Genomic DNA, 144,179 nt, shown 5'->3' with positions numbered 1-144,179 from the left:
AATAGGAGATACATCATAACACAATGCTATCATGAGATGTACACCAATGACAATCATGATACCATGTTTTGGCAATGTACAATATACTGCAGGACAATAATCTAACACATCAGTGATTTTATATGAATTTTATATAAATTGGGAAGCAGCTGTGATGTTTCGAGCAGAGGCTTGCATATTTCTGGCCCTTTGTAATGCTTTTTAATACAACAGAATAAATGAATTTGATGTGAAAGTAGGAAGTGAACAGTTCCTCAGTATGTCGAAGCATTCCTGTTTCAACCTTTCTTTTACTTCTACACAGATTTGAGTTTGTGTGTGTGTGTCTTTAGTGTCTTTAGTCAGCAGTGGACACAGGTGTCTCAGCTTCACAAATTAAAGTTCATGTAATCTGATTTGCCTCATTTTGGTTATTTCTCTGTACTGTTGCATCTTCAACACATCATAACATCTGTCTAAAGTTTAGAGCTTTAGACCAATGGCTAGATTGTTGCTAAGCTTAGTCCAAAGTGTAACAACATACCATTTAGTTACAATTTTGAAATTTTGCAGAAAATTAGTCATTGACATCCTGTTTGTTGCCCTCAGATGGCTGTATGTCAGTGGTTTTCTATCTACATTAATAAACCCCTGCGGTATTTCATGTGTGCTAGCACAGCTGCATTGACCACACTGACTCAGAATCAGACAGAACCTCTTTTCACCAAACACAGACCCCAAAAGGCTCTAAAATACTAATTATTACATGTATTTAATGTAGTTTCTTCATGAGTGAGTATCCTGTGATGTGAGAAGGAAAGCTTTGATTTCAATTTTCTTCAGTAAAAATGTAACATTTTTGCTTTTTTTATACATGATTTGATTCTTGTACAGTAACACCCTCTTAAAATTGCACAGGTAATCACCAACCACCACTGGACATTTGTTAAATGTTCTGTAGGTCAGTGGTCCCCGACCTTTTTTGGGCCACGGACCGGTTTATGTCCAACAATATTTTCACCCTTTAAGGTGTCGCGGATAAATACAATAAAATAAAACCAGTACCGGTACCAAAAAAAATAAGATTTACTCATAACACATGGAAAAGAGCAGGAAACAGAGTTAACAATAAAAACGATAAAAAAATAACGCTTAAAACCGATAAATACCGGTCCGTGCCCAGGGGGTTGGGGACCGCTGCTTTAGGTTACACAGAAGTATTCAAGTTTGAGTTCATATTACATTGCTTACATTGCCACACTAACAGCACCGCAGTCTTTCTGACCTAGGGTAGACTGAAGCATCAGATTGTCACTGGAGCATGTTGAGTAGGGGCCAATGTGTCAGAAAAGCAAAAAAAAGATTTGTGCAACTTTGTGCATCAGCAAAGAATACAAAATCCAGCTAAAATTCATTTTCCAATTGCACATTAAATTATATATATTCCTATTTCATTCTTATTTATAACGTAAACTATGCTTAAATTAGAACACACAGCTATGGTTCAACAGGCCATCAGTGTTTTTCCATTTTCCATTTGGATGCAAATGTATCCACACACACACACACACACACCTACACACACACACACACACACACACACACACACACACACACACACACACACACACACACACACACACACACACACACACACCTGCCCTCTCACATCATCACCTAATGTATATAATGTTCTTCCTCTCTCCCCCCTTTTGCACAAGTCGAGGAGCGTGTCAGGTTATATTTCACAGCGTGTTATACTTGTATAACTATGCATGTGACAAATAAAGAATCTTGAATCTTGAAATGTCTGTCACACTTTTTTGTACCTTGCATCTTGACCGCTGCTTGTTTTCTCTCCTTCTCCTCACAGATATCTTCAAGTGCCAGCGCCCTCCCATGGATAGATTGAAAAAATGCAACAATTCCATATATTCCTTAACCACTCTGTATGATCGGTAGGTCTAACCCTTGTAAATATATGTCTCCATACATTCATGAGGATGTTAACTCTTTAGTTTAGTGTTAGTATCACCTCAATTAAAACTAAATTCCTTTTTTTTAAAGATTTTTTTCTCTTTTTGTGAAAGAATGACTGCTCTCACGTCTCCCTGATGCCAGGTGTGGGGTTTTGTGACCTGCTGTAGAGATGTTACCACTTCATAACATTTATCCATATCTTCTCCAACCATGACTGCCGAACTGCACAACAGCCATGACACTCAAAATCTAAACAGAGCTAAATATAACTCCTCTTCCAAAAGAATAGATGACCTTAAACCATATAGGTTAAAGTAGGATGATGTAACATTTCCAGCATCACTGCATGAGTGTGGATTTAAGTATAACCTCACATATACTCTTAAATGCCATGACACCGACACAGGGAAATGTATTTCTGCAGTGTGGTTGCAGAAATGAGTACATCGGCAGTGAGCGCACAGAGAAACGCTCACCTCAAAAACCTAACAGTAGAAAGCTTCCGTGCTAGAAAGTGAGAGGAATTCACTATAACATATGCAGTTACATTAAAGTCCTTATTTCCACATCATTTTCCAGATTCTTTTGAGTTTAACAAAGTACTTATATATTTTACCAGCTTCTTTGTCACTTGATGATGGAAATAAAACTATGTGGAGGAGTCAACAAATCACTTTTTTAATTAGAAATGAAAAGAAACAAAGAGGAATATATCATATCCACTTGCCATAGTTGTTAAGATGGGTTTTCTAAGATCTTCATGTTGTAGCTACAGGTATTTTCCATATAATTTTCATTATGAAAATAAATTATAATGATCGTTAGAGACCACATTCAACTGCAGTGGAAAATGCATTAACACCCTCAGACCACCGTTGATGAGAGTGGAGAAACAAAGTGCAACACTGGTGAGCTGTTGTGGGAGGAAATTGTTCTACTACTTTCCAGCCGTTGCGTATCTGTGGGTGCTTCACACCTTGCTGCAAGCGGAATAACTGAATGCTGAATGTGTCGGTGGTCTTTAAAAGGGCTTGCAGAGCAGTGCAAAAGTCAAATCTGTTTCAGCTACGGCCACACGATGAAGGGACTTACAATTATCTCGCTTTTGCTTGTAGCTATCATGGTATCCACAGCCGCTGCTCAAGGTAATGCATGGACCCTTCTATGGATGAATATTGACTTCGTTTTGCACGATTTCATGTTAGATTTGGATCATGCCGATGATAACACTGGAATCTTTTGTCTTTATTTCAAGGTGGGATTTCAAGTTGTTGTCAGAGAACTTCGAACACCCAAATCCATCGAGACCTTCTGAAGCGTTACTACATCCAGCAGCCGCCGTCGTGTTCTATACCTGCAGTGGTGTAAGTCAGAAAAATGATCCAATATTAAAGTATCCAAGTTTTTTTAAATGTTGAGCCCAAATTGTTAATGTATATTCTTCCCTTGATGACTCTTAATTTTCTCTTTTTGTGATTTTCAACAGATTCACCACAATTAGTGGCAGGAGAATCTGCTCGGACAGTACGAAAACATGGACGCAGACCAGCATGGCCTATCTTGATGGAAAAAACTGGCAAAAACAAAATAGCACGTCAAAGAAATAGTGACACAATATCTACGTTCACCCAAAATTGACAATACTATTTAAACTACAGATTTTGCCACGGACCTTGAATATTTGCTTATTTTTCTACCTTCTCTAACTTTCGTGACGTTAATATGACATTGAATGTCTTCATTGGATTTCTGCATGTAAATATGTAAATAAATTGTTATTGTATATTTCCATATATTGGAAATGATATGGATTGAGATTGGGTAATAAAAGCTATCAAACTGTAATTGCTATATTGTGGTGACTGTATTTTTTTTTAAAGATTACTATTGCATCTAGGTGCGTCTAGGTGCGTCTAGGTGCGTCTAGGTGTGTCCAGCGAGAAAAGCTAAAATCTTGAGCATTTCTTCACCTCCTTATCTGATGTTTCTAAATGTCTCATCTTCGTGAGAACATGACAAAACCAAAACGTTCCTTTAGTAAGATGGCTAAGTCGATGAGGAATATCACCCTCAGCACTGATGTTAGAGAGTTTTAAAACAGAGAAGCGATCCAAAAAAAATCCCACATCTAAAAGATCTGCCAGGTCTAAAACATTTATAGTGCAAGGCCTTTACTAAAATAGAGACAGAAACCATGCTAGAAGGTTTCTAAACGTGATTTAAAATGCTGCTTAAGTAAAAGTAAGTGTGATGTCCAATGGCTTAGTAGGCTTTATTATACATTTACTAAATAGACTGTCAATGATGGAATAATGGATGATAAGCATTTTACTGTTAATATGGTTGGGGAAGTTTTAAATAAATTCTAACGGAAGGAGGCTTTGCGAAGTTGAGCCTTTACAAACCACAAGACTCAATCTTCAACACAAGAAGATGTTCGGCCACGATGTGCAACGGGATGTTTGGCAAAAACCAAACTTAGCGCATGAACACAAACACCTCATACCATCTGTCAAGTACAGGGGGAGGAGGGGTGATGGTTTGGGCTTGTTTTGCAGCCACAGCACCTGGGCACCTTGCAGTCACTGAGTCAACCATGAAGTCCTGTGTAAACCAAAGTATTCTCAAGTCAAATGTGAGACCATCTGTCTGACAGCTAAAGCTTGGCCGAAATTTGGTCAGGCATCAGTACAATGATCCCAAGCAGAGGCCCAAATGTACAAGGAATGGCTAAAAGAAGAAAGGAATCAAAGTGTTACAGTGGCCTAGTCAAGGTCCGGACCTCAACCTGACCAAAATGCTGTGGTGGGATAGTTGTGCATAACTGAATACCCACAAACCTCACTGAACTGAATCGACACTGTAAAGAAGAGTGGTCCAGAATTCCTCCACGATGATGTGGCAGACTGGAAGTACAGAAAATGATCACTTTAAGTTATTGCGGTTAAGGGTGGCTCTGCAAGCCACAATAATGCGATGCACTTTGTGTTGTCCAAGTTTCTGTTAAATAAATAAGGACACAGTGTAAAATGTCATGTGTTGTTGTTCATCTGAGGCTGTATTTACCTAAAGTTAAGGCCTGCTTAGGACTAGACAATTTTTTAAATGTTCTGATACAGAAAACTTTAGAACTGATCAATGCGGGGCTTTCTTTTTTACCATGACTGTACACAGATTATATCATAATCCGCACAACTCAGCACGGACAGGCCCAAATGTTCCTTGTCCATCCTCAAGTCTACACTGTTCAGTGAGTGCAGACAGGAAGGATTCAGAGTAAAGACTTAGTAAATGTATTAAATGAGTGTCTCTTTTGGAAGAATTCAAATGATGAATAAAATGAAGGTTTTCAGTGTGTTTCTCAATATGAAAGCAAGAGTGGGCATTGTCCAGCCAATGGTTTTCAGTTTAGGCATGTCGACCAACTAACTGACCAGATGACCTGCCAACTAGTGTAGTAGTGAGCTAATGTTTCTAATATTTCTAATATTTTAACTATCCCATTACCTGCAGTCATAGATAACTGGTATAATATGTAATTTTCAGTATTATTAAGGAATATTTTGAGGTAAAATGACGGACTATTAAATACATAAAAATAGACTTAAGTCCAAATTGTCTCTAAAGCCACTTTCATAAATCATAATTAAAACCACAAACAAAACATCAAAACAGACACATTTTTGTTGATCAAAAGTCTGAATCTTCTCACGATCTAGGCTGAGTCATTTGCATTGACAGCTTAATCATTTTTGCTTCTTTAGTGGTCACCTTGTTCCATGTCCCTTACTAAGAGGTGGTGGGCTTCAGGCAGACCAGGTGGAAGTTTTAGGGGCTTTACTTATCATGTTTCCTCCATTCCGGTGTTCTAACACAATGATGTGTGATTAAAAAAAAAAAAAAAGCTATTAAAAACCACGCTTACTATGTGTGGGTAGAAAGAGAAAGTACAGCTCTGTCTCAGTGTGCTAGAGCTGGGGGAGGTCTGAGGGGCTGAGAGTGGAGAGCGTTTGAGGTCGATGAGACATTTTACTCGCACTAAAGAGTAATGGGTTTTTCCCAGCCCTGAACCCACCTTAGTGGTCCGCCATTGTTGCTATTTGCATGACTGAGCTGTTAAACATTTAAGCAAAAACCCTAAACTACAAATTAAGCCGTAGTTAAACAAAAGCGTGGCGTAAACATTGCAAGAAAAAACCACTGGCGCTAAGGCTTTTCTTTCAGTTGTCACATTCATGTGCCGTCAAGTCAAAAAGTACTGCGTGCGGTTCAGTTTACAGTAGGTTTCAGAAGAATTTCTGTGAAGTTTTATTTATTTTATACTGTATTGCATTATTTTTCACACTTTTTCATAAAACTGCGAATGCTTGTGTGGGTGCATGCATGTGCAGTAGGAAGGTGACAATGAATATCTTCCTATGCCTCAGTGACTAAATCATACTCACATGTTGCACGGAGCAAAAGAACTACGTGAGGTCGCAGTTTCCTCTTTGAGGGTCTACCACAAAATGCACATGTAGTGCAGAATACTAGAGGATATATAGCAATATGTACTCATGCAGGCAAAAAGACGTAAGATTATATGAAGACAATAGTCCAACCTTTTACCTCAACCTACTTATTTTATCAGTTTTAATAACAAATGGAAGTCAAAAGTTAATTTTTGCATCGACACGATTCCCGAGTCGCCTTTTGACCCCAACTCTACGAACAACTTCCTGAAATGCTTTTTAACCTACATGAAGTGGTAAGGTCTTAGGCCAGATCAATGCTGCTTTAAATGTGAAATCATTTTAGGATTCATTCCCCCAAAGATTTCACTTTCATCAATGGAATTGATTCAATCCTTTTTAATGCCTCATTACATGCTTTGTGGAGGTAGATGACAAATGCAGGAATGACTCAGAACCGCACGCTGTAGGACCAAAACAGTCAGTTAAAAGATGCTAAAATCTCTCATTTATTTATATCCACATTCATCTCTCATCTGTCACCTAGCACACACAGTATTTTTTTTCTATTGTTAATACAAAAGTATGACAAAGTTTTCAAGTATTCCTATAAATACACATGCCCTTGTACCTATTTATCTGTGTCAGCTATTTCATGTTGCACGGACTTCTGAAACATTTTGTAACACCGTGCCTAATGTTCTTAGAAGAGAGGAAATAGCCCCTATATTAGCCTTCTGCTAAATTAGACCCCGCAAGCCTAGACTCATAAGGATCCCACCTGCTCAAGAGTATTCAGGATGTGGTGGTTTGCGTGGTGTCACAGGCCCCCAGTTTCAGAGAAAACCAAACTCAACCCTGAAACATAAATGCAAAAATATTGCAGGAATATTACCTATATTTAAATAAAAATTGCCCCAGCACAATTAAACTTTTAAAACCTTTATGCTCATGCTGAAAGCAACAACACCTACTCTGAATTTTCTATCTCATTTTGTTCTTACTCATGGAAAAAACTAGTCTTCCATTAACAAACAGTCATTAGGGGAAAAAGTTACATGTTAACATATAATATACAACTAATATAATGCATGTTTACATCTTATAATATGTACTTGTATTTTGGGTTTCTGTGCACCAATGCTTGTGAATTTTGAAATGCTTTTGTGGCATTTTATGTGCGTCACAGTAATCAGGCTGAAAAGAGAAAAAAACCCATACAGATTGTGAAATTGATAATTCTCAAATGAAATTACTAGCTATAACATTAGCTTATCTAGACTTTTCGGATGTACGTGAGTAGCAAATGTCACCAGTTATCATGGTGATCAGTCAGAGATGTGTCTGTTCTTCTGCACGCCCTTAACAAGTAGACTGTTTGCATGAACCTGACTTGTGCATCAAAATAGAAAGAAAAAACACTGCAGGTTTTACACCCTGATACTAACACCTTACGTGAGCCTCTCTGCTATTTTAGGCGTAAGTCAGCTTTATATCAGAACAAGCTGTTAAGCCAGACCATGTGATGTCCAATTTTCTTTAAAATTACTATGCAGTCTCCATAATGGAAATATATAACATCATTGCATATTAATTTTAGAACTACAGTGAAAGGATAGCAACAACTTCACATACTTCCAAGGTGCATGGAGAGGATGAGAAACAAACAATGCAGGAACTCCAGCAACACTTAAAGGTTGGTGAAGGAACAACTTTATTAACTGACCAACGTGTTTCGGCTTGTGGCCTTCATCGGGTCATCCTGACCATCCTGACCCATCATGACCCTGATGAAGGCCACAAGCTGAAACGCGTTGGTCAGTTAATAAAAATGTTCCTCTTTACCTATAACTACAGTGAAAGATATATCAGTTACAATTTTAGGTAAGTTTTACACTGTACTTTGGCAATTATTAAGGTGAGGCAACTGAGCTAGCTTAAGTGATTAGGACAGTGATTAGCAGCATAGATTCGAGTGGTACTACTCTAAGCATGTTGTTGTTGGATTGGTTGAACAGCATGTTGGAGGAGACAGAGACGTGCTAGCTGGTTTAACATCTGGTTAGTAGTTGTTAATTGTTGCCACACTGCACTGCACTGTTTGGTGATGTTATTGTCTGGCAAAATTATAGCAACAAGTGAAAAGAAAAGTGAAGAGACTCCTTAGTAGAGCTGTGTTGAGGGTATTGGCGAAGGCAAAGTGATAAAAATCAAAACCACACATACCACCTTCACTTAACCCCTAGACTGGCATTGAAACTATCACTCAACTTTTAGTACAGGTTATTGGTGCAAGGTTAGTTTGACAGCTGGCACACATCTGTTTACCATGCCCTAGTGATGTAAATGATGCACATCTCCAGATTGTTATCAGTGTTTAGCTGTGTTTCTATATTGGCTTCCGTCCTGCACATTGGTTATTTCCATTTTTGTACAAAAACAGTGAGACTTAGTAAGAACAAGAGTTCCCAGGAACATTCCTCACTAACTGTTGGTGCAGATAATTTACAACAAACACAACATTTGCTTAAAAGTAACTTTAATTGATTGTGGGAAAGTTTTAAATATACACTTTTTTAAAACAAACATATTTATGACAATGAAACATGACAAACTGACATTTATATATATATATATATATATATATATATTATATTATACTATGTAGCTATATTATTCCTTTTTTTAATTTTAATGATGAAATATAGCAAGAGCGGTAAAGCTAAGTAGAGTGACATTTCCTGATTTTAGTAAGCTTTAATTTGGGGGGGATTTCTGGGACACATTTTCACTGCTCCTTGTTCCTCCCTCTTGCGTGTCCTCTCCCAAAGTGACATTCTTTTGAGGGATCTTTTCTGATGTTGGGGATGTTGCTAGAGTGGATCCTGTTGGTGTCATCTCACTTGCGAATCCCTTTTGTGACCTCTCCTTGTCCACCTTCTCAATTGCTTTTTTTGTCCAGTCAGCGTCTGGTTTGGCACAGATTGTCTTTGCAAGCACGGTCCGTAACCTGCAATTGTTGGTTGGCTATTAATGGCATTGTAATACATTTCTAACATTATTTGTATATACTGGTAGGTGCAAACATATTTAGAGGCCTCACAGCAAGCCTGCATGTTCTCTCATGTTGTGGGTCCTGGGTCTAGATAGGTGCAGACCACCTATCTAGACCCAGGACACTCTTACAAAAGAGATTCTTGATTCTCAAAAGCTTCACTTCTTGCTTTTAAAAGTTAAGAAAAAAATATTTTCACCTCTATTGCATCTAGTGGCATGCAGTTAGCTTGTATTGAACATTTCCATTCTCAATACACAGTAAATTTGCTTATCAAACATTTTTCCCTGCAGCATCTCTTTACAGAGTGGATTCTGAAACTCGAAGGCCTTCCTGTGTACATGTTTTCAAAGAATTTCCTTCAGTACAAAGAGTTTCAGTGAGAACTGCTGACAGGTATTTGGATTGTTAGGAATGACATGACTACTTAAGTCCCAACTGGCCAATTTAATTGGTATAGTGGTGAAAATCAAAGACAGACACTGTATTTGAATAGTCAAACATGTAGAACCAAACCTCTCTGAATGACTGGATATCACCACAGGAAAATGTGTTTTTATATTATAGGTCATTTATTTGTCATTTTATTGTTATTTTAAAATAGTTGGATGGAGTGTATAAACTTTAATAATTTATATCTATTCCTTTTCTTTAAGTGGTGAAGACAGTGAGGTTAAAGTCTGTCCCCGCTGACTGAACAAAAAGCACAGTGTCAGATGTCAGCTGATCATCCCAGAGTTAACACAGAAAGAGACAGGCATCCATTCCCTCTCACATCTGCACTTACTGTAAGTTTAGAGTCATTTTTAGCTTGCCATCACCAGTGTGTGAATGTGTGGATGACTGATGTGGATGCTGGATGTGTAAAGGGACTATTAAAGTCGATAGCGACTAGTAAAGCGCTATACAAATACAGACCATTTACCATTTACCATTTGTAATCGAACAAGCATGGTTTAGAAGCAATGTGGAATAAAAAAACTCAACACAGTGCCAGCCAGCAGTTTACAACCAAGAACCTGTTGTGCCCACCTCTGTGTCACTGTGCTGCCTGTTATCTATGTTGTATGATAATAATGAAGCATCTCTTTGGAAAGGGGAAGCAAACACCTAGAAAGACCCCAGCTGGCCAACAGCTTTGAATCCAGAACCTTCATGCTACATGTGTTTATATACATAAAATACAAGTTAAAATACAGTGTGAGGTTTTTTATTGAACACTCACTGTACTGCTTTGATGCGACAAGTATCTTCAGTCTGAATGGTGTAATTCACAATTCGGTCAAGTGGGACTCTGGTTTTGGACCACGAGACACAACAACTTCTTATGCTTATAGGGGCTGAAAATGTCACACACAGAAAAAGTCGCATTAATTTTATCCCTTAAAAACAGTCAGACCATAAAGTAAATGAAAAACTATTTCTTCCTTGCAGTACTCACTTGCACGGACTGAGCTCATCCAGGTAGTGAAACAGAGAAGAGTGGCTAAAACCAGGCTGGGCTGCATCTTTAGTATTCCGCTTTAGGTTTGTTCTTCAGAAGCTGAGCCTCAAATCTGTCTGCACAAGCTTTCACAGCCTGTTAAATATTCTCTGTGCCTCCCTGAGCTTTTATCAGAGCATCGAATCGAATGAGTCTTGCTCACATGGCAGACGCAGTGCATGAGTTCATGGTATTTCCTAGTGTGGTCTTTCTGAGCAATCAGGTTTTGATGTTGATTCTAATAAAAAAAGACCCCTTTCCGCTCGTTCTCATTTTACCAACACAATGGGGTAAAAAACCACTGAGTTCATCATTTATAATTAAACTGTTAACAATGCAACAAGTAAAACAGCATCAGAAATACAAAGTCATAAATAATCGTAACTATGTGCATGCACAGAAACAGATTAATCCACTTCCTTTATATTCAATCTGAAAGCCACAGGTGACCTGCATTTTAGGTGGCATGTAAAGTGGTAATTTAAACCGTGGAAAGTTTTCACAGTGAGAAAGTGAGTTAAGATCAGTGAGTGATTGAATTTGAAAAGCATCAGTCTGAGAAGTTTTAGCAGACTGATACTAATGATTACATTATTAGGCAAACTGATGATGTAATCGAGTCAGTTTTTAAAATGAGAGAGATTGGGTTAAATTAAAATCAGTTTATCACAGTAAATAAAGAGTGAGTAGGTTCAGACTGAGGCAGAAAGCAGAGTTTCCTCATTTGACAAACATTAGTGGTTAGTGTGCAGTTAAAGGTACGCGCAACGACAGCGACCAGAGTATGAATAATTCTAATAAATCCTGTTTTAACTGTTTATGACAAAAACACAATATTTGCTGGAAAGTGCTTTATTGGCAGTTAAAAGTGGGAAAACTTTAAAATACATTTTTTGTACATTTTCATAAAAACAATATAAAAACAAAGAATGGGAATATATGGTAATATATAGAGAAATTAATGTTACTTTTATCAGGTACTGTTGATGAAATAAAGCAGGAAGAGTACAATAAAATAGAGCAACATTTGCCGACTATGATAAGTTTGAAATTCTTTGTGATTTCTCAGACAGATCGTTTCTGGTTCCCTCTCCTGGCCCTTTTCCTCTGTCCTTTCCCTCTTCTGCACTTCGTCAGAGAGATATTTTTTGATTTCGTGGATGTTGTTGTTGTGGATGTTGTTGTTATGGATGTTGTTGTTGTGGATGTTGTTGTTGTAGATGCTGTTGGTGTGGATGTTGTTGGTGTGGATGTTGTTGGTAGTGAGGATGTTGTTGTTGTAGATGTTTTTGTTGTGGATGTTGTTGTTGTGGATGTTGTTATTGTGGATGTTGTTTTTGTGGATGTTGTCGGTATGGATGTTGTTGGTGTGGATGTTGGTGGTGCAAATGCTGTTGGTGTGGATGTTGTTGGTATGGATGTTGTTGTAGATGTTGTTGTTGTGGATGTTGTTTTGTGATGTTGTTTTTGTGGATGTTGTTGTTGTGGATGTTGTTGGTGTGGATGTTGTTGGTGAGGATGTTGTTGTTGTAGATGTTGTTGTTGTGGATGTTGTTTTTGTGGATGTTGTTTTTGTGGATGTTGTTGTTGTGGATGTTGTTGGTGTGGATGTTGTTGTTGTGGATGTTGTTGTTGTGGATGTTGTGGATGTTGTTGGTGTGGATGTTGTTGGTGTAGATGTTGTTGGTGTGGATGTTGATAGTGAGGATGCTTCTGGTGTGGATGCTGGTTTGGATGTTGTTGGTGCAGATGTTGTTGGTGTGGATGTTGTTGTTGTGGATGTTGTTGGTGTGGATGTTGTTGGTGTGGATGCTGTTTTGGATGATGTTGGTGTGGATGTTGTTGTTGTGGATGTTGTTGGTGTGGATGCTTCTGGTGTGGATGCTGGTTTGGATGTTGTTGGTGCGGATGTTGTTGTTGTAAATGTTGTTGTTGTGGACGTTGTTGGTGTGGATGTTGTTGTTGTGGATGTTGTTGGTGTGGATGTTGTTGGTGTGGATGCTGGTTTGGATGTTGTTGGTGCGGATGTTGTTGGTGTGGATGTTGTTGGTGCGGATGTTGTTGGTGCAGATGTTGCTAGTGCTGGTTTTTCTTTCTTCTTGTCCACCCACTCCATTGCTTTTTTTGTCCAGTCAGCGTCTGGATTGGCGCAAATTGTGTTTCCATGCACAGTCCGTAACCTGTAATTGTTAGTCAGTCATTAATTGCACTGAAATACAGTTTTGACATTATTTCTAAATATATTCTGGCATATTTGTTACACGTTAAGTTTAAAGAAAGAGAGGCTGGTTGACTCTGTTGCCTCACTGTGTGACGGCCCTGGGTTCAAATCTGGGCAAGGTCTGTGTGGAGTTCGCATGTTCTCTCTGTGCTCTGGTTTCTCCTCTCAATAATATTCAGTAATATTTTCTAGGCCAATTACAGTCCCACAAAGAGTTTTTTGTCTAAAAAGTTTCACTTCCCCTATAAAATAAAAGTTAATATTTATAGCAAAATTGTTCCCTCTCAGTTACACCTAGTGTTACGTTGTCGGAGTCCGTTCTCGGTCATCTAGGTCATGGTAGTCATAAGAACTTGAAAAGAGGGTGACTGTGCTGCAGTTAAATGAAGAAGTTTCGCTTGTCATCTAACAGGATTCTTTTTCTAACATGTTCATTTTTGAACATTTGCAAGTTCAATATACACTCAGTTTTTAAGAAACTTTTCCTGGACCATCTCTTTGCTTAGAGGGTTAAATTCTTTATTTGTTATTTAATTTATGAAGACAATTTAAAAAATTCAGGTTATTTGATTTTTATTATTTTATACCCATCCATACATTTCAGGTTTGGGAAAAGTGCTCTCGCCCAAAGTCAGACTAAGGCGAGAGGCAAAGTGGACTCCGGACAGGTCGCCGGTCCGTCACAGGACCAATACCGAGACAGTTAATCATTCACATGTACATTTACATCTGCTGTCAATTTAGAGTGACCAGTTAATCAAGCCTGTCTTTGGACTGGTGAAACAAACACCTAGAAAAGACCCCAGGTGGCCAACAGCTTTGAACCATGAATTTTTATGCTGCATGTGCTTTATTTATATTTATAAAATACAGTGGGAGGTTTTATGAACACTTACCGTACTGCTTTGATGCGACAAGCAGCTTCAGACTGAATGGCGTAATTCACAATTCGGTCAAGTGGGATTCTTCTTTTGGTCCACGAGACACAGCAGCTCTCTCCAGGTTTAAAGTCTGAAAATGTCACACAGACAAAGTCACATAAATTTTTACCCTGAAGAAAGACCACACAGTGAATGAAAGGCCTTTTTTTTTCTTTCCTTGCAATACTCACTTGCATGGGCCAAGCTCATCCAGGTGGTGAAGCAGAGAAGAGTGGCTACACCCAGGCTGGACTTCATCTTCAGTATTCCGCTTTGGGTTTGCTCTTCAGAAGTTGAGTCTTGATTCTGTCAGTGCAAACCTTTACAGCCTGCTCAGTAATCTTACTCCTTTGCTGATCAGATAGCGGAGTGTCGAATCAAAGCAGTGTTGCTCACGCAGCAGGCGTGGGGTATATGAAGTTTCCAGCTCGTGAAGTTCTCTCAGTCGTTCTGAGCATTAAATTTTTGATCTCGCCTCTTATAAAACATAAGCCCCTCCGCTTCTCCCCCACCCCACCCAGACTTTTCATCATGGGGGGATAGTCACTACGGCCACATAGTGGGGAGAGGAAATATTGACTTCATCTGTTATAAGCTAAAAATGACAAACAGTCCTTTCACCACAGACCTCCCCACAATGCAACACAAACAGCAGCGTATAGAAATACAAACACACATAAACATAGTTACTTGTACACACACAGAGATACTCATCACTTCCCTTTGTGCTCACTCTGAAAGCCACAATTTGCCTCCACTGTCACTACGAGTTTGAAAAGTTTGCTAGCTTAAAGAAGCATTGAATTTGAGTGTGAATTAATACTGAATGTTAATTAAGACAGTGGGGATTTCACACAGTCAATCAGTGAATTGAATTCAATGAGTGTTTGAATTTGATTAATTCTTATCTAAAACATCTATGAGAGAATTAAGTCAACTCTTTCATCCCGCTGTCAACCACAGAATCATACATGAAAGGGTGGTTCTCAGCTAAGCCTTCGTCAGTAGACCTTTACGCCCAAGCTATACCCACACAAGAGGTTACATTTATTTTTGGCCCTTTCTCCTGGTTGCATGGGTGTGTAGTGACTAACATCGCGGGACTGTTAAGCTTTATTTCCTTCTTTTAAATTAACAATTAAAACCAAGAAATCAACAGTTTTAGCATGTGGAATGCAGTGAAACTGACTTTAAACATCAACCACATCCTCACAGTCAGGAGCAGAACAGGATTTATAATTCAACATTGGAAATGCAGAGGATTTAAGAGGACAATGATATTGTCCCCTTTGTAAACTACTATGAACTATAATCGTGTCAACATATTGTTAGAACATCTGAAGATGTGCCACAGCTTGGAGTTACATTAGAATAAATTCCAACAAATAAACAAAACAAAGTTTTTGGATACATTTCTGGGTTAAATACGTGTTTCTTTTATTTTCAGAATAAGTACAAACATGAGTGACGTCCCTCACAGCTGCTCGTGAGAGAGACTGCAGGCAGTTTTATTTCATACCAAAGTAGAACAAACCAGAAGAAAGGGTAAAAGCTGTATTGGAGAGCAGGAAGGAAGTAGTATACAGGAAAGAGTAGGCATCAATAGTGTGTGCAGGAGGCAGCACATGCCAGTCCTAGAGCATAAAAGCAGCATTTCACAACCAGTCATGGAGACCAATAATGTAACTGTCTCATTTTAAAATGACAAAGAAATAGATGATGGGTGAAATTTAAAAAAAAGAAAAGAAATAAATGAGCAAATGCTGTACTGTATATAGTAGAAGAGGTCCGGGCAAAGTCCACAGAAAAAAATGTTTACAAAACACAAAAGAAAAGCACAAATAAGAAGACAGCGTAGATATAAAACCTGTATTTATACACATACCATGATGGGTTTAATTAAACAGAGCAACATTTGCTGATTATGGCAACTTTGAAGTCTTTTCATTTCTTTGCCCTTTTTTCCTCTCTTGGTTTTTTTCCCTGTATTCTTTCCCCATTCTCCCAGTCTTTAGTGTGTGTGTGTTTTTAACACTGCTGGTGTGATGTCACTTACTGTTGCTGCTGCTTAGCTAGTTAATGGGACACAACATGTTCTTATTCCATGGAACGACACAGCATTGTATTTGACAAAACATAATCAGGCTCTGCCCTGTCTCCTTGTCCTTCTTTGTGATGTTTCCTGATGTTGGGGATGCAGTGGATGTTGCTGGTGTGGATGTTGCTGGTGTGGATGTTGCTGGTGTGGATGTTGTTGGTGTGGATGTTGTTGGTGTGGATGTTGTTGGTGCAGATGTTGCTGGTGTGGATGTTGGTGCGGATGTTGTTGGTGCAGATGCTGCTAGTGCTAATTTTTCTTTCTTCTTGTCCACCCACTCCATTGCTTCTTTTGTCCAGTCAGCGTCTGGTTTGGCGCAAATTGTCTTTCCAACCCACGGTCCGTAACCTGTAATTGTTAGTCAGTCATTAATTGCACTGAAATACAGTTTTGACATTATTTCTAAATATATTCTGGCATATTTGGTACATGTTAAGTTTAAAGAAAGAGAGGCTGGTTGGCTCTGTTGCCTCACTGTGTGACGGCCCTGGGTTCAAATCTGGGCAAGGTCTGTGTGGAGTTCGCATGTTCTCTCTGTGCTCTGGTTTCTCCTGACTCTCAGTATTACCGGTAATAGTTGCTTTTCTAGGCCAATTACAGTCCCACAAAGAGTTTTTTGTCTAAAAAGTTTCACTTCCCCTATAAAATAAAAGTTAATATTTATAGCAAAATTGTTCCCTCTCAGTTACACTGAGTGTTACGTGTTGGAGTCCGTTGTCGGAGCGGTCCCCAACCCCAGTCTCGGACCGCACCGGTCGTGGTTCATCTAGGTGAGGCTCAGGTGTGAAATGTATGGTTTTCAGTTTTCATCGGTTTTAAGAACTTGAAAAGAGTACCGGCACTAGTTTTATTTTGTTGTATTTATCTGCGCAGTTAAATGAAGAAGTTTTCGCATGGTAGTCACTTCATCATCTAAAAAGGATTCTTTTCTAACATGTTCATGTTTTTGAACATTTGCAAGTTCAATATGCACTCAATTTTTAAGAAACCTTTCCTGGACCATTTCTTTGCTTAGAGGGTTAAATTCTTTATTTGTTATTTAATTTATGAAGACAATTTAAAAACATTCAGGTTATTTGATTTTTATTCTTTTATACCCATCCATACATTTCAGGTTTGGGAAAAGTGCTCTCGCCCAAAGTCAGACTAAGGCGCGAGGTAAAGTGGACTCTGGACAGGTCGCCGGTCCGTCACAGGACCAATACCAAGACAGGCAATCATTCACATGTACATTTACACCTGCTGTCAATTTACAATGACCAGTTACTCAAGCCTGTCTTTGGACTGGGGAAACAAACACCTAGAAAAGACCCCAGTTGGCCAACATCTTTGAACCCAGAATCTTCATGCCGCACGTGTTTTATTTTTACTAAAATATTTTTACTAAAATACAAGTTAAAATACAGCGTGAGGTTTTATGAACACTTACTGTACTGCTTTGATGCGACAAGTATCTTCAGACTGAATGGCGTAATTCACAATTTGGTGAAGTGGGACTTGGTTTTGGACCATGAGACACAACAGCTTTTTACAGGTCCAAAGTCTGAAAAAGTCACACAGACAAAGTCACATTAATTTTTACCCTGAAGAAAGACCACACAGTGAATGAAAGGCCTTTTTTTTCTTTCTCACTCAGTTTTTAAGAAACTTTTCCTGGACCATCTCTTTGCTTAGAGGGTTGAATTCTTTATTTGTTATTTAATTTATGAAGACAATTTAAAAACATTCAAGTTATTTGATTTTTATTGTTTTATACCCATCCATACATTTCAGGTTTGGGGATGCAGTGGATGTTGCTGTTGTGGATGTTGCTGTTGTGGATGTTGCTGGTGTGGATCCTGTTGGTGTCGTGTCACTTGCAAATCCCTTTTGTGACCTCTCCTGTCCACCTTCTCAATTGCTTTTCTTGGCCAGTCAGCGTCTGGTTTGGCACAGATTGTCTTTCCAGACACGATCCGTAAACTGCAATTGTCAGTTGGCTATTAATGGCATTGTAATACATTTTTAACATTATTTGTATATACTGGTAGGTGCAAACATATTTAGAGGCCTCACAGCAAGCCTGTTTGTTCTCTCATTTTCTGCATCCTGTGTCTAGATAGGTGGTTTGCACCTATCTAGACACAGGAACCAATCGCAAAAAAGATTCTTGATCTAAAAAGTTTCACTTCTTGCTTATGAAAGTTTTTTCTCTTTTTCTCTTTCAAGTACTTCTTGTCCACCTTCTGAATAGCTTTTTTGTCCACACAGCATCGGATTGGTGAAAATTATCTTTCCAAGCATGGTCCATAACCTGCAATTGTTAGTTATTAATGACACTGTAGTGCAATTTTGACATTATTTCTAATCAAACACAGATATGTTCATTTAAGTTTGAAGACAGACATTGGTTACCTCTTTTGGGATGGGAATCAAGAACCAGTTCTTGTAGCTCTGCCTGACTATTGATCCCGCTTATCAGTTCTTGTACTCTCACTACAATTGGTGATTTGATCTTTATGCCTACATTTTTTAACATTATTTGTATATACTGGTAGGTACAATCAGATTTAGATAAGTCCTCATTAGGAATTTAGGGATTTGATTTGGTGTGTTGGGCTACAGCCTGTAGGTTTATATCTCTGTTTGGTAATTATAAGACAGTGTTCAGATCATTTTACAGAGCAACATGAAAGCAACATAATGAGTAGTATAATGTATGTCTTTCTCCTTGGGGTAATAATGTAACACACTGCATTACATTACGTGTTCTGTGTAATATGTGCAATAATTACTTTTTTGTTGAATTACCTCAAAACTGATCACAAAAAAGTGGAGAAATACCTTCAACATGCAAACATTTGACCACACAGCTTCTTATTATTTTGGATGAATAGAATTTCTTTGATATGCTGTTTACAGAGGGTGGTGACTCTCAAAGTGCAGCCATTAAGAATCGATAAGGGAATCGATACAGAATGGAATTTGCATGTTTTCTCTGTGGTCTGCACCTATCCAAGCCCAAGGCAAAGAATTTGATTTCCTGCTTATAAATAATAATAATATAATAATAATAATAATAATAATAATAATAATAATAATAATAATAATAATAAATAATAATAATAATAATAATAATAATAATAATAATAATAATAATAATAACAGTTCCTTTCACAATTGCATCTGGTGGTAAATCTACAATTCCAGTATACAGTGAATTTTTTAACCTTTTCTGCAGCATCATCCACTATAAACCAGAAAACCTTACAAATGATCTGTTGGAATTTTTGTGAACGGTTTTCAAAGCATTTGCTTTATTAAAATGGTGGAATGGAATACAGAGGTTTAAACCTGTATTTTTGCCTGCACTGAAAATTTGGTAAAAATGATATAGTCACTTATGACCCACATCTGTTTAGACAGTACTTCACATTTCATATTTATCAGTTATTTGTGATTATAGGTACACTGAAAGTCATTTGGATTTTTGCAGGTTAGAATAACTGCTTTTTGAAATTTCACATGATATCATCATGGTAGGCACTAGTTTGAGCTTGAGTTTTGTATTGCTGTATTTGCTCTTGTTTTAGGTCTGCGTTGAGCAGGTGGCCTTACCTTTGGCTGGAGCATCTATCTTATGCTCCTCAGTCCTACACCTGTTACTTATTCATTCCCAGTTCCATTTCTGAGATGTGCAAGCAACTCATTCTGAACAATAAAATCTTGTGAGCTCTTTAATTTGTTTCTATTGGGTCTATTGGGTCATGCTATGAGTTTTCTTTTTACTTAATTTTTTTTTTAACATTGTGTAAAAGATCTGTAAATTCATAGCTTTCTGTAGAATTTGTTACTAGTGTTGCATATCAACAGGAAAATATTTTCACCAATAAATGATGGGGAGGCATTTTTATCAAGTAACATTAAAATGTGTGCAGTAGAGGCATACATTAATACCATCTGAAGCGATATGAACACTCACAAGCATTCAAGTTCACATCTAACCCTGCTCAAGCATGTCTTCGGACTGGAGTAGGAAACTCTGCCCACAACAGCTGGCCAACACCTTTGAATGAATAGCAAGTATATATTTTTCAATACAGTGTGAAGCTGTCAATAAACTTACTGTACTGCTTTGATGCGACAGTGTTCTTCAGTCTGAATGGTGTAATTCACAATTCGGTCAAGTGGGACTCTGGTTCTGGACCACGAGACACAACAACTTTTTATGCTTATAGGGGCTGAAAATGTCACACACAGAAAAAGTTGCATTAATTTTATCCCTTAAAAACAGTCAGACCATAAAGTAAATGAAAAGCTATTTCTTCCTTGTAGTACTCACTTGCACGGACTGAGTTCATCCAGGTGGTAAAACAGAAAAGAGCGGCTACAACCAAACTTGACTGCATCTTCAGTACTCCACTTTAAGCTTGTTCTTCAGAAGTCAAGCTTCGATTCTGTGAATGCAAATGGTCTGCACAGCCAAAATTAAACAGAAAAGATAGGAACTGTTCTGTTCACCGCATTCCAACCCATAATACGACATATAGAGCTCAGAGGTAAAACCACATATGCATGATCATAACTACTTGTACATATACTGCGCATAGACACAGAGCTACTTATCACTAAAGCTACAAGGTGATACAAGCCACAAACTTTAACAGATTTCATTAGGACTGTTCACTTTTCTCACAGTCAGTTAGTGAATTAATATCAGTGACTGACTGAATTTGAATTGGTTATCAACAACACAACTACACTTTAGTTAATGGCCCTGCATTGGCAACCCCCCAACAGAAGGTTGAAATGATTTTTGGCTATTGGAATATTGGAAGCTACATTAAAACTTACAGTTACATCAGAATTATTTCCAGGCCGAACACAAAAACAAAAGCATTTGAACCACTTTATGGGTGCCGTGCATGTTCCTATTGATGTGAGACATTGTAGGCAATTTTATTTTAAACTAGAATAACTAACAAGAAAGGATAAATGTTGCATTGGGGAGATGGTAGCAAGTGGTATATTGAAAAGAGTAGGCATCGGAAGTGTGTGCAGCAGGAGATTTAGAAATTTAAAGCAGCATTTCAGGCACAGAGACGTATGGTATAATCAACTCGGTTTAAAACTCAAACTACCAAAAAATAGGAAGAGGGATGAAATTTAAAAGGAAAGAAAGTGAATATAGTAGAAAAGGTTTTGACAGTGGATTTAGTCCACTAAAATAAATGCTGATTTTTTTAAAGAGACTCTTCTATTGAAACTGCTTTGAAAAGAAAAAATGACAAAACAAAAAAGTAAAACCTTAACTGTATACCTGGGCCCTGATGCATCTCAGGAAGAACAACATTATTGCTTAGCTCCACAATTATAGCAAAAATAAACACCTGATTGGCTCTCCAGCTGCTGTCAGGGTGGAAATACCGGCTTCATGCCCTTGATGACTTCACTCAACAACAGCAAATCCCAAGGGACACAAATGTCTGACATCCCAAACATCTCACCATTAAAATCAGTGAAGACTTGGCTGGTGCAAACATTCACGGAGCACAAACATCTTACAAATACACATACTGAAGAACACATCCACCTAACAAAAGTGCACAGGCACACATGCAAACAAACGCAACCTGGCTGCTGATGCACACTAATGCACGTACACATTTCCCCACAGCCAATATCCCAGACTCATCATTATCGTCCCTGTAGCAACCTGTTTGTCAGAGGAGAAATGCCTCACTGGATTATTCACTCCTCTCTTATTCATTAGCTGTTGTCCTGGGCAGCAGCCAAGGCTGTTGGTTGGCCGACAGCATAGCTGATAGGAATTAGTCTCCTGATAAAGCAAGAGAGTGGAACGTAGCGTTGCAGGAAATTGCAATCAATACCGACTCTCATATCCTCATCCAATATCGACTGCAAATGGGAATGAGAAGCACACTGTCATGCCCCTATACGTGGACATGAGGGCCTACTTAAGAACGTATTCACACGTGAAGCACAGTGAAGCTGCATTAATTGCAGTGGTTGTTTCAGAAGCCATACAAATAAAAGACGAAGGAAGCCAAAAACCCGTGCCTCAAACCGCTGCTTTCTCATCCTACTGCGTAGACCTAATTCACACCTCGTCATGACTCATGCACGGTCGTGCTCTCTTTGTACTTTTCTGTGCCAGTTTCTTAAAGTGTGTGTGGGATCAGACCGGGGTGAAAAAATAGAGTTTTCCCACATGACACAGATCAGTGGTTAGAGCACAGTTCAGAGCACCTACAGGCAAAGACACAGTTTGAGTGGCATAATGGAAATGACACCAGTAATTAAAGAAGTGTCTCATCAGATGCGTATTTTTGGCTGTGTCTCCTCTCTTTGTTTGATGAAGAATCGACTCCAGATAGATCAAGGTTTAATTTTAATCTCCCCCACCCAACACTGAGGACTTATATTAATCAATCTGGGAAAGATTTTAATTTTTGCGGCATTATTGTGATCAAACAGACATCTTTCCATTTATCTTAAGCACAAATAAGAAAATACTGCTGGGGAACTCCTATAAAGGCCACGAATGTGGTAACAAAGAACTATAGGTCTGGGTTTGGAGCCTAAAAGATGATGTTGCCTCAGCTTCACAAGCAGAATGGCTGTCTGGGGACGGACGGTTGTAAAGAGCAGTGCACTTCAAGTCAGTGTTGGGAAGAGCAAAGATGTTTTTGATATGTAACAGTGGAGCCATACGCACCGATCAATACGCCGACCTTTCTCAGACTGATTGCACGATGCTCTGCTTTGGCCCCAACACCAGCGCCCACCAGAGGTCCATCAACCATCAACCATTGTTATTGTCTGGTCCAGATATATGTAAGACCAGTTCTCCTGTTGACTTTTACCTTGGGACTCGCTGTACTCTATATGTTCTTATGCTCTTTTCATTTTTCTCCCCCTCTGTCTTCTTCTTAAACACACACACATACACACGTGCACAAAAACAGAAACTATTTGACAAAACTTATTAAAAAGGATAGAAATGTCTGAATTAAAACTAGCGACAGATTGATCCTCAGCAAATGAGGGTCTCTGACCTCTTCCCCGGGGCCTTTATACATGGATATTGTATATTTCTGTTCAGTGCCAGGGGACGAACAGAAATCCCACTTGGAATTGAGAAATGTCATTTACTTTCCAATTAATACTCCAATTAACAAAGCAATTCACAATTCATTTCCTGAAACCGGTGAGGTTGAAATGAAACTGACCCCATGCCCGGTATCAATCTCCTTGCTATTGACCCGTTCACATAAAGCTTCAATTGTGGATCAACCGTCCATTTAGAGAAAGCATCAATAATCGACTTAAACTGGGGGCTATATTACCATAGACATTAGCATAGACATTGCCCCTGTGGCTCTGGGGTGATTTGAATGTCTGTGAGAGTGACCGACCCGCCCCGTGCCTCTGGCTCACGGTCCAGGGGACGCAGGAGCGCAAAGTCTAATCAATAAGCGCTTTAATTATAGGAGCCCTCAGCTCGCAGTTCTTCACGGTTGGGAGACGCGCAATGCCACAGCTGATCCAGCATGATCATTTCAGATGGAGTGGGGTTTCATCGCCTGAGTAACCTGTCTCTTTTGGCCTGTGCTATTATAGACAGCAAATTGTCCACTCCTCTTCATAGATTTGGAAAAATGGGCCCATTAGTCCAGCGGGGGAGGTGCGCTTTTTTTTCCAGAGTGTTTTGTGGTGTTAATCAGGAGTGGGTGAATACTGTTTTCCAAGTCTAAGAATATTTATTTCTTTGTTGATGTAATTGTAAAGTAATATATGAACATTCAGAGAGGACAACATCAGCATTTGTATTCATTCTTCATTTCATTTTGTGTATTTTCCAGGAGATCCCAGTGTGAAGTTGTGAAAAATAAAAATAATGTGGCATTTAAATCATCTTGGCTGTTCCCCAAGATGAGAAAAACCCAAGATTAGACCAGACAACACACATTTTTATTAAATTTGAGGTACACCATTAAAATAGTGTGGGATTTTTGGAAGTTACAAAAGATTTAAAATATATTTGCACCCTAAATTCTTCACATCCTACCTTGTCTTTGCAGTACTCCATCTAATTTTCAACTTTTCCCAACTATGAGTAAATAAAACGTGCTATGAGCCATCATCGACACAGCTTTTCTTCTCAGCTGCAACTGAACTTAAATGAGTCAGCACAGATCTTACTCTACAGTCATCTTTTTCTTACTCTAGTAAAGCGTCACTTCTTCTCCATAGATGACACACACTGATGTACTGCTCTAATGTGTGATCTGCTTTTTGACTTGTGAGCTTTCATACTGGTGCACTAGATGGCGTGCTTTCGCTTCAGTGAGTAAATGAAAGCTGGCACTTGACAGGCTCTGAGAGAGTCATCCAAATTTAGCCCAGTAGACCAGAGTGGCAAAAAATACAGCCACTGCAACCCCTAGGCTATAGCTGACATTATTCTCCTCTTCAGTATAGCGTGAGGCCAAAAAATGTCAGCGGGCCCAGAATAATTTAGACTTCCCATTCTAAACATCACAAATAAAGTCGAGCGGTTTGTTGTGCTTAAAAAAGTGATGCAGCGTGCAGACAGCTGATGAATCGACTGATTGATTTTTTTGTATCTGGTCGTCAGACATTTGTCTCCCTTTGGCAGTGGCATTTCAGATGAGCTTGTGTCTGAGAAACATTATTAGAGGCAGATCAAAGAGCACAAGTCGCTTTTAGACCACCAAAGCTCATTCATAACTCACTGCATCAAGGTCTCCCCCGTCTCTACATCCTCTCTTTATTTGTCTGCTTTGATCATACAGCCCATTCAGTCCATATCACCCTCTTGCTTCTTCTGAAGTCTGTTAGGGAACATGCGTTAGATATCTGTCTGTCGAGCACATGCCCCTTGATTGCCATAATCCCCTACACCGCCATATTTTGTCTTTCTGCCCACGTAGACCCCCCACCCTTCAGAACTTTCTTCCCTCAGCCCCCCTCTTCCCCTGTGACACCCCGCCATTTGTTCCGCTGTTGGGTTAAGCAGGGTCGTATCAAAGCTTTAATCCCTAAATGTGTGTGTGTGTGTGTGTGTGTGTGTGTGTGTGTGTGTGTGTGTGTGTGTGTGTGTGTGTGTGTGCGTGTGCGTGTGTGTCTGTAAGTCTGCGTGTGCACAAGGGAAGCCTGGCCCCTCCTGCTTGAGCTAGATTATTTCAAGTTCCTGACCTCTGAGTGGTGAGAGGGGCTGATGTTTGGAAACACAGGCACTTGTCTTTGTCTCTTGAACCCAGCGGGAGAGCTCAGCTAGGGGCCTTTCTTGTCAGGCGAGTCCACGGATGCGCTCGGCCTGTTCTGGAGCTGCCGGTCTGTCCTCTGATCCTCGCCTCTGCCATCTTAATATTAATATGCCATGAATAAGCAGACAGCTGGTTGAGCAGGCAAACACTCCCTCGACACATGCTCCAGCACACACACACACGCACACACAAAACAACCGGACGAGTTTGGCTTCCGAGCAAAAACATTGATCCTGAGTCCCCTCACTGTGAGTCAATCTGGCCCCAATAGCCATTCAAGTGTATCAGCTTGATCTGATGTTTCCCGATAAAAGAAATTCCTCCCAGGGTATGAGTACGTGTGCGAGTGTGTGTGTGTGTAAGGGATATTGATTGCTGAGCGACATGGCAGTATAGATCCCAAGCAGCTGCTAAGAGTTTAAATGAGGCCTGCAGCATATCATTAAATCACTATGATAATGTCTAAGGAGACACCAGCAAAGCGTTTCTCTTTTTTAGCCTCTAAACAAGAGCCAATTTGTGTGAGTATTGCACTTCTGGTTGCATTATCACCTTTGACTCGCACTTCAAATACGTCCATACAAAGGGTTAGACGTTGTTAGGCCAGAGCTGTGGAACCTCTGCTGATTAGGATACAATAGCTTTAACCTTATAGGTGCAGAGGTTCAGCATACTCTGACCTCCATGTCAGTTTCACTCCTGCATTTACCCAAAGATTAATGCACACAAACAAAAAAAACCTACTTTCAGAATCTTTCCTCAGAGTCTTCACAGACTCTGTGGTGGTTCGGGGGATCTTTTTCCTTCACAGGATCAATATAGATTCTTTGCTTTCTTTTGATGTTTTCCCTCTTAGCTGTTCTTCTTTTAGGGCTGCTTTGCCAGATATGTAAATGAAGCTCACTCTCTGCACGTTACAAGGACTGCTATTTAGCCGGTGAAAACTATTGAATGAAATAGAAAACTCTGAGAAAACAGCGCCGGTGAACGAGGATACCCTGAAGGATATTTTACAAAGATGTTGTGCTGTGATCATTACAGCTTTAGTTATTGCCATCGTTATCACAGTTTTTAACCTTGTCATTTTGTTGCAGCTGTCTAGTATACTGCAATCTAGTATATGTAGCAAGTTTTGTTGACAATTTACCCAATAGTAGACACATTTTGGGCAAATTTTTTGAAAGGACAAAATTATCCAACCAACATTCCCATCTCCGTGTCCAATAAATGCAGGTTGTGAATATGTTTACTATGTGATACACCGCTCAGTATGTGTTCCACCTCTCATACCATACGGGAGTGTTTTAATGCCTTAATTAGAAATAGAAACAGTGAAAAGAGAGAGAGTGAGGATGACATGTGACAAATGTACTCAGTCAGATTTAATTTTCCGTGAGGTCTAGCTGATATCTCCATAGTGCTGCAGAACGTTAACACTGAAAAGCAATGACCTTCCACTTAATACAACTTTATATGTGACTGTAGTAATTCCAGTGAAACGATTCAAGGCCACTACAGCACTTCCATCAATGAGAGGAAAGTCTTTGTGCTTCGCTTTCCATTAACTTTGACCATTCAGGGCACATTTTTACACAAGCGTGCATTGAGGAGTTTCCACACACACATACACACTTCCGGATGGCAGAGGTGCTGTGGTTATAAGCCGTGTTACCACAGGTAATGCGATCACGGTGCAGGCAGAATGATGTGTTTATATCATCAAGGGTGAGACAAGATGGAGGGAGGATGATGAAGAGTAGCAAAAAGGAGGGAGGAGGCGAGGACAGGCACGACACTGAAAAGCAGCGCGACGACTGAACAATTGAACGTGTAACGGGCAGGAAGAGGTGAGAACTTGTAAAAGGAACGGAGGAACGTATTCAGGAGGAAGGGTGGAAAAATGAGAAAATGGGTGATAAATGGTGAAAAAGACAGAAGAGGGAGAAGGCGAGGGTGTCTCCCTGTCAATCAGATTAACAGAGAATTGCTTTGACCTGAAACCTGGCGGATCACGTTCGCTCACACATATACACATTCGCAAATGCACTCAGAATGGTTTCCACGCAGCTGTATGGAGATAAATGTGTCTCACTCGCATCCAGTCTGGTGTTAAGTGCATGTATTAGGGCGTATCAGCATTCATGTATGTGGGTGTGTGTGGGTGTGTGTGCATGCGTGTGTGTGTGTGTATGTGCGAGTGTTTCTCAGTGTAAGTAAGTGAATGAGTAATGAGTGAGTGATGGATGGACGATAATGCACATTTGCCCTCTCTCACGAGGGCTCGAAGTGCTTAGATGTCTAGCCTGGCTCACACATACACTCGCACAAAATGGTGTTAGATAAGACTTCTTTCCCACTTATTCAGCGTATAGAATACATGAATCACTTCCCCACACTCCTTCCCTTTTATGCTTACCTTTCACTACATTTATTTCCTTGCATGTCCCTTATCTTAAACCTCTCTCTCTCTCTCTCCCCCTATGTGTCTGTCTCACCCTTCTCTGCTTCTTAGTAATGGAGCTAATTTGTTTAGCACACAAAGAGTGTCTGTCCATTAGTGTAGGCCTAGGGAGATGGTGACAAATCACACCAGCATGTGCCTCTGCTCTGTGTTCATTATTGTGAATGGGGAAAATGCGAAACACCTCATACTACATTAGAAAACATGTATTTACCTTTAGTTACTTTGAAATAAATATCATTCTTTTCTGAAAGGTTATCAGCCAGTTGGAGCTCTTTGTTTTGCCGTGCACGAGTCAAACAGAGAGACTTTCTGTACGTCTGCACTTCACGTTATCGAATTAAGTCAGCGCAGCAGGAAGGTTTCTGTGCTACCTGTAATACAATAATATTATGTACCCTGCTACTGTTGCTGCTTACTGCCATTAAATGGGCAAAATGATTAATGTGGCTTTAACACCTGAGAGACACCAGGCTGCCGAGCATATTTACTCTTCACTTGTAGACATTTCTCCCTGCTTCGTTCATTTGATTCAAGCACCATTCAGTTTGTCATGCAGTCTGAAATATTTAAATTGTATGAATGGATAAATATAATGATATATAAAAGGAACACTTTGAAAACACATCAGATCTCACTGGAAAAAGAAATCATGCTTGATATCTATACTGATATGGACTGGGTAATGTGTTAGGAACCAAAGGATGTCATATCATTTAATGGAAATGAAAATGATCAACCTACAGAGGGCTGAATTCAAAGACACTAAAAATGAGAGTGAGAAACTGAAGTAGCTGCCTCATCTATTTTGCAGAAATTTCATTGCAGCAACTCAAAATGGTATTCAGTATTTTGTATGATCCCCAAGTTGTTGTTTTGAGGAATGCTCCTGATGAGACGATGGATGGGGTCCTTGGGGCTCTCCCCCCAGACCTGGACCAGAGCATCACTGAGCTCCTGGACGCTGTGGGGCAACGTGGCAGCGCTGTGTGGAGTGAGGTGTTCTTTTGGATTTAGGTCAGACGAGCGTGGGGTGGGGTTAAGTCAGTGGTATCAGTTCGTTCATCCTCCTGTCAATGCCTGCATGCTCTCACCACATGAGGCCGGGCATTGTCGTGCACAAAGAGGATCCTAGGACACACTGCACCAGCGTAGGGTCTGACAATGTCCAAGGATTTTGTTCTAAACCTAATGGCAGTCAGGGTGCCTTTGCCTGTGTGTTCTACCATAGATATGCCTCCTCCAGACTATCACTGACCAACCACTAAACCGGTTATGGTGAACAATGTTACAGGCATAACACTCTCCATGGCTTCTCCAGACTCTTTTCCCATTATGTCCTCTGGGTGAACCTGCTCTCATCAATGAAAAGCGCAGGGCACTAGTGGCAGACTTGGCAATTCTGGTAGTCTATGGCAAATACTAATCGGGCTTCATGGTACTGGGAAGTGAGCACAGGGACCACTAGAGGACAGTGGGCCCTTGGGCCACCCTCATGAAGTCCGTTTCTGATTTTTGGAGTTAGACTACCTATGCAACCTCTGTAGGGTCCAGGTATTGCCTCATGCCACCATTCACTAGCTGGGCCCACATCATCATTTTAGGTTTGGCAGCGGTTTTTAGTAGATAAAGGTGAATGGCTTAACCAAGAACTGAGCTGCGGTTTGGGGAAGGCCTCGATGGGGACTGGCGGCAGCTCCCAGGCCTGGCAGATGTACTTCACTTCTCATGTACTCATGAGAAGTAAAGGAAGAATTGAAAAAAGGGTAGGGAGAGAGGGGCATGAAAACGAGAACGAGCAGCTTGCAGAACTGGGGGGGTCATGTATAGATAAGACCCAGAAGGGGCGTGTTTGGAGGCGTGGTCCCACTCCTGAAATTCAGATAATTTATCTCCAAGTAGCGACCCCAGCCAAATGCAACACTAGTGAAAAAAACTGTCAGAAACGATGATGAGGGTATAATGTCACTGGTCTCCGTCTCTAAAACCATTCCTGTTTTGGAGGCTGTCTCACTGTTGCCCCTCGAATGCACATGCTGGTAATTTCAGCTGAAACTGATCAACATCACTTCTACTCAGCTGATCAAATGAATATTGCACAAGATTAACTGACTTGACCTTATACTCTGATTAAAAAGTCTTCCAGTGTATTATTATCAATGCGAATCATGTGAAGCTAATTTCAAGAACAAAAATACGAAATGAGGAATAAGCATAATTAGTAAATTTAAACGCTTCAAAGGCCAGTTACAACCTACAACAACACCTATAAACAAATGATTTCATAATTCATGATCAAAAGTGATGACATCTGCAAAAGGTCTTTGTCACGGCAGAAATTTTTCATGCCCTGTGTTCCTCCTCAAACATGGAGTGGAACACACCGAGGTGGGTGAAATTAAATCATCTCAGTTCACTTGACGACAGCTTGGTATCTTATCACAAGTAAAAGCCTCCCCGTGTACGTCAAAGCTGACATAGTGAGAGTGTCAGTAATCAGTTGTTTTTAATCGCGTTACATTAACTTACCCTTTTCAGTTTGTTAGGTCCAAATAAATCAGTATGTTTACTTGTATTTTACTTTATTTAGTTTTTGTGATAATGAAACAGTAATGTTTGTTAACACACAAACTAACAAATTTCTCCAACATTCCCATCACACATTGCTGTGCCAAGGACAGTTTCTGACTGGAGAACTTCTTAATATCATTACAAGGATAGAAATGATAACAAAACAAAACAAAACAATGACTCGTCATTTACATGTTTTGTTTTTTTGTTCTTTTGCAAAAAGACCATGAAAACTTGGGCAAGAAGGATCAGGTAATTGTGCTTCATATGATGGTTAAAAACCGGATAAAAGTTTGTTGCAAAAACATGATAGTAAGTACACACAGTGTCTCCATGCACACAAACAACTGTGTTATAACTGTCCAAATGGTGGCCACAAAGAAAAATACCCCAAGAAAAAAAGTGTAGCAAATACATCTGCTGTTTATGACTCCAGAATCTTTATAGTCAAGGAAAGAAAATCTTACCATCAGAGGCAGCGCTGCCCATGCCTTCACTGGTTTAAATAATAGTGTACAAAATAGTAACTCATTGAGGGATCAGCCACTATAAAAGTCACAGCATAGAAATCAATTGGCAGCTTTTATGACTGATATATAATGTATGTATCACAGTGAAGTCTAAATTTCTTCATATTCAGCTTGATATCAACCACTGCACTGATATCTGGCACTAAGCAAGCAAGAGGAGCTCCGAATTGGGCATCTCTACCTCTTCTCTTGCCAAGACACTGTCAGTGTTTGGGGACGCTCCAATGCATCATGCTGACTCCATTCTACCTTTTATCCATTCATTTCCCTTTCCATTAGCACTATTAAAATGATGTGACATTGGCTGAAGCCGATAACATAAACACTCTGGCTCTTTCCCTTTTGTTTTTTGTCGTATTCAAGATAATGTAGGCGACACGAAGACAGATTTTCCTTTATTCAGTGAGAAAATGTTTTGGAGGAAACATTATTTTGATCCCAAATGTTATTTCAATTTTTGCTCACGTCTGCTGGCAAATCTGCATGTTTTCTCATCGCTGGCTAATAGGCCAGCACCAGTGGGAATGTGATACAGGGAGGCAAGGTCAGTTTTCATTGATTGTTTAATCAGTCCTTTGTTTGAGAAGGACACGATTAAGATGGGAAGACATGGACTGCTTTTCCCCAGCAGGCTTACAGTACATATACTTTCTAAGCTATATGCCAAACAGTATTCACTTTGCCTACGACTGAGCAGGACTCTATGCGTGTTCGTCAGTGTGTGTGTGTGTCTGTAGCCCAAACAGTTTGGTTGTGAGCAACCCGAGTAAATCAGGTACAAATAAAGCCCAGATGACAAGACATTTGGAAGAGTGTGAGCAGTATCCTCCTGGCTCTGCCCTTCTATTTGTTTGTCTGTCTGCTTGTTTGCCTCTCTGTCTGCAAAGCTGGCGTCAGTCTCGAGGAGATCCTCCTTCTCTTTCCTGCTCCCTTTTTCTGGGCAGAGCTGACGGACACCAGCAGATTTTTCTCCCTGAATAGCTGTTTTTATCTCTTTCTCTCTCCCTCTGTCCCACTGTCTTCCCCTCCCTCAATCTCTCGCTGAATGGCTGTCTCGCCCGAGTTAAAGGATTTTTCTTTTTTTTTTTAGAGGTTGCTGAAACCTGATATTGAGATATTTTGGCACACTATCTATGAACATATATATTTAGGCTTAGTGGCCAGAATAGAAACCCCTCCTGGCTGTGTTAGTGTTAATGCCTCAACTAGGGGATACCACAGCAGAAGCAAGCTTGAGATATGGAAGTGTATATATCCTGGTTTAGGGTGATTGGATGTGTTTTTGCAGATAGGGGCCTCATGTGTTACAGGGTGGGGGATGCTGAAGGGGCTCTCAGCTTCGCGTATGCAACCGAGACAGGGCGACAGACAGGGGCAGGGAGGGCTTTGTGCACCAGCCCTTTCCCACACTCCCTTTCACCTTTTGTTGTATGGCAACACCAGGGCTCTCTGACATGACGAATCGCTTTGCCTTCTTCGCTGAGTTGGTGGCAGCATCAGAAAGTAAGAATGGAGTGAGATGAATTGATGTGTGAGTGCAGATATATAGGTGTGTGTGCGTGTGGGTGGGTGTCCTTTAATCTCAGTACCTGAAGCTGCCAAGGTTTCCCATCCCTTGTCCTCCAAATCCCCCTCAGTTTGTCACCAGGGTGAGGCAGAAAACTCAATGCTTCAAGCTCTGCATGGGCAGATTCCTCAGTGGATGAGCCAGACGCAGCCACACACGCACAGGCTCATATGCGCACACATGCCTCTGCCCAAATGCCAGCACCAAGCTGTTGCCCAAAAAGCGTTCAGGCTGTCACAATGGAGACATTACCACATGAGTGAGTGGCTTTGAATAGGGCTAAGGGGTGTGTATATAGAGAGTGTGGAGGGCGAGCGGGGGAGTTCCTGGCAAGGCAGACGACCCTGCCATCACCTCTGCCCCTTGTCAAACAAGCAATCGCCGCCAATGACACATGCATGCAGCACGCACTCCTGCTTCACTGCCTTTTGTGCTAGTCCGAGTCTGTCACTTCTCTCGGTTTTTTTAGAAAGGGAGCGCTCCAACAGTGTGTTTATTTGTTTGTAAGGAAACGGCACAGAAATAAGTTGGCTGGTTAGTGGACCACTGTAGTGAATAGCTGACCCAGTCGGGCTAATCAGGGTGAAGGGTTAGAATCTAGAGGTCAAAAGAGAAAGAAAGTTGCGAAGAAATCCGTACTTCCTTGTGGAAATGCATGTGAAGTTAGGAGGGTGAAAGGGTGTCAGAAGACGGAGACGGCTGCAGATAGAGTCATGAGCATAAAGGCATACAGAAACACATGACAACATTTCAAACATTTGTTAGACTAGTGTCAGCTCTGTCAGTGGATTGTCACTGCATGTGTTAGCGTGTGTCTATGTGTGTGTGTGTGTCCTCGGCGTGTCATTATGCAAAACCAGAGTCTTCCACAAAGCATGCAAGATGTGTGTGTGTTTGGGTGCATGTATGTGTGCATGTCTGTGGTGGAGGGGGGCGACACGGGTTTGAGGGGCTGTGTCACTCCATCGCTGCGGGAAGTCATGACAGCACTGTTTTGTCAGCGCATGGATGGCTGCAGCATCATGGCAGCAGAAGAAGCAGGAGAAGTGGAAGAAAAGCACAGAGATGGAGTGAGTAGAAGGAGGGAGAGATTTCTTCTTTTTCTTCTTCTTCTTCCCACACTCAATAAGGAAATTAGGTCATCCAAGTAAAACCATTGCAAGGAACAAATCATCATCATAATTGGAGCCTTAACAAATGTGTGGAGGTGGTGGATTCACACACACACACACACACAAACGAGAAAAAAACACAAAAGCCAAAACACCATTGCAAAGCCGCACACATGGCTGGGAGGAGGTAAAACAGAATTTCAGCATAAATCAGGGTATGTTTGACAGTTTTATAGCTCTTTCAGGAGCCTCATTTGGGATAGAAGCGTGATAGAAGAACGTTACCCGTGGCAAATATAATTGTGGTCATGATCCTTCAATAAATCAGGGGATGGTTACATCACATTTGCCTGGAGGCTCCACAGGGGGGAAAAAATCCCAGCGCATCAGGTGACCTACAAGTCACCTGAGATTACTTTAGTTTTTCTCACTGGGAATTCACAGAGGGAAACGTGCCAAGAATATGTACACAGATGCGCTATTTAAGGAATAGTTAGTCTTGTTTTGGGGAAGTGTGGTAATCTGCTTTCTTTGTAAAAGGGTTACATGAGAATACCGATGCCACTCTCCTTTCTGAAATGTAACCAACAGCACTAGTTCAACACAAAGCCCAAATGTAAGGAAAAATTCTAGCCTTTCTCCGTCTGACTCGAATCCATAATTATTAGGAAGTTTTATATTCTGAAAGCTCACATAACAAAGTTAGGTTGATATAATTGAGAGTGCCATCATTCTTATACCTCTTAGCAATAAAGTAAATGAGCATTTTTCTTGTGACACTGCATTTAGTAGTTCCAATTAAGCCCTATTGCCAATAATATGAATTGAATGGCTCAGAATAATCACAGGTCTCATTTTACTGGTAGTAACTTTAACTTTATATGTGCCATATTCCCATGAAACGATGTCTGATTTTCAGGGAAATAATTTAAAACCATGATTCAAATTCTGTATATGAATACGAACATAAATGGACACTCTCAGGAGGTGAAATGTCACTGAAAAACTGCCATTTTTTTTACTGCTGGGGCACGTCCCACCAGCTCTGACAGTGGGACGTGCTAAAAAAGTGGAAGATAGAAAGGTCGACCTTGCACACTCTCAGCTCTTCCTCAGGTTTCATATGACAGGCCAAACACATTATTTATTCATGTTTAAGGACAGCTTGCTCAAGACTTACCAACACACATACCCAGCCCACACATACATGTAATATGGGCTGAATAAATCTCCATAAGGAGATCTGTTGTGCATGCCAATGCTGTCTACTGCTGGTTGCTTCCAAAGCAACAATACCAGGAACTGGGCAAAGACACACGGAGAGAAAGAGGCCGAGCTGATACCTGTACAGTAATCACTGTGAGGCCACGACTCTTATCAAAATAGCTGACAGCATTTCCTACAATGTTACCCAAACAGTAATGAGATGACTGGCTTTGTAATGGTTTGCTCTGCCAAGGACTATTGTTCTGGCATTTTCCATAACTGAATGACTATCTCACCTGGATAATCTGGCATCATTTTTAATAGGCATAATTCACCGCTTAAACGAGGCCTCTTTGGGGTTTGCCAATTTGCTTCTATTTTTCAGTGCTTACAGTTATTACCAATATAACCGGTGACAAATGTCAAATTATGTATTGCTATTAATATAAATGAGCTAAACAGTGAGCTAGATAAACGTGTCTTTGCTATAAATACATAATCTTTAAAATGTTCAAGATCTACGAAGTTGGATTTACAGGAATGAATGACGTTTGGTTTTGCTGTGACATTTTAGCCAATAATTATTATTCAAGCACAACTATGAAGGCTACTGCGCTCAGTTAGCTTTGAAATTTTACTCTGTCACGGCCGCTTGTAATGTTTTATTATAAAAGTCAACATGAAGCCAAATCACATTATCATATGTTGATTTTTTGCAGTGTAATACAGTCTCCACAGGCCTTTTACATCACCCAAAAAGCCAGGCGGCTGATTGACAGAACTTGGCTGACTGTGGACCCTCCTTCCCAGCGTCTCCTCCTCTCTCTCTCCTCTCCCGTCCTCTCTGCTCTCTCTCCCTGCCTCAATCGCGAGGCTGCGCTCACCGACTCGACACGGCGAACAGGGATGCAGCGAGGGCGCAGCGCAGCCTGAAAAATGGCATCACCACGCGTACTGTGGATCTATCCATCCCTTTCCCTCCTGTCCTCTCTGCTTCTTTTCCACGCTTTTCCGCCATGCCGAGCCTTACGGAATTACCCGGAGAATGAAGGTGGGTTTTTGCCCCCGACGTGTTTCGTGGAGCTTTAAAGTCGAGTGAGTTTAGATGACTTGGTCGTGCGCTGAGTTGTTGGATGGGGAGCCCCATCCCGCGGCTCTCCACTCGCCGGGGAAGGAGCGGAGCGCAGCGGCGGAGACTCCCGTTAAGTGCTGCTTATAAATCATGCATAAAGGAAAGCGGAGAGAGGGAGTAAGAGAGACAAAAATAGTGTTCGTCACGTTTTTTTTTTCTTTTCCGAGCATGCTGACATGAAATTTTTATGACATATACGCGCAGGCAAACCTACCGTGTATCATCAGAGAATGCTGAGGTCGACTTGTCACTTTCTGACATTTTATTAATCAGTGGACTATTTTTCCCTGCGTCAAAGAAGACTAACTTATAATGATTATGCCAAAGCAGCATTGGCATCTCTGTCAAAATTCCTCTTAATTATAGATATCTTCATTATTATTACGTACTGATAAATGTTTTCTTCTCTGCCGTGGACTGTTGCCACTGCCTCAGTCTGCAAATGAGGAGCAGCAATTACATTAAATTTGTCACACGCTGCTGCTGAGCCTCTCATCTTGCACTTCATTAGCTTTAAGATCCCCAAACCCTTCCAAAACTCAAAAGAAAGGATTCCCTTTAATGTGAAAATATTATTCTCTGGAGCATCTCTGATGAATCTCGGTTATTGTATTAACATCGATGCTCAGCCTGAAATTAGCCAATGTATTTACTTACTAACTCCTCCTGACTGCTTGCTGGGTTGAAACATGGGGGCTGGCTTGTTTAAAGGGAAGTTGAACTTGCACTAAATGGAGAAAACAGCAGATCAATGTGCTAAAGTCATAGCCAGAAAAACAAAAAACAAAACAATTATTAGTTTATGAAGCAGGTTATTTGGATTAAATTGGAAGTCTGTGGTGTTGTTTTGCTTGTTGGCTGTCAGACAGTCTGGCTGGAGATGATACAGCTGTGACTTGTCATACTGTGAATCATGTTGTTCAGTGTTCCCCCAAAAGCTCCACTGAGTCTTGTTTTGAAGCCCAACAAAGCTTTCCTGTCACTATGATTTGCCTTTCATTGATATTATTTTTCTCTGTATTTTCTCAATCACTATCACACACATACAGGATACGGAGCGACCTCAACTCCAGGCTTACATAGATTAAACAGTGAGCTCTGAGACACTCATACAATGACAGGCCCCACTGAGGTTAAATGGGATCTCCTGTCTCCGGCTGACTTAACAGTATAAGCTGAGTGTACATACATTGCTGCTAAATGTATGTCACAGCCCGGAGGAGTTCACGCAGAACAAAGGCTCTGAAGGACAGATAGGCAGCGGACGAGAGGGAGAGTAGAGATGGAGTGGAGAAGCAGGAGGGTTTTTTAACTGCAGGAGACAATGCATGTGAGGGAGACACTAACACACTGCTGAAATATTCAGTGGAAAGAGCACGAATGATGAAACCATCTGGAAGCCAAAGGAAACTCCTGTTGATTTCGATAAATAAACACAGAAGCATGTGAGCCGCTGTGAATGTTTGCAGGCACATGTGGATCATGTTCATGTGGGGTGACTGATGGGTCAGAGGGTTTTCATTACTTATAAATGCACTTTTTAAATAATGTGCTACAAGTTAGTCATCCTCCAGTCAGTTCCTGCTGTTTCAGACTATTGGCCTAATTGGCACCATTAAGCCCACTGCTCCATTTGCCGGTATCTGCGTGTGTGGTGTCTGGTCTGTGTGTGTGTATACGTTCACCAGTGGGACAGTAATCCAACGAAGCCACTTTTGTCAGCTACTCTGTGGCCCGCTTTTACCTTTTGGCCTGCCAGTTTTCCTGCTGTGACCGCACGTGCTTAGCTAAGGGATTGTGCTTCTTTGTGCCAGTGTGTGTGTCTATGTGTGTGTGCGTGCGTGTGTGTACCCTGTGTTTGCCTATAAGTGTGCATACTCTCCACCCACGCCTCTCGGTAGTCGTGTTATTCCAGGAAATCCTCCCTCTGAGTCTGTCTTGTACTAGAAGCGAGGCTGTCATAAAAGGAGAGATACAGCTCTCAGGGCTCAATTAAGAACACAATCCCTTTGATAGAGATGATAGCGTTAGCAGGAAAAATAGTGTTAAGCTGTCACAAGGCTTAGTTTACCACCAGAGCTATTGATCCGCTCCAAAATTGGTTGGCATTTACAAGAAACTCGGTTGTCGTAACACAGGGCTTTGGTAAAATTGAAAGAACTGCTTGAAATTGTTGCTGTAATCGCATCTCCATGGGGCCCATAAGACTCTGCAGAAATGGGTTCATTCATAAATTGTGAGCAAAAGAGTGAGAAAACTGGTCTGAAGGTCTTTGTTATCACCAGTGAACGGAAGCAAAGGACTTTGTGAGTTATTGCGCACCAGCAGAGGGAGCCCTCCATTCCCTCTGTCTGGACCCCGAGGGCATACTGATGTAACAGCAGGGTGGATGCTCACAGGTTTCCCCCCTTGGTTGCCGTACCATCTCCCACCCTTCTTTGCTCTCAGTCTGTATCCTCTCTTATGCAGAGGTACAACATGTCTTGTTTCTTTTCCTGTTGCTTTGCACCTAGTTCTCCCATCTCCCTTTTCTCTCTCATCCTTCTTGTGCCGAATCGTGCTGGGGAAAGGAGCAGACTATCACACCTTTCTATTTTTGTGTCTTTCCTCTCTGCCTCTAAATTTACCTCCTCGCTCCTAGAAAATAAGGAACCCCCGTGCTTCTTTCCATTCCAACTCTGGATGTTGATTTAATTTCATATTAAAGCGTAAATCCCTGTGCAAGTGGACGTACAGATGAATTAACCGAGTGTTTTTTTTAGTCTCGAGGTTTACTGTAATCTGTAATTGCTCATGGGAACGCTTGAATCTTTTTTTAAAAATTGAATTGACCTTAGGGTGCTGTGGGAGATTGCTGTATTGCTTCTTAAGGTTAACACGGGGGTGAGCAGTTAGTGCAGAGGCAAGCATATGTAAAGCATGCCCTCTGCTTCGACACACACACACATCCACATTATGATTCACACAAGATCCTGACTGTGGTATAATGTTGGGTCAAAGGTCTCATCTGGTTTAATTGCTTTAATCTATAATGGCTGCTTGTAGTTATCGGCAGAACCATACCTCACGATGTGCGGCCGCGCGCGTGAGTCCATGAGATTGCTCTGCTCCCATGTAACAGCCATGACCTTGGACAGAAGAGGATATAGATCTCCTTTCTCATCAGAGAGCAGCAGAGGAAAGCAGCAAGTGCGAGCACCCTCCTGTTTTTCTTTTCTGCCTCCACTCCGAGCTCGCTCTAATCCCAGTCTTTTATATCTGCCCTTCTCTCTTTTCTATCAGCCTCCCTCGTGGCCTCCATCTCTTTGTCCCTGATTGTTTTTATCTTTTGTTTTCTTCTCCTCTTCCTTCTCTATTTCTCTGACCTCCAGTGTAACGGTGAGGTGGGAGCTCCCGTACGCTTTCTGTAATCAGGTGGAGCTCCTACAACTGCTTAACAAAGGCTCACACGCGAGCGCGAATGGATGTGTGAGCACTTATGCACACACACGCGTGCACACACTCTCCCACACTTATCCTATCTTAATTCATGGCTGGAGGGCAGTTTGGTGGTCTCGGTCCAGAGAATAGTGGCACATATTCCGGGGGCTGGCTGATAGATGGGGTTATAAATACAACTCAGTGACAGAGAATGATTCTGCTGTGCGCGCTTCACCTCATGGACTCATTGTGTGTGAGGCTGTGTGTGTTTAACTGTGTGTGTTTAAGTGTGTACGTGAATGAGAGAAAGGCTGAGAGACTGGGATTTTTAAAAAGTGTGGGACAAAGCAAAATGCATAAGGAAAACAAGAAGAAAGACAGACTGTATGTAGTTGAAAAAAACAGCTGAAGAGCTCAAGCATATCTCTGAGCCCTACTGAGCAGAGCATCCATAACAGCACCCACAAGAGCCTTTGTGTTGTGTTATACTTAGTCATTTACTTAGTCATCGGTGGCTAAGAGGGTTTGTATTACACTTAACCTAGTAGTTTTTTAAATATTACTGTGGTGTTTCAAAGGTGGAGGGGTTATTTGCCTTTTTGATGAGAGTCTGACGAGAAGACTGAAATCAGTGTCATGTCTCTGTGCCAGACATGAAGCTCAAGCCAGAAGCTAGCCAGCTTAGCTTAACTCCACTCTGGTCTGACCCCCTAAACTCCCCAAATTAATGCATTATGTCTGTCTGTATTTATTTTGTTTATTTTGTCTGTGTGTGTAAAGTCTAAAAATGGCTAAGCATGGTTATGCTGTACAGTAGTGTTGCTCTTAGTTAGGTCACTGCCAACATGTAGTCCACCATCATTTTTATTTACTGGGATTTATGTGTTGTACAGATGTGAATGTGGCAGATGTTCTTCAGTCTATTCCTTTAAAGATAGAAAAAATAATATTAAGTATTCATTAAGTTTCCATTCATGCTACAATTCAGAACAATATCACAAAAACAGCCATTCCTTCTTTTAGCACTAGGGTGAATTCATGTATGAGAAACAAGATACAGATCTTTCAAGCAGCTCTTAAAAAAAAAAACAAGATAAGGATCTAAATTATGAATGCTATATGCATATTTCCAGTGTATCCATATGTTTATTTTCACTTTTGGAAATGATATGGGCTGTTTTTGTATTTTATATTCAGAAGTGTTGTGAGACAGGAGCTTATTTTTATCTCAGTTCCCACCACGAGGATGAATATGTGCAAGTCTCAACCAGCTGAGGCTTGAACATGAACAGTTTTTAGGCTTGAATGATTCCCTTCGGATGTCGAGTTCATTAATGTCAAAGGAAGCCTTCCTCGGCTTGCGATGTGTGATGGCTGTAGTGAAGTTTGGCTATGAGGCCCCTCCCCCATTTTCTGCCACCACCACCACATCTGCTGACCCCTTCCCCCTCTCTGATACGAACAAGCCCTTAACTGCTGGTCAAATTACTGATCACTGGGCCTTGACTACCGTCTACCCACCACGCTCAAGCTCTCCTTCTTTTCCCTCTAACTGTCCTTCCTCACTCGCACACACAGCTTCGTCCCGGATATGTTCGTTTTTGTTTATTTATTTATTTATTTATTGTTGGCTAAATTGAATTAGGTTGTTTCCGTGTCTCATATTCTGTCTTTTTTGTGGTTGTTGCTGCGGCTGTGAAAGGCTACATTAGCCAGCTTTGCAAGCGAACATCTTAGCATTTGGTTCAGTCGTTGATTTAACATCTTTACTGGCCAATGCTTCAGACTTTTTTCTTTTTTTTTCTTTTTGTGCAGATGAGCGTCTGAGAGCAAAACACCTGGAATGCTTCCAGAAAATACTGACACAGCTAACCTTGAATTTGAAATTGATCAAATGTAGTTACAGTGTCTTTACCTGTTTTAAACGTCAAACAACATTTGCTGAAGCATTTTAACTTCAGTCGTTGTTTTACTTCCATCTGATTTTTCTGTTTATCACATGAAGGTGCTGTAACAGATACGCAACCTGCTAGGCATCTACTGTGTGTGTGGTAAAGACAAACAGTGATGTGTGTGCATGTGTTGATAGTTGGCCGGGTGCAACATCAGTAGAAAACCTGGGTAAGCACGCTTTAATCTGACATGTGATTTCCTCTGTCTCGACTGCTGAGGATCACCCCAGAGAGTCCGGGCCAATTTGCCCTCCTGTGACCAACCACTGTGTGACAGCTGCCTGTCTGTGTGTGTGTGAATGTGTGTGTTTGTGCTCTTGTCTGATCAACAGGAATGTCTTTAAGAACTAACAGGGCACACAAAAAAAACGATCAACAAGAAGCAGAAAAGCAAAAAAAGGAGAGAAATAAGCATGGAAGTGTTTGCAGATGTTGTAATTTATCAAGAACAAAATAGAAGAAAAGCATTTTTAAATCAGCGCCACAGTGTCAGTGTGTGTGAGACACATGTGGAGGCATACAGCATGTTTCTGTGGTTGTTTCTACTGCAGGTTATTTCTGAATTTTCAGGGTCTCTTGTTTGCGTTTGTTTGTGTGTGCACATCACTGTGTGTGTGTGTCTGTGTGTTTGCCGTTCCTTGCCCTTGATGAGTTGTTGGCATACTGGTGGAAGAAGCTTATTAAAGAAAACAAGTGTCTGGATCTGACTCGGTGTCACACTTCAACCCCGTAAGCATTCGACGAGCATGCACAGACGAAGCCGTGCCCGCACGCACGCCCTCACGCTCACACTCCAGAGCCTCTTCAAGCGACAAACTAGGGCAGTGCTCCTGTCATAGTCTGTCAGAATATCATTGTTTCTGTCCTGCTACTGTTTCCAGTTTGTGAAATAGCAGAGTAGGCTAATCTGCCCTCTGCTACAATGTAATTCCAAAAGTGCAAGCTGAACAAGCTGAAGTTTATCACATGCTTGAATATTTTAATATTTTGGGGGGATTTTGCACGATATGCCTTTTAGGTTGTTAGAGCTTTTTTTACCCATTCAAATCCCCCTTTTTAAATATATAAAAAAATAAAGAAATAAATGAATACTTCACAAAAGTGATTGCATTGAATTATGTTTTCTAAAACATTGTTTGACCTTATTCATGACCTCCTTATAAAATGTGTCTCATGGCTGCTAACTCAACCTCTACTTTTCAAAAGTAGAACAGGAGGCAGAGCCTTCAGCTTTCAGGCCTGTCATGTGGAACCAGCTCCCAGTTTGGATTCAGGAGGCAGACACCTTCTCTACTTTTAAGATTAGGCTTACAACTTTCCTTTTCATAAAGCGTATAGTTAGTGCTAGATTGGGTGACCCTGAACCCTCCTTTGGTTATGTTGCAATAGGCTTAGGCTGCTAGGGGCTCCCCATGATGCACTAAGTGTTTCTTCTTCACTCATTTCTTTTCATTCCCTGTGTTTTTATACACTACTACTATATTTATCATTAACAGTTAAAGTAAAATTTGGCTCTTCCTCTCATAGTTTGCCTTTTGTCCCGTCTCTCTGCTCTTTTCTCCCTCCCATCACTCCCAGCAGGTCGTGGCAGATGGCTGCCCCTTCCTGAGCCTGGTTCTGCTGGACGTTTCTTCCTGTTAAAAGAGAGTTTTTCCTTCTTACTGTCGCCAAGTGCTTGCTGATCGGAGGGTCATGTGCTTGTTGGATTTTCTGCTGAATAATATTGGAGAAAGAGGCAAAACCAACTTGCAATAAAAAAGGCTGCCCTTCCTGAGGCAACTGTTGTTGTGAATTGAAGCTCTATAAATAAAATTACATTTAACTGAATACATTTTTACTTGGTAAAAGGTGATTCTGCATAAATATGACAAAGTTCATTTTACTTGGTAAAAGGTGATTCTGCATTATGAAAAGTCAAAGGTTTTAGATAAATGATTTAGGTTTTCTGTCCTTTGTCAGGTTTGTTTTTCTGCAGATGGCTTGATTTGAATGCAACAAGCCTCTTTGTTTGATTTTGCTGAATCACCTTAATAGAGAAATTGTTGCAGCCTCACGATAAAGACAGAGCGAATGAACGCTTTTGACATGATGGCTTTGATTAAAGCTGACTTAATTTTGCGCCTGTTGAAGTGTAGTAAACCAACATAAGTTATTTGAACAGATGCATAGTGGGAAAGCAGCAAGAAACAGAACTGACTTAATGAAGAATCGGGATTAGAATTTAAATCAAATCAGCTGAATTATTCATAGATCCATTTGGTTTGCAGACAGTTATCACATATAAAGAAAATATAACATTCTTCTTCTGAGGATTCTTTCATAAAAGAAATAATTAAACGCTACATCCATAAAGGGCACATAATATTGCCTGAAATGTAGTAAAAACTTTTCCATATGTGACATAATGTTCATGTGTCTCAGTTATAAAAGGAAAACTGCTTTTAGCTCATAAGGTTAAAACAGACCATCGAAGCTATGAGGTAATCCATTAAAAATTTATAGTGAACGTCGAGTGACTTAATGTCTTGTCATTGCTGATTATATAATAGAGATATTTTGAACGGCATCCACCACAACAGAGTGCTGCCTTCACAGCTGCAACTTTTATCTTAACATGCTCTGCATCCAGGGTGCTCAGGACAAATAAAGCTATAAATACTTGACTCTATTCACCGTTGCCTCCGTGTGACATTCAATAGAAACATAAAAACAGGGGAAAGGGATGTTGTGTATAACAAAATGCCGGGAAGTCACTGGAGATAAGGATACAAAGGATATACTGTATCACTCAGTTTTAATAAAATGGCATGAGCACAAGGATGAGAGAGCAGATGGAGAGAGAAAAGCACAGGGCTGATTGAGAGCCTCTGGTGGTTTGTGAATGACTGGAGAGAGGGCTGATGAAAAGACAGCAAGGGTAGCAGTCTTGGTGTGACGCCAGTTTATTCCTAAAGTTCAGGGCTCAAGTCTTCCCACTCCTTCATCCTGCTCTCCATCAGCTCATTTGTTGCCCTGACAACGCTCTTACTCGTTGAACTGCACTCTCAGTGGAGTGGAGCGTGGATAAAGGTGTGTGTGTGTGTGTGCATGCTCTTTTTTTTAGCTGTTTTATGTGTTGAGAAATTTGTCCTGCATTCTTAAAGCCTATTGACATTTTGTTGAACTCAAAGGAATGGTTCTACATTCTCGGCTAGCTGTTTCCCTGTTTCCACAATTTTTGTTGAGCTAAGGTAACAGTTATTACCCCTTTATAATATAGTTACGACAACTGTTTATGGTAGCCTGAGAAAACATTGTCATTCAGTCATGTGGGAAATATCTAAGGCAGGCTGTATATAAAAGATGGAATTAGTCAGTTTACTGTTTGTGCTAGGATCATGCTGTTTGTTTGATTGCTGTTTTTTTAAGCCTGTGATGATCATATTGGAACTGACTGATTTTATGAAAAATTCTAAAAACTTCGCTTGCTTAAGCTTCGCAGCATCTCATTTATCTCCCATTAGATTTTTTCTGACTTTGCAATTGAATTTATCAGGTATGTTTGAATTTACAAGTTGTGATTAACATTTTTATTATAACACAAAACAGAAGTATAAAAGCCTGGGTTTTATATTTATAGAAAGAGAAGACAGTGAGATATCAGCATATTTAATGTAGTGTCAGCAGGACTCTTCAGGATCCACTAAGCCTACTCGTTTCAGTTTAATATGATGTGTTCTGAGATGAAAAGGATCTTATAAACTCATTATGTAGTCACATATTGTCCTCTAGATTGAGTCTGTGTGGTGGTCTTATTGTGCAGTCTCTCTCTTTGTGGCACTGGCACAGTCTTAAGGTGTGTGTGTGTGTGTGTAAGCATCCTGGTCTCTTTGTGCACCAGTCTGGCTGTTGGCAGTGCTGTTTGATTCTTGGCAGGTGGATCACAGCTTCTTGCAGCCCAGCTGAAGCGGTGGATACCATCCAGTGAGCGAGCGGTCGAGAGACCTAAAAAGACAGCGAATAAGAAAGAGAGAGGAAGACAGAGAGAGACAGACACCACAGAGGGAGGAAGTGGGAGTGTGAAGGAAAAATAGACAGACACAGAAGGAGATGAAGAGACAAAGAAACTGAAAAAAAAAAAACGTTTTGCACATTCTCCGCATTGTTCTATAAGTAGTTGCAGTTTCAGTGTTTTACTGGTTTTGTACAGGAATTTCCAATTCACAAATTCACACCCCCCACCCCCACCTCCTCCTCATCTTTCACTCTCAGAATGTAAACCTCACAGTCTGGTGGTGAAAATCAATACGACAGCTTGTCTCTCTGTAACAAAACAACTCTCACAGTAATCGGGTCACATGTGCACGACTACAGATCTGTGCACTTATGTCCTCTGACAAAGGCCTCGGTCAATTAAAGTAATGTTTGTGTGTCCGTGAGTGAAATTGTTGGGTCCCCCGGAAGGTGTGTTGTTAGTAGATGTCTCTTTGCTTTCACGTGGTCTCTCCACACTTGGAAGATGTTCAGCTGTAATGTTTAGCTGCTCACGACCTGGAGATTGCCTGTGCATGTTTGTGTGTTGTGTGAGAGAGAGACTAGTCATTAGATCAAATATGAACCTGGTCTGAGTGACTGAGTGATGAGCTTTGAGTTTTTATTCTGGGCCGAGGCAGGTCTTGCCCAGGCTTAGATTTCACACTCACACACAATTCAGTCAATTTCCCCTGAGAAGAGGAAGAAGAGATAAAATGAGACGTGATGAAAGTGTTTAGATAGACTGAGGCGTGGCTTTGCGTTTGTTTGGGGAAGACTGGAATGTATTTACATAATTTCTCTGCATCTTTGTCTTTGACACACGTCACGTACAGATACACAGCCATGCATACAGTATAGTCTGTGCATGCTGGCTGTGTCAGCAGCCAGGAAACTATACCTAATACATTATTGATGTGTCCAGTCAATGATTACAAGTGATAAGAGGTATTGACAGGAGGTGTTGGGAGAAAAGAAAAAGTGTTGATCTGTAGGTTTACATGGTTGTGTTTTCCCAGTTGGCTGCAAAATGGCTTTAAAACAGGTCTATGTATTGACCTAGTAATGCTTTAGCTGACTAGACAACAATAAGACATATTTTGCTATAATGAGAAAAAAAAACAGCAACTACAAAAAAACAAACAAAATATTTTTTTTTCACGTTTCAGCCAAAATCTAAATTGGACATAAAAAAGGATTAGTTACTGCTGATATTTACAAAGACAGAACATTTCAAGAAGATCGATTTAATGATGTTTGTTACCCGCAATTTAATGCTAACTGCTAATACTGAAAAAAGGATATGATTTTTTGTGCTTGAAATAAACAGACTCTGGCTGTGTTTAGAAAATAGTGCAACTTTTGTAAGTTGCCTGTAAAACGAACCAACACTATGAGCACTGTTTGGATATTGTGCTTATATGCTATATAAATGTGGCCCATAAGATGTTAACTGGTAAGTTTTAGCAGTTAGCTGTTTGCTAGGCTAGGCTAATTCCATACACAAGAATAATTAAAGTGTCTTAAACCTGCTGTCTTTTTCAAGGTCACCAGGTTATGGAAGTTTGCTTCAACCTTTGAAACTATTATTCAGTGGTCATTATCTCACAAATTCAAACTACATATCTCAAAATGTTTACTTAATAATGCTAACTTTAAAAAAAAACCCTCAAAATTTAGATAATAACATGAACTTGTCTGTGGCAGAATCAAGTTTTAGACTAGGGGGCTTTTACAGGACAGTTTGGCTGTCAAATTCCACAAATTCCATGTATATTCCACAAAATATTATCAACGTTTTTTATTTAGATAGTTCCTTTGGTCGAAAGCAGTTGTGAAAGAAAATTAATACACAGTGACCTGTATTTTATCCAGACAAAGTAACTTATTTATAGACAGACACGGTGATTCAGAATTTCAGCTGAGTTAATTTAAAGTTTTAATCTTCCAATCATCTGCACTGTGTTGTGGAGATGAATGGTCTTTTTTTGTAATTCGGGTGAATTGACCCTTTACAACTGTCAAAGCTGTACTCAGTTATAGTCTCTGTGAAATACATGAAACGGTACTAAAAGAAGTGAATCACAGAGAATATCACATAATTCATAATTGCCTGTATTTGAAACAGGCAATTTTGCTAAATTCCTTGTTGATAGGAAGCTTTTATCTTCGCGCAGAGATATGAGAGTGTGGGGGAAAATAATGTGTGTGCCCATGTGTGTGTGCGTGGATGTGTGCCTCTTTGTTGGATTCTGAAATCATATATTATTATACTATTATGTCCCATTTCTCTGTGCCACTCCAAAGCCCATGAACTGAGCAAAGCAGTCTAAATGGTCTTTAGTTCCTCTAAATACACCATGGGCTGGAGGCTCCGTCTGACCTTTCGCTGCGCAGCACCTCTCCACCACTGTTTCTGTCTCATCCCTCTCATTTAATCTATCTCTCTCTCACCCCGGCTCCGCTGTGCAGCGCCTCTCTCGGCTTCATTATACCATGAACGCTGCTTTCTTTGTGGCTGTTTTCTCACTCGCATACCGCTTTGTGCAAGTGCATGCAGACACACGCAGATATGTGTGCTATGACACGCGCACAGTGCACATATATATATACACGCATTAATACAGCATGACACGCCTCCCTGCTGTCACACAGTGTGATGAGCTGAGGGGAACGGCTGGGTTTCAGTTAGAGCTGATGAGCAGCATGAGTGCAAGAAGAAGAGAAGAGAAGGAAAAGAGGAGGCTGGACCAATTTTACAGTCCCTTTGTTATACCTACTAGCAGTATGGATACACAGAGGGCCTTGTAAACAGACACGTTCAGCCCTTTTCAATTGAGCGATTAGCCTCATTTGCATTCAGGAGAGCAAACTTTACAGTAGCGGTAAATAGTTTTTCCAGGTCACTGCTGCTACCTTATAAAAATTGGAGTGAATATGAAAGTGCGCTGCTTAAAAGGGATGCTGCTTGTTTAAATTGTGTCACATCAGCGACTCACACAGCTGATCTTGGATCTGTGGATTTAAAGCATACATTCAAACCTTTTCACGGAGGTAGGATAACCTGTGAAGCACACACAATATGTGAGAGAGAGAAGAAAGAGCAAAGCAGAAGTCTCTGCAGATGGATACTGATTAAATATTGATGGTCAGCAGTGTTGAAGGCTTGATTAGGACCTGAGTGAGCCAAGAATGAACAGTGCCACACATCTATAAATGCACTAGCAAGTACCACCAACATATATCTGTGGTATTAGCAATTTGGCGATACATTGGTATCAGCCAGTATCAGCATTTATAACAGCTGATAAATGAAAATTAGTATCATGAAGAAGAGACACCCTTCAACCATGTTATGAGCGTTGATGTTGCATACTTTGCCTGCAAGAGGGCATGCTGCAACTTCTCTGCAAGTCTAGAAGAGTCTGGCACCGCATAAAAGAGCAATCCATGAATTGTTGTGGCATATTTTCTTAATAGGAACTCCTAAAGAACTGCACATTACAAATGTCAGGGAAATCTGCAGGAACGTGTCTAGAAGAAACAAAAATATGATAAAAATGTATCACACTTTGAAATAATTAAATATCAGTATGAGCCTTAAAATCCTATATCGCTCAGGCTCTACTAACAAGTGATAAACACACACACACACAGGTGCAGAACCGTGCTGTGCAATCTAAACAGGTTTTCATTGTGCCTCCCATAGGTCAGCCTGCCACAGCGTCTTCTCACTTTTCACTCTCACCTTCCTGCAGCCCCCCTCTACTTCCTCTTGTTATGCAGAGACCACACACTGGAAACAGCACCTTGAATTCAGAGTAAACCATACATGCACACGTCTTCAAATAACAACTAATGTACTTAAAATAAAGCATCAAAAGGCAAGCAGATTATTATTGTACTATTCCTGCACTTAACAGCACAATAATCTCCTTCTAGCCACCGACTGAACTTTAAAAGTGAGCCTTAGAAAATATATATAACATGTAACCAGCATTTTCGTCTGACTACTCACTATATTGTCTGAAGCCAATTTCAACTGTAAAATACAGTCTTTCTTACGACTTTATTGAATGACTTTGTGTCCCCTTGAACTGGAACAGCTGCAGCGCAACCACAGTAATCTTGGAGTTAAAATTATAGGTTCACCAGTGCTTCTGATTCCATTGCTGGTGTACTCCAACACAACAAAAGATGCCCTTGTGGAACACAGTTTGAAAGTGTCTTTGTGGAAAACTTACAATGCGACATAATGTTATGTTATACATTCGAGAGACAAACATGCCGCACCATGTCTGGAAAACATCAGTCGTTCTTTAAGGAGGCAGGGATCAACAAATGCCACAAACATGTCCTGTATGTGTCTGTTAACATGTTTCTCTTTTTTTATCTTCCTTGTGTTGTCACAGTTACTTTGCTGGACTCAATGTCAGCTTTGGCCGACCTGGGCTGGGAGGCTTATCCTAATGAGGGGGTGAGTACCTGCAGTGTGCAACACACACACACATATATATATATGATCTGGCACAAAATAAGATCTGATGGCATGTTATGTTAGCTTGCATTATTTCAGGGGAAGAGGCAAGGACTCAAAGCTAGCAGGAGGACTGGAGTGTGTGTTTTAGAGAGCACTGGGTTCATAAGCCGTCCTTGCTAAATCGGGAGTTTTCAGTGGGAATTTACAAATTATTTCTGCTACGCTGAAAACGCTGTGGTGCTGGAGCCTGCATTTATTACAGGCTGCGATTTTTGGGATGGAGTGAAGGGACACGATCGGGGAGTAAATATTCCTACATAAGAGGAGATGGCGTTTGCATCCTAGCGTTTCTGCATTGTGTACATGTGTCTACAGGGTGGGTGTGTTGCATAACTAGATTTTCTTGGTCATGGGGGACCACGGGAGTTTGGAGTGCAGCTATCATGAATCAGAGCAGTGAGAAGAGGAAGAGCATATAGAGGAAGAATGAAGAAGTGCATTCAATAGAGCGGATTCTGTATGTCACTGTAGTGCAGAGGGTGTTGAATGGGACTGAATTAATTTTATTTCCTCTTGAGTCACACTTCTCTCTCGCTCGTCTTCCCTCTCCACTATTCAGCATCAGTGTGTTAAATTGCAGGATGCCACACGCGGTTTCATGGTTGTGTGAAGTGGAGAGGCAGCTGATGTGTGCAGAGCCAGGCAAAGTTGTTTTCTCAGGCAATCAAGGGTATCGAGTTCGCTTAATTGAAATGCTCTTATTGTGCGGTCATATTGTAGATGTTTGTGGATGTTTTTATTTTTTCTGCGGTCCCTGCAGAAAGAGCAGAATGTGTTCCATCTGTGGCTAAACTAAGCAGGTCAATCTAATTTAAGTTACTTTTATTGAATATGTAGTTCAGGTTGGGGTGAACACGTGTTGTTAGTTTACCCTCAAAGAAACGTGTTGGCTGGAAAGTGAAGCGTACCCCATCCTCAATATCTTTTTTTCATTGACTGTCAGATGGGGAGACGCTGGTCTCCACACAATACCTCTGTGAAATAAATACTATAAATATAGCCTCCTTTTATCCACCCGAGACTTTGGAAAAATAAAAGTGTTTAGAGTCTTTACTTTTTATCAGCTTCTTTAATCAGATCACGGAAATTAGTTTGTAAAATCTTTTGCTTTCATTGCCCCTCTCATGCGGTCGTTTGGTGCACGGAGCCGACGTTATCTCCCACCTGGATCGCTCTTTTTCATCTGGTAATTTAAGAAAATATACAAGTTTCTGCAGTGAGCTATGAGGTTGCCACAAAAATAAAAATCTATTCTTTATTGACTTTTGAGGGTAATCAGGTACAGAGCAAATAAAAGGGAGTACAACTGAAGGACTCCTCAAAAATTAAAAAACGAGAGACTTGCAAAGTGTAACCACTATAAATCACCTGAAATTCAACAGTTTAATTGTGGCAAACTTTTATAATTGATATAAGTAATTTTATTTGAAGCCTCTGCCTTGCATCACTTTTCATCCCACTTTGTACTTATCCACTTAAGCACTAAGCAAATGAGATTGAAACATAACTCATGTCAGCTCTTTATTGTTATGTTTTTTGTTACTTGTTTTAATCGGTTTTCTGTTTTTTCTAAATTTGTTTGGTTGAGAAAAACTTTTAAGGCAGGCTATTGGCCAAATTACTACTTTAAACCTTTTAGCCCAAAGTTTTACAGTTGCTGAATCTTTACTTTTCTATTTCATTGTGATGGTTCTTGGAGTAAAAAATGCATTTACCTTGCCACCTATCCTCAGGGAAACCACCACGTCAGCACTGTTTAAGTCTTCACAGTAGCTCCTGGCACAGTTTGGCCTTCCACTGGAAGTTTATTCTTACAAGATCCAATAAAGCTAAAACTGTCTTGCCACAAGATGTTACTGCTTGCAATTTCTGCACAATTCAAGTCACGGACTGTATCTCTATTTGTAAAGCTGCAAAATATCTATTTAATTTTCAGCTGGTGGCATTCAACATTAAAAGACAAGGGCTGCCAATCGTGCTGGCAAAAGTGCTGTTTGTTTATGATGATTCTGCATATGTCTGAAAATGAATGTCGTAAAGATTTACTAACTTGTGTAGAAGAGAAGAAATAGAGAGCGATAAGAGACTCAGAGAGGAGAGAAAATGTGCAAGGGTGGTGAGAATGCCTTGTGTTTTATATCAGGGGGATTATCTAGTTGACCTTTGAGCTTTAAACCTGAGGATTATTCTCAGTGAGAGGCAATTCCCACCAATATCAGGCCAACGTCTACCTGAATTAGTCCAAAATCACACTTGACCCTCACGGGTCACGCTTAATCCAAGCCGTGCAGGGCCGGATGTGGCTGAGACTGAGTGGAGCGACCCATTTCTGTCACCACAAAGCAGCGAGGGACACAAAACAGATATGTCTTAATGATGTTTGAAAATGGGAGGCCCAACTGCCTCTCGGCTTCCCCAGAGGCTCCCCAGCCCTCACTGGTCCCCTGCCATTTTTTCTCAACTTTTTATCCCCTACCCTGTCATTTGTCTCTTTTTTTTTTTCTCCCCCTCGCTAAGCCAGAGCTTGTTCCAGAGTTTGGCGGCCAATTATGTCCTCATAGGTGTACCCATCAGATGATTGCAGAAGGAGGGATATTATGTTAAGCCGGTGAATGGTTGAACCTAAACGCTGAGCCGACGTCTCTGCTTCACTTCAAAGCAATCAAGCTGGCTCTGCGCTGATTGGCCGAGGTGATTAAGAGTTCAGGGAGGAGGGTTTCAATTTGAGCCAACAAAGCCCTGGCAATAGTTATAACTTGTGTGTGCATGTGTGTTTGTGCGTCCTAAACGAGAAAGCTGAAACCCTTGAGCCTATCCCAACGTTTCCCCAGTTGTATTTTTAGGAGACTTTCTCTCAGTTGTGTGACGTATCATTAGCAAATGAGCAAAACCCGGTTGTTCTCAACTTCCTAAGCACACCTGCGTCTCACACCCGGCAAAAGTGACAACGAGCACACTTTGCAAGCAGGGAAATAAGTTGCTCAACAGGAAGTGGCAGCAATCCAGCCACTCCAATCTCTGCCTACAAAGAAATAAACAAAGACATTATAAAGCCCTTTTTATCCCTCAATGACTATTGCCATAAATGCTTTAATCACCCCTCCCCGGGGACTCAGCTTTGTGTGTTTGTGTGGGTGGGTATGTGTGACCGTCCTGTGATGTCCGACTGGTCTCCGCTCTGCACAGATGGATCTATTTAGCTGCCAGCCGTGCCTGTTATTTACCAACATTCATTCCTCTCTCTCTCTTTCTCTCGCCGTCTTTCTTCATTTTTTTTCCTCCCCCAGTCTTGCGTTTTTGTTCTTTCAGTTGAATCGAGTGCAGCTGATCACAGCGAGTCTCAGCCGCTGCGTTCGTAAAATCATCGAGCACGGGCCCAGTAATACATCCTTTATGCTGTGTATAATCTCCAAACTCTTAACTGGCTGTCAGGGACATTTGTGTCAGCTGACTGTAGCAGCTTAAACAAACCTCTGCCTCTTCTTCTTCTTTTTCTTTTCTTATTCTCTTGTCTTTTTCTTCTTCTTCTTCGAATTTCTCTGTCTGCTGAAGTACTGTTAAGGTCAGGATCAAGAAAGAGCTGGTTTTGTTCAAGCTCCAATTCATACACAGTAGAAGAGGCTGTGGAGATTAAAAGCATCTGAGCGCACAGGAGAGCTGGCGAGTGAGCGCAAATGTGTGTGAGAATGTGTGTTTTTATGTGGCTCTGTTTTAGTGCTCAGGACTTCGAGGTGAAATGCGTCAGGCTTTTGCCGGGTTGTTGGGCTGTCACATCAGATTAACCTCAAGAATTCAACCTCAGCTTGGACTTTGCTTGTCTGAAAGTTTCTCTTTGCATTTTTGCTGCTTACTCTGCTCTTTCCTTGCCCGTCTCTTCTTTATTTCTCTGGACATTTGGGACGTGTCAGAGATAATTGGTGTTTACCTCGGTGGGTCGTGGTCTGGGTCCACTGTTGGTTGATTTCGCACAGGTTAGCGTATTTGTGTATACTGTAGTATGGTGTAACATGGCTGGGTAACGAGAATGTGTAAGTAACATGTGCTCGTCACTCTGGAGCTTAAAGGCTTCAGCCTTAAGATGATGACAGGAGCTCAGAACAAAGATGGTGGTCTCTTCAACCCTAGCCACAAACTAGAGCCTATCCAGTTTGTATGTATGTGTGTGTGTGTGTGTGTGTGTGTGTGTGTGTGTGTGTGTGTGTGTGTGTGTGTGTGTGTGTGTGTGTGTGTGTGTGTGTCAAAGAAAATTGAGTTAGCTTCCTCTTGAATGGATCAGATATCTTGAGACACTGAAACCGCATTGGTTTATTTTCCTTTTCTTTAAGGAATAAAAATGTTCTTTTTCTTTGTGTGTCTGTCTGAGAGTGCTATACGCATGTGGGTGCTTGTCTATGTGTGAGTAGATAGAAATGTTTTCCTGCTCATGCGAGAAGTGTTCTCAATTACAGCCTTAGTCAGAAGTGGAAACAGATGGTAGTAGATGATGGGAGACAAAGTAGCTCTGTCCTACCTACTCCTTCTCTTTCTCCTTCTCTGTCTTCCTCTCTCTCTCTCTCTGCACGTCTCACACACACGTCTACCTCTTAAGCGTTAAATCGCCCGTTCACTTCAGGAAAAACATACCCACTTTGCGAACACGTGCAGCATAGACAAAGACAGTCCTTCAGTGATCTTGACACAGATCATCACTCATAGTCACCCAGACATGAAAACAGAACTTGCAGAGCAGTGTTGCTTTGCACTAAACCACAGTTCATTGAACTTAGACCCAGTTTCCCTGTAACCAGTCTTTAAACTGAGATCCTCTTTGTCCACGCGCTAACGATGAAAGGGAGTGGTGCTGTTGTCAGCCTGGGCCCAGTGCTGCTGAGCGTCACCCTGACTCAGTTTCACGTTCACTTGCTCTTTGATTTGAAATTTATGTTTTAGTTAAAGAGATTTCTCCTTTAACACAAATACTTCTCAGCAGCCCTCATCACTTCTCTTTTCCTTCCTCCATCCCCTCATCACTCATCCACTTACTTCCCCTTTCACTCTCTCTTCATGTCACATTTTCTTCCTTTTTTCTTCCCTCCCTCTTCTTTGGAGCTTCATGCAATCTTTCTCCTTTTACCCTAATTCTTTCTTTCCCCCCAAGCTAAATAATGGAATTATTTTAATATGCAATGTCCCAAATATGCTTCAAAAGCTAAACTAGCAAATAAAAACGTCATTATAAATCATCTCTATTTACCTCCTGTTTCTTATTCTCAGTGGGAGGAGATCAGTGTCATGGATGAGAGGAATACCCCGATGAGGACCTACCAGGTGTGTAACGTCATGGAAGCCAACCAAAACAACTGGCTGAGAACGCGCCACATCAGCCGGGAAGAAGCGCAGCGCGTCCACATTGAGATCAAGTTCACCCTAAGAGACTGTAACAGTCTACCTGGGGTCCCTGGTACCTGCAAAGAGGTTTGCATCACACAAGCATAATACACAAGCAAGCTTCATAAACACATGATCAGCATGTGGGCTTTTCAGTTAGATAACAAATGCCGATGCAACTGGTGTGTGTGTTTGTGTTTAAGGCCTCCTGTTGCATTTATGCTGCCCGTTTGCCCACTCGTCCTGAGCAAAACATTGAGTGTTGATAGGCTCCATGGCTTCTGCTGTGTAGCTGTCTGCTCTTTGAAATATTTTTGGTGTGAAGTAAGAAGAAAAAAGAATACATTTCCTCAGTGTTTTTTTTTTTTTAGATCAATAGCACACGGGTAAGTTATATTTCAAGTAGAGTGGTTTTTTGTTTGCAGTTGTTTGCACTCCTGCAGAATATTCTCTGACTATCCACTGTGCTCGGCAGCATTTACAGCATTTTCTTTGACTCCTCGAATGTGTGACTTAGTAGATACATCTTAATTAGACCACTAAGTAAATCATTTACAAATTAGACACATTAATTGCAGTTTATTTTTGCTGTGCTGTGAACTGTATGAATGGAAGTACATTTAAGGATTTAAGGCATATTTAAGACCATCGCCTCACCATTCTGTGTGTTTCCTGTTCTTATATGAAGGTTGTTAACATGTGTATTATCAACAGCTCTGTCAAAAGGAAGTGTGTGTAATGTAGTTAGTGGTAGTTTTGTATTATAAAAAGTACAAAATAGCTTATTTTTCAGCCGTTTCCAGTCAGAATACTAAACACAAACGGAGAAACACAGAAAAATAACACGAAGCAATAGCTGGAGAATAAATCAAAGTTTATTCTACAGGCTTTTTTCGTTCTTTTTATTAATCTTTTTCCCGCCCTCCATTCTCTTATAACATTGCTCTGTTCTGTATACATTTCAATTCGTCTGTCCCTTATATGCCTTTCAGTCTTACTACATCTGCAGAATAAATAATGGGCTTAATGTGACAGTTTAGAGCTGCGCTCTCATGAAGCTGCAGACAGCGTTGCTGACTTTCAATCCAGACAGATGCACTGAGATATGGAGACAAGCTGCTGAAGAGCTGCAGAACAGTGGATGCCTTGTTAAAATTTCACATTGGATGGACCCACTCATACTTTTTATCTGTCTCGGTTAACCGTGAGTCGTTCTGTCTTGTGTGATGACTTTGATTTTTACTGCCCGAAAGCTGATGGATGCTGTTTGTTTTTGCAGACATTCAACATGTACTACTATGAGTCCAACAATGCAAACCTGTGGTTTATCAAGGAAAGTCAGTACATTAAGATTGACACTATTGCTGCAGATGAGAGCTTTACACAGGTATGGATACTCACACAGAGAGAGCATAAGAACACTTTCAATTGCTCTCAGTTTGCTAAAGATTGCATTGTCCCATTCACCAAACTCACATGTAAAACATATCTGTTGTTTACAGGTGGACGTTGGCGACCGTGTCATGAAGCTAAACACGGAAGTGCGGACCATCAACAACTTGAGTAAAAAGGGTTTCTACTTGGCCTTCCAGGACCTGGGCGCCTGCATTGCTCTGGTCTCAGTGAGGGTCTTCTACAAGAAATGTCCACTCACTGTGCTAAATTTGGCCCAGTTTCCTGACACAATAACGGGTGGAGAAACGGCACTGGTTGAGGTGCATGGTGTGTGTGTGAACGCCTCTGAGGAGTTTGAGCCTCCCAAGATGTACTGCAGTGCAGACGGCGGATGGCTGGTTCCCATCGGGAGGTGTGTGTGCAAACCAGGCTTCGAGGAGAACAAGGACATGTGCCAACGTGAGTGGGGTTGGGGTCCTCAGGCATGTAGGGGACAGAATGCAAGCGTGCAAGTGTTTGTGCATTTGTGTGGGAGAGACAGACAGAGACAGGACAAATGAGGAAAAAGTGTGGTGCTGACATGTTTTGGTGATTAATTCAATTCAATTCAATTAATTTTTATTTATGTAGCAGCAAATCACGACAAAGTTTCCTTAAGGTGCTTTATATTGTAAAGTAAAGACCATACAATAATACAAAGAACACCCCGACAATCAGATGACCTCTATGTGCAAGCGCTTTGGCGACAGAGGGAATGAAAAACTCCCTTTTACTAGAAAGACACTCCCAGCTGAACCAGCCTCATGGAGGGACACCTCTGCCATTGGCTGTGAGTGGAGGAAGGCAGGACAAAGACGCACTGTGGAAGACAGACAGAGATTAATAATAACTAATGATTAAATGCAGAGAGATGTGTCTGTCTCCCAAATCCAAACTGGAAGCTGTTCCACAGAAGAGGAGCCTGAAAGCTGAAGGCTCTGCCTCCTGTTCTACTTTTAAATACTCTAGGAATAACAAGTAAGCATGCAGCCTGAGAGTGAAGTGCTCTAATGGGGGTGATACGATACTATGAGGTCTTTAAGATAAGAAGGGGCCTGATTATTCAAAACCTTGCAAACAATGAGAATTCTGAATTTAAAAGAGACCCAATAAAGAAAAGCCAGTTTGGTAGAGATATGCTCTCTCTCTTTCTAGTCCCTGTCAGCACTCTCGCTGCACCATTTTGCTGCTACTTTCAGTCCCAACTTTTTTGAGACACATTGTTGCCATCAAATTCAAATTAAGCTCATATTTTCCGAAAACACTGAAGTATCTCACTTTCAAAGGTTGATGGTTTCTATGCTGTACTGTGAGTAGTTTTAAAAGATTTACAGTTTATTTTATTCTGTTTTTATTCACATCTTGCACAGTGTCCCCACTTTTTTGGAAGTGGTGTTGTGTATAAAAGTGTGCACATATCTATGTGGCTGCCTCTGCATGCAGATGCACTGTAGTGAATTTTGCAGTGAAACAGAGGATGGGATGACAATGACTCTATGTATTTAGGTTAGGGACACACTTTGTGTGAATGCATTTTTTCTTTGTGTGTGTGTGTGTGTGTGTGTGTGTGTGTGTGTGTGTCATCCCTCACAATACAGCGAAAACAGCTTTTGTAGAGGAAAGAGTAGAAGTTGCTTTAAGGCATCTCCTCTTTTGTGTGTGTGTGTGTGAGTGTGTGTGTCTGACAGAGCTGAACGTCTCATTTTCCCTTCTCAAGTAGAGGCGAGCAGTATGAGTGTGTGTGAGAAACTGCTTATTGATGTGTGTTGTGTTGCAGGAGGGGAGGAAAAGGTATGCCTTAGGAAGCAGATTATTGAGTTGTAAAACTCCCCAGATGGTGTGTGCAGTATGTGTGAGTTTGTGTGTACATACTGTGCATGCATGCGTTTGAGTGAGCAAGCTGTATTAAGCTCATGCTGTCACCTGTCCCTACGGGCTCACTTCCTCGCCGAAAAGAAAATGGAATCGTAGATATTCATCACTGCAGACTTGAAATCGGTGCGCATAATGCAATTTCAGTTGTTTGGGAGAAGCAGCAGCCAAGACGCCCAGAAAACTTGGCAGTTGGACCTTAGAGACAAGTGAATAAGAACAAGCTGTACTCTGCAGTTTGCAGACTGGTAATGTGCGCAGATTGTGGCAGAACTTGAGCTGCATCTCAATCATGAAACGCTGACTGTTGAGCTACGTCTGTCTTGTAAACGTACACACTGTAGTTGTTTGACAGGTGAGCTGGCTGGCAGATGATTACACTATGCAGGTCTTTGTCACAGTACTAAAAACTATTTAAAGCCAGTCTGACACGGCAGGGTGCTTGACCTCAGTGATCTCCGTGACCTCGTCGGCCAGATTCTTGACTCTTCTCACTCCAGAGAGAATAAATAGAGTAATAAAGGAGCATTTAACAAGCTGGCTTAAACTCTAAAGTCTAAACAGTCTAGCTTTTGTGTGCGCACGTATGTGTGTGTGCTGCAGTTTTGTGCAGAGGTAATGACGGAGTCTTATTGACAGTCTGAGGTCACATGTTAGGAAATGTATACGGCCCATGTCTAATAGGTTAGGGTCACCAGAGATGCAGGGAAAACAGGTGTCCACTGCGTTCAACATGGGAAGGAAAGCCAGGTTTCTGTATTCAGCTCATATGTAGCAATTATTCTGGGAACAAAAAAGAAATAAAAAAATAAAAATTTTCAATAGATTTTAATTCCTTTGTGGTGAATTGGAGCTTCTCTCCCGCAGGAATGTCTGCGCCACCTACTCGGTATTAGGAAAAACATTTTTTTTGTAGGATCATGGGAAGGATTTGCATAGCAATGAAATTTCCTCATACAGCAGGAGAATTCGCTGTCCCACGAGTGTCAGCCAAACATATCAGCCAAACATAATAATGCCAAAAATTCACTCCCTGGAAACCGGCTTTCTTTTGTTTTAAATAACTTTGTGCCTGTGCTGCGTTTGCACGAACATGCTTCTATTTTCATACTATCACCTTACCTTGTCAGAATTCACTTAGCCAGCTAATGCGGCTGCATCCGTAATCAGCCTCATTTTAGCAAGCGGATTCACAAAAGACATGAGAGGACACACAACAAAAAAAGTACATCAACTCAGTACGTTGCACTTTAATGTGTTCCTGAGAGAACAACAGCCAGGCTTTTAAAGGGTCCTCTCAGCGCTCTGCATCAGCTCCAAACAAAAGGTTCCTGGCCTGAAACAGTCTGGAGGTCTGGAGGTCTTCCATAGGGAAAACACACTCTGCTAATGCATTTAAATCATCCGCTCTCGTTTGCTGTCACACAAAGAGATGAAGAGGTGAGGTTTGGGGGGAGAGCTTCAGGAGGGCATTTTGTAATTGTCATTGTAGTGCAAGTGAGCGAGCCATTTAATGGATGTCTTCAATTCTCTCCTTCCTTCTTGTTCCTTTTGCGTGTGCTTGTTTTTTTCTTTTCTACCATTTAGCACCTTTGACATTCACCGTTATATCGTCCTGTGTTCCCTGTGAATCTTTTCCTTGTCTTTGGCTTCTCTTTTTCTCTCTCTGTCATTCCTTCCCTCTGCCTTCCTTTGTCTCTGTTTTTCTGTCTTTTTCTTTCTCACGGTGCAAAGCGCTAATGGAATCATTACTAGCCCCTCTGTGTTAGACAAACACCAGGCACCTCCAATTACAGCTTTTTTTTTTCACAATTTCTGTCTCTTTCCCCTCCCCTTGTCTATTTTCTAACCTTTTTTGTGACGTCTCCTTCTATTATGGGACTGTTCTCCACCTCTCGTCTTCGACAAGCCACCCATTTTCCTCTGCCATTGTCTTCTTTTTTTTTTCCACCTCACCATTTTTCTTTCTGTCTCACTTCTCCTCCTAGCAGCCCTTATCTCCTCTGTCTGCACTTGTTAAACATTTATAGATCATGGGTTCATCTTTCTCTTCTTCCCTTTTCCAACCCAATGCTTCCCGTTCCCCGGAGAGACTGTGAAGCTAAGTGTGTTTAAATGTATGGATATGTGTGTTTTGATCTTGTTAATCGAGGGCACTGTACTAGATTAAATCCGGCAGATTGTTTCATGACAAAAAGGGAAATACGTCGTCCAGGATAAACAGCACACATATCAACAGACTGTGGAATGGGATACAGCGGTATTCATGGGAAATGTGGTCTTAATTTTGAATAACATAAGCAAAAACAAACCACGAGGTTGAGATGTAAACAGTCTTCTATCATCTTGATATATTTTTACTGAGTTATCATAATTAATGCGACAGTGATGATATATGACTCCATGTTCTTTTTATTGCCTGGAAATCTCATTAAAGGACCAAAACAAATTAACGGTAATGCTTTTTGGCTTTTGCTAACTTGCCTGTGGCACTCACTCTTATCCAGTCCTATTAAAGACAGTCATTAAAATCAGGGACAAAGATTTATTTGCTTTACTTTTACAGGTCGAATAATTTCTTCTGAGATTTCCTGGAAGTAAACTGTGTACCTTCACCTTCTGTTTCTGAGAAAGACCCAAGAAACAATACTTTTAGAGGTATCAACTTTTCAAAGGAATTTCTTTCAAAAGTCCCTGGAACATTTTTTTTCATAGACTAAAATATTCCATGTTGTGATAACCAATACGATGAATGAAAGTTTATTCTTGATTGTTCATTCTTGAAGACACTGTCTTATACCCCCTCTATTTTTTTAAACAAGAAACCTATGGGGCTTTTAATATAAAGTTTAAACACAAAAGGGACCATCTACCAAGAATGAACTGACTAACCTTTAGTACTGACCTAGATCACCTTCATTAAAAATTTTGATTCAGGTTACTGGCTATGGCAGTGGATGCACTCTGTTTTCAGCCATGCACTAAAAGCAGTGTTGCTGCAATGGCCTTTAACTCCTTTGCTCAGTCTCAAGAAATCATACTCATCTGCTTTGTCACTACTGAGGTTGCATAATCGCCCTCTCTCTCCTTCTCTCCCTCTGTGTAGCTTTCGCACTACCTTGTCAGTTCAACTCCATCTCTCTCCACCCCATGCAGAAGCCTCTGTCTGCGTAGCCAAAGCCTCGCTCCTCCACTCCCTCCTCTTTCCTTCTCCTGCTTTCTTTATTCTATGTGCCTGTGTCTCTTGTGCATTCTAGTCCTGCTCGCCCTCTCTGTTTCTGTCTGCCACTGTTTTCTTCTATCCCCTCTATTTTCACTGCATACTCCCTTGCCCTCTCCTGTTGTCTCTGTCTTTCATAGCTAGTAGGGGATGTAGTGAATACTCCTCTCAAACCTCTCCTGCTTTAAGCCCTGGGGGTACATGCTGAAGGGCAGGAGTGTGTGTGGGTGTGTATGTATGTAGCTGTGTCACCTACGTGTGCGCTCGTGTGCTCTGTCCTTCTCTGTGGGTCTGACAGCACCAATTACTGCCTCAGATGTGGAGAGATGGAGGAGACGAATTGAAGGAGGGCAGACACATGTCATCTCAACGCAAGTTTTCCTGCCTTCCTCTTCTCTCCTTCTTTCTGAGCTGAAAATAATACGGGTCAGCATCACACGTCTGTCCGTCCACTTGTCTGATAGTCTTTTTTTTCCCCTTTTCTTATTCATTTGCGTTTTTGATGCTGCCATGAAGTAGTTTACAAGAGGAACTTTTCAAAGTAACACCACACTCCTCATACTGATTCCACTCAGCTCTCCTGCTGTTCTTTTCACTTCTCCAATTGGATCGAAACCAAAGCGCGAAATACTGAGGAATGAGACCAATGTGCATCTGATTTGGTGTGAATTATCTGATCACTTATCACTACAGAGACACTGGGTTGCTACACAGAATATTTTAATCGTTAGACTCATTAATAAAAGAGTATAAACTGTTTAACTGAGCATAAAGACTGAAAATTAATCAAAGATAATAAAATCCTCTACACAAGCTTCTCAAACTCAATAAATAACTTGTTATATCTCTTGATACACCACTTCAAAGTCTAGAGAAGTGAGGTGACAGCCTGTCCCAGGTGTCCTGGGCTTACAGTGGATGGATGGATGGATGGATGGATGGATGGATGGATGGATGGATGGATGGATGGATGGATGGATGGATTTCTTACAATCGATGCATAAACAAAATAGTAAAACATGTCAGGTGTTATGTAGGTGCTTATATGCAAAGCTGTTTGTTTTTTGGGCATTTTTGAATGGAGGTAACCATGTTTGGTATCACTGAGGATGCAAAGAGATCAAAACTGAAATCTTTGCTCAACAACTGAATCCTGCAAACAAAAGCTTTTTTGAAGTGCTTGTAATAAAGACAAATTGCTGTTGATCCAATTTGTCATTGGAACAAATTTGTCATTTGTTCTTTCATACATAATGTCCAAAAGTCAGTCAACGCATAAAAAAATCCTCCCGACTCAGGCGTTCAGTGAATCAGACCCATCAGACGTTTGGGGAAAGGGCTCCATGGAGATATTCCAAGACTTTTGGACATGCATAAGTATCAGGAAAATGCATAATGCTCAGAAGCATATGTACAATAGAATTTTACACTTTATATCTCATAAGAGGATTTCAGTCCTCCCTTCATAATGAAAGGTCTAAAGAGGGAGCAGACACAGGGAAAGGCTAATCTTCACACCTATGAAAGAGACTGAGCTTTTGTGTGTGTGTGTTTATGTGTGCACGCATGTGTATGCTGAAAGCTCAGTACCTCTTTTTTTTATTCCCTCTACCCTCAACAGCAGAAGAGTGGGTGTGTGTGCATGTGTGAATGGCTAATGTGGACAGTTGAAGCAGTGGGTAAAGCAAGCATTTTATTTTGATCAGATACAGACTTTTGAAGGTCAAGAGCTCCCTACTGTATGTTATGTCTCACACACATGTACACACACAAACACACACACACCTCTTATTTCATTGCTGCTCTCATGCTGGCAGCTCAGGGAGCTTGAGAGCATGTAGGTGCGGATAGGAAGGTAGTGGGCGGCTAACAGAAGGATTTAGACAGCTAGTCAGAAGATTTTTGTGTGCATACAGTATATGAAGTGTACGTGTGCACGCTGCTGCAGGCACGGGGGCAGCAAGCTCCAGAAGTGTTAGGAAGCAGGGTGTTATTACGATCCAGATGTTCTTAAAGGACAAACGGATACATGTGCCAAGTGGAGGCCAGTTTTCTGTCCTTCTGCCTGTCTGTACGAGTGCGTGCCTTTCTGCTGCACTGGCTGTCTGACTTCCCTGTTCATTTATTTGGTTAATGACAGCCACATTTTCCTTCATTACTCCTTTATTCTCCTTTATCTCCTCTCTCTCACATGTCCCTCCTTAACTCCATCCCTTTTCCCCTCTCCCTCTTTCTCATCTCCTCTCTTTTGTGTTTGAATAAATGACATGAAATCACAAAGGCTTAGGCTCTCGCTATATCCTCCATACACACGTAGTCCCCATCTACATACCCACACAACACTGACCCAGATAGTGTCTATTCATGCACAGTCGCAAAGCTCTTCTTCTGCGATGGCTGATCACTCGCCACACATAAGACGAGCTGCCAAACGCCACCTTAACACCAAGGTGGCGTTTGTGCCTTTTGAAGCAACAAAACCAGAGGACATAAAGGTGGCTTTGAAGTGACGGGACATTGTATGGCTGAGTCTGGTGCAGTGGGTTGAACCGTGTGAACAAACCCTAAGAGGAAAAGAGAAAAAGCAGGCCAAGGACTGAGAAACTGTTAACGCATGTTTCAACTCTTCACGTCCTTATTTAGCACTATTCCCCACAGATGGAAGCAGTGAGAGAGAGAGGAGAGGTATAGAGGGGAGAGTGTGTTTCCTCTGGGTACAGTTCCCATTAATTGGCATCTTCCATATGCCGTTGAGTTCCAGTTAGGGATAAACATGTGCGCACTCATGGGAAAGTTCATAATTTTCACATTTCTATGGTCTTGAATCAGTCTCCAGTTTTCTCAGTTTAAAATCAAAGGCGCCTGCATGTAGCCAGTGGGTTTGTTGAACAGGAAGCTCAGGAACAGGAAGGCGGCCATTGACCCTTTCCCCTCATCCCTCCCTCTTTCTCTTTCTAGTTTATGGATTACTTCCAGATGTACGATCACCCTGTCAGGTTGATAGGTCTGGCACTGCACAGGCATTGTCGCTCAGCTCCAGTGTACAGATGTAGTTCAATTCGCTGCTGCTTTCCTATTTATTACAGCTGTACTATTGTTTCACAGCCACAAGGTAGCATTCACAAAATTCCAAATGACTTTTCAGCTGCAGCGTTAGACGGAACAAAGAGCAAGAACAAAGCACAAAGTTCCATCATTAATTTTCTCTTTGCTTTCCAGGCCAGCTGCTGTAGTGGTATAGGTAGAAATTTTCAGCGATGCCTGTAGGCTTGAACGACGCCTTGTCTAGGTAGTAAAAACTGTTTGCTGGAAATGATTTGCCTTTTTCTGGGAAGAGATGCGAGGCAAAGAATTTGCAGGGAGAGGTGAATGTCAGTGGTCTGAAAAGGAGAACTCAGTATTTTTTGCCTGCTTGTCAACATTATGAAAAAAATACTTTTTCATGGAGTCTTGGCAAAACTGGATACAAAAACATTATTATCTTATACCATTTCCTAGAGTTTCTAAAAGAGACATTCTACTATTAAGATTAGGCACAAAACTATATATAGTAATACATTCCTTATCGTTATAGTTAGGGCTGGATCCAGTGACCTGAACATCCCTTCGTTATTTTGCAAAAGGTTTAGGCTGCACTAGAGGTGTGTGTTTATTCCTGTGTTTAAACACTCTCTCCCATAGTGTGTCTATTATCCTGTCTCCTTCTGCTCACACCCAACTGGCAACTGGCCGTCGCAGCAACTGGGTGTCCGTCCCTGAGTCTGGTCCTTCCAGAATCTTCTTTCTGTTACGAGGGTGTTTTTCCTTCCCTCTGTCCCCATGTGCTTGCTCATAGGGGGTCATGTGATCATTGGAGTTTCTTTCTAATATTTGTCAGGAATAGAAATATTGTCCTGCTATTAGTTGCTGCTATTTTTATAATCATCATTAACATTTCAGTATTAATAGTGAGGTTGCAGTTAGATGCATTCAGATGTTCAAATATATGGTTATAGCCTTTATTACAGGTCCAAAGAAGAACCATTTAAATGGTTCTGTTGAATCTATAATTTAAATGTTATTAATGCTTTTATGATCTCTGTGTAGAGGGCAGAGACAGGAAAATACTCTCTGTGCCAAAATGAGACAGGAAACAAAACGCGTCTGCAGAGCATGTTTTGCAGAAGTGAAACTGAAGCCAAGTTTAAGTGCAAGGGTGTTTAGTATGCATTTATTGCGGATTAAGCCTTAAAGCAGTTGTGGTAGATTGAAACAGTTGTTTATATATTTCACATATAAGTCAAGATCATTACACACAGGATGGCCTTAGCCTGGTTGGTTGCTTAAGTTGAGGTCAACTAAGGATCAGAAAAGCAGATGCAAACTCTGCACGCACAGACAGACAAATAGTGAGAGGTCATGACACGTACGCAGTACACAACATGCACGCGCCCTCGCACGTGTACACTCACACACACACCATAACAGGTCTATTTTGGTAGGGCAGAAATGCAGAAGTGTGCCGAAGTACTTAGAGGAAGTGCAACTGATGTTCCGGGAGATAAGCGACAGCGAGAATGGAGACAGGAAGCATCAGCCGTCGACACGAAGATGATGTTCTATGTTAAAAGTCATTGTGGTTTTGGTGTGACGTAAATCTGCCTAGTAACAGAAAAGGGGCTGTACAATTCTTAACCCCATAAAACAGTTGTCTGAATATGAGAAAGACAGTTCAACACTGATTGGGTTGTTGAACTCACACATGTGTTCATTAAAATGCCGTCTAAATTGCACACGCCTGGATCTGTGGTTTTATGGATTCTTCTCTCAACATTGAACCCTAACATTTGGGGGCTCGTTCCGGTGAGAGAGAGGAATGTTGGGGTTTTGGTGAGATCCGGGGTCCGTGGTAATTGGACGGGCAGACGGTAATCAGTGGTGAAAGTGAGCAGGCATTCCCCGGGCATTTAAAGGTAAGACACTGCCTGTTGAAATATATTTCCAAAAGGTGTCACATTGGGCATGTCAAATTAAAGTCTACTCACTGAAAATTACTGGTAAATGTCTGTTTTTAATTTTGGTGAAGTTTTCATGAAGTTTACCGGTTGAAGTAATGATAATGAAATGGAAGTTTATAAGTGACAGTACTGAGTAATGAGAATAAAGGAATGAAAAGAGAATTAAAGCAGTTGGACTGCGAAGTGAACTTAGAAGGATAGGGAATTTGGTCATTGTGTGGGGTGAAGCCCGTTGGTCATTGATCTACGTGTGATGGTCAGTTCGTGGGTTCAAGTCCCTTTATGTCCACAACGGAGATCTGCCTCAATCTTAATCCTGTTCCGGATGTAGATTGTTGTTTCAAATTATTCTAAATTTTTCTAGGACGACAGCGGCGTCTGTTAAGAAGTTTATTTTCTCCTTGGTAACGCTTGCACCTGGGCAGGACGCTGACCCTTGGCCTACCCTGAAGAGTAGGGATAGTACCGTCGACAGCGGGAGAGAACTTGGGAACCTCTGAAATTGCTAGGAGTTAGAGTCTCCTATTTTTGCGCTTATTGGGTATGCTGGCAAATTAAGTTAGGTTTAGAGATCTGGACAGGACAGTCTGGGACCGCCCTGGTGAATTGAGCACAAAAAGTCTGGGACTGATCGGTTGGAGCCGTTATGTTCTATTATCGAAATTACATAGGAGTTGAAAAGGCCTAAAAAAAATCTGTGCAGTTGTAATTAATAAGACGTCTGTAATATAAAATATGAGATCTATGAGTAAGATCAGTCTCTGTGTCAGTCATGTACAGCCGGATGTGCACTGATTGTGTGTGTAAATGCAAATGAGCAGCAGTGACGCGCAGAGAGGGTGGTTTCAGTTTTCGAGAGGACTGAGCTTTTTGCTAAATGCCTGTATATAAGAGGTTGGTTTTGCTTATTATGAGAGTGTAAATACAGTGTGAATATATTAGTGTGGATGCATAGTAAATGACTGAATTTTGATAGATGTATATTTCGTGAGCCATAAATGTTGGTGTGTTCATTTTCAGTTATGTGTGTGGGGAGAAGCTGTGAGACGATGAGAGGTTTCAGTTTTCTTTTTCTTTTCTTTTGACTTGCTCTTTCTGATCATGGAAGGCATGTCCAAAATACTCGTATGAAAGCGTATTTCGAGTGATTTTAACTGTGTGAGTGCTGTCAGTATTTGATTTGAGTGACTCTGCGTGAGTTCTCTGAGTGAGAGAAAGGCAGTGCGTGTGAGACGATTTATGGCGTCTGAAAGAGGTTAGAGCATTTAAAAGGTGTGTATGGAATAAAGGAGTGTGAAATATATTTCTTGGGTGATGAAAAAGTAGGATGTGCTAAAGTTTGAAAGTGTTTTTAATTCAAGAAAACAAAAACAAAGGAGTTAGATTAGTTTGAGGAACAGGAAATATTGCTCTGTGTATCGGGGCTGCAGCAACAGGAAATAGTGAACAGGAACTGTGCATGCCCATATATGGGAACTGAGTGTGTGCAGAAAGAACACAGAGAGACAGACGAGGAAATGGGAGCAAATGAAGCCTTTAAGAAAAAATGAATATAATACTAATTATATGGTCAATACAGGTGGGCGTCTTTCAACTTTGCAACCTTGAGTTCAGCAGCAGAAAAGTAGATTAAAAGAATTGGGAGAATAAGCCAGTTTTGGCTCGAAATTGTGCGGCTGGATCTCTCACTTTGTCCCTGAAGCGGAGAAGAAGTTCAAGGACAGTCAATCGCCTGATGAAGACCGATAGAACATCGTGAACTTGAATACAGCAGGCAAACGGCAGTGCCACTGATCCATTAACCCTGATGACGACTGACGACCAGCAGCAGCATGTAAAGTAATGTAACATGTACTGTGAAAATACAGGCTGGGCAGTTGAACAGTGGGATAAAGAATTGTGGAAGAGCACTGGACATTGAGTGATATTTTGCCATGCTGGGACTTAATCTGAAAGAAAGACTGTAAAGAAACAGAGAAGAAGACAACAGCTGAGTTGAGACTGTGTTTGCTGGAGCTTTGAAGCCCGAACAGGACATTGTGCAGAGAGGACCAGTGAGAGATGAAGCTGGACGAGTTTGACTGCGAGAATATAGGATATAATTGGATTGAAAATTGAAACCTGAACTCATGAATTGTTTAGGGATGTCCACTACAGCATAACAAAGAGGTAAACATTAGAAAAGGTAGGAATAATGAACGAAAATAATTGTCATTACCTTAATGAATAGAAACACACATACAAATTGTTACATGTGAGATTATTTTTGAAATGAATCAGAAGTGAGATAGTTTGAATCTAAAGCTCAGTGGTGAAATGCATAAATTAAATATGAATATATAGGATGCAATGAAGAAACAGCTTACACGTAGTGTACATTAACATGAATACATCACAAGGCAACGAAGAACTCAATGAATTAATTTAATGAAGAAGCAGTTTACACCCAATTAACATAAAATGCAGGGAAGAACACGCTTACATGCATGGCATAATTGGTGTTTCTGATCAGAGATAGAGAAATGGGTTATTTAACCACTGGTGATAATAATGAAAATGTCTTAGTTTGTTATTTTCAGGGTAAAAGCAGACCCAGGCCAATTCTCCAGATGCAGGAGTCTGAAGAAATTACAGGTTAACATGAATGGATATGTTAAGGCAAGTTTCTGGTTGAATTGTTCACAGCATGATGTGTCCAGGAACCTGAAAAGCAAGCCCCAGCTCCTGGCTGAAGACCAGGAGGCGGTAATTTAAGGTGGGAAATCAAAATGTGGGTTAGTAACTCGGGGAAAAAGAAAACTGACTGCTTAACTGGAGAGTTGGGAAGAAGTCTGGGAGACTGTGAAGTCATAGATGCAAAATAACATATACCCATACACACACAAACAGAAAATGCATTAACCTTATAAAGACAAGCTCCTGAAGCTTAATGAACAGATATTGATTAAAAACCTGGCTAAGAACATAAGCATATGCAATGAAGATCTGCTTGCTGCTTGTATGAGTGAGAGAATGGTGTGAATGGTTAATACAATTGATGGAAAGATTTAAAATAGATGGAAAAAACAAAAGAAAAGTGTCTATAAGAGTGACTCAGGAGTGCTCTTGCACTGATTTATCAAAGTAAGTGATTAGTATAGAAAGAAAATGAAAATAATTCAATAACGTGATAAAGTTTAAACATGTATTCCTCTTGTTAAGTTGGCTGTTGAGCTGTGGGTTTATGCAAATTAGCTGGAGTGAGTGAGTGACAAAGACACTTCCTGTGTGCGTGTGTGTCGGAGGCTTTCGGTTCAGTTCAAGAGAGAGCAGTGGCTGTTGAAGAGTATTGGGAGAAATATATAATGGTAAAGTATCAGGATATTTGATTACGGTGGTCAGGTCTGTTCAGAGGGGCAGATTTGGACAGGAAATTTATAATTTAAGGATGATACGTTGTTGAAATTGGTTTTTATCTTGTGCTGAATGAAAACGGTCTTTGATCTTTTGACGAGGTTTTCGTGTGTTGAATGGGTGAAATTTAAGATTGTTTCAGATTTTGAGGCTGTTGTTTTATTTCCAGAGAGGGTGTTTAATTAAGACATGGATATGTCTGAGAGGGGCCCAAAAATTTTTGTAGTAGTGCACTCAGGAAAAACCTGTCAGGTGATTTTGTTTGGTACTTTGATGAGCTAATAATCAGCTCTCTTTTTCATTTTTGTTCTAAGCAGGCCTGGAAGAGAGTGACGGACGGCGCTGACAAAATTACCAAGTCACGAAAATCAGGTGGGCTTTACAGAATTATAATTGATTACAATCAGAGACTGATTGGCTGCAAGTCTCTGTCTAAAAATGGATTGTATCGATTCAATCCAGTCAAAAGTATAGAGAACTATTTTCCTAAACAGGAAAACGAAATAAAACGAATGATTGAGCTCATTTTGCTGATGTGGAGCATCTGATGACGTGCGCAGAAGGCTGCAGATCAGCAAAAAAAAAAAAAAAAAAAAAAAAAAAAAAAAAATATCATGTGAATGCATGTGAGTGAATGTGAGTGACTGGACTAAGGTGGGAATGAATAAATGTGGACAAATTTACCATGTGAGGAAAAGAAAGAGGATGCTTTGTTTTGCTTTTGCCATAGGCAGGACAAGTGGGAGACTTAAATCTGGGAGGCTGATTTTGGGATGCTGATGTTTGCTTTGAGAAAATTTCTTTTACGGGGTTAGATTATGGGATTACATTATATTGTTGGGAGAATGCTAAATGCTAAAAGGAAACATTGTTTGATGAGATTCAAGTTACCATTAACTGAGGTAACTCAGGATTAATAACTGTTCTGTTCAAGTTTATTTTTTTGTTATGACATAGACGGGATCATAAAGGAGAGTTGAGTATGAAATGTAAACTACAGGTTTTGTTTTCAGGAAGTTCCAAGGATCCAGACCTTGCATGGAGCAACGAGTTGGAGGAGATTTGACATGATGATTAAATTGATTTTGTTCCTTAAACACAGGTTTTCAGGGCTGGAGCAAAACACCGGAGAGGAGAATTGCTGAGCTGTTCTGAGAAATGAAATGACTAACCTTTTTCCTTTTAATTTGTTAAGCTTGGGTGGAGCATGTTGAGTTTTTGCCACATGAGATGTGTCAAAAAAGAGAGGGATTTAAGATTTAATTTGTTTAATTTGAAAGGGTTTTACTAGGATTTTATAATGATTGGGGTTGTTTGATAATCTAGATATAGTAAAAACTGAGGATTTGTTAAAAGAAAGGATTAAAATGAACTGAATTAGGTTTAGAAGATAAAATGCGGTGTTCATAAGAAGTTGTATACAAAACTTAAAGGGGAAACTGTGGGAATAAAGGATATGCTTTGGGGAAAATAGTGAACATTTTATGAGTAGAAAATGTGATTTTTTCTTTTTGATTTTTAGGATAAGTTGTAACAGTGACATAATGCTAGAATGTTGTTATAAGGTAGGCTTTAGGGTAGAGGAGAGCTTTTATGAGGATGTTAAAAGTCTCGCTGACTCAAATGAATAATATTGGAGATTATATATGTAGAAATGATTTTTCATACACATTGCATTTTGGTGCCTTTAACGGAGTTGTGGCTCAGAGAGTCGTCTCTTGAGGGTCATAAACTTTTGGTTAACGTTATGATTAGCCAATCTACTGTGAGAATGACCTGAGTTTTGAAGGATTGCACACGCTTACAGACATACAGAGTTCATCAACACACAGGACAGTATTGATTTGAGGCCTAGGGCCTGAAATTCCTTTAGCTTTTAACTGAATTTGAGTTGGCCCAATAACAAATGACAGAAAGAGGAACTGAATAGGAGTTTTGCTTGTAACTAAACTGAGTGACATATAAAATATTGAGATAACAGATGCAGCTCTAACTTAGTCCTCTTATATAAAAAGCAGTTACAGAATACAGAAATACAGAAAACAGAAGCAAAGGGAGAAAGCTCATATATTTTGGTTAAGTCTGATAAAGTTTAAGTTAGAAGGAGTCATTACATTAAAAGCAGCAAAATGAAATAAAATGATATATTCAAACAGGTTATCACCCAGAAAATGGGAGTTCAAAATACAGTTAGAGTTCAGCTTTTAGCTATGATGAAGTTTATCTAGGAGCAATTAACTATGTGCTTACACTTAGTGATTAAAGTGGTCGTTTTTTCTTTGATCCTTTTAGTAGAATAAGCCCTTATAATGATTTTATGATGATTTTGCTGGTGAGAGGTGACTTTAGATGAGAGGCACTTGCAGCAGCAGGGACAGTTTTGTGCACAGGATGTTGATGATCAGATAAGGAAAAACAGGAAACGTATGACAGCAGTGCTGTAAGACTGTTAGAAAGCTGTAGATTGAGATGAGTGATGTTTAAGATTATATAGGAATAAAAGTCAAAACCAAATACGAAATTAGGTTCATGTTTTGAGAACAATCGAGGAACAGAGTAACTTAGAGCATAGTAGGGAGAAAGTGTTTTGTTTCCTTTGCAGGTGGCCAGATTTCCACCAGAGTGGGACCCAGAAGAGGAGCAGAGACCACTTAAGCATGAAGTGTTCTCAAGTGGGAGCGGGCATTTTATAACTAAGACCACCTAGATGACATGAGGTTGTCTGATTTGTTAAGTCACAGGATGCCAAGAGAGGGTCAGAGCTAAGAACAGTGATCCTAAATGTCCATGATGTCTGGGATGGACAGGGGAGCAGCTGAATGGGCCAAGGAGTGACCCAACACACAGTATGGTGACCTCTTGTGGTCAAGAGGTCAAGAGTGGGGAGTGTCAGGAATAGAAATATTGTCCTGCTATTAGTTGCTGCTATTTTATAATCATCATTAACATTTCAGTATTAATAGTGAGGTTGCAGTTAGATGCATTCAGATGTTCAAATATATGGTTATAGCCTTTATTACAGGTCAAAGAAGAACCATTTTAAATGGTTCTGTTGAATCTATAATTTAAATGTTATTAATGCTTTTATGATCTCTGTGTAGAGGGCAGAGACAGGAAAATACTCTCTGTGCCAAAATGAGACAGGAAACAAAACGCGTCTGCAGAGCATGTTTTGCAGAAGTGAAACTGAAGCCAGAAGTTTAAGTGCAAGGGTGTTTAGTATGCATTTATTGCGGATTAAGCCTTAAGCAGTTGTGGTAGATTGAAACAGTTGTTTATATATTTCACATATAAGTCAAGATCATTACACACAGGATGGCCTTAGCCTGGTTGGTTGCTTAAGTTGAGGTCAACTAAGGATCAGAAAAGCAGATGCAAACTCTGCACGCACAGACAGACAAATAGTGAGAGGTCATGACACGCACGCAGTACACAACATGCACGCGCGCCTCGCACGTGTACACACTCACACACACACCATAACAGGTCTATTTTGGTAGGGCAGAAATGCAGAAGTGTGTGAAGTACTTAGAGGAAGTGCAACTGATGTTCCGGGAGATAAGCGACAGCGAGAATGGAGACAGGAAGCATCAGCCGTCGACACGAAGATGATGTTCTATGTTAAAAGTCATTGTGGTTTTGGTGTGACGTAAATCTGCCTAGTAACAGAAAAGGGGGCTGTACAATTCTTAACCCCATAAAACAGTTGTCTGAATATGAGAAAGACAGTTCAACACTGATTGGGTTGTTGAACTCACACATGTGTTCATTAAAATGCCGTCTAAATTGCACACGCCTGGATCTGTGGTTTTTATGGATTCTTCTCTCAACATTGAACCCTAACATATTGTAGGGTCTTTACCAGACAATTTAAAGTGCCTTGAGGGGACTGTTGTTGTAAAGTGGTGCTACATATTGTAAATGAAGCTGAAGGGGCGACCGTGGCTCAAGAGTTGGGAGTTCGCCTTGTAATCGGAAGGTTGCCGGTTCGAGCCCCGGCTCGGACAGTCTCGGTCGTTGTGTCCTTGGGCAAGACACTTCACCCGTTGCCTACTGGTGGTGGTCAGAGGGCCCGGTGGCGCCAGTGTCCGGCAGCTTCGCCTCTGTCAAACGTAGCTTGCCATCACCAGTGTGTGAATGTGTGTGTGAATGGGTGGATGACTGGATATGTAAAGCGCTTTGGGGTCCTTAGGGACTACAAAAGCGCTATATAAATACAGGCCATTTACCATTTGAACTTAATTTTCTGTGTGACTAACTGAGAACGTGATAGATCCTCCTTAAACCTCTAGAACTTACCTAATAATCACACCTAAATGTTTTTGTCGATATTATAGGTGATCAAGTTTCGAAAAACTTCAGTATACCGTGAGAAACTTCTAATAGTGTGTGTTTGTCTATTTTATTTTCCAAGAGCAACAAGGACAACCCAAGGACACTGTTTCATTGTACTCGTGAATGTATTATAGGTTATAAAGAATTATTGTTGAAGAACAAGAGGGTAACATCTCCAACAAAAAAACTGCAAACATACAATTTGAGGTTAAATCATTTAAATTAGGCTGAAAATAGCAGCATGAATCACAGAGTCCTCTCTTTGTGGCTTCTTGGCACCCAGCTGCATTCCCATGCTAAAAGGACATCATTTAGGTCTACGAGTGTCATTAGCTTTCAAGGCTGCTTCATTTGTAGATCTGGCTGAAGATCTAATTGTTTTGTCGATATTTATTCAGATAAAAAGCTTCTGCAGGACTGAATTGAGCAATTTTTTTTATGTAAAACATGCATTGGTATTTTTCCCATGGCTTGTATCTTCTGTGCGTGACAGCCTTGACTTGCTTTACCTTGAGTAAGGGGCATACATATAGGGAATGTATTTATGGAACACTTTACTCTTAACCAGGCAACTCTATATCTCTCAGATATAGATTGAAGCACAGACACACACACACACAGAAATAGAAGTATCATAAATAAGCACACACAAACTAACTCTAAATACGTTTTTTTGATCCAGTGTGACCTTGAGGAAGGCAGGAAGCTTAAACATTGTTTTCTGCTGCTTTAGTGTTAGCTCTTTATAAATCCTAAACATGTTGCGGTCTTCAACTTTGAAAGAGATTGAAACATACAAGTGCAAATTTTCCTGCTATCTCAATTCGATTTGCTGCGAGTTTGGCTGACAGAGTCATCCACTGCCCACACACAGATTAAAGGCAGTGAAAATATGGCGTCCCACATGACAGGTACATCTGGCAGAGTGTTTATGACTGACACAGAGAAACAGCCACAGGGCTCTCCTTTCCTTGCCTGCCTCAGAAAATGAATTATTGAGAGTGATGAACTGAAAATAACGTGGATGAGTAAAGGAGGCTCACTGCCCCTCCTACACACACTCTTCTGGTCACGGGGCCGGCCGATGTGGGCACGTTTACTGCCGTGTGTGTGTGTGTGTAATGTTTTAATGAAGATATTTAAGCTGCACGTGCCTACTGAGGCAAAAAGTTGTGTGTTAATAGTAAAAGTTTGCTCTTTGTGTGTGTTTTGGTGTCGGTCTGGTGGGCTTTGTTCAAAAGGAGATGCTGTGTTCCTACAGCCTTTTATCTTGATAGCAAAACAGACAGAAGAATAAGTTATTCAGACTGTGAGTCAAACTCCCAGCAGACTTCTATTGGCCTGTCATGCTTTCTCCCTCTCTTTCTTTCCGTCCCTCACCCATGACCCCCACTCACACAGAAACACACATGCACCTGGGATCTATTTTATCTGTTTTTAGACGGCAAGATAATCACCCAGGCTCAAAATTAGCGAGCCATCATCTTGGGTTACCACTAGAAAAGTGCGTTTCTGTGTAGATGTGGTTTGCTTTAATTGTACTGAAATTGAGCTCTCTCTTTTTCGCTCTCTTTCCCTGATTTTTTTTTTCTTTTTTTTCGAGCGGTTTGTGTATGTGTGTGTGCCTGTCAGCGAGAGAGTAAATATTTGTGCAAGAGCTCTGGAGAAGGTCAGGGTCAAAGTATGACAGACAGCCCACTGGGAAATAAAGACACACATGCATACGCAGTTTTTCTTTTGCTCTCTCACTCTCTCTCTCTCTCTGACACACACACACACACACACACACACATAATGAGAATCAAATAGAGATGGTGAGAATGGAAGTAAAACATAAGTAGACAGACAGTAGGGGACACAGAAAGTTAGAGAAAAACAGAAACAAAGAAAGGACGAAAAAAGACAGATATGGAGAGAATTAGGAAGAGAGAGAGGGCTTCAGCCTGTAGTTCCCCTTGGCCGCTCTCAGTAATTGGCTGATGTCCAGGGGACAGAGAGTAGATCAGAAATCAGCCTGGGTGTACTCATGTGCTTCATGTACTGCACATCACAAACCATTTCATATCCACTGTGGTCTTGTGCCTTTATGCGCGCGCGTGTCAGAGAAGTTGTAAGACGCCATAAATAGAGTAAGGGTCTGTCCAGAGGCATCAATCATAGAGGTCTATGGCTTCCATGTGGTCACGGATCATGCCCGCTCTGCAAACATGTGATCCTAACTTGCTAGAGTCGGTTAAAAGCAACTGCTGCTATACATCATGTGCTTTCAAAGAAAACATCAGAGTTTTAAGAATAACCCTACTGTGAGCTTCACTCACATGTGTTGAGCAGTAGCAGCTGAACTGGGTGTCAGTAATGTAAACTCACTGTACACTAAAACCTCAAGGCCCATGTCTTTAACAGCAGAGCATTTCCAGAAGTGCCACTCACAGAAAACAGATATGCTTCTGATTAATTATGAGGTGTTTTTCTATAAGCCATATCCCTCGTATTTCCGCACAGTCCTACATTTGTAAATAAATAGATTCCATCATAAACATCTTGGCAGCGTATTTTAACACCTTTTCTATGGTGGGATGGACTGTCTATACACATAGATTTTCATCTCATATGGCATTTCTTCATTTATTGTAATTATGCAGCTAAATGCATGTACAGCAAGTATCCCTTGATACTGGCAACGTCTGTTCTGTTTGTTTCCTATTTGCAATATATTGTTTTTTCAGTAGCCTTTCCTGCTAGAACAAGTAAAACTCTCTGATGTTAAAAAATCAGAGTCTACAAATATTCGAATGAGTCATTAAAATGTATTTTTTAGCGCGCTGAATCCCAGTATGCTAGTGAACAAACAGTCACATTAGCATTGCTGTCAGCTTTAGTGTGTTTGCAAATAAGCCTATGCACTCTGCAATGCAATTTGTGCTTGCAGGTGACAGTTTTGCCAATAATTTCATATAGATTTGTGTCAAACTTGACTTTATAATAAGGCGCATACCTTCTTTCTTTGGGATATTTCTTAACCCAGAATGCTTGCACAGGAATTGTGTGTTTGTGTGAGCGTGCATGTGTGGGGCAGGATTAGTAGTGATGGCAAATATTATGGTGTTAAATGTTGTTATGAACTCCGATTAAGGATTAGAGGATCTCAGCAGGGGGCTGGACTCTGGATGCTGACATCTCTATCTCACACAGATCTCCTCATTACTACACACATGCACAGAGCTCCACACACACTTTACTTTGGTCTCTATAAACAGAACCCTACACCGCACACAACACCTCATACGCTACTTCCACTTATTAACGTGTGAAATCATTTACGTCACCGGCACATTTTCAGTTAATAAAGTCACATGGGCTATGCTCCTCTGCCGCTGTTAAAAGGTACACACTCTTTGCTGTGCTCCAGTTAATCAATTAATCAAAATGATGTGTTTATATAGTGAAGCACCATTAAGCATGTAATGGAACTGTGTATTTTATTTTGTGTATCACACGTTTGGTGTAAAGCACGCCGTAAACCTGGCTCGATGGCCGCCATTTTTATTCATTTCTTTTTTTGCACATAATTTTTTTCACGTATGCTATTTTTGACCATCTTCCTGAGGTTTGTTTTGTGTGACAACAATGTCAGCTCGACTGAAAACACGTTTCACAGGCATGTACACATGAACACAAACAAACCCACCTACAGATGTGACCCCGGTGGCCATAAAGGACGTCACTTTCAATCTTGTCAGATTTCTCCACTGACGCTTGATGTATCAATTTTTAAGTAGCTGGCTTCAACTCGGGGATGTGTATATATACACACGCACTTACACACAGACACACACTCTCACTCGAACACAGACTGCTCTGTGCTCCGGGAGCTGTGGCACTTGAGGGGTACTCGAAGGGTTCCATCTTGAAAGGCTGTTGCCATGGTGACAATTATGGAGCTCATCTCCCATGGGCCAGCAAGCTTTACACAACTTTCCTCCCAGCTGAACACGGCCTTTCACACACAGTGTACCCCCCACCTATGCACAAACACACGCGCAATTTTCTCCTCTTTTCTGCCCTTTAGGTTAAAGCCGGCCGAGAGCCAATATTTGACTTGAACGAGCGCGACAGTAAGCAAACGAACGGAGCAATTAGCACTTAAACTTTTGTAAGGGAAGTGAAGAGGAGGAGAGCACTCACCGTCAACCAGAGGAAGTGTTTGTGTCAGAAGAATGCAGCGGAGGTGATTTTGCATACGTTCAGAAGCGCCTGGTTGAATGTAATTAGCGTGTAATGATTCTGACGGTGAGATATCGTGCTTGCGTTCCTGTGCGTACACTTGCGTCTAAATCTTTAAAGGACCTATTGAACATTAATGGAACACATTTCCCGAACTATTGCAGTCAGCAGCTTCTGTTTTTCGTGTAAGCAATTAATCACTGCTGAAGCGTAGCGGTTCATACAGAAACACAGCTAACGTGTTAGAATGTATCCTGAACTGGCTCGAGGGGTCATCAGAGCTGCCAGGAATCATTAATCACGGCATAGGTCAGAGCTTTGCCCACAGACAAAGTCAACCAGCTCCATACATACGTGACCCTTGAACAGGATAATTTAAATTGACTGTAAAGGCTACGTGTGCAGAAGTGTGGGATGAGATTGTAATATATTCATCCTCGAGGGAAGGAATAAAAAGGCTGTGAACCACTGTTCTAACACAGCACATTCATTTTATGCCTACTAAAAGGAGGAAAGTGACTGGGAACAAACGCGCATGTAATTTGTCAGTAAAGAGGACGTTAACCGCTATTTTGGTGACGATTTGAGTCATTTGTCAAGAAAAAAATGGTCACAAACTGTCACAGCTTCTGGCATGTGAACATTGGCAGTTTTCCTTTTTTCTTATGAGATTCAAGGAGCGTTTGCTCAGGTTTAATCATTAAACCTCGAAAATCTGTACGAAAAGAGTCTTATATGCTGAATGCAAACACGAGAAAAAGTAATTCAAGAATCTGATCACCTGATGAACTGTTGTAGCCGAACATTTGCGTTTCTTTTCCCTCCAGCGATTCCTGAGGCAGGTGTTTGCTATTTCATCTACTAAATGCTTTACTGGCTTTTTTAGCTGCTAACTGTCTGTCATTTGGTGTTGAGCAATGGGTTTATAAAACCCCATTATTAGAACTACCTCGCACTACCTGTTAACTGAAAACAACTGTCTCCTTGGGCTGAAAGTAAGGCTGATGGGTGCTGGGAGTGAACCAGAACAGTCAGACTGTGAGGAAAATAAACCAAAACCATGAGTTAATAGATACTAAAAAAGTCAGAGGATGAAAATTCTTTGTTGATGAATATATATTTTGCTGAGTGCCTATAAACACTATATAGATGATGGACCTGTTTGTTTATTGACTCCTGCGTTTCAAGTCTGAAGTTAAAACCTTAGGCTATAGTTTGTGAAACTGTAAGTTAAGAGAAGAAGTGGCTCTGACTGAGAAACTGAAGACACCACAAGCTCATATGACAACAGCTTATCAATTGCAAGGTTGCCATGCCATAAAACACACCCTGTTTAATCACCTATTTTATTCTTGGGCACTTGGGGGGTACGTGAAGGGTTCCATCACTGTGTGTATACAAAATGAACACTTTGTATATTCCATAAGATTTGAAACTGGGTACTGGGACCACAAAAACACTAGGAAAGTATTTACTGAGGTATTAAATCTGAAGACGTAAAGTCATTTTGTCAAAGATTTCTGTACAACTGGAAGGGAGTCACTTCCTGTGCATAATTGCAGGTTTAAGGCACTTCAGCAGTGGCAACTCTTTTGAGACCTGGCAGCTAAGAATAGCTTTTCTATGGAGTTTGTGTACACACAGGACTTCAGAGGGCCCTGGGAAACTGCAATATGTTTATTTTTTTTTTTTTTCTGGCATTTTATAATAGATTTATCGAACTAATCAGTTTTTGTGGTCCTATAAAACAATAAGATGTGGAGTGGAACAGAACTCAATCATCTCTTGTGTACAGTGTTTTTCCCAAAGGAAGAAGTTATGCTGTTCCCATCTCAATCAGTGCATGGTGACTGAGGGTGTGTCTTGAGTAGCAGTACTATATCATATCTAAGAGCTATCGATTGGCATAAATACACCGACTCTCTCTGGTGACCACATGAATAATTAATAGGACACTGGATCTGAGGCCACTCTTTATCATACGCAGAAATGCATACACAGATCTGAAAAACACGCGCACACACACACACAACACTGTCAGCTGAGGAAAATGTTAATTTGGAGTTAGCTCATAGTTCTACGACATAGTTTTTGTGTCTAAACTTTTGCTCTTGTGTGTGTCTGCTTTGTGTATATGTTTATGCGATCACTGTCTTACTGCTTCAGGCTTCTTGTCCCTTTTTATATCTGTGGTAAATCATTAATCATAAGGGAACCAACTCAAGTAACATATTTCCCATGGGGCACACGCTGGGAGTAGCTTGAGAAAAGTAGCAAGAGAAGCAGAGAGAGGGAGAAAGGAGAGAGAGAGAGAAGGAAAAGGGTTACTTTGAAAGTAAAAGAGGTGGAAAAGGGGAGTAGAAAGCAGCACATGAGGATAAGGAAGCTCTACTCAGACTGGCCAAGTCACCATTCTTGAACAAAGTTTTTGATCAGGCGGTTGTATGTGTGCCAAGGCTGGCATAGGGTGCCCTGTCTGTCCTTTACCGCTGAGGCCCTTTGTGCCTCTGTGGCTGGCTAGAGCCTGTAGCCAGGACTCTCCGGATGCAACGTCCCCCCCAGGAGAAAAGACGCTTTTCCACCTTGCTCCTACGGCCCAGCCAACAGGAACACACACAGTCACCAGCACAGCACATAGGCACCCATTACCTTAAAGGCTGACAGGAAGGAGGAAAGAGAGCAGAAACCCTTTGAGAATTACCACTCCCTTTATTTTCCTTTCGTTTCTTTCTCGTTTTCTTTCTCTCATTTTTACACCTACACACCCACATCCCCCTTTTTTTTTCCAGTGTTCTCTCAGGTCTTTTGGGGATTGTGCCAGTGGACTTTGCTCCCCTATGATGAATGATTTACCTAAAAATACTGTCTGTATGTGAGCACACAGCATCCAGGTGGAGGAACTTACCTGCACAGTGAGAAATCACACTACTTTTAGGCCACTTTTCTATTCCGCTGTCTGCAGGTTAACCGCGGCATTGAATATGCGTGCGTGTGTGTGTTAGCGTGGTAATATACAGCCTTTCTGGGACAAGTGACGCGTAGCTTGATTAAATCCGTGACCTTCACCAGCAGCACAAGCAATCAGCAGGCGAACACATGCGTTCGCACACACACACGCTGCATACTTAACACCTTCTCACACACGAGCGCTTGGCACACGAACGTGCAATCAGCACCTGGTGGAATCGGTCGCATCATTGATCCAACCTGTTCATAGCCGCACGTATACATATCCACACAAACGTGCACATACACACACCAGACACCTATCAAATTGCATTTGAGACACCCTCATTTTCCTTACATAGAGTTTTGTATACTGTAATACTATTTACCACCGTGGCAGAAAAAGCCTCGCAATAATGGGAATACCAGGACTATGAATGTATAAATAAATACGTGCGTAATCTATATTCAGATTACCAAAGGGAAAGTCAGGAATTCTATTTTCCTGCCTAGGATGCAAAAGGGAAATCATTCACGTCCCCAGTCTATTACAGTAAGTTGCTCCCATTGAGCGGTATCACGGTTTTCCCTCCCCAGTTTTATGACTCCACATAATGACTAATGTGCAGCTACTGTAACAGCTCTACCAGTAGTCATATTATATTATTGTAACTATTGCTGTGACTACGGCTGTATATATTTTTGAGCCCTTGGTTGCCCGAAGATCTAATGCTTATATAACAGGAATGACAGTTGATCTGCTGTTGAACTGTGTTATTGTATCGTACAACCCTGTTGTTACACCAGTCTTTTAGCCTCATGTGAAAGGCGCTCACGTAGACCTATTGTCACAACATATTAAATCAAACTTTGTTTTCTTGTTCTTTGCCACGAGCGCTGCATGGCACATTCTGTGACCCACCTGTATCTGTAGTATCTATCTGTTAAAAAAAAAACAGAAGAAAAGAAAAATGTTTTACTGCGTTGGTTGTATTTTTTTGTACATGTTGTAGAATTGTAACCATCTTATCTGAACAAACAATCATATTGATCTTTAAATGAGATATAAGACTATTTCTACTGCAAAAGGCCAAAAAAGTATGTATTAAGAAGTCTCAAAGAGATTGTTTTTAAGCTCCAATCGTACCATTTGCTTTCATTTTCACATGTTTTTTGCACTGAGACTGAAACTGCTTGGTCACATTTAGGCAAAGCAGTTACTTGGTTGAGAGGGACAAAATGTGGTGTGTGTTCATTTGGTGTTGTTTACAAAGTCTATATTAGGAAGCAAACTGGGTTAATAATGTAGTTTTAGTTAAGAGTGGCAACACCAGCACTCATGTTACTTTGCAGTTGTACACTTGACCACCCTTAACTTTAAAACATAACTAAGAGTCAAAATAAGAACTTGGACAAACAATAACCATTTTTGAAGAAGGGTAGGACACTTGCAAGTTTTTCTCTGACTTCTCTTTAATATGTGCAGCCTTCAAGTTTAATTCTGTATTATTTGTGTATATAAATTATGATAGCAATGTTAACTTAAAAGTGAGATTTGGGGACTTGATGACAAAACTTCATGGCAGATGAGAGACACGTGCAGACATAAATTCAGATTGTTTGGATTTTTTGATCGAGAGATAAAAACAAAAGTAGTCATCTGATTGTGTGTATTTCTTGTCTCTCTAGCAACACTGCTTTGTTCTCAGAGCTCAGCAATTTCTTTGGCCTGTACAATGTCACAGTAACTGACAGAAATTATGTCCAAACCAGCCAAATTCAGACAATCACATTGTAGCAAGGCAGGGATTTCTGCTACAATTGCAACTACTAGCTTTTATCATCACATTACAAACAACAATATAGTAAATTTGTGTTTAAGTGTTCACAGCAAAACAGTTTTGCAACACTTTTCTTTATGGTTAATAAATGCTGACTGTGTATTGTGTTTGTTGCAATGGCACAACTTCTTATTCCATATTCATCTTCTTTCCTGGCTCCAGCATGCAGACCTGGCACCTACAAAGCTTCAGCTACAGATGCCTACTGCACCAAATGCCCCCCTCACAGCTCCTCCCCACAGGAACAAGCCACAGAGTGCATTTGTGAGAAAGGTTTCTATCGTGCTGAGAACGACCCTCGCTCAACGGCTTGCACACGTGAGTCATTCAAACACTGTCAGAAAGTTCAAGCCATCACAATCACAATATTCACTACAATTCACTAGTTCACAATACATTTCACTAGTGAAATAATTGTTGGGCTATGAAATTATTTAGTTACTTTTCATTTAATCAGTTTGCTGTAAGAACAGCACACAGATACATGGTTCAAATGCTTTCTCTTTCGGTTTCCGTTCTCTCTTACACGTAGACACACACACACACACACACACACACACACATACAGCCAGAGGGTTTGGGCTACATAGTCATGGAAAGACACAGAGAGGACGCAAAAAGATGGGGGATGATTGAGTGTGCAGGAGAAACAGAAACAGATAGATTAAGATAGACGGAGGGAAGTGGAGGCGGGAAAGGACATTGTCATGGCAGAGGAGAGAGACTGAACTTGAGAAATATGGAGGAACGCGCACACACACACACACACACACACACAAGCATGCACACTCATACTCAAACCCATTATCAGGTTATGGTAGATTACACTCATTAATCGTTGTAGCAGGTGAGATGTGACAGGTGTTATCAGCTGGAAATGAGTAACGGTTTGTTCAAATATGTATGGGCAGACACGCGCACGCCATCTCTCTTGAATGGTGAAGAGCACTGTGGAGGATTGAGGAAGGAAAATGAGAAAATAAGGAGAAAAGGTGAGAGAGTTAGTCATGGAAAGATGGAGAGTGACACTCGAGACATAAGAAAAGAATAGAACAGTGGGGGAAATCGTTGAGTATCAGAGGCATATAATCTAAGTGTCATAAAAGGCCGATCAGTACCGACGGTGATGATGGACAGTTAAGTGCGGCCTAGGGAAGTGAGGACGGAGAAAAGAAAAAAAGACAGAATTAGAATAAGTCAGCACACTCTTTTAGAAGATTTATAACCAACGGCCTCAATTATACGTAGTAGGGGCTCTGTCGCATGCTGCCGGGTCTCAGCACTGGGAGGGCCAATCAAGAAAGTCTCAAGCTCTGCTGGTCCCCCCCTGGGGCTCACGGCTCAGCCAGGACCCTGATGAGATGTCAGCATGAATAGGAATGTACTGCCAAATTCCATATGGTTGAAATACTGGCACCTTGCTGTGCTGTGAGTAACCACAGTCGGGGATTTCTATATGAGTGGTTCTCATGCGACAGGAATAGCTTACCTTGATGATTTGTTTGTGTTTCAAGGATTCTTCAGATTCAGAACTGACCTTTCCACAGATAAGGTATCCATGGTCTTAAAAGAGTTTAATGGAAACTAAAATATATTTTCCTAAATTTGGTGTTGAAAATGTAAATGTTACCATTAAACTGCTCTTTTTATGCAACCGATTGTATCCAGTTTTTGCAACCTCTTGATCCATTTAAACACATATATACACAAGTGTTGGTAAGTGCTTTTGTTTCCTTTTTTCTGGATTTTTTTTCTTTTTTTAATATACAAAATACAGCCCACATAAAAGTGGACATATTAAAGTGACAAAGGCCAGTTTGTGAACTCGGGTACATTCAGAAACAAAACGGTCCTGTCCTTGTAAGAAATTCATCATGTTACTTCAAATGCAACAAAAACCATTTAAGATATTATTCAAATGTATTAACTCTGGATATTATATTAATCTGTCTTTCAAGAAGAATGCACTCCATCTAAAGGTATAATGGAGAGCATTTGCGTGTAACTTTCTTTGGTTCCTTGAGAATGATTACTGAGACTCTGACAGTGTGATAAACTAATCATTTCAGCTGAAGCTCAGAGTGATATTAACCACCTAAATCATAAAATGCAACTGACTTGTGAGAATTACTCTGGGCACTTTCCATAGATCATTGTCCTCTTACTATTTATTATCTGCAGTGCACTCTCAGGGTGTGAGTTAATTTCACATGGTAAAAAATCTTTGTGCAGTCAAGTATCGGCTATTTAATATTATACGAATTTTCTTTAAAGGTTTAAGATTGAAATTGGAAAGTGCAATATGATACATTATTCTTCGATGTAACAATCTGCCAAACTCTTTCAATCACTGTCGATTTCAAAGCTAATTAACAGACTGGAAAAATATGCACCTCGTGGTTGAAGTCAGTTATTAAATTTGTAATTTAATCAGCGTGATGTCTGTTCTTTATAGAAATCGCAATTAATTTGGTAATGGGCATGAAGACGATGCGCATTGAAAGACTGGATATTTCAAAAAATAATGTTTGTCTATATTTCAAGGAGGGGCTCTGATAAAGACAGTTTTATGCCATGCTTCTCACCAATTAAACGCTAGAATAGCTTGGATTAATTAACAGGGTGCCACATGTATTGTAATACTATTTTATAGATGACTATATATTTGGATGTGCATTATTAAATCCAGTTGTAACCTGTGAGATTTGGGGCATTTGTAGTCCTTCGGAGCAACAGTTGAAGGCAGTGACAATGATGGTTAACCGATGCTGTGTACAGTTTCATCAAGGTTTCCATTTAGAAACCTTTACACTAGATTTAGTGTAGTCAAAGCAGTTTAAAAAGGAACTTTAAAAATGCAATAAATAAATAATGAATAGTAAAAAGATACAGAAACTGATCAGAGCCTTTGTATTCTCTCAGGTCCTCCATCTGCTCCTGAGAATCCCATCTCAACTGTCAATGAAACCTGCGTCACCTTGGAGTGGGCGCCACCCAGAGACACTGGAGGCAGAGGAGACATCATCTACAACCTCAACTGCACAAAGTGCTCTGGTGATGGCAAGAAGTGCACAAAATGCGGTAGCAACGTCCATTTTGTTCCCAGGAACTTTGGTCTATCATCAACAACCGTGTTGGTTACCGACTTGGAGCCAGACTCCAACTACAGCTTCACAATTGAGAGTGAGAATGGAGTCTCAGCCTTAAGTCCAACACCCAAAGGAAAAGTCGTGATAAATGTCACAACATCGCAGACAGGTGAGAACATGTGCACGTCCTAAACAAAGACATCCCAATTTGAATATGAATGTATTTGTTGATGCCGGGAAGCTCTTTCACAGTATTATTTATTATGTTTCAAGACATTTGGAGATTTAATATGCAGTAAATACTTAATAAAAAACAACATATTCTTTGGCCTGAACATCTTCTGTTTATAAATAGCATCAAGCGTATGTGAGAACTATAAACACTGATGTGAAACATCACTCTAACACTCTGACTCTAAATGACATCTTTGCACCCTTGCCTGCGTGTGCAATCATATTTGCATATGTCACACGGTGGGACTGCGTAACAGAAGTGTAGCAAGGTGACGATCTCTTTCAGGTCTCATACTACGGCTGCGTATGAGAGGTGGGAGGAAGGTGAAAGGGGTGTAGGAGGTTGTTAACCTCATTAAAATCCCCACGTGCCTTGATTGTCGCTCTCAACTATGCACACACACACACACACACACACTCACATGCGCACATTTGCACAAGCAAACACACTTTCAAACCACACAAGCACGTGCTCCGATGTGTGAATAGATCGGAAGTCGTAGGGTTTGGGGTTTGCACTGATCACATGAGCAGATGACATACACGTGAGTGTCACACATCTTGTAAGCTGTTTCATTAACACAATAAAATGTCTGACATATTGCAGTATGGGTCTTCTCATGTCATGGTCCTGCACCAGCCTGTCTTGTAGAGCTCTACTTTCTCTTTTACTCACACTTTCTCCCTTTGTTTTTTCTAATTTTTTAAATAGTCAGCGTAGTGTTGAAGGAAAGGCGGAGCAAGGACAGTGTGACTTTGGCCTGGCAGGGCCCAGAGAGACCCAATGGAGTGATCGTGGAATATGAGGTTATCTACTATGAGAAGGTGAGAAAGACCTACACATACACTAAAATGCACAAGTGGGGTAAACTGTCTTACCTAAACAAGTATTTCTCCCAAAATGTCGTTATGCGCAGCTGAAAATATCTCGAGTACCCCGTAACACTACATATTTTCTAATCTTTTTGTTGTCTGTAGTGCAGCTTTAGGGTATGTCACTAATGACTTGTTCATCACAAACACCTACAATGCCTTTTTTCAGTTTCTCCCTTTCTATGTTTTCACTGCCTCACGTCTCCTTTACTGTTCATGCCAAGCTAATTAACCAAACATCTGTTGAACAAACCTCGTAAAACGTAGATGAGGTGATGAACTTGAGTCTCTGTATGTGTGGGGGTTTTGAGCTTGTTTTTATATTCAGGTGGGGACTTAAGCCTAAATACTTACCAACATATGGGGACTTGTGTCACAGTAAGGACAAGCATTCAAACAAGTCCCCATAGGTGCTTTTTTTAGGGTTAAAAGTTTATTTTAGAAAAAGGTTGAGAAATAGATTGAGATTAGGACAAAGCATTGAAATTTGATGTTCTAAGTCAGGGTAAGTGGCTTGGGATTGCATTAGATTAATGAGTGTCCCCGTGTGGACGATGGAACAAGATTGTGTGTCTGTGTGCGTGCACGCTATCTGATCGTGTGTGTGTGTGGGCTGGCAGGCATTACCAGTAAAACGGTGTTAATCCGTGTTGTAAAGTGTCTTCCATTAGGTAGAGTATCAGCCTCTCTGCAGGGAATCAGCTTACTGACAGACACACTTATTCTTTATTCATCCTCCTGCACACATGTATATAAGTGCACGCACACCCACAAGGTAGTTGAGGAACGAAGTGAAGCGGGACTAGTAACCGCATAATGCTTTGGAGTGTGCAGAGGAAAAGATTTGAGAGTTGACAGATGCTCATGTATAAATGCCACCAAATGGTCCAGCGATGAACAAATTAAAACTTAGTGAGGTGTATTTGGACCCTGGAGGCATTTAAATTCAACAATTTGAGGTTTTTATTATTTTCAGACTGTTTTTGTTAGTATATTGCTCTGTATAAACCTCTTTAGAGGTTTTGTATATTCAACCAGTTTTTTAAATCCAGACTCATTTAATTTCTTGGGCACTTGATATCATCTATTTTGATTTTCTCTCAGTTTTTCACTCGTTGTTTCACTTGTTTTTTCTGCTCCAGAACCAACGAGAACAGAACTATACAGTTCTGAAGACTCGCTCCAACATGATGACAGTGGAAGGGCTCAAACCTGGGACCACCTATGTGTTCAGGGTCCGGGCTCGGACTGATGGGGGCTATGGGAGCTACGGTGGAGAGATTGAGCTGGAAACAAGTCACGAAGGTATAGTAAAACAAGGAATAATAGATTTTTTTTACTTATAGGGAATCGGATATTTCAGTTTTCCTCCCAGCTGTTTTGTCCCACTTTGTCCAGTTGATTTGTTTCTTTTCCTCCTACTAAATTTCCATGTGGTCAGCTGAAAATTGGAATAGCAGCCAGTCCATGTTTAATACACGCCTGTTCTTCAAATGCAGTATGCATTCTTAATATTAGAAATCTAAAAGTGCTGGTAAAAAAAAAAAAATACGGGACAAAGATTACCTCTAGAGCAAAATGTACTTCCATATTATATCAAGTGTACTAAGATTTGAAGTCATCCCTGCTGTTTAAATCAATCGACTGTATGGTTATAAAATATCTCACTTTCATCCGAACAGCTTCTTCAGTTCTGCTGTCAGACAGAGACACCTTGGCAGTTTCATAGGTTGTCATCTATGTATCTGAACCAGTGGCTCGAAAGTTTTGTGGAATACTTATCAGGTAAAAGGGAGACAAGCCAGTTTCACAAGGAAGGATGTGCCGTTGGATTGGAAATCTTGATTCATACGGATCACTGGATATATATATCCAGTGATTTCCGATCCAACGGCACATCTCCAGTCATCATAAAAGGCAAAATTTAAATTGAAGGAATGACAAATACGTGGCATTTTGTAGCAGTTCGGATGAAAACTTGATTGGACAGCTTGATGCCTTATACTTAGATTTTAATAGACTAGGAATATATACCAAAGGAAAATCCACACCTGGTTAAGTTCAGTGAGGTTGTTCAGGGCTCATAAACAGCTTTGTGTTGCTTCTCTGTCATGATGTTTTCAAATTCCCCGTGTTCATCCATTCTTTTTATTGTTGTTGTTGGTGTTAATGTTGGGGTCATTCATTTTCATTATCACTTTATTGTGGGTGCTAGGATTTTCTACTTTAGAGGTTGCGTAATGTGTTCTTCAACATGATCAGTGATTCCAAGACAAAGTGGAGGAAGGTAGAGGGGGATACATGTGTAAATGGTTGGCACTGCACCATACACTGTCTGGAAGACATACGAATAGCATACATACGGATGACAGTTCAAGTCATTCAGTAATCAATTAAAGTAATTAAAAACTTGGTCCTGCAACAAATGCCTATTGATGTGAAAGACCATTTCTGTCCTATAAGTGGCTCCCAGTAAATGCAAGATATACATCTCAATATTTAAAGCATTTATATAAAACGTGAAAAATTAGAACAATTATGCAAGTTATGCAAATTATGCATTCTTTATGGGTGATAGTAGAGGGCAAAATACTCCAAAATACTCAGTACGTTATAGAATGTCAGCTGATGAACCCACAGAGAATTCTGATCTCACTACATCTATGCTTATAGGTATATAGAGCTGTTACTGTGCCTTCAAATAAAGGTTCACAGTCAAGTTCAGTGTTCTAAAATACAGGATCTGCCTGATGCAGCTGATCCAATATCTCAGTAATCTAATTAGATCAATTCTATTGATTGTTAAAGAAGGGGTGAGTACGTGTGCACCACAAAATATAACAGGAGATCAATGCTTATCTGTACTTACCTTGGAGCTTTAATTTGCCTCTTCAACACACACACAAGCACACACATATATACTGTGCATACACACTCAGACGCACATGTCTGCCCATGCTTAGCTAAACCAGATAAATGAGGTATTTGTTTTGAGTAATGGCTCGATTGGTGTGGCGTAAAAATCGATGCATCTTTGCAGAAAGTTCTCGGTGGTAGCCTTGTTATGTGCAATGTTAACATATCCATTTGGACAGCACAGAAGAATGGGAATAGCTTTCACGTCTACTCTCATACCCTCGCAGGGAATGTAGAGAGGGAGAGCGCTTTTCATCAAGGACCTTACTTACTATTCCATCCACCTCCCTTTCTCTCCTTTACTCGTTTGCGGCCCTCTCTTTTTTCAGTCTCCCTCAGCCTCTGTCTTTTACCTCTTTTTCTATTGCTATCATATTTCATTCTATCTCTATCCTCCCCCGCCACTTTCTCACTCTCACTTGCTATCTTTTTAACTCCCAGCCTTCCTTACTCTTTTCTTCTGTCAATTTCCCCCTGTAGAAAACATTGCTGACTTTTTTTCCCAATCTCATTTATGCTTGCTTAAATAACAGTCTTCACTTTTTCTCTTTTGTAGATGTTTTGGCCATAGGGGACCCTAATCAGTCTACCATTCTGGCTGTGTCGATCGCAGGGGGAATTGTTCTCCTCATCTTCCTGGTGACTTGCTTCGTTGTCAGCGGAAGGTAAGGCCAGCAGTAAGAAGGGGTTGGCAATTACCTCCCTGTTAATATTATGTCGTTTTGTCACCATTCTTAAATGTAATGGAAATAATCCCTGTAGCCAAAGCCTGGTAGATCTTAGTGTCTCGCTGGGCCACAGACCTTTACTGTTGTCCAACAACTATTAAAAAGCACAGTTATGAGCTACACTGTTGCTGTGGGTGACACGTTCATTTGATACACTGAATGTGGCGACTTTATTTGGAGTCAGTTTCACACAGTGCTGCTCAAAGCGCACTTAAACGCAGCTGAAAATGGGCCACGATTTCAAGTTCTTTTCACAATATTTACTCCTTTGGAATAACAATAGTTGTAAGAAATGCACTGTTATTCTAAAAAAAAAAAAAAATTATATAATATTTCTGACTAAACAGTTCCCCTGTTCAGTATGAACCAGTGGGCTTGCCTGAGGAAAGATATAAAAAGAACATAAAATATCAGAAATTTTACCCTTTAAATTGATAGGATACAGTTTTTTGGCCAGTCTAACACAGCGAATGAGCTAAACTCCAGACAGCTATATTCTCAGTAGTTGTACTTTATTGGGTCACCAACAAAGAAGATTTAGGCTGAAATTGACTGAACTTAAATTCAGTGAGCCCTATGAACATGCGCATTCATGCACACACAAGCTAAGCTCTCTTCATATCTCTCTGTCTGTCTCTGAGGGATTACGCATGGGTGTGCCAAAGCAGGGCCTCCAACTTTGACATTTACACAGGCGCCAAAGTCCAACTAAAGGCCGTGTTATTCTGTATGTGAAGAGCATGGACTTTCAATGATCACTCTCTTTGAAGGTTAGACTGCTGGTAATGCTCTGGCTCACAGAAAGCCATAGAAGAGAAGGACGTGAGAGAAGAAGAAGAAAGGAAAATAAAAGAATGCAGATTGGTTGAGAGGCTAGAAGATGAAAGGATGTAAGTTAGAAGAAGGCTCTTTAGAGAGGACGAAATGGATGAGGGGAGAAAAGCAGGGATGACAGGCATTCGTGACTCACTGTACCTGTAATTAAATGTTTATCCTGTATGAGTTCAAATTACAGGAGATTAGCCACATTTTAAGAACTCCGCTACTATGCACCCATGCAAACATGCACATACTCTCGCTAAAAAGATTAGTATTGATTCAGGTGATTGCTTATCAAGCTGAGTGCTCTATTCACTATTGAGTAAGAGGAAGGTAATCAGCAAAGAAACACAGACGCACACTGCACTCAAGGCACGTGAACGGGATCGCATCAACATTTTTTTAATCAGAAGCCTGTAATGGGATTGTCCGTCTGCAAAGAAAAACAACCTGTGCAACATTTTGTGCTTTGAACGCGACGCGATGACACAAACACACACTCCCGCTTGTCTAATCGGGTTTCACAGGCTGGCGAGGTGTTAACTAGGTTTTACAGAGGGGTCGATGCACTGCCATCAATTTAAGGTCTCCCTCTCTTCCTCTGTTATTCTCTCTCTCTGTATCTGTCTTTCTTCCATTTACTCACAGAGGTGTGGATGCCGGGGAGAAGGCAGTGTTGATTACTGCTTTCTATTAAACAACATCTGTACACCTGTCAAGAGTGTGTGTGCGTGTGTGTTTGTGTGCATGCGTGCATAGGTGGAGTGCATTTGTAACTGGGGAAGGAAGCGAGGATCAAAGCTGCATCACTAGAGAGACAAGAGCGGGAGAGAGAGAGCTCAGGGGGGAGAGAGATGGACAGAAGCGAGGTAAAGGAGAGACACAAGTGGAGAATAAACATATTAGATAGGCAGCGAAAATGACAGGCTGCAGCAAAGGGGGGGGAGTACATTTGAAGTATGTTTGAGCCACAAGAGAGCTACATTTTCAGATGGTGTGAGAGATAGAGAGAAAGAGGAGGTGGGCTTTAAAGAGGAGGAGAGAAAAGTAGATGGAAGAAGAAGGGGAGCCAGGGGAAGAAGGCAAGAGGTGCAAGGGGTAAAAGATGAAAAGGCAGATTACCAGCGAGTTTGAAAGAGTAGAGAGAGACGTGGAGTAAGACTAGGAGAGCTGATGGGTGGGCGATTGCACTTCTGTGTGCAATAAGAGTGTCGTCCTTGAGGTTTCTGAGGAATTGGGCGAACATTTTTATTTTTTCAAATGTCTCCTTGTGTTGTCCATTCTTCTCTCTTTTCACCCGTTCCATCGTATCTGTCAATCAGTCAGATTCTCTCTTCTCTAATTTCACTCTCTCTGCTTCTGCTTTTCTCATTATTTTGAACGTCTTTTGGCTCCTCAGTTTTCATTTCCTGTTCTGTTCTTGATTGATTTTCCACGAGACGTGTGTGGTGCGTTTTTCTCCATAGCTCCCCAACCTTTACTCGCTGTGTAAATAATTTCCCCCAGTAATCACTAAATTGAATGGAAGTGCAGTCAGATCGCAAGTGGGCGGCGCTAAGAACAAATGCAAGCAACCGCAGAAATGCATTTTGATCCAACTTCTTAACATGGTATGAATGCTAATGTGTCCATATGTGGTGGCTGTTTTTCATCTTATCCTGCACCCTGACAAATGGCAGTCTCAGATGCTGAAATAAATCACACCTTTCTTCTCAAAACATTATGTTGTCTTTTATAGCTCTTGCTAAACAAGCCTGGAACTTGGCTGGCACTAGACAGCAAATGAAGTGATGCACAGGGGCTCTTTGACATATACAGTAAGGAAGTCCTTGGAGGATCATGATGACACAGGTGCAAACGGCACTATTTCCTAACTGTCAACTTCTAAACTTATTGCTAGCAATACATTTTAAAACCATGTGTAAAAAAAGGGCCTTACTAAACCCAGAATGCTGACAATATTTTGAACCATGTGATCGGCGCTTCCTATCGCTCAACTATAATATAACTTTCACAGCCACAGAAGCACATACAGGCTTCCTGTAGCCTTTGCTGGCTGCGTGCTGAACAGCTCAGCCTCATAAACGGTTTGATTTGCGGCTATTCTATTCTGTCCTGCTCTCGTTTATTAAAGTGCCGTTATGTTATTGTTACCGCAGGAGGGAAAACATGGAAAAACATCGAAAGCTCCTCAGACACAGCACTGCGCTGACAAATCACACCCGCTATTGCTGTGTGCGTGCCATTATTGCGAGGCGAGTACACGCGTTACAGTGTGTGTTTGTGTGCGAAAGTGTGCAAAATGCGAAGGTGCTTTTGTCCTCCTGAGGGTGCTTTGGCAGGCTGGCAGGTGGGAACGATGGGGAGCTAGAAAGCGACTGGCATAGCCATGGATTCAGCAGATGGCCTTTCACTCAGAAAACGCTCTCTCCGCTGCTCCTGACTTTCTCTCGTTCCTTGTTAAACATGCTACACTTTCTGCCTCTCAGCATCGGTGTGCGTGTGTGTGTGTTTGTGCTTCTACTTTGTTTGCAGTCTAATGATCCTTCGGCCTCACAACCGTCTCCTTTTCCGAACAGCCGCAGGTTTTGGTTATATGCCAGGTTCCTGCGTGCCTTTTTTTTTTTCATTCTTTCTGTTTTCATGTTTTTAAAGTGGGAGTTTTGGCGAGAAGTTTGCGTGAAGTTGTTCCATCTATGTCATGCCTGTTTTTTTTAAGTTGGTTCGTCTGTAGTCTGTCCCTGCGTGGAGCACATCTGTTGTCAGAGCTGTAGACATCCGGCAGGGAGTCAAGGGTCACAATCTGTTAAAGAAAACGTCAAAAGAAATATGAAAAAAAGGAACCAACTCGAATCTTACTTCAAAATAAGACGTACTGTTATTTACCAAAGCTGTGTTTTTTGTTATTTTTCCACTGAATTGGGATCTAACAGAAATCTGCTGATCGCCATCTTGCAGTGTTTTGAATCTTATCATCTTCATTGTTATAAATTAATCATATTCCTTTTTTTAAAGCGGAGTACAGAATAACAAAAGGTGAAAGGCGGCGAGAAGGAAACACAAAGGAAAGTAAGCTGTCGTAGTAGGAGAAAGACTTTTCAGTCTCACTAATAGAGAGTGGTAACAGCTCTACCTCGCAAACACAATAGCATATCCTGTTGATGTGCAATCGTGTCTGTGCGTGTAAGCTCTTTTACCACCACAGCATCTGTTGTGGAGCCCAGGGTTATTCTTAAAAACTTAATGACACAAAAGAGGAGAGGAAGGATGAAAAAAACGTGAGGCATGTGCTAATGAAAACACGCTGCTGAGAGGGGAGAGAGCAGAGTGAAGACGCATTGAGAGAAGGAGGCTGAAGATCTACAACGCTAATTGAGTGTAAAACAGCTCAAAAATATATAAGCGTGTTGGGGGGTGGGGGCTGTTTTTGTATTTCAAAGATGCTGTGAGAAACTGAAATGAAAACCTCCAGTAATTTAAATAAAGAAAAAAAGTCTTAAGATATTCAGTTTGATGTGGAAAAAATGAAAAAAATTACAGCCCCCCCACCCCAGGAAATAAGGCATAAGCAACACACCTGCTATTTCCAAACGGTGAATTTGGTTGAGGTTAAAATCAGCCAATGCAGCTTCCCCTGTGGGTGCTGTTGGTCTGTTTGCTCAATAATAACATTAATAATGGTTTGTTAGCCAGAAGGTTCTGTGTAAAAATCTAAAACAGGCCAGGTTTGGCGACAGGCGTGTATACATATGCAAGGGTGTCATTTGTATGTATTGCTCGGATGGCGGCGCTTTCGGCGAATGCAGCTAAGCTGTAGGGTGTAGCCAAATACAGCTTTGTCTGCAGAATGCCTAGAAAGTAGCGTGCAAACAGTGCAATAACAGCAGCTAGTTGCCGCAGGTGCAAGAATGTATCAGGCAGGATCTATGCAAATGAGCAGATGTTGCAGTGGGACTGATCAAATGCCCTATAAACATCTGAAAAACCCCAAAACTGTTTTCATCCAGGGTTTTATGGTGCATTTAAAAGCATTTATCCACTACACACACACACACATATAAGCGCACATATTACGAACATGACCTAATCAAGTTGCGTCGGTGTAGTAACATCATTAGGGAAATTAGTTTCACACGGATCTCTCTGCAAATACAAAATGCACTTCACTTAATGATACAGATGACATGCTTCTCCCTCTCTTTTTGCATCCTGTACAATTTGACCTTTCACCGTGCCTGTTAAAGATTCTGCTACATTACACCCATTACCAAAGCGCGGCTTCAGACCTCACTGCTAGGATTCCCTCACGTCCTACCTTTTCTTTCCCTTCCCTTCTTTTTCCTTTCCTTCTTCGACTCCACTCTCTTTAATGAGAGACACACCGGAATGAAATGTTTCCAAACAGGGTGTTAATGAAACATAGACAGATTTATTAGTCATAACTCTTCAGCTAATCATTTCCCCTTCCTAATAATTAGCCCGAGCTGAGTAAATCTTTTTACACTGTGGTCAGAGAGTGCTGAGCTGGTGCCAGATGCAGCCAAGATGGAGAGTGAAAGAGCCAGAAGAAGAAATCCTACTCGCTCGTTCTGTTCATCGACGCTCACTAACTTTTTTAAATCAGCCTGTCTTTGTTTGTTTGTTTTGGTTTTTGATTCCATGCTGCTTTGACTCAATTAATTATCCACAATCACCTCAGTGTTTGTCGGCGCTCAAGCAGTGCGCGTCTTTCAGGTTTGCGAACGGGGCTCGGTTTTGCTGCGAAAATAATGAGAGTGAATTTAATCCATTGATTTCATTCCCAGTAATTATTTTTTATTTAATAGCTTGATATTAAATGGAATCACCATTATCATGAGTAATGACGAGAGCAGATGCCCACAGCAGGGTGTTTTTTATTTATGTGTGTGGATAGATGTGTCATTTCATTGTGTCATGCTGGAGGGGTGACTAATGATTTACTGATTTCATTTTTCTAGTCATTCTGATTAGCGGTGGGAAAATAATGTGGAGAGACAGGAAATGAAAGAGGAGAGGAGAGGAGATGAGAGGTGACGAGAGGGAAGAGAGGAGGTGACAGGCGAGGAGATGAGGAGGAGAAGAGAGGAAAGGAAATGAATGCAGTTTTTACATGAATGATCCTCTTTGGACTCTTCCGTACCTTCGAGTGTATCCATTTTTAAGTTGACAGCCGACTTCTAACTTCTTATAAAAGATGGCTGGTCATTTTCTCCCCGAAAATTCAAGTTCAAGTTAAAACTAGTCCAAGGTTACAACATTGGCTACTTCTCTTCGCCTCACATTGCTACTTTGTTTATGTCTTTGGACCTTCTCTTTATACTTTTTCAAAGAGTGGGCTCTGTCCTGCTCAGTTTCAAGGTTATTCTACCACCTATATTTGCATCGCTCTCATCCCTTCGAACTTTCTCTGCCTTTTGTGAAAAATCTATCTCCTCGTACTGTCCGGCCAAAGTTTCCTTTTGTTTGATCAGCCTGTTTGCTTCCCTGTCTGGTTCTTTCTCAAGTGGCACTGTTCTCCACTTTTTCTTTTCACCATCTCAGCCTTGAATCTGTAACTTTGTCTCCAAACTGCTCAACCTGAACTGTGCCTATGATATACTCCTTTCTAATCCTGTCCCTCCTGGTCACTTCAGATGAAAATCTTAGCATCATCAGCTCTGCCACCTCCAACTCCGCCTCCTGTCTTTTTGTTAGTGCCACCGTTTCCAAACCATACATCATAGCTCACTACCAGCTAGTAAACCTTCCCTTTCACTCTTCCCGATATTCTCTCACAAATCACCCCTGACATTCATCTCCACCCACTCCACCCTGCCTGTATTTTCACTCTTTCGCTATAACTCGTCTCTCTCCTATTTCTGCTGCTCCATACGCTTCCACCTCCAAGTTTTTTTTTCTCACTCAATGTTTAGATAATTTCTTTGACAAAATAGCTTATTGCGAGCTGCAGGCTATTACATCCTCTGTAACAACATATTACAGAACAGAGGACACAATCAATATCTGACAGTGGTCATTGTCCTAATTCCACACTGCACTGATGAGCTTTAGCAGCCCAGTCCAGCCCCAGTCTAATAAAATGACAGCAGAATCACTGACTACTTAATTCAATTATCAGAGGAAGCACAAATCAGCACAGCTCTTTGCTGTCGATGGTGTTGTCTCCCTCTCGCTTTCTCTCAATAGCTTGGAGTCAGACTGAGGGGAAAATGGGAAGCAGCAATGGAACCCGAGGCTAATAGACCAAAAAATGAAGACTTGGCATAACACTGACAATATCAGAGAAAGACGGGGGCTTGCTTTTTCACACTTCCTGCACTCATACACATGTGGCATCTATATTTGGGCTACTGTGAAATACTGATGAAGATTAAAAATAAATAAATAAGGTTTTTGATTTACTTTATTTATGAACAAAACAGGACAACAACTGAAAAAAGACATATACAGGACGAGGACAAAATGACTTACAAACACACAGGAACACAATGATTGGAACAGGGCGCTGCAGGGGTTAGTGTAGTGTGTGTAATGTGTTAGGAACCTCTGTGTAATGACTTTTAACCATATTTTCTCAGTGATCAAATGAAGGCTAAAACAAAATAAATGCTGAGATTTTTTTTTTATTTAATTGTAATTAAATAGTTAACTATATACAAAAATAAAACTGGTTAAAGTATAAATTAGAATGAGAAAAATTAAAATGTGCATATGTCCCGCATGCAAAGCAAAATCCATGTAGGAGGCCAGATGATTTTACAGGTTTTACGATCCTGACCTCCTGAGGAGAGATGTATCACTTAAACTTTAATAGTAAAGACGGATACATACATCGGAAGGTCTGATATTTTAGCCCACATTAATGTTAATGGCACAGTCTGATATCGAGCATTCACCTCGTGTCCACATGAGTTAACCTCTGTTACCTTCCCAGAGTCAAGTGGGCTGACTACCCCAAAGTGTCTGTTTGAGTACATTTCAGTGTGGATATATCTTCTGCTTGTCTTGTAATGAACTGAAAACCTGGCCAGGTTTTTTGGAGTGTCCTCTCCATCATACACTGCAGTAATCTGCAATGATAACAATATGAAATGATCTGGCTTTCTTTAATTTAGAGCAGGAATGCGTGGATGAATAAAAACTGAGTGAATATAAGATGAAGTAAACACAGCTGTTATTTGTCCAATCGACTCCTTAATTTCTCCAGTTCTTCTCATCTTCTTTTTTCCTGTTACCTTGTGGTTTAGCCAAGACACATAGATGCTGTTCTTTCTTTCTCAGGACATGTCCTGCAGCCAAACTGGTGCCTGACACTCTTCTTTTTGTCATCTGCTCTCAATCTGTCTATCAAGTCTTTTATTCTTTCTCTCTTTCTTCTCTTTCCTTAAGGGCTGAACAGCAGTTTGTGCTGATCCCGCTCTTCTTGTCTCCTTGTATCCCCAGTTCATACAGCCTACACTGGATTGTTTCCATTCTTCATTGTTTTGCTCATAAAGATTTTACTTCTCCTTGCTGCTTTATCTGTTTAACTTTTACCCCTTTCGTTTGCCGTCTCTTCTTTCTCTTCTACTTTACCTTCAGCTCAGATTGCTGCAGCACAAACGCTGCCCCTGCTCTCCCGCTCTCTGTCCACATCACTTATGTTAACCTTGGAGTTTCTATTCCTACGGCTGCCTTCCTGTCTCGCCTCACTCTTCCCCTCCATCTGATTGCTTGTTAGTTGGTATGCAGGCTTGGACCCCTATTGTGTATTCTTGCCTGTCAGCACTCTCGTTCTCAATCTCCCTTTCCTTCTCCCTATATCTTTCTTTATCCCCCCTTCCAGCTCCTAGTGGTGAATCTTGCTCTCTGACAAAGAAAGCAGCACAACTACATAAAGAGCACAAGTCAGGGCCTGTTCAGAGAGGATGAATGGATTGCAACAAAAAGAAGAAAGAGAGGACATGTTGGCAATCGGACACTTAAAGGCAGAATTAGGGAAGAATTTAACACCTCAGAGAGATAAAGTGCAGCGGGGGAAAGGAAGAGGGAAGAAAACGGGGAGGGGCCACGACGAAAATAATATATGGATGGAGTTCTGCGAGGGTAGAAGCTTGCTCGCCGAATGACAAATGGGTCTCGAGTGACAGAGTATTATATTAAAAAGCAAATTGATATGCAAATGTGGAGTGTGTGGCTTTGGAGGACAGGGATAGCCTGTTGTCCTCACTGAAGTGGAACAGAGAGGCAGAGAGAAAGGTGAAAGCCCGGCTTTGATACTGATACAGAAGTCCATTAATGTGTTTTTTGCGTGATTGGTGGGTGTACTTTAAATCAGATGCAGCAAAGTATAGCGCAGGAGCGTTCACGTCACAGTGCAGTACAGCATGATCGAGGATCCGCCAGTGGAAATCCAGGAGGACTTCCTCATTATAAAGTCTGTTCCTGCACCAGATTGTTCATAACGTACGGTAAATCCATGCGGCAAGAAACTAGTAATTGAACAAGGGTACCTCACGGGCAACACAGTGTTTTAAGCAGTTGCACTCAGTCAATTTTTGGTAATATAATTATAAAACATAACACAACTATATCATCTCCTTGACTCCTGTATCACTTGTAAAGAGAAAGAAATGTATCTTAACCTACAGCACACAGTATCTGAGACTGATATTCTAAGATTTGGTTAATTAAGCCACAGTGAGTGATAAGAAAAGAAGATGGATTCCAAAATGGAAATGAATAATTTAAGCCAGAAAGGTGGGTGGATGCTGTGTGTGGATAAATCATTGAAACTGTGTACCACCGTGTTGATGCCTGGAAGGAGAAACAAAATTAACTTAAGTTGTGAAGCCACTAAAGAACCCCAAGCTGTGCTATTCTGTGATGTCCTTCACTGCTCTGCTTATTAGCTCTTGAACTGGGACGCCAAACCCAACACGCTGAGAGCAAACAGACGGGGGGAAGGTTCACTCTGTTAAAACAGATACTGTTTGGTTACGATTTTGTGTAAATCTTCTCGACTTTAACCACACCACATCAGATGCTAGGATTGAATACTAGCTGTGATCAATGGATGGAACAGATCAGGCTGTTATCTACAGTATGGGGAAAAAATGACCTTCGACTGGAGGAACAGATGAATTGTTTGAACTGTTTAAACTGTTTAAACGTGGCAAAGTATCGACAGTGCAATGCTTGTTTTCAGCTGTGCAATTTTTCTATTACTATTCTTAAATTTTGGTATAAAAGTGCAACGTGAAAAATCACTAAAATTAGCAAGTAAAAAAATGGAAAGGTCTTATTCCAGCGCAATCACAGGTCAGCTTCATTTAATTGAAGATATTAAATATCTGTTTTAGACACACACACATAGATACAGCTGTCAGGGGAAAACAAAAGCCACAGCCATGTCAGGTTTTGCACCGTGTTTAAAACTGCAGCGCTAATGATTCATGACACTTCTAACTGGAGAGGAGAAATGAGTTGCTCTGTAATTACTATGGAAATGTGTTCATTTCCCATCAGACACACACACTCACAGATATGCCGCATGCACACATGGTTACAAACTAAAAGAGTGATCCGGAGGTGTTTCAAACGTTGGTTTTGGTGTTTTGCTGATCATATACACACGTATGTGTTTGTGTGTGTGTGTGTGTACGCATCCCCACGAGATTATCACAGCTAGAGTCGAGGTGTGACCCATGTACCCATTCCCCATATGTTTTAAACGCATGCCCCAAAGCTCTTTGTGTGTGGGAGTGTGAGTCAAGGGGGTAATGACAGTCCCTTGGTGCTCAGCTAGCTTGAGCTCAGCTGATAACCAGGTGGGCCCCACCTCCCATTTCATAAGAACATCATGCCCCCCTCCTCTTTATCCTCAAATACCAGTAACCAGTCTCTGCCGTTAAGTGTGTATGTGTTTGTGTGTATTCCCAAGACAGCTTATTGATGTCTGGGTTATACCATGCATTCAGCTGTGTAAAATCAACACAAGGATTAAACACCAAATGACTGAGATTTTCTGAGCCTAGTGGAACCCCACCTTTCTGCATTTCTGTTGCCATGTGCTTCATTCTTAGTCAGAGCACATCACTATTTCTTCTTCCCTCAGTAGTCCTCTCTTTTATTATTTTTGTCTTTATCTCATTTCTCCTCTCCTTTGCTTTATCAAATCTCGGCTCGCTGTTTCTTTCGGTCTCCGTTTCTCTTTCGTCCTCCTCTCCACTGCTTTCTTAAATCGCGTGCTGTCTATGCTTCAGATTTCTTACTCCTGGCCCTGAGCCCAAATCAATTTGTCTTCATGATGGACAGACATACTGGCTAAGTCCTCCTTTACCTGTACAAGACTCAAGGAGAATGTGATAAAAGGGAGGAAAGGAGGGGAGACCTATGACCTTTAGCAGTCCTCTTAGATTATAGTAATAAACTAAAGAATACAAAGCAAAGAAAAAGCAAATAAATAAACATCCACAAATTCACTTATTGTAAATTACCTTGAAATGAAAGAGGAGGAGAGAAAAATAGAAACCATGTGGTATTTGTGTTGTGGTTAGTGAACCATTATATGATACTGCTTTTACATTTTATGTTTTTGTCCTGAAGTTTTGATCTAAATTTAAAGGTGCCATAAATCTCAGAGACAGTGTTATGGTTGATTATAGCTCTTAAACACTGTTTGAGGCAAACGACCAACAAAGTGGAGAGAAAATACACTGTTCTGTCAGGAACACACAAACACACACAGAAACACAAATCCTCCCCCGCGAGGTCTGTAAGACTGAAAAAGTTAACACTTCCTCACAGCTGCACTGCAAGATTGAGCTGATCAATTTGTCAATATTTTGTCTTGATCATTGGGCTGACCCTTGCCGCAGGGTGCCCAGAGGGGGCTGGGGAAAGGGCATAAATGTGGGTGGGTGTGGCCACGGATAATGTTAAAAGCGGTGCTTGATGGCCAGAAGGGTCCATAGGAAGGTACAGAGGAGTGCTTTAGTGCATTGATCTCTGCCATATACATATACAAACACATTCATTCTCTAACCTCGAGCATAAGAGCTTAGAGAGGAGGACTGCAATGAACGCTGGAAGCAGAGAGGGTTGTTTTTATTTTTTCCTCCAGCCTTCTTTTATTCAGAGGAAAGAGGTGTGTGCAGACAAAAGGAAAACTGTCAACGATGCACAGTTTGAGATTTCCCTGAAAATAACGTTGATTTAAAATAGCAAACAGATATGTGCAAATTACATACATACTCCATAGTCCACTTTAGTGGGTACACCTTACTAGTATTGAACTGGACCCGCTTTTGCCTTCAAAACTGCCTGAAAAACTAGGTGGGCTCTGACATCTGTGGCACCTCCACGTATTTTTTCCACGTGTTGTGCATTCAGAGATGCTTTTCTGCATGGCTTGGTTGTAGTGAGTGAATATTTGATTTACTGTTGCTTTCCAGTTAACTCAAAGCAGACCATTCTCCTCTAACCAGTGGCATTATAAAGACATTTTCACCAAGAGTAGTCAGTCCATTCTTGCTCAATTCCTAGTTACCTTTCTTCCCTATTTTGACGCTACCTTTAAAGTTCCCCAGGTCATGATGATGTTCCAAAATGCACTGAGTTGCTGTCATGTGATTATCTCATTGCATATTTGCATTAACAAGCTGAACAGGTGTACCTAACAAAGTGGCCAGTGAATGTGCATGGTGTAGAAGATGGTGGCATTACTGCGGTGAAAAAAAATAGTCACTACTGTGTGCTTAGAGTTATTTATTGTACAGCATTAGAACTCAAATGATCTCTTTTTCAGGCACTGTGGATATATCAAAGCCAAGCAAGACCCCGATGAAGAAAAGATGCAGTTCCAACATGGGCGAGGTAAAGACACGAGCATGTGCAGATCCAGATAAAATTATATTAGATAAATATCATCTGCATGTCATTTGTCTTAAAACCAGACTTCCCACCCACATGTTATGAATCATATCACTGCGTGTATTTATGGCTGTAAACAACAAACAGATGGTGGAATATTTTTCAGTAAATGAACAAAGGCAAGCACTAATGTGACAACGTCCTCAGAATTAACCCCTTCTTTTTTCACATGCATGTAAAGCAGTCGTGCTTTGTTTGCAAATCTTGAAACGTACAATAAGAACTTTAACAGTTGGAACCAGAACATAAATCTGTAATTTTTTCACATCCTAAGCGAATAAACCACATTGTTTCACAGTTTCTTGCATAAATGTTTGCTGGCAGAGCGAAGCTCCTTATGGGTTCCTGTTAAAGTTCTGAGTCATTTTCACACCACTGCTAACAAAGTAGATATGTGTTTATTATTATGTAATCATTTGTAATGTCACTCAAACAAAGCGCTCACACTCAAGCTCCCGTCTCAACACGAATTTACACTGTACAAATATCTGCTTAGACACTAAGTCAGTGTTGAGGAAAGTGTTCCCAAACTACCATAAAAATTCCATGAACTTTCTTCATATTCCATACCATATCTCCAACATGGCCTGATTTTCTTACAGTACATGTTTTTAAGCTGTAAGCAAATTAAATTCTGTGCCCATTTCCTCACTTTTCCACTTGTGCAGTCAAGCTTCCAGGCAGCAGGACTTACATCCATCCTCACACCTACGAAGACCCCAACCAGGCTGTCAGAGACTTTGCCAAAGAGATAGATGCTTCCAATATTCGCATAGAGAGAGTCATTGGAGCTGGTGAGTTGGCAAAAAAAAAAAACAGCAGTAGACTACTTTAATAAAAGAAAAAAGGATGAAATGATTTCTTAATTTTAAGGATTAAAAGGAGTCAATAAAAGACCGTATTAAACTCAGTGTATGTGTCTGTGCACACGTGTAGGAGAGTTTGGCGAGGTGTGCAGTGGCCGGCTGCGTATGCAGGGGAAAAGAGAGATCTACGTTGCCATCAAGAGTTTGAAAGCAGGATACTCTGACAAACAGAGGCGGGACTTCCTGTCTGAGGCCTCCATTATGGGACAGTTTGACCACGCGAACATCATCAGGCTGGAGGGCGTCGTCACGAGATGTAAGTGAAGGCAACATTGTGACGAAGCCTTTACAATATTCTGTTTGTGGCTGGTTTGATTGTGTTTTTAAGGAACCCTTCACTCCCCTCTCCCTTCTCTTGTGTCGATCTCTGTGTGTCACACACCTGTTTGAGACTCAGCAGAGCTGTCAGTGATGTAAATCGAAGCTGACCCTGGATCAGATAAAAGCTCCATTACCATGGTAACACAGAGGTGACGCATGGCAGTGTGCATGTGATGTAACCATCCTCCTCTTAAATGACCATTTGTTTACTTCACATGATTGTTTTTAGGCAAATTAGAATGAGTGCGTGTGTTGGTGTTAGATAAGGCAGTGCTGGTACAACAAGATAGTTGATTGGTTATCACTGAGCCACGCTCTCTCGATCATTCACTCCATCTTTCTCGAAATCTATTCGGCTCTTGTCTCAGACCCCTATCTCGCGCTGCTGCTTTCTCTCTCACTCAGTGTCCATCCTTCTCTTTCAGTGGCTCCCCCGGTCCGCTCTATTCCATTCTCGCTGTCTGTCTCATTCACTTAATCCCACTCTCATCTCCTCACCCTCTAGCACTCTTTTCTCTCACTCTCTTTGTCATTCTCACTCCATGTCTGACAACGTAAATGCTACGTTTACCCAGATAAATGTGAAAATACTACACAGACACCTCCAGCTGACTATCTCTATCGACGTAATGCCTTTGAGCCCAAAGATTGAAAGAACTGCAAGGATTCATCAAAACAATTCGAAGGAAATCCTGATTCTTGCTATGTCTGGATAAATCTGCCCTTATGACAGGTTCACAACCAGAATCCATAAAGAAAAATGTCAAATATACATGTGACTATGAGCAGACAGCCAACAGATAATTATTGATTTTATTGATTATATGTCACAATTTTTAATTTTAGAAAATGTTTTCTTTTTTTGTACTATGGTTTCAATCACTCAGGCTTAGAGACCTGGTGGGTATATCCCTGGAAACCACAGGCTTGGGAAAAATGCATATTCCCTAACCAGTTGGTAAGTAGTTGCTGGAGGTTTCTAGCTTTCACTATGAAATCTGTTGCTCAGCCCAGTCATGCAGGCATAGCGATCAATCAGCGACCCCCTGGCAACCACAGGTTGCTAGGGAAAAATACATATTCTCTAACTGTTGGAAGTGGTTGCAGTAGGTTGCTGACAGTCACTATGGGTAACTGGTTGCACTGGTTGGTATATGGAGCTGCATTAAAGTCTCTGCACTGGGCTGACAGATCAATCACTAGGGCTTTAGCCATCGATTTTCCAGAAACTAATTGCCAACCATTTGGGAAATATACATTTTTCCTTGTCTCTAGCTCTTTGAGACTGTAGCCTTAGTAATCTTCAATATTTTGTTTACATCAGTGGCCCCATCATAATTTCAACTTTTGGATTTTGTCACCGTCTGGCTGGCAGACCGTGGGGATGTGGGGAAAGGAGGACCCAGTCGCGGTACTCTGCGATGCAAACAGTGCTCTTTATTTACAGTGAAAACTGTACACACAATAATACATCCCCGTGTGCTCCCGTGACTCCTGTGTAGTGTCTCCTCAGAAAGTCCGTGCTCCGTGTTCTCCACTCTCGTGCGTCCACACACACCCCGTGCCTGCTGCCCTCCGATGTTCCACGCTCCTCCTGAGGGGAAATAACAGAGGCAGCCGTCAAGACACTGTATTCCAGTAGGCATACACTCGCAGACCTTAACTGAGCTAAGACTGACGTGAAGTCTCACGCAATGATCCCGCGTCAGTGGGAGCTCCAAGACTCTCATAAGTAGCTCCCCCGACGAGGCCTGATCAGCAGCAGGTGTGTGGCTTCGGGTGTGGCCAGTCCGCCAGCAGGGCCACAACCATCAGGCCTGCAGGTGCTTGACAATTATCTTACAGCCAAACACATATATACACACACACCTGCCTATATAGAAATGTGGACACAGCAGCACAGTATCAACTATACATATAACAATATAATTCATAACTGCTCAGGGACCCTGGGTCACTCCGACCCAGGACCCTGACAGATTTCTGCAAAACTGTTATACAATAAGTATCATTCACACTTGTTAGTGGCTGGAGGCATTAAAGTTAAGAAGATTTTTCATTTCTCAACAATTGCACATTTATAGCTGATTCATCTTCATCTAATATTTGGATGTTAACAAACAATGAACTAATTCTTAATCATCGTAATCAAATTAGTTAATAATTAGCTTGTAAATCATCTATAATAAATCAGATATTATTGTAAATCTGCAACTAATGTTTAAAGCACCTTGGATTAATAAATACAGTGTAATGCATCTATAAACAGTATTTGGATAGCTAAAGTTAAAAATAATTGTCCAGCTTATTCCCTGCTTGTTTCTTTCACTTACAAAATAGACCCATTCACAAACATGACCCTGTGGGATGAGAAATGACACTTAGGTTACCAGTGTGTTAAAATGTGATTTTAAGAGCCCAAGCATCATTATATAAATGAATGAAGATCAATGATGACTGACACCCATCTCACTATTGTCATGACATTGTCCATCTCTCTCGGGTGCTGCTTGCTTGTGGCCTATTGACCCCCCCATGGGAATAAAACAAGTCCACAATAACTTTTTACAACAAAATGATAATAATGACAATTCACAAAAACACTAAAGTATGTGTGCTGATGTCATCAGAATTTGATTGCTACTTAACATATAGTACAACATAAAGTTTTTAAAATAAATGATTTTTAATTACATGACAAAGTAACATGAATTACTCATGTTTAATTAACATTATCGATTATTAAATATTTATTTATTAAAATTTAATTAACTGTTAATTTACAAATTAAGAGTTGTCATTACAGAAATATTTCTCTTGGCTGTGCCACACAGCAGTGGATAACAGTTACGTTATAATGGTTAAGATGCCCAATAACAAATACTGAGAATGTGTCAACCCTAACAATTAGCTCCCCTGCATTATAGCACAGTATAGGTTCAATCTGAAAGCTTCTTCTGATCTGACAGATATTTGAGGGAGGTCTATAGACAAGCAAATAATAGAGCGAATCATCATATTTATAAAGACACAGGCACCAAAATAAGCCTCGGCTTTTCCCCTAATCGGACTCCCTCCTCTTCCTGCTTAGTGACACAAACAAAGATCTTCAGTCCACCACACCAAGCTGTTCAGTGCAGCTCAGGCCAACAAAGAGCAAGTGCATATACACGGCCTTTTATCGCGATTATTAATAATTCATAAAGTTAATTGGATGTGTTTTTGGCCCCATGAATATTCAACAGCATGCATGTTACAAATGAGACTTCACTGCATTTCTTATTAATTTCTTCTTGTGCTGTCACTCTCTTTGTCTCTCTCTCTCTCTGTCTGTGTCTATCTCTCTTGCTCTTCCAGACATGAGAGACATGTAACATGTAAACGTGTAATTATAGCATTCTTTTTTTCCAGTAACTGCCACTATTCTGTTTTAAAATACCAGAATTAATTGAAGAATTACTGCCAAATCCTTGACGTTTTGGGTCAGAGGACATTAGCGGGGTTGACACGGGAGACGGTTAAAGAGCTGAGCAACGACTTGACAAGTGATTTGCTTTAACATAATCAAGCACTCATTACTTCGTAGTGTTCTTCGAATGTAAAAATACGTTTTAGCGATTTTGGCGTGCTTTTAGCAGGTGTATTTAATGAGCGCTCGCCTTCTTCTACACATATTACTTTGTGTCTCCCTTCTCACCTGTCTTCACGGCACATTGAGAAGCTGATAGAGCCCCTCAGAAACAAATCTCACGAGCAAAGCAGTAATTTCACAGGTCACAGCCCCGGGTGTGCATGTGCGAGCGAGGGGGTGAGAGTTGAGATGGGTCAATAATTCCTTCAGGCCCTTTTCTGCAGCCCCAGCTGGTCCTTTTACACCACCCTGAGTCTAATCAGACAGGCTGACCCCAGCTGATCTGGACTCAGGTGTGCTGGATTCGTTTGTGTTGGTGTAAACAGTAGCAGGCTTACAAGTAGATGGTGGAGTATCGGTTTGAGTAGGAGTAGGTAGGTGTAATTACGGAGAAGGCGAGGCATCGGCACGAGCTGAAGAAGAAATGCCAAGAGCTGGATGGGAACATAGATAACACTTGCAAATCTGTCCTTTACATGGCTCGTATGCTCAAACTTGAAGGGAGTCGTGTTGTACTGCACAATACTTTCTTATAAAAATTACAGAATTTACTGCAACAGAACTCCTGATAATAATTATTTCCATTTTCAAGGCTAAAATCATATTTTTTTACCTGTTTTTTTTTCTTGCCAGTAGTCCAGAATTCAAACACTATTAGTTTTCTATGATGTAATATTTTTCTTGAGGAATCACTAAATTATCTTAATAACTGCAGCATAATTTTCCTTTGATCCTTAATTGGATAATGGATTTCTTGTTTCAACAGTGCAGACCGGAGTAATGTTAACCGTTGGCTGCAGTGGTGCTCTTGATCTTGTTGTTACATGAAGTACAATAGTAGCCTTTGTTGTACTAATTATCTAAATGGCTGTGGTGTGCCAATAGTAAAAGTATTATAAGTATCTTTAGTAAAAGTGTAGCTGTTTCAACCAAAGTTGTGGTAGTAGTAACAAATCTGGCACAGTTCTGGCACAATATTCTGTCTATCAGTGTGTGTGTGTGTGTGTGTGTGTGTATGTGCACACGTCCACAAATGTGTTCACTGCTTAAAACCTCATAAGCCTTCATCCGCTCCTATGTGCCACACTAATAACCTGCTCTGCTGTCTGTCACCTGATTGCTGCTATTGTCATGCTAATTAGAGGGCCACATGCAGAAAAGGAGGGGAAAAAATGCTCTTTTTTTTTTTTTTTCTGTCTGTCTCGCTGCACATCAGAAAAGTGCAGCAATCTGCCCCCATCCCATCATCCCCTCCTCCCTGCCCCTCTCCATCTCCTTATCTCCTTTTTATCTCCACCGTCCCTCATTTTATCCATCCATCCTCTATGCGTTTTACAATCGCTGCAACAATTGGCCCATTTGGAAAACCCTCAATTACCGAAGTCCTTCTCATCTGACACACACACACACACACGCACACACACAAACATAAAAAAGGCTGCTCTACAAAGGTGCTGTTAAACCCTGCAAAACCACATTTTCCTCTCGTCTTCTGTTTGAAGAAACTAGTGATTAGTTTTAACTGTGTGTCTTTGTGCGCTGAACAATAGGTGTTTCAATATTTCCTGTCAGACTCTTTGAAAGTATTCTGAATATGCATGTAGCTTTGTAGATTGGACTGCACAGACAACGACACGGGGAAGCAGGAGGGGGACCGAAGAGAAAAGGTGACAACGGGATGTAGGGAAGCAGGGGGCATGGATGGATGAGAGAGGATACAAGAGGGAGGAAATGAAAGAGGATGGGGCTTGGGAATAAATGAGGGTGATGGGGGGAAGATGTGCAAAGAGATTTGAGGAAAGGAGGGAGGAGATAGAGGAGAGGAGAGATGGCGAGGAGACAAACGCGAGGAAATGAGAGGAGATGAGAAAGCAAAGAGGGAGGAGGAGAGGTGAAGAGAGGAGATAAGGTTATTGAGTTTCTGTCTTTCTGTTGCTCCGCTCCCCCACAACCTCGCGTGGCTCTTCCCAGAACAGAGATCTGTCCTGTGTTAAAAGCATTGTATAATTTAGTTCAGACCCTTAACATTAATCAATACAGCAGTTATTTCATTTTCTCGTTTGTACCTTGGGCCGCCTCATTCAATAATGCGGTAATGCGGCCCACTGGCGCACACACAGAGTCTATCACTTTCGTTTACGCTTGCACCAACACGCACAGAAACAGCCTCTCATAATGTAATTTGCCAGATAGAGTGTATATATGTTGTCTCTATCACTTTCATATATACACGGCAATTCACAGATTCACACAAACACACACATACACACACACACACGCGCACATGCGTGCAGCGCCTAAATGATCCCACCTTTATCCCGGGAGAGAAGAGACAACACTTTCTTCTGTCACCTAATAAAGTGATGTAAAATAAGAGCAAACTCCTTTCTGATCCATTTCATAACACACTAAAGCACACAAAACATCAATACCCAATCTGCAGTCTGCACTAAAATACACATACACGTACGTGCATACAGTGGGAGGCGCTTTCGGCTCTGCAAACGGATGTGTTATTTCTGAAGCCAATGAAAGGCAATAAATTCGAATGAATATGAATGTGATTAGTTAATTATGCGCTTTCAGGAGGAAATTGAGGCGCGCCTGTGAAAATTTGGCAGAGAGAGCTCCATGACGAGCTGAAGTGAAGTGTGAATGGCATGTGATGAAGTTGCTGCAAGAAGTAAAAGGGATTCATTGTACCGTTGAGTGTGTATGTGTGTGTGTGTGCGCACGTGTGTGTTTGCATGAGCACCTGACAAAAAATAGACGAAATGAGCTAATATATAACATGAGTGTGTGTGTGTGTTTGTGTGTGTGTGTGTGGCCGTTTCATTGGTAACCTCTGTTATCTTTTAGAGTTGGAGGGGTAATTCTGTATGGCAGGTGTACAGATGATGGCTAGTGATAGCAGTGTGTGTGTGTGTGTGTGTGTGTGTGTGTGAGTACATGCCAGGCTAACACGGCCCACAAGGCAGAGACAAAAGGATGAATGTGTTTCATTGTGCTTCACTCTTGACCGCTTCCAACACTGCAAACCTGAGGGCAGTCTTCACTTGTAACATACATACATGCTGCTGACACCCACGTAACGCACACACACACACACACTCAAACACATAATTGGTTTTTAGGGTTAGTTTTTTACAGCTCTTTTCCATTTCATGGCTGTCTGCTTTGTAGAATACCATATGCACAGATGCTTGTCACAGAATTACATACATGCATTCACATTTATGGTGTCCACAAAGTGCAATTAAACATGCGCAAAAACTGAAACAAACACATCTCGTGCAGGTAAACAAAAGGGTATGAAGAGTCAGCACTTCTTTCAGTCATCATTCAGGATCAGATTTTTGCCGGTGCGGCGTTTACATGCGCAGACGCACGCGTACGTTCTCCACCTATGATCTGAGCTGAAATCAGACAGTCATCATTGAGTTGTCTCACCCCAGAGTTCAGTTCTCCTTTTCTCTGTCTCTCTCTCTCACACACACACCCACGCGCACACACACACAAGCACAGCGATAGGCCACACACAACACAGGCCCCGTGTGGAGATAAATGTGACCAGCAGTCCTCACCCCCAGCAGAAGAAAATCCAATTCTCTTTCACTTTTATCCCTGAGACTAATGTTACTGTCAAAGAAGACACCACCACCAGAGACCGGCCGACTCTGTTTGTGTGTGTGTGTGTTTGCTGTGGTGAGATACTGAATTCATTTAAGGTGATGTATTGCTGTCTTTACCTACAATCTTACTGTAGGCCTCAGTGGTGTTGTTCCTGCCTTTTCACGACATGCTTTTGACCCATCCTCCCACCATCCCTCCGCCTCTCCTCTCGTCTCTTCTCCCCTGCTCCCGTTCTCCCTTTCTTCTTGTTTATCTTTCTCTTCTCTCACTCATCCATACTTTCCTTTCCTCCTTTTTCCTCCTGTCTCCTCATTGCTTTCAGATCCCACCCTTCCATCATTCCCCATCTTCTCTGATCCAATGGTTTTTGTCTTTCTTGAGCTTACTTGAGCTAAGTACTTTGATGCATACAAGAAAGAAAGAAAGACTCTTTTTAAAATACTTTTTCCCTCGTTTATCTTTCCCTTAGGTTTTTTTTCCCAGCATCTCTGAGGCCTGATTTGGGAAATGTGACCTATTCATCATGTTTACAAGCTACTCACACACCCACCTACATACACACACGCACAGTCATTTGTAACTGCACATTGTATGTTTGTTTGTGATTGGCAAAGCTCAACTGTAGGGGATGGTACCAAGGGAGAACCCCCTTAAAGCACGGACAACTGCAGTTTTTGGTATTCGTGTGTGCGTGCATGGGTGTGTATGTGATTGCAGGTACTTTGTTAATCATTTGTAAGCCGCACCAGATGCCATGCAGGGGACCATAGTGCACAGGGCCTGTCAGTCAACCCACGCCTTCATCACACACACACACACTCATGCAGGTGCAGCGATCCAACCACAACCCCCTTCCCTTGAGGCTGATTAGTATTCATGAGATCTCAGGAGGCCCCCTTAAACTCACTCACACACACATACACACATATTCTGGTGGATTGGTCTATTCTAATTATCTCCTGGCGTTTATGGAGAGGGCTGATTAGAAGCTGTCAGTGTGACTGATGACGACATGCCACGCTATCCCCTAGAGAGAGACGGAGACGGAGGGAACGGCTGGCCACAGCTGTGGACTCTGCCTCCTCTCTGTCCTCGGTTCTTTATAGTTTGTGTATTTCTTCCTTGTAACTCAGCCTTACTAACAGCTGTCTTGTAATGTTCCTCTGTAGGTAAGCCAGTGATGATCATAACGGAGTTCATGGAAAATGGATCTCTGGACACTTTCCTCAAGGTGAGTCACGGCTCAGCTGGAAGGAATACATCTTTCCTTCCAAGGTCAGGGCCACGAGTCTTTACAGATGCCACAAAGAAAACGATGTCCCAGCTGAAAAGACATCGAAATTTTAAGTTGTTGTTCATCTCTTAAAGCTGAAGAATTCATTCCACCAACATTACTTTGGTGGAATTATTTTAAGTAGTTTTCAACAAAATATCTGTAAATACTTTTGTTGTGCAGAATCTAAAATTATTATGTTCTTTATTATGGTGTAAAAGGTGGGAAACACCTGACATTTTTTTAATAAAAAAAGACACATTTTCACTTAATGGTACAGTCAAAGGAGGATAATATCACTGTTGTCATGGGTGCAATATATATAGAATTTAAGAAGGGTTTGTAGTCATGTTATGAGCATAAACAGAAACACTGTGGGGGGAAAAAGAAAAGCAAACAGAAACATTTAGATGGGTAATGTTTTCCTCACACAGTTTTTGATAATCGGTCAATGAAATGCACTTAGTGTCCATGTTCCAGAGGGGAATACTGCATCCGAATGCTGACTGGTAGGCAATAAAACAAAGAATTTTATTGCTTTTTGTGCATTTTGCTCTGTCAGGATATATATTAAAAACAACAATGAAACTATAGTGGTGGCTTCTGTTTTAACTCTAAGTAACAGATTTCTATGTGAATATTTGTATTTTATCGATTGAATACTTTAATGAACTACTCAGATGGCAAAGATAGCATCATGAAAATGTTAAAATGTATCGGTTTAATCGTGATATCTACAAATGCAAAATAGGAATATAGTAGAAGTTGTAAAGATTGTGTACTAAATTAGCTGAAACCCGGTTTCCATACACACAGCTGAACAGATTTAGATTCAGTGTTGTTTGTCAGGCAGTAAATTCACTGCAGTGCTCAGAGCCATTAAGGCTGTGATGATAGGCCCATTGCTTAATAGACGCCAATCCTGGCAGCAACACTGAAGCAAAACACAGTAAAAGCAAAAAAAAAATGGCTCGGGCACAGTGTGACTGCCACACACAGCCACACATATTTGTGTGAGAGCATGTACTGTAGCGAGGGTCCTAAACGTGTCCACAGGGAGCAGTATAAACATGGAGTCATCTTTATAGTTGGTTATACTTTACGGTCCATTAAGTTCCTAATTTTTTTGTTCTGTTTTTTGAGGTAACAAAAAAAATATTATTATTATAAAATAACATGCCCAAATTAGCCTAATATTCCCTCTTCTTGCTTCTCTCATCTCTTTCATTCATCTCATTGTCAGCCTCTCTGGCCTGCATTTGTCTCATCTCTCTTTCCCTGTCCTCTCCACTCTTCCTCCTCTTTACTGGCAATGCAATGTGGTGGGCAGATTGATAGAGGAAGTCTGTAGGTTTGTTAGACAGTCCAATCAATCAGCATCTCACAAAACCACCAGCTAATTAACTTAGTCCACAGCTGCCGAGGGAGGGAGAGAGAGAGGGAGAGAGAGAGAAAAGAAACGATAGAGGAAGAGGGTGTAGGGGAGGCACAGATGCAGAAAGATGAAGGAAGATGGATGGAGAGATCGAGACTGAATCAAAGTATTACAGAGTTTCTCCCTCTCTGAGACACAGTCTTGAGGAGAGACAAAGATGGATGGAGAGAACAAAGAGACAGAGGAAGGAGAGTTGATATAAAGGAGAGAGGGTGACTGATAACATGAATGGTTTTTTAACGGGGACCATTGGCCCAGGGCAGAAATAATTGGCACAGGAAGGTGAGCTGGACCATCATCGATCAACGGCCTCCACTCTCTGCCAAAGACAGCTCAAATCTGAAATCCAGTGAGCTCTGCATGGGCACGCGGTCAGCGTTTGAGAGGAAAGTTTTGTCTCCTCTGTCAGGTCCAATCCTCTGCAAGTTGGATTTCTATGTGATCCTCCATTGATCCCTGGAAGGCGACATCCATCTTTTGCTTGCCATGCTCCAAAGGGAGGTCAAACTGTGGGGTTAGCTGGATCTAAAAGAGATTCACAGCCTTACACCAGGACATTTGCTAAGTGTGTATTGCTGACACTGCAGAAGCTTAAATCCTGGGACTTACTGGTCATTTGGCGACCACAGAATGACATTTTACTCATATATTCTGACATCAGACGTTTTCCACTTCAGTTGACATTTAAGCCTGTGTGGGGCTGTCATGTTTTACAATGAGCAGGTAAGCAATGGAATTTACTGAACACACCCCTGCTGGTGTATTCATTGCTCGTATTATGAATACGATGTATTATTTGAACATGAAGGGATGGATATTAAAAAGTTGCCATTTGTCAAAGTTTGACAAATTGTGTTAAATTTTACTTTTGGGAATATTATCCAAGTATTATGGATCTACCAGTTTTCTGCTGCCCCAAAACAAATGTTTCAGCAAAGCCTACCAATCAGAAGAAAGTGGGCTTTTAAAAGCATTAAGAGCTAAAACAGTGGATAAACTGATGGTTGCATAAATGGCCAGTAAAAGAAAAACAAGGATGAATAAAGATACGCTGAACTGCAACTCGTGTAAAGATTCTCTAGTGGAGTCCCAGGACAGAAATACTGGAACTGGGCACAATTTAATCCACCTTTCTCTTTGGTCTTCCTTCCAGAAACATGACGGCCAGTTCACGGTGATCCAACTCGTCGGCATGCTCCGTGGTATCGCTTCAGGTATGAAGTACCTGTCAGACATGAGCTACGTGCACAGAGACCTGGCAGCTCGAAACATCCTGGTGAACAGCAACCTGGTGTGTAAGGTGTCCGACTTTGGCCTGAGCCGAGTTCTGGAGGACGACCCAGAGGCCGCCTACACTACAAGGGTAAGACACACTCTCACACTGTGCTGCTGTCATAACAGCAGTTGGAGCCAGCTAAGGCAAAACACTGTAGACGAAAAGCTTTCATGCACTCGTCACTATTGAGATTTCCTCTTTCAGGAAGTTCAAATTAGTTTTACTGCACGGTGTGCAACCGGAATACAGTCTTAGATGCAAAGTGGGCACTCTGCCTCTCCACATTCCCAGTATTCTCAGCAGTGACCTCACTGGCCCTTCTCTGTGCCAAATTCAGACTTCAAGGATGCAAGCTCAAACTTTAATAAGTAAGAAAAAAGACAATGTCTTGAATATACAGAGTTTCACATTATACTGCACTGGGCAAGTGTGTTTTGAACATTGTTCTACAAAGGCTTTACTCACAGCCAATAACATAAACCCATGCTGTAAAAGTCAAATCACAGTAGTCTTTGGCAACAAGAGCATCCTCTCACTGAGCTCGGGGAGAATGGAGAAACTTAAATGTCAGTAAGTTAAACCACTGCGGAGTAACTCATCTAAAATGTCCACAAGGAGATGGCATTATTCATATTCATAGGAAGGGTTGGATGTTATTTTTAATATGGCATTAGCATTGCCCTGGGAGGAGTGTATCAGCCGCTGACTGCTCTATTGCAATCACACACAAACTCCTACTGATGTCAGGAGACGTAGATGGAGAGCTGCAGGCACTGAGGGGTGCAGGGGGGAGTAGGTGGGGGTTGTAGAGCCCGAAAACGAAGACGATCCAGGAAGAGAACAGAGAGCGAGAGAAAGGGGGGGAAGGCGGCAGAAGGATGGAGTAAGCGTAGTTAGGAGGGGGGAGATAAAGGGGTGCGGTAGGTGTGTACAGAGGTGGAGGAAACAAAAGTACAGTGCAGAGTGACTTGGAAGCTTTGCCTTTTATTTGACTTTGACCGAGCAGAGATGGGGGATGCTAGGTGGTGCAGAGGCAGCTGCCGCATGTTAAAAAGCTGAACGGAGCCTATAGAGGTACAATGTGTGTGTGTGTGTGTGTCAGAGTGAAAGAGAGCGAGAGCTCTTGCTGCCTATTGTGTCTATACAGTGGGCTATATGAATCCTTTTGATCTGAGGATCGACAACAAAGGCAGGTGCAGGGAAAAAAAGATAACAGAAGAAAGACAAGTATAAGAACAAACACTGGAGCAAACATTAACCCCTGTTGTCATATTAAAGCAGAGCGCTGCTTAGCTGAGTTAGTGTATAACCTCTCCTGCTCTGTTTCCTAAAAACAGCACTGCACCAGGCTTCTTTGCAGCAACCATTTTATAATTTGTTTTCTCGCCTCTACAGTACTCTGCTGTATCTTGATTTATTACAGCGCTAATACAACAGCCTTGAAGTATTCACTCTATTATTGGCAGCACGATGCAGTGGGCCCAGAGCGGCTGATATTCAGTATGTGAATAAATGCTGACTGCCTCTGGGACCATTTACAGGGAGGGAAGATCCCCATCAGATGGACAGCTCCAGAGGCAATAGCCTACAGGAAGTTTACCTCAGCAAGTGATGTGTGGAGTTACGGCATTGTCATGTGGGAGGTGATTTCATACGGAGAGAGACCCTACTGGGAGATGTCCAACCAGGATGTGAGTCACACATAAACACACGGTCTCAGGTTCGGTGTTAATCAAATTAGTGCACTTACACAGTGCTGCCAGCGATAAAGAGCTACTTTTTTTCAGTCTTCAGTAAAATTTCTATCTATAACAACAAGTTGACACATTTTACATTTTTCCTGTATAGTACTGATCATAGAACTCGATACCTCTCCCCATGCAGGTGATCAAAGCAATAGACGAAGGCTACCGTCTTCCTGCTCCTATGGATTGTCCTGTGGTGTTGCACCAGCTCATGCTGGATTGCTGGGAGAAGGGGCGAAGCGACAGGCCAAAGTTTGCACAGATTGTCACAATCCTGGACAAGCTCATCAGAAACCCAGCCAGTCTCAGAGAGCTGGCAAACAGCTCAGTATGGTCAGTGAGAGAAAGATATGAATTATGACTGCAAATTTCACTGATAAATCTTGGCATACCTGGATTAAATTGTAGGAGAGTAGAGGTACAAAGTGCAAAGCAGTAAATGAGCTGACATGAAAGAACATTATTATCTTTTATAAAAAAAGCTGTATTTATGAAATGGAAATTTATTGATACAGACTCTCGCGCTTGTTTCACATTCAGTGTAGATGCCCCTAATCCCCAGTTATATTGCACTCATCCACTGAATATAATTATTTGTGCATTTGCATTTTGTAACTTCAGGCATTTAGCTAACCCTCAGAATGAAAACAGCATGCAGATGTTCCAATCCCTTTCCACTCCAACATACTCAATAGAAAAAACAAATCTAAACCTCTAAAAAAGGCAGAACACAGCAGACTCAGAGAACTATGTAACAAGACGAAAAGACTTACACAGGCTTACACAAAAGCATATACTGCTCTATGTAAGTGAATATTGTAAGTTCTTTTAGCAAAAAAGATTTTGTTACCTTTGAGTGTGCAATGACAAATAGACCATTTCTAACAATTTATAAGAAAAGAAAGCAAGCAAACAAGTCAAGGGTTTTACAAGTAATACCACATAAACTTGCTCTGGGTGAGGGCAGCAGATGATAAACCATTAATCATACTTACCCGCTAATGGTTGGGTTTAAAGTTTATGTTTTTCTTTTCAGCTGGGATTTGAGGCTGTCGTGCTGCGGTCATTGCAGAATTATAATGATTCTGTCGGCAGAACCAAGACTGATGCGAATAGTTTTTATTTTTACGAATCTGTGTCCAACTACAAATTATTGACTTCGGCAGTAACAACAAACTGTTTTTCTAGCCATAAACCAGCCAAAGCTTCATTGAATTTGTATTTGTGTTTTTTTTAATCCCAGCAGGGAGGACCCGTCCACGCCAGAGTTCAGTGTTAGTACAGTGGATGAGTGGTTAGATGCTATCAAGATGGGCCACTACAAGGAGAACTTTTCCAGTGCTGGATATGTCAGCTTGGACTCTATCCTTTACATCAGTGTCAGGTGCAGACTTGCAGGATTTTCAGCATGAGTAATAATACAATCTACTTTGGTGTTGTTTGAATGTGAAGACAGTGAATTGGACATGAAACTTGGTATTTTAAATATAAAACAGATGATAATACTTTGCCTGTATTTTTTTGTGTTTTCCATCTAGTGAACTGGCTAAGATGGGAGTGTCCCTGGCTGGCCACCAGAAGAAGATTTTGTCCAGTGTGCAGAGCCTGCAGACCCAGGGGACGCACGTCCAAGTATAACACTTTCAACATTAGAGAAACACGAGGAGACAAAGTCAAACTGGATGCTCCTGTTAAGAGTTTCCCCACAGCAACAGAGTTGTGATGTAAGCTCTGTGCTTGGGCCTTCTTGGATTTTGAGACACATTAAGATGGAGACGACATGGACGCTTGCCTCCTTCACCTTCTCGCAGTTTCCCCATTTGTACCATCCTTGGTGGGCACTTGTGGCTTTAGCTCTCAGAGTCCCAGCAATACGGTCACCATTATGGAGCATCAAAGAGACACATTTCCAACAGCAAGGCTGCACCTGAAGCATCCCTGATCATTTCACACCGTGTCAAGTCAACAAAAGAGGAGGGAAAAAGACTTTAAACAAAAGAAATGACAAAAAAACAAATTAGAATATAATATCACTGTCTGTTAGGTGTACAGTTGTTTTTTCTGTCATTTTGTTGGCTTTGAGTTTTCACCTTGAAGAGTTTAAAAAGGGTCAGACGGTATGTACATGTGTAGATATATGTTTATATGGGCTGTGTGTCTCACAACCATAGAGATGGACCTAAAGTTTGTATTGTTGGTGAGGTTTATAGGCTCAACCTTAACAGACGTAATTACTTAGTACATGTGTGGCCCCTTCCATTGCTCTCTGTACACAGAAAGCCAGTGAATGAGCCAAGATTTTGAATGAAATGAATGTTTGGGTTTGGGGAGAGGGGAACTGAAAAACTGGACCTTTAGAGACAGAGAGGATATAGATTTGCTAGCTCACATAGGATGGAACTATGATTCGTTTTTAAATAGTGTATTGGACCAAGACCAGGGCTTCCTTAGTGACTGCTCCCAGACACACTTCCATAAAAACTACAGCCAGTGCATGTTTGCAAGTACTCTTGCAATTACAGTACAACCTAACTAACAGCAGAGAATACAGCAGAAACAGCTACGGTGCAGTTAGCACAGAGAAAATGTTACTCTTCCGCCGTCTTTTCCAAACAGCAGTCCATCACAGGTGTTATAGTATGGTGTTGTTGCAAACACTTCAGCCCAGAAGTTTGCCTTCCAGTATTTCAGGTATGTTAAGAAGTTTATAGTGTTTTGTGAAGAGCAAAGTTGATGCAGACAGATGTCAGGACAGACGTCGTGACAGACTTGACACTGTTAAGGACGTATAACTTGTTTTTCCAGTGTTGTGCCATGTACAGTAACTTTGAAATGTTCATCTAAATAACGACCCACCATTCCAACTGTATGGTTTTCTTTCATCAGTTCCCGTGGCTGGATGGTTACACAAGGCCAGTTGGAATAATTACAGTGGTTTGTGTTTTCCAAATAGTCTGCTTGATGAAAAGAAGCATTGGACCCTTTTTCAGCAAAATGAAATAGAAGCAGTGTTGACTTTCAGCTGTGCCACCAAAAGAGGATAAATTTGACTTAAAAAAAGAAAGATGATTTGTGCGTGTTGTACTCTATCACTTCCCTGGTATCTGTCATTTTGAACACCCTTATTTCAAAAAAATACCCATAATGTAAAGAAGCATTTTTTTTCTGTATTAGAAGGAAACTGCTGCTTATCACAATAACTATCACAATAATTATACAGTAATATATGAAGGGACCCTCTTTGTGTACACTGTAATAATGGCACTGAACCCGCTTTTAGTGTATTTCTGCACCCAGTTTTAATATTTGTGGTACTCCATAGGACCAACAGTGGCATAAAGTACAGAATATATGATTGTATCATAGTGTAAAATATGTACAGTGTTGATTTCCAATGTTAGAATGTTTGTAATGATAACAATGATGATGACTATGATGTACTTTTATTGTGAAAAAGAGATTTCTGAAGTTCTCGTTCAGGGGTGGGTCATACAGAGGTGAAGGTGATACGTTGGTCTGAACAAAGGAATGTAGCATGGTGCAAAGCTTCAGCTTTTATTGACAGGTGAGAGTGACTGCAGTTTCTACTATAGCGTTAGGATGAGTAGAATGGACTTTCTTTATTGATACACTGGTTTCATTTGCATATCCACCTTAAAGAGTCGTTACATGCACTTTTTTAACCTGCATACAACACAATTTTTTTTTTTAAAAATGCTTGTTCAGGAGAGGGAAGGACGAAAAGTCTAACACGAAAATTCCTCAATTTAAATTTGGATCTGATATCACAGATTGAACATTTGCTCTCTCCTTACCCTAGAAATGATACCTGAGCTTAGCAGACTTGTCAAGCGTTGCATTTCTCTACATGCTGCGGTAGTTTGCATGGTGTAAGAGTATTTTTAGAGGGTGAAGAGTATGAAGGGTGATGCTGCTTCCCTAAAGTCAAGAGCAAAAGAGTAAAAGTGTAAGAAATGGTTTCTGCAGCATGTTTGTCGGAATTAATGTAAGTGAGCTGTGACTGTTAGCTTATCTATTAGCTTTGTAACAAGACTTTACTTCAGAGGCTAAGAAGTACATCTTTTACTTACTAAATTGCTTTATTTTCTGGAGTTACAGGGTATTTTAAATCCAGTACATGTATATGTCCAATCAGCACATGTGGCTGCAGATGCTTTCAAAATTGTCTGTTGGGAAGTCACCTGGAAACTCAGTTAGCCAAGAGTGACCTCAGCTAAGGCGACAGACGGTATAAAAGATGGACGTAGCCAATGTGCTCTCACATACTTTTGTGCGTTAAGTTCTGCTTTGAAGCCCCAAGGTGTGTGTTTAACTCATCATCATCTTGGCATTTTTAAACTGGATTTAATGAGTGAAAACCACACTCTCATTTGCTAATGGCTTGTCAATCACATGTCATTAGCCAGCGATCATATTCTGGATAATAATAATAAATTATACTATTCATTGTATTCAGTATGCCTTCAAATGAGTCACTGTTCCTCATACTGAGGAAACTGTCCCCTGAGGTTAGGACTGGAAGTATTTTTGCAACCACCAGTATCAGCCCCAGTGGCCAATAAATAGAATGCAGATTTAAAGTCCTTTTCGGACCCAGAAGCTATCTTCATTTTTTGTACCGCCTCTGACTAAACCTGTAAATTTAATTGATTAGTTATCTACAACAGATAAAATGTGCCCCTGGTGGTTATAATTTAGTATATTGTTATTCTGAAGCAGAAGCCTACATTTGTCTAACATTTCAAAAATACAGTTAGTAACATGCACCATGCTAGAATGGAAATCCACACAGGCCTGATAGTTATAAAATCTGAGCCGCTCTGCTGCCAGTGAAAAAGTTGCTTTTTTAATTGTGTTGTTCGGCCCCAATGTTTTAGAACTAGTAAAATAGAGGTGTGACAAACTGTTCTGCTTTTTTCAGCATAAGCCGCAGACAAAATGCAAATTCAGAGTTTGAAACTGTTCATTCTACTCTTGCTAACTCTATGATTTCACTCTAGCGGACTACCCGTGACCGCTGGCCTTTTAGATGCCTTATTTTCTGAGCTATTTTTCTGTTTTGTTGCCCTATACAGGGGATATTGAGAGTAAAGTGTATTTATCTGTGTTCTTAAGGTGACCTCACATTAACACCCTGGTTTTATAACATCCCAGAGGCCCCCTCAAACTGTACCATCATAACTTCCATACCTTTAAGTAGATACTATTAGAACCTTCATACATGAAGATCTGTAAAAGTGGACGGGAAAAATCACAGTGTTGTTATTTATTTGCAGATTATGAATATGATTGGCTTTCAGTTCTTTTCTTTATAAGTGCCAAATTCCTCTTGCATTTTTAACATTATGTTACTGCCTGCAAAATAATGGTGAATTGTTGACATTGTCCTCTTTTTGACCCACTTATTCATCAGCACTCTCACTTTAGAAGGTTATGCCATACAAACCGTTTTGGTTTCTACTCTGAACTCCCTGTTTTTTATCACTTTTCACCATGTCAAGGTTAGCTACATGGGCTGGTTTGCTTGAACTTAAATACAGTGTTTGTATCCATTCTCCACAAAGTCTGTATCGTAAATGTTAATGAGTGATTCTCATCTGAGACTTTTAGCACTCTCTCTCTCTCCCTCTTTGTCCTCCTCTCTCTCTTTGTTTGGCCATCATACAAGGCTTATTTGTCCCCATGCCAATTTCCTCTGCGTTGCTTGTTGTAAAGGGTGTAGGCATTTTAATGTCTTTCATGTCGCTGTAATAAATATGCTAATATTTCTAATTTCTCACCTGAAGCCTGCAGTGTCTTTTTCTTCAACACATTTCCTGCTTGTCTTGCTCCCTCAGAGAAAAGATCCCAGAGAAGATTGAAACACACTTACAAATATTATATTAAAAAAATGCAGTCCCAGCATCCATCTAACGTTTTATTTTACTTATTGAACTGAGCTACTAGGTGCTTCTGGGCAGGTGTAGATGATGGCTTTCGGTTCATTTATAGTTGTCACATATTGCATAAAAAACATCTCATTGGGCCGGCTGGCATTCCATTAATTCCATATTCTCAGCCTTGGCCTTGTATGTGCTGACAGTAATGAGAGTAATGTTGCTACCACTACACTATCGAGCCTGATATATATACTGATAGTGAGTCCCATTACAGTAGATGCTTGCTGATGTGAACACTGCTCAACACATATTGCCACAGTAATCCTAGAAGCACTTGGATATAATATAAAGCTTGCATGTAGAGAAAGTTCCCCATGGAGAAGAAGGCTAGAAGCCAATATCAAAGAAGAAGATGGCACCATGAGAGACAGGTCCTGGATGAAAAGGAAGTATAATAAACATAGAAGCAACAACAACATAGAAGCTCCTCTCAGATATTGGAAGTAACACCAAGCCAGATCCTGGTTGATAAAGCAGTACAACAGGGCTCTAAGATCAATTGGACCAAGTTGACCCCCGCCTAGATTGCTTGAAGCAACTTAAAGAAGTCCAGACGCTTTTCTCTCCAAGGTCCTTAGAGTATATGACAGACATGGATATTGGAGTGCTTGGCATTATGGAAGGCTAATAGTGCACTAATAGCATTCATCAGAAACCCAATTGGACTGCTAAGGACTGGAAGCCAATTCTAAGGCAATTGCACAAATCATCAACAAATGAAGATTATACCAAGGTGATGCACTGTCCCCACTATTACATAAACAGATTCAGGAGTGATGCGACCATCAGCCACCTTCTATACATGAATGACATCGAACTGTAGGCTGGGAGTGAACAAGACAAGCAAGCAAACATATAAGACAACTTCAAGTACTTAGGCTTCCCACAACATGAACCATGATAAAGATGCACAAATCTTATCCATAGCCAAATACTTCCAGAAGGGGCTGAGAAACCAGCTGAATGGTAAAAATAAGCCACAATCCAGGATGAAACACTGAACATCCCCAAACACATCATTAAGATGGCCCCCTGATATGAGCTGTTTCAAGAAAGCCTCAAACAGCTGAAGACTGACGGTGAGTAACAGGAGGAGGAACTATCATGGATGACCAAGCCCCTGCATGGGATGTAGCATTGACAGACAGAAGAAGTGGCTGACGTCAAGAAATCCTACAAGTAACTAGAAAAAGCCAATGTAAAAGGACAGCATCTGGGCTCTGATCATGCCATTTCAGCTGTGTTGGTTCAGGGACACATGACTGCAGGACACCGCCCCTGGGGCCTGGAATTGCCCACCCCGTTCTACACGGTGCATTTCAAGGTCCTGTACCCATCCGTCGGTAAACTGTACCTGGGCTTGTTGCAGTGACCTGAAGTTACTAAAAACTTCATGAGTGTATGCACTCACCCAGGAACCGTATAATTATAAATCTGAGCGTGGTGAAAGAATACGGTCCGGCATTGTTCTCCTTCGTTTTGTACATTCCTTTTTGTGCGGCAAAGAAAACCAAGAAGGTATTGGAGCCTGATCTGTCAATCGCTATAGGAAAACCATAAAGCCTTTGCATGAAAACAACTGCTTTGATGTACACTGCCTTGTTGGTACATAAACCATCCTCAGATTTTAAACAGTACATAGCGAAACAAAAGAAGTTAACCTCCTGAACTATTAAAGGAATTTGCAAAGAAATTCCTGGAGATACTGAACTATCTATCATGAAACCTTAAATTAAGACCAAGAACACTAGAGGTGGACACATTAATTAATATTAAAATTAATAAAGACGGATTTAAAACATCAGACCCATAGATTGTAAACAAGGGGAGGGTGTACCAAGCCCAGAAAAACCAACCACATAGTAGCAACATGTAAGTTGGGAAAGCACTGAGAGGCACAACCAAGCGGCTGGCATGAACATCAGTGCCACATACAGACTAGAAGTCTGTATAGAACTCACCTGTAGAGGTGAGTTCCAGACAGACAAGCAACTGCTGGCCAACCAACCAGAAATAGTGTTGGGCAATAAGAAGCAGAAAACTGCATTTGTGATAGATGTGGGAATGGCAACCACAAAAGCCAGAAAAATTGTCAAAACTATAAGAGTGTCTCCAACAGCTTCCAGGCCAACCAGAGGTTTCTGTCCAGAAAGCGTGCAATCATAGGAAGAGCTAAGATACTGCACAGAACCCTCAAACTCCGAGGCCTCAGGTGGAGGACCTAAGCTTGAAGAACAAACATATATTACCCCAGAGGGGGTGAGAGAGAGATTTTTATATAAAATGCATTCTGTGAGGACAATCAAGGCAAGCACTGCTTTTTAGTAAAATTTCAAAACAGACATCAATTAAAAACAAACTTAAAGCAATATTTCTACTGGTATCTCAATCAGTTTTCTTAGTATGATTCATAAAACATTAAGTCATGTTTTATGAATCATACTAATACAAGTATGATTTATAATAATAAGTGTATTGTTTGGATAAACTAACATGGCAAACTATGTTTTCCACATATCCATTTTAATTAAATTCTCAATTAGTAGTAAATGGTAAATGCACTGCACTTATATCACGTTTTTACGTTTTAACAGCCTGAATGCTCTACAGTGTTTGCCCATTCCCTTTCTCCCTCTCTCAAAACACACACACACACACACGCAGCGAGAGAGAGAGAGCAATGGTAGCTTCAAGGCAAGGTGCTTGCCTGCCACTGGGAGACACTTTGGGTTCAGTGGTTTCACTGTCTGGCCAAAAGATTTGGCTCAGGGATTAAACCTCCAGTACTGATTAGTGGACAACTCACTCTACCACCTGAGCCAAAGCCACAGTGATGAGGGGAAGTTTTTATATGTTATATTCAGATGTAACCTATAACTCATTATCTCATTATTGTTCATTTTGAATATTTTATTATTGGTTTCTAACACATTATTACTGATGTTGTTGTCTTGTGAGACTTATATACATTACCTGCAGATGTTATTTTTTAACAATCTTTGCCTAAATCATTTTAATATAACAGTTTAAAAAACATTTTTTTTTTCTCCCTAACGCTCTGTATATTATTATATTGGTGATTTAGTCTGTGTTTTGTCTGTCACATACTACTTACAGGTTTCAGATAAAAGAAATCAGCTCCATTAATAGTTTTTTTCCATATAAGACTTCAGTGGAACAAGAAAAAATATAAATGATCTGTAGATGCAAGTACTGTAAAGGGTTATTTTTCTGTATGTGTACCAAAGGGTGCAGGTACAAAATTTTGTTTTGGTGAGCATCTCACCAGCCTTCCATAAAATCCATGCATGGCTGGCAAATCCAAAGGTGTGTTTTGGGGGGGTGGGGGGTTTGTCCCTAGCTCTGCTCTAATGGTGATAGCGCTGGTGAAATTCCCATCATAACATTCTTGAATGGCAAAATACAGCAGCCCAGCAACCACGTCTTCATTATCAATGTGTGTGTGCTGTGTGTGTTCCTTACTGAGAGATAATTCTGTCTCAGGGGAAAGGGAAGGTCAGTGACTTCTGGCCTTGGTTAACCCCTTAATGCACTGGCCCAGTTGCTGTCACTCTATGTTACCACCATTACACCTCATTTAGCCCATCATATTGGGCTCCATATTCCCCTATCGCTCACTCACTCCGTCTCCCTCTTTCAACCATCCCTACACACACAGACACACACACACACACACAAGGCGTGACATGCAAAAAATGCAGGCCCTGTTCGCCATTTCCTCAGTATCTATCTCCTCCCACTGCCCTCTTCTTAATCTTCCTGCTGCCCTTGTGCATCCCCATTTTTTCCTCCACCTTCCAATCCATCCTGTGCAGACAGACGGAAAGGTTGTGGCCAGTTCTCTGACCTCGACTACCCCATTATCTTCCTCTCCTTGCTCTTTCCTCTTCTCATAGCTTTTTAATTCCCCTCACCTCCATCCATCTATACAGCCACCCATCCATCCGAAACTTTTCTCCACATGGAGCCCTCTATTTGAGGTTCATTGCCTCTTTCTGTCTTACTGCTATCACTATGGGTTTCCTCTCACCATTGAAGGCAGATCCATAACTTTGGGCTTTAGTCTCCAGGTGTCTCTGCAGGCGGAATGTCATCTCACATATTTACTGTGGATAACAGAGGCTACCGGGAGCCAAAGGTTTACAGGATTGATTCATCATGCAGCTGCTATTGGCATCATGTGAAAAGGTCAGATGTCCCTATGGAGAACACTTTAAAAGGCCATTGGTGACTGATGAGCCTGTCATATTTGTATCACATACATGCACAAGCACTCTATCTCTCATCTCCAGTCTTTGCCTTTGTTTCTGTCGCTCTCCCTCTCTGTCTTTTTTTTTTGTGATCCACAGACACACATGAACACATGGAAACACATTCCCCTGTGAATGGTAATTGGGCTCCTCTGTCATGATGTCAGGTGTGGGTTAGAGTGTCCCCTCATGTGCAACAGCAGACATTAATATAACACAGAGGAGCAAACATCGATAGATCCACCACCTCGGCCAAGGGTCAGGCAAAGAGATCAATTTTATATAGAATACTATCAGTTATAAGACTTGGTTTTCTTTTACTTCACCAACGGGACTAAGTCATTCTTTAACAATGCATTGTGAGATTTTCTTTTCCAAAGAGCAAATTTTCATTCTGCACATGTCAAATTCTGTGCTAACATGATTCTCATCAACCCACTAACCCACTGAAGTCATGGTGTCACAGCTCTGCTATAATGTGAAGTGAAATAAAGCACAAATTGAGCAACTGAGATTCAACCATAATGGCACAAAAGCAGAACGCGTCATTATTGCAGCATGAGCATAATATTTGTCAACATCCTTAATTTGCTCCTGCAAACCCAGACCTTCCCCAATACGCCCACTCAGGATGCTAAAAAAAAAAAAGGGCAAGTGCAGATTTTAGCAGACACATGGCAGAAATAAGTGGAAAAATATTATTCTGTTCCACAAAATGGGTCAAAATTTTTTATTTTATTTTATTTAAAAAGGTGGTTAGATTAACTCAAACAGTAAAAAATCTCACAGGAACTAAAAATATTCAGTAAAGTTATTAGACTTTTTACAGAATTTCATTTAACATTATTTATTTACTTTGAGTATTTGAGTTTGTGCAGCCAAAATGGGAGAAGTAGATAAAATCTGATCCACGAGAAAGATTTCATCAGTCATTGGCAAAAATCACAGAAGTTCCTGCTTTGCAGCTCTTGATTGCATTGCGTGTGTTCGCCCTAATCAAATATGGCCAAGTTCAGACAGGCTCAGTATTCCCCGGGTCTGAACACACATGCACACATCAGTGCTCTTCTGTCTCATGAGGTTTTAGTTTGCTATCAAAGCGATTTCCTGTCTCAAATTTTCATCAGTAATCAAAGTTCCTGATTGAATTTGAAAAGTGAGCCCAGCTCTATAAATCTCATTACATGCCTCACTCCCATCATGCCTGCTCTCATCAGCCACAGGAATGAGACGCCACCCCGGGTGTATGTCTGCGTCATGGTCTGAGTGTGTGTACAAGTTCTTGTGAATGCAGTAGAACAAGAAAATGGATGCTGACAGGGCTGTGATTTCAGCTTTTTTCCTTCATATTAGAGCTGCACAGCAAATAGTAGAGTTTCACTGATAAAGCAATGAAAATCATTTAACAGAGAAACACTGAGATAAAAACTACACAGAGGCAAAGGCTCTGCAGTGACAGGTAGAACTGTCATGGCCACTCTCAGTCTTCTCCCCCTTTTGTGGTTCTCTTTCTGTTTCCTGTCTCAGTGAATTTAGGTGTGAACAATCAATCTCTTGTAGTAGTGGGTGTGGTCTCAGGAAACCCCTGCCAGGTTCACCTGTTTTCCATCATCAGTCAGTGCAGTATTTAAACCCAGTCTCCACCAATCCACCACTCTTTGACAGATTGTTATCCTACTCAGGTGGTAGTGTAGCTCAAGCCTTTTACTTTGTGATCTTGCTTACCTGTTTGGTCAGTGTTCATCAGCCTTGTTCTTACCTGTTTGTGTCCTTTAACTACCCAGAGAACCTCCTAGAAAAGCCTGCATCACACTTACCTGCAGCCTGCCTGACACACTAACTCCCACTTGCTAGATAATTACCAGCTCCAAGAAATTTAATTGCAATACTGTAATATAGCAAAATCTAAAGGACTATATATAGGCAAAAAGACATAACAATGGTGACAACTAGGCACTACCCCCCCTAAGAAGAGAGACTGTGCCCTGAAGTTGACTTGTAATCTATCCATGATTATCACAAATAAAACAAAAAACTGAAGAATTTTCTAATGCTGTTTATTTTGACTCAAGCCAAACAGGTAACAAGAAACACAAAATCAGCACGAATTCTGCCTTATTGAACCCCTTTCTCCAAATCAGTAACAGATTTCGAAATGGAGCAGAGGCAGATATAAATAAATAACATTTGAGTTTGGGAAAAGAAAAAAGGTGAAGAAAAACTTGGAGGGGTTTGGAAGGACTGAGATAATATTGACCACATAATCCTTCACAGATGTGGAAATCACTGTTTAATGCATGGCAGACCTGACATGCTGAACTGCTGTTGGCTCACTCAAACAGGAGTCGAACCAAAGGAGAACTTGTTCTCGCTCAGACCGTGCTCTCTATCGACACAGAAAAATGATGAAAATCTCAATTTAATCCTAGTGTAGCAAGGTGACATGTTCTGATCTATGAAATCTAAACACACACGAGGCAAAAGAGGCATAGAGTGATCCAGTGACTCATGCGGGGTGATGGTGTTTCTAGAGGCCTTATTTATTTAAACATAAACATACGTCTAACATCTTCCCACTCAGAAATGCACAAGCCTGCTTCTGCCTTCCTGCAAAACATTTCGTAAACTGTGTGTGTGTGTGTGTGTGTCTGACAGCTGATTGCAGTACATTGCATGATTTCCTACATCTGATGCTTGCGTGTGTACATGTGTTTGTGGGGTGCAGAGACATCAGAGTTCTTTTGTACACACCACATATTTATGTGTTTCTCCTATCCCGTATAATCAAACACAGCTCTTCAAGTGCCATCAATCAAGCTTTGGTGTTACAGGGAGGAGCAACCCCCTCCCTGTGCTGGGGCTGGGCCAGGGGAAGCAGTTTTACTGCTGGGGCATCCAAAGGTATTGTTTTCTAAATTAAATGGATTTGCAGAACCTGTGGGGCCAACAAATGACTATTTGCATTTCTGTAGCCCATTAAACAAGGTTATCCGAGGGCCTCTGTAATGTCTTAACTGCAAAATAGTCATAAAAACAATATGGTTGTGTTCTGTGCATTAGCCTGGACATACACACTGCTTTTATTTTATTGTTTCATCTTCATCAACTGCTACAATCATTTATTTTTTTCCCATCTGGAATGATTATGGAGTAACAGTGTTGCAGAAGCAGCTGTTGCAGCATTACTGTTTTGCTGTCGATTGTGTCATAGCACACCAGAATCCCAATTAAATAAACTAAGTATCAGAGCCATCATAAAGTATTTCTTTGTAACAGTTGTGATCCTTTGATCATTTGAAGAAAGTTGGGTAGCTACCACAATATGATATTCCAGACATACGGAGCGGTCTGTCAAATTTTCCAAAGTTTTAAATGGAACGCTCTCAACATTTTACTGTCAGTTTGGAAACATTTGAAGCTGAGAGTCTCACAAAAACATCATTAGGCTGGAAAAGCTGCCTTTGTTACACAATTGTCTCCATGCTGTGGTATTATTCTTACCCTGCCAGGAGCTATGATTGATTACATGAAGGATTTGGTGAAGTTAAGGGGATGTATGGATTTTTTTTTTCTTTATATAAATGACTACCTTGATTTGGTTGCTTTCCTCTTTCATATCTCCTCTTCTTCCTACTCCCTACAGTTTGTCATCAACATAACAGCCATCACTGACAGGTGGGCATGTCTACTTTTTGATTGATTGGTGATGGCTCTGGGAATTTGACCAGTGCCTTAAAAGGAAAGCATGGCTGAGAGGTGCTGCTAATCAGAGCTCATTAAAATGGTGTTGGAAATGTAAATGTAAATGTAAATTTTGACTATAAAAACTGGCTTTCCTGCAAAAAAAATACATAAATAAAGGAAATAAAAAAAAGTTTAACTGCAAACAGAAGTTCCATCCCAGGTCAGTAACCTACGTTTTTTTTTTTGTTTGTTTTTTTTTGTTTTTTCAGTAACCTACTTTTACATAAGTCTTTCTACAGGACCATCTGAGCCATGTATAAATATTCATTTGAACTTTAGCAATTATTCTCATTTATTTGTTTATATTATACTTTTTTTTTAAATGTCACGTCTCACAAAGTAGCTATCTCAAGCATTAAATCTAAGTACAATTTAAATCTTCAGATTCTTGCATATAAAATGATTACAGGTTGGATGAAGAAGGAAACTGTTAAAACAACACAATATCTACACACTGGCATCTTTCTGGTTTTGAGTTTTCATGTCTCCAGTGAGAATCCTAATTTTTAGCTGACCCCAGATCTACTGCTCTGGTTCTGACTGTGGCATGCTTTCCCATCTGGTGCTACAGTCAGGTCAAAAGGTTGAATACTTTGGTAAATACCTGCTAACCTTTATTGGAAACGACCAGAATAGACAGGATCAGAAGTCGGTACATCAAAGGGACAGCTCGGGCTGGTTGATTTAGAGACAAAGTTAGAGAGACAAGGCTGAGACGTTTTGGATATGAGCGGAGGAGGGATAGTGAATATAAAGGACAAAGGGTGTTGAAGATGGAGCTGCCAGGCAGGAGGAAAAGAGGAAGACCACAGAGAAGATTTATGGATGTATTGAAGGAGGACATATAGAGAACTGGCGTGACAGAAAAAGATGCGAGGGATAGAGTGAGATGGAGGTAGATGATCATCTGGTGACTCTTAATAGGAGCATTCAACAGAAGAAGAAGACATGCTAAACTTTTGTTTAGAGCTAATTATTAACATGGTAAACTAGTGATTAATATTACAAACATTATACCAGGTAAAAACCAGCATTCGTGAACATGTTCCAACCTTAATGTTAAAATCAGTAAGATATACTGATGAATTTACCTGTACACACAGGTGGCATATGATTTCCTGTATTCAAAAAGACATTTTAAAATGCACATTTTACCCTGACTATGTATTGCTCTCTGACAATGTACAACTCAGTGCTGCACCCGAAAGCTGTCTGTGTACTGCAGCTATGGCAACATGATGTTAACAATCCTTCTGGTTAAGTTTTTTTTTAATAGACAGTGACTAACAATGTTTAAGTAATAAACCAATGTAGCTTTCAGACAACCTATTCAGTTAAATCATCCCATTCATTTTATAATAGCACGCACACAATCACAGAGCAGCTTGAGTAGAATTGAAGAAAATGAGGTATAAAGAAAAAAAACAGCAGGACAGTCAAATTATAAGTTTGAGAGAGGAATAACTCTCGGTGGGTTTTTGAAGTGTAAAACCACAAGCATGGGGTTTGTAAAATGTCATGGAAAACTAACAGCGACTTTGGAGGCCCACCAACATATGCGCGTGCACACACACACCATCCATAACCACATGGACTGAGCTCACACGCTGGGATAGTTGATGTTTGACCACACAAGATGGGTTCCTAAAACATTGTGCAACTGCTGACTCCAACTCCTCTTGTGGTCTGCTCACAAAAACAAAAAAACATTTAAACTGTTCTCCCCGTCTGTTTCTTGCTGTTGAACTGTGTGTGACATGAATGAATGTTCATTGTTTATATCATTACAACAGTGCATTTTTTTGTGCATGCATGTGTGCATGTGCAGTAATATGGTTATACACACATGCAGCACAAATTTTCAGCTAAGGGTAGGCAGTTGAGGCTCTAAATCTGCCACGTGCTTACTAACAGAGGTTTGACCCAAATAACAGTGTAATTTATGAAGGCTTTTAGGCTCCCAGGCAGCCATGGAAATAGAACAGAGAATAATGTGAGTCTGACCATAGCTACATCACTTCAGTTTATGTCCTAGTCTTTTACTAGGACACACGTCTGTGGTCCTTAATGATACAGAGACAGTAAATGCAATGTTAATGGACACTGAGGTTTACAAAGATGTGTTCAGCTGCAAATGGGAGGCTGTGCACGTAATTACAGACATGCTCACAAACAAGAATATTAAACAGGTGCGGGCAGTGACGGGCAGCGTTATAAACAAATGCTATGAAAACCAAAAACTGTACAGTAACTGAGAGATAGTATAGTATGAGGGGTAAATATGATAGATAAATAGTAATAAAGGCAGTGAGAAATAGAGGGAGTAAAACGCAGACATAAAGAAGGCATCATTAGTACTCCATTCAAAGGTGTTGGCCCCAGGCAGGGTTAGAGGCTGAAATGGACTGCTTAGCAACTGCCTGCTGGAGGAGATGACATCTCGAGGCAGACCCAAGGACGAGTTAAGACCTCGCAAGCCCTCTTATAGTTTTATGCGCAAGTGTCCCTGCATGTGCTTGCATGCATATAATCCTCTGTCCTACCCTCCTGCCCCGTAGCGGGTCATTTGCCTCAGCACTTGAAGTGGAGATGCAGCTCTGAGGATCAGGGTCCTGTCACTGCCCCACAGATCAGAGTGCAGAGCGACAAGCTGCCACGAGAGAGGAGAAGAGCGCAAAGACGGACAAATGAGTGCTTTCATACATGAGGGGCTCTTTTCCTTTCTTTTTTATGTCTGCAGTGTATCTTAAAAACAGTTTAGACCTCATGTGTCCACACATTTTTTCTTTTTCTTTTTCTAGTCACCTTGATCTGCACTGAAAAATGACGATGAAAAGGTTAAGTAAACATAAACACTAGTAACAACAGCTAAACTCTTCCCTGTCAGGATGCCCGACCACAGTGTTTATCCCAACTGAAATCTGTGTTAATGTTAACTGGTTAAGCCTCCATTGTGTCCTTTGTTATTGTTGCTACAACTACAGCCAAACTCTGATTTTGTTCTGCTGTGCGGTTTTGTTCTTGGAATACTGAACAAACATTAAAATCATGTCGTAATCCCACTTGGAGCAGCTGCCTTGCATTCTCAACGTGACTTCCAGAACTGATTTTATGCACCCAAACCAATGTTTTTGGGGTTGTTTTCTTTTTTTAATTCCACCAGAAGAGGCTCTTGTCTTCGCGTCGTTAAAAATATGTGCTAAGCCCACTTGTGAAGAAAGGAAAAAGCAAAGGAGGAGAGCAGGAAGGTATACACAGGAATGGTTTAGGGACCCTGTGCAAACTAAATGCACTGCAGGTGTGCAAAATCTCATTAGAGATGAAACATTCAGCATATTCCCAGGCCTGCAACTGCTAGTTTTTAACCTTGTGAAGTTGCAGTTAGACATCAGCTAAATTGCTATTAGAAAAGAAATCTTAATGCATGCAACGATAACAGCTGAATTTGATCAGTGATATTGGCATTTGCAATGACTTATCAGAGAAAGGCTGCCAGTGACATGAGCAGAATTGCTGCACAGCATCCGAAAAACTCAATTTTCTTCTCATTCGCATTAAACTCAAGAGCAGTACTTTAAAAGTCAGTATACCCTACACATACACACAGAGAGGCGAACCAGTCCAAAGGAGTCTGTCTTTTTCTTCTCCTCTACAGAGACCCTATTGATAGAGAGCCATGAGAATCACGGAAGCAAACAGCATGTCAGTAATGACATTATGCTCTTCTTTTTTTTCTTTTGATACACAGTCAGATGATTTACATAATACCTTCCTCATACTCAGGATGGACAGAGAGCGGAGGAAGAAAGGAGAGGAAAAGAGGAAAAACCAGGAGGGGAGAAGAGAGAGAGGGGACAGCCAATTTGTGCGTTCAGATATTTTTCTCAGACTTATCATCACACAAATTAGGTCCTGCTTTCTGCTGATAAGGTCAGCTGTCAGTCGAGATGTATTTAAAGGAGTCGATATGCACAAGCAGACACATACGCAGCTATACGCACAAACAGTTTTTTTAAACTGATGTTACGTCATTAGGACACTTACAGCACATACCCACACACACAGACAGAAAGTGCATGTCATACAGTGTTTTTACTGAATTTACCAATAAAGCAAATAATGACAGCATACGCTCACTCTCTTCTCTCTCTCCCTTAGTCTGTGTTTTGTCCTGACTCCTTTTGCGTTTTTTTTCTCTTCTATTTCTTCTTTTCTCTTTCCCCAACCAGTCGAAGCAGATGGCTGCCCCTCCCTGAGCCTGCTTCTGCTGGATTCTTCCTGTTAAAGGGGAGTTTTTCCTTTCCACTGTCGCAAAGTGCTTGCTCACAGGGGATTGATTGTTGGGGTTTTATTACTTGGTTTTTACCTTACAATATAACTTAACTGTTGTTGGGATTGGGCGCTAAAGAACTGAACTAAACTGAACTGAATTGAATTGAACGCCCTGCAGACACAAAAAAACCTATTTGGATTTACTACATAGTAATGCATTATAAAAAGCAAAACTATTCTAATGTAATATACTGTTCATATGCTCATAAGTCATAAACTGTAAATGAAATTGCATGTTGCTTGCATGCATTGTGCAATGCAATAATGACACCAACAGTCAAGTGTCGTTCTGTGAAGAAATGCTCCCATATGCAGGTGCCAGGAACTGTCATTTTGACATATTCATTCTAACTGTGGCAGGGAGGGTGCATAAAAGGTATTGCCAAAAGCTGAGCGTTTGTTAAATGAAGATGAATGGGATGGTTTGCATTGAAGGTGATATTTTATTTAGGATCAGACGCTCTCTGTTTGGTAATGCAACAGCCACTCTCGCAACAACATGACAGCCCGGGGAAATGGATATTGATTAGAAAAGGTTGATGCTCCCCCCCCACTCCTCATTTCTTATCCTCCACCCACCCCTCCACACACACACATTCCCTTGCTGTTTTGCTCCTTTTAATCCTCTCCCTCCCACCATAGCTGTTTCAGAATTTCCCTGCCTCTCTTAGGTGCTCCCAGATTGTTGTAATGCCTGATGTGCTGTAAAGCGTGATGGATGGTAAGAGCCGATTTTAAGGCCACATAGTTGAAGCTGGAGAGGACACCTGATCAAATTTAGGGAATGCATGTTATTTGTATGCATGATTGTTGGACGGAATGGGAATAAAGCATCAAGAGAATGAATTGTGTGGAAAGAGTACAGATTTGGAACAAGAAAAATTATTTAGAATAAGCTGACTCTGCTGAAAACCCATCTAACAGCCCAACCTGCAGTAAAAAAGCATCAACGTTCTTTTTCACAAAGCAGGTAATTTAATACATTTTGAGCTTATAAGCTATGTTTCATTTGATGACAGCAAAAAAAAAAAAAGAAAAAAGAAAGAGAGGTTTTGGTCATTGTGTCGTATCGATCCATAACAGCAAACAGCAGCTGCAAACAAATCAATGCGTTGTGTGTGCATGTTTCCTCTGACTTTTTATTGTAAATGTGTGTGGCAGCAATGTACCCTCCCCACCGCCCTCGCATCACTGATGTTATAGTTTCGCACAGTCAACACTCAGCAAAATTCTATGCACTAAGGCTTTATATCCAATCTAATGATTCCACTCACCCACGATTAAGTAATTTAGCCAGAAATTAAAAGTCCTTGTGATAAGGTGATCTTCATTATTTTCTGGTTTCTCAATATAACATAACTTATGGATGGGAGGGGTTAACCCGAACTGTGCAGCTGGAGTAACAGATTTGTCTCCAAGAAGTGAAATGCAAAGATTAACTTAGCAATTCTTCAATTGACACAAGGTTGTTTTGACACATGGCACATTTTTATTGGCTCTTAATCATTCCCTAGAGTCTGACTTATCCCAATCACACCCATTAATACCAAAACTCATCACTCATGACCTGAAATAAATATTAACTCTAACCTTACCCTTAAATCTGCAATGCAGTGAATTCAGAGAGGAAATAATAATACCGCCTTGAGTCCTCTTATGTAAGTCTATATAAGCTTGCACACCTCAATTTGTGGAGTTTATCTTCTCCAGATTCATTAGATTGCATTATCATCTGTGAAGTGCCATGTTCATGTTTTTCTACTGAAGCTGACGACAGTCCTGAAGCCATTTCAGCACAGTGTTGGCATTATGCTTCAGTGAAATCACACAGAAAGGTAAGCTGCTGACCCAGTCTTGGGTTAATGAGATCTGCAGACCTTTTTCTCCATGTATTTCTCTGCATTCAACCTCCACTCTTTTTGACCAGTTTCACTGTTCGTGCTGCTCAGAAGTCCCTCCAGAGCAAAATTTTCGTCTTCCCCAGACAAGAGAATGTTTTTTCTCGTGATCTCGGAATTCTTTAATCAACTGAGCAGGCTGTCAGGTACCTTGAAGTCAAACGAGACTTATGCATGGGCACTGTACCATAAAGTCCTGATTGATGTCTGCTGCTGAGACGGTTGTCCTTCAAGCAGGTTCTTCAGCCTATGCACACAATCTCTGTCTGATTAATCACTAGATTCTTGGCCACCTAAAGCCCTTGCTGTTCATTCATTAAGTTTGTCCAACTCTAGAACTCATGGACTCTTGGTAATTAAAGGTACAAAATCTGTCTTTTTCCAATTAATGAGTTGACTTTACAAAAGACAAAAAAAGTTTTGCAAACACTTTGGTACACCATGGAAAGCTCCTTGGAATTTGCACCCAGTCATTTCAGTTTATCACACTCCAATCAGGCTCTAGATGTAGCTCAAGGATAAGTAAAACAAATTATTTATCTGGCCATGAACATGTAAAATATTTATTTTCAATGTCTTCACTTAAATATTGTGGGTTGCTGATGAGCAGAAATGGGAATTTCCTGCATACTAAAATGCACAGAAAATTAATCCACTTTTTTAAGCTTTTGTAAGCTTGACTTTATAGCAAGCAGTTATCTATTTACACATCTGGCAGATATAAATTACTTCTTAAGCATATGTTTCTTTTCAGGTAGTGAATGTCAACTTAATAGGGTATGTTTTAGTCTCCAGCAACTCTTGAGATAAATATACTGGTTTTTAGCAACTAAATCCTTCACTATGTTCAGCAGGTAGTTGTAACTACACTATTTAGCATTTGGAGCCAGACAGCATGTGTACAGTTCGTTTATCAGTGCCTTTTCACTGCAAACAGCTGGCCGATGCTCCCAGTCACATGAATAACAGCATTACACATTAATCAGAGTAAAATAGCAGGAGCTCTGTGTTTTAATCACCACGAGCCGTTTCACATACTTTACACGTAGCTGTGTATAGCTATGTTGATTAGACCAAAGAAAATGTTTTTTGTGGAGGAGCGTTTTGCCCCCAAAATAAGCGCTAACAATCATTAATGTGACAATGTGAACAGATTTGTGTTTCCATAATGGGATTAAAACAAATACATAAACACACCCAAAGAGGGGGAGGAAAAAGGAAAACGTGAAGGGAATGTATTGTGCTTGTGAACAATAGTGTACTCCGCAGTAGGTGGTGTCATCATTTAAATTCCAAACACACACACACACACACAGCCTCCAGTGTACCTCTGCAACACACATGCACCCACAAAGACAACAAAACAGTCTCTCTTTCTCATACATACGTGTCTCTGGGTTTATCTCTCCTGCCCATGCAGCCTCATTACCATTCAGTTCTGATCCCTGGTGATAACCTCTCCTGGGATGCAGATGCAGGCTCACGGTGACCAAATTATGGCTTTTGACGAGTCCAATTAATACAGTCCTAACAACAGCGTTCAGTAGCATTGGTCAAACATGACAGGGCAATTCATAATTGGCTAAAGCTAAAGGTTAAATGACTTATACAAAATCTTAATACAGTGTTAAACACTTGCTCTGCCTTTATGTTCACTTCAATGGATAATTGACCCTGAACACACCACCTGCAATTACTGCATTCTTTCTTTTGATGTTTTAAGTGTAGGGCTCAAAGTTCTAGCACATTCATCAATGGCTACTGATGGCATGATTTGGTTGGTGCTGCCACAGATAACACACAATACAGACTACACAGGCTAAAAACATACAGTAATACAAAGACTGCTAAAAAGAAGTGGTACTGATCAGTTATCTTCATCTGAATGAGATCAGTATATTCCTTAGTGTTAAGGTCCTTGATCTCAATATTTTCCTTCTTTTTTTAACTCATTCGAAATTCTGCAAGAGGATTTTTTTTTATGTTTGTGTGTTTCTGTTTTATTTTTTAGTATTTCCTATTAAACAGAGCCCAGTGTTGGTGGAGGCAGTTACATTGTGTAAGGACGACTAAGTAAAGTCATGCTGAGTGCCTGATTGTCTGATTTAACACTCATTTAAGTCCAGTAATACTTCTGATTTTAGTTCATGCACTTTGTGTAACAGTTTTCAACTGTTGTGTTTAACAGTTTTTCAGCTGTATCCGCCCCTTCCTGTTGTGTGTTGTTACTGTAATTGATTACCTTTTTCTAACCATACTGATAGCCTAAAACGTGATTTTTTTGCGAGAATGTCTCATGCATTCGTGACAACAGCTGTCTGCAGATCATAAAAAAGTGCGGGAGAGAGTGTAGTATCAGCGCCAAAGTGTGGAAGTACTTCCTGAGTTTTCCATAAAAGTCAAAAACACTGGCATGTTTCAGATCATCAAACAAAGTGTACTTTTAAATTCACAGAGAAACTCATGATTCTTCCACTGACCGCTGCGGCAAAAGTAAACAACCTGCATAAATACAAAAGGGCTAGTCTTTGATTTCAGTCATTGAAAGAGTGAGTAAATACTGTTTAAATGACTTATTTTACCTGGTGTTAAACAAAGTGTGCATATAAAAATGCATAATGTTAAAAGATTTAAAGTTTAAAGTTTTAAAAGACTTTTCCTCTACACCTGCAGAAAAAGTAGAACTGGGCTGAAAGATCTATCGCTTTATCACCTATTCAGGCCGTGTTTTTTTAACAGTAACGTAACTGTAATCACTTTTGTGTAATTTGTGATAACTGGCAATAAGTCTTTCACATCGACCAACACTGGTTGAAGGCAATTTCAGATCATCAAACAAATTTTCTTTAAAAGAAGACAACCTGAATAAATTGGTTTTAATTCAGCGACATTGGAGGGTTTTCGAGCATCTCAATTAGTAATCAAGTGTTTTGACTAGTCTTTCACATCGTTGTGAAGGCAATTTGGCCCAAAACCTTCATTTTGGAGGGGGCATCTTTAGACTTTGACTAGGCCACTCCAAAACCTTCATTTTGGGGTTTTGTGGACCTTTAACAGGTGGACTTGCTGGTGTGTTTCATATCAATGTTCGGCTGCATAACCTGAGCACTCTTGAGCTTTAAAAGAAACTGATTAAATGCTGCGTTTGTTTTACATCAGATGCAATGAGACTCAAACCTTCCAAAAAGTTCGGTTTTCGTCCTGAGCACTCTTTATCCAAACACTACTTCATGTGTTTGGCAAATGTGAGACAAGCCTTTGTGCTCTCTTTAGTCAACAGCGATTTTCACCTTTAAAATCTCCCGTGGACGTTTTTGCTCAGTCTCGTTCTTATTGTTGAATCATGAACTCTGACTATAACTGAGCTCTTTAGATGTTGTTCTAGATTCTTTTGTTAGCAGTGCATGACTCGTTGATGCACTGTTGGAGTAATTTCGGCAGGCCGACCAATCCTGGGAAGGTTCACCACTGTTCCATGTTTTCTCCATTTGTGGATAATGGCTCTCAGATGGCTCTGAGCCTTAGAAATAGCTTTGTAACCCTTCTTGAGTTTCTTTACAATAGATTGTAGCATAATGTGTTGCTTTTTGAGATATTTTAACGTACTTCACTTTGTCAGACAGATTCTATTTAAGTGATTTCTTAAATCAACAGGCCTGTGGCTGGTGAAATTAAACTCAGCTTTCCGAAAAATGCGGTTAATCAAAGTTAATTCATGACTCAACAAAGGTGAAGAATTGCTTTTTCACACAGGGCCAATTAGCTTTTTTCCCCTCTTAATGAATGAAACAATGAAATGACTGTGTTTACTCAGGTTGTCTTTGTTTATTTGTTTGATGATCTGAATCATGGAAGTTTAAAAAATATCCAAAAAACCTAGAAGTCAGAAAGAGAGCAAATACTTTTTCATACAATGTAGGCTGCATTTTATCAGTGTGTGACTCTTTGCATACACTGTGATCAATCTCCAGCAGTTAATTTAGAACCCGTAGGAAAATCTAGCGGGATTTTGCCAGAGCAAATGGACCGACATTTACGTCAGATTGTTGTCAGCCATGCCACTATTTCGTATCTGTGAGGCTTTGTGAAAACATCAGCTAATTCCAGACAGGCATATTTTGGAAGGGCACTGAACTGTTGCATAGGGGATCAGCGCAACAAGAAAAATATAGATTTGTCACTGCAAAAAGGTTTGGTAAACATGTGCCAAACACCATGTCTTTATCTTTCAACACCACGGTGCTGTTAAGACAAGCTATTGTTTCAACAACTCTCACATTCTTCCAGCTTTCTGCCTACACACCTACAACGCTTTAACTACTGATCTCTAAATCCTCTCATCAGATGAACTACACTCTACTGCTGCACAGCGGGGTTTCCCCCACAGCTCTCTTGTCTTATATACTCTCCTCTGAGGAGCAGCTTCTCTACAGAGATGAACAACATGGAAGGCAAGAGCCAGACTGCTGTAAGGGCATGCTGGCGAGCAGCCAGGCTTGGTCAGCTCGGAGTCAAACAACTCCCTTTAGCAACCAGCGGGGGTCAAAGCTGCCTTACACTCCTCCTTCAGCCCAATTATTATGAGCAGCAAAAAACTACTTCAGTACCAACAATCCTACAAAAAAGAAATTTAAACGTTCGCACATTTGTGCAATAACTGCAATAACTTCACAAAAATGAAAAGACCTGTTGAGGTATGGATTTACGGATTTATATACACGATCTAGATAACTGCTTTGTAGAGTTACCGCTTTATGAAAATACATAATCAGAGCTAAAAATATATATAGTTTTATTTACAGTTTTGAGTTTTCGGGCCTCACCACAAGAATAGCTCTCTGCACATGAAGATCAGAGCACAGGATCTATTACTTCCTGCTGATGCTGTTGTGGGAGTTTTTCCCCTTGTTGTCACTGCCAGTCTAACATCGGCAATGTCGTTTTCATTTACTGTTATCAGACTGTGGGCGTTCTCGCAAAGCTCTTGGAGCCTGTAAGCATAGCAAAGGGCTACACAAGTAAGAAGGCATAATATAGGCAGGAAAGACTCATCCAACAACAAAACATACATTCTATTCATTTTTCTTTCTAAACCGACTAACAGAAAACACGTTTTATCATTTTAGTTTTGATGTGTCTTATTAATCTTATTAATCATGCTGAATTACTAATTTTTTGATGTGTTATTATAAAGATATGATTTATGTCGACAGTAAAATACTTAATTAGACTTAGTTACGCTGAAATAGGCTCAGGCTGCTGAGGGACGTCCCATTTCTCCTCCACTCATGTTGTTCCCTTGTTTTCACTCCCAGTGCATTTTATGTCTTGAACATTTGTCTTCTTTCTCCTACAGTTTGTGTTTTGTCCTTGTCTCTCCTTTCTTCACTTTTCTTTTGCCTCACTGCTAAACTGGTCACAACCTGCTTCTGCTGGAGATCTCTTCTTCTTAAAAAGGAGTTCTTCTTTCCCACTGTTGCCAAGTGCTTGCTCATAGTCAGACTTTTCTCTTTACTATTGTAGGATTTTTACCTTAAACCAGTGAATCCTGAAGGGCCACAGTAATAAGAGAAATTCAGTTTTAAATTAA

The 144,179-nt window shown here is 40.8% G+C and overlaps 2 protein-coding genes across 2 annotated transcripts; one reads left to right on the top strand and one right to left on the bottom strand.

Annotated features, from left to right (window-relative positions):
• Positions 1 to 8,942: 8,942 nt before the first annotated feature.
• LOC116332051 (cell wall protein DAN4-like) lies at positions 8,943 to 14,654 on the bottom strand. Its single transcript, XM_039602418.1, has 6 exons — positions 14,281 to 14,654; positions 14,066 to 14,180; positions 12,889 to 13,128; positions 10,907 to 10,986; positions 10,691 to 10,805; positions 8,943 to 9,420 (listed from the first exon to the last, which is right to left on the bottom strand). Exons 1-6 carry the CDS (start codon positions 14,345 to 14,347, stop codon positions 9,168 to 9,170), a joined length of 870 nt encoding a protein of 289 aa, XP_039458352.1. The 5' UTR covers positions 14,348 to 14,654; the 3' UTR covers positions 8,943 to 9,167.
• A 21,006-nt stretch (positions 14,655 to 35,660) lies between these two features.
• On the top strand, positions 35,661 to 124,184 carry epha4b (eph receptor A4b). The gene is made up of 19 exons (XM_039602545.1): positions 35,661 to 35,978; positions 49,855 to 49,919; positions 55,236 to 55,436; positions 56,629 to 56,736; positions 56,852 to 57,203; positions 83,774 to 83,929; positions 86,534 to 86,869; positions 87,647 to 87,759; positions 88,950 to 89,112; positions 91,280 to 91,388; positions 104,080 to 104,147; positions 104,873 to 104,998; positions 105,141 to 105,326; positions 113,825 to 113,886; positions 116,517 to 116,726; positions 118,181 to 118,330; positions 118,524 to 118,717; positions 119,631 to 119,768; positions 119,923 to 124,184. Exons 1-19 carry the CDS (start codon positions 35,864 to 35,866, stop codon positions 120,020 to 120,022), a joined length of 2,952 nt encoding a protein of 983 aa, XP_039458479.1. The 5' UTR covers positions 35,661 to 35,863; the 3' UTR covers positions 120,023 to 124,184.
• The last annotated feature ends 19,995 nt before the right edge of the window (positions 124,185 to 144,179 follow it).

The sequence above is a fragment of the Oreochromis aureus genome, linkage group 18, assembly GCF_013358895.1.
Source record: "Oreochromis aureus strain Israel breed Guangdong linkage group 18, ZZ_aureus, whole genome shotgun sequence".
NCBI classification, from domain to species: domain Eukaryota; kingdom Metazoa; phylum Chordata; class Actinopteri; order Cichliformes; family Cichlidae; genus Oreochromis; species Oreochromis aureus.
Note: the sequence above shows the minus strand (reverse complement) of the source record. Positions and strands in the feature narration are given on the sequence as shown.

Excerpts from the sequence above, each read along its gene's own strand:
- epha4b (XM_039602545.1), top strand. The coding sequence starts at position 35,864 with ATGGCATCACCACGCGTACTGTGGATCTATCCATCCCTTTCCCTCCTG. Across the intron at positions 105,327-113,824 it reads GGAGGGCGTCGTCACGAGAT|GTAAGCCAGTGATGATCATA; the intron begins GTAAGTGAAGGC and ends GTTCCTCTGTAG. Across the intron at positions 118,718-119,630 it reads CTGGCAAACAGCTCAGTATG|GGAGGACCCGTCCACGCCAG; the intron begins GTCAGTGAGAGA and ends TAATCCCAGCAG.
- LOC116332051 (XM_039602418.1), bottom strand. The coding sequence starts at position 14,347 with ATGAAGTCCAGCCTGGGTGTAGCCACTCTTCTCTGCTTCACCACCTGG. Across the intron at positions 14,181-14,280 it reads GATGAGCTTGGCCCATGCAA|ACTTTAAACCTGGAGAGAGC; the intron begins GTGAGTATTGCA and ends TGACATTTTCAG. Across the intron at positions 10,806-10,906 it reads GATGAGCTCAGTCCGTGCAA|CCCCTATAAGCATAAGAAGT; the intron begins GTGAGTACTGCA and ends TGACATTTTCAG.